This window comes from Cetorhinus maximus, chromosome 10 (genome assembly GCF_964194155.1).
Source record: "Cetorhinus maximus chromosome 10, sCetMax3.hap1.1, whole genome shotgun sequence".
Taxonomy (NCBI): domain Eukaryota; kingdom Metazoa; phylum Chordata; class Chondrichthyes; order Lamniformes; family Cetorhinidae; genus Cetorhinus; species Cetorhinus maximus.
In genome coordinates, this window is record NC_135888.1 from 106,374,238 (window position 1) to 106,518,416 (window position 144,179).

At 40.7% G+C, this 144,179-nt stretch overlaps 2 protein-coding genes across 6 annotated transcripts; one reads left to right on the plus strand and one right to left on the minus strand.

The window, feature by feature from the left end:
- Positions 1-22,899: 22,899 nt before the first annotated feature.
- On the minus strand, positions 22,900-83,275 carry sec24a (SEC24 homolog A, COPII coat complex component). Of its 2 annotated transcripts, none has more exons than XM_078550942.1 (23): positions 83,116-83,275; positions 78,491-79,060; positions 68,422-68,598; positions 65,726-65,803; positions 65,130-65,260; positions 63,589-63,770; positions 62,563-62,665; positions 60,871-60,997; positions 58,650-58,759; positions 55,991-56,103; positions 52,450-52,568; positions 45,988-46,043; positions 44,394-44,600; positions 43,317-43,440; positions 40,452-40,610; positions 40,050-40,223; positions 38,225-38,335; positions 37,212-37,396; positions 32,325-32,462; positions 32,132-32,236; positions 29,194-29,286; positions 28,802-28,905; positions 22,900-24,272 (listed from the first exon to the last, which is right to left on the minus strand). In XM_078550942.1, the coding sequence occupies exons 1-23, from the start codon at positions 83,183-83,185 to the stop codon at positions 24,158-24,160; spliced, it is 3,351 nt and encodes a 1,116-aa protein (XP_078407068.1). In that variant the 5' UTR covers positions 83,186-83,275; the 3' UTR covers positions 22,900-24,157. The 2 variants fall into 2 exon arrangements, with proteins under 2 accessions (XP_078407068.1, XP_078407069.1); XM_078550943.1 differs by lacking the exon at positions 83,116-83,275 and adding an exon at positions 80,734-80,749.
- Positions 83,276-93,296: 10,021 nt separating this feature from the next.
- Positions 93,297-127,150, plus strand: sar1b (secretion associated, Ras related GTPase 1B). Of its 4 annotated transcripts, none has more exons than XM_078550945.1 (7): positions 93,297-93,406; positions 105,536-105,623; positions 113,381-113,500; positions 119,020-119,085; positions 119,187-119,290; positions 122,848-122,979; positions 126,571-127,150. In XM_078550945.1, the coding sequence occupies exons 2-7, from the start codon at positions 105,554-105,556 to the stop codon at positions 126,685-126,687; spliced, it is 609 nt and encodes a 202-aa protein (XP_078407071.1). In that variant the 5' UTR covers positions 93,297-93,406; positions 105,536-105,553; the 3' UTR covers positions 126,688-127,150. The 4 variants fall into 4 exon arrangements, with proteins under 4 accessions (XP_078407071.1, XP_078407070.1, XP_078407073.1 ...); XM_078550944.1 differs by having other exon boundaries at positions 93,332-93,501; XM_078550947.1 differs by lacking the exon at positions 93,297-93,406 and adding an exon at positions 93,786-93,849.
- Positions 127,151-144,179: the final 17,029 nt, after the last annotated feature.

Genomic DNA, 144,179 nt, shown 5'->3' on the forward strand with positions numbered 1-144,179 from the left:
AAAACCCCCCATTTTAAAGCATTTATTCTCTTACCAAAACTTTTTTTTTTTGAAAAATATACTTCATTCACAAAATATCTTCAAACAACATTCCAAAACATTTCAAAATCACCAACGCAAAAATACAAACAGGTTCAAACTTTTACAACACGTATCACGAAATCCATTGATACATACAATAAATATTACATTCATTTTGAGCTGTACAGCCCGAGGGGATTTAAACAGTTCCCAGTCCATCGGTGAACTATGGCAGAAAGGTCTTAGGCAGCGACCCTTCCCCATTGCGCCTTTGCGGCAGCTGCCCCAAGCTTTAGTGTGTCCCTCAGCACGTAGTGCTGGACTTTGGAATGTGCCAGTCTGCAACACTCGGTCGGGGACAACTCTTTGCGCTGGAAGACCAACAAGTTTCGGGCAGACCAAAGCGCGTCTTTCACCGAGTTGATGATCCTCCAGCTGCAGTTGATGTTTGTCTCGGTGTGTGTCCCTGGGAACAGCCCGTAGAGCACAGAGTCCTGTATCACAGAACTGCTCGGGACAAACCTCGACAGAAACCACTGCATCTCTCTCCAGACCTTCTTTGCAAAGGCACAATCCACCAGGAGGTGAACAACGGTCTCTTCCCCACCACAGCCACCTCGCGGGCAACGTGCAGAGGGGGTGAGACTCCTGGCATGTAGGAATGATCTGACAGGGAGGGCCTTTCTCACCACCAGCCAAGCTACATCTTGGTGCTTGTTGGAAAGTTCTGGTGATGAAGCATTCTGCCAAATGACTTTGACAGTCTGCTCGGGGAACCATCCCACAGGATCCACCCTCTCCTTTTCCCACATGGCCTCTAAGACGTTACGTGCTGACCACTGCCTGATGGACATGTGGTCAAAGGTGTTTCTCTGCATAAATTTTTCCATGAGGGACAGGTGGTATGGCACGGTCCAACTACTTGGAGCGTTCCGCGGCAGCGTGGCCAGACCCATCCTTCGCAACACCGGGGACAGGTAGAACCTCAGCACGTAGTGACACTTGGTGTTTGCATACTGAGGGTCTACACACCGCTTGATGCAGCCGCACACAAAGGTGGCCATCAGTATGAGGGCGATGTTGGGCACGTTTTTTCCCCGTTTATCTAGAGGCTTATACATCGTGTCCCTGCGACCTCCAGATAAAGCGGAAGATGGCTCGGGTGATTGCCACCACGCAGGAGTGTGGAATGGGCCAGACCTGCGCCACGTACAGCAACAGCGAGAGTGCCTCACACCTGATGACCAGGTTCCTACCCGCAATGGAGAGGGAGCGTCGCTCCCACATGCCCAGTTTCCTTTTCACCATAGACACTCGCTCCTTCCAGTTTCTAATGCATGCTCTGGTCCCTCCGAACCATATACCCAGCACTTTCAGGCCATCAGCCCTGACGGTGAAGGGGACAAAGGATCGATCAGCCCAGTTCCCAAAGAACATGGCCTCGCTCTTCCCACGATTTACCTTGGCTCCCGAGGCCAGTTCGAACTGGTCGTAGATGTGGATCAGTCTGCGCACCGACAGCAGATCTGAGCAGAAAACGGCGACATCGTCCATGTACAGGGAGGCTTTGACCTGAGTGCCTCCACTGCCTGGGATTGTCACTCCTCTTATGCCTGGATCCTTCCTGATGGACTCAGCAAAGGGTTCTATGCAACACACAAACAGAACAGGCGAGAGAGGACAGCCCTGCCTGACTCCAGATTTAATAGGAAAGCTATCTGTTTCCCACCCATTGATTGAGACTGCGCTACTGATGTTAGTGTAGAGCAGTTGGATCCAATTGCGAATTCTCTCCCCAAACCCCATTTTGGAGAGCACATCCCCCATGTAGGTGTGCGATATTCTGTCAAAGGCCTTCTCCTGATCCAGGCTGATGAGGCAGGTATCCACACCCCTGTCCTGTACATAGGCAATCGTATCCCTGAGCAGCGCGAGGTTGTCAGAGATCTTCCTGCCCGGCACAGTGCAGGTCTGGTCAGGGTGGATCACCAATTCCAGAGCGGATTTGACCCGATTGGCGATGACCTTGGACAGAATCTTATAAACTGTTGCAAAGCAAAAGTCAAGAAACTCAGAATAGGCTATTTAAATATTTATATCAATTACAGATAGATAATGTACCAATACAACATTAAAGTTAATGTGACATTAGTGATTTTATCATGCAATAATTTTATATCACTCGTATAAAGGGTTATGCTTTTAATGTAATTACTCCAATTATGTAAATATTGAAAGTTGATAAAGAGACATTCTTGATGTTATATAATTTAATGGGGCTTCACTGATAGGTTGATTTTCTGATTATTTAAAAATTGTCAGGCGCTATGATTACATGTTTTGGCACACAAATAAGTTTATACTTCTCTGGTTTGAGTAGAAGTGGGTATCTGGCTGGGTTACTAGTAACTATTTGCAGATCACTGTGAAATGTGGGAGGTAGTGACTCAGCAGACAGGTTTATACTCTGTTCAATTATCCTTTCCTTTGGCTTCAATGGAAAATCAAGTGTGGCCTAAAAATATTTTTTTGCCCAATCACTGAAGACTAATTTCACATTCAAATGTTTAAAGTAACAGGTCACAGTAATTCAGTATCTTCAATGACACTTTCCCTTTAATTATTGACTTAATTAATTATAAAACATTTGAGCAATAATCAGTCTTGCTGAGCACCAAACCTTATTTATACAAATAGATAGTTATACTGGTTGAATTTAATTTACCAACAGAAATCCCATTTTGTATTGACAGCATATCTGCTCCTAATTCTAAGGCACTTTATGAAATCCAGAATTTTTTTTTGTATTTAAATGGATCATCTCCCTCTGTCTCTCTGTCTCTCTCTCTCTCTCTCCTCCATTTTTTAAGTAAACACTGGCTCCTATGATGAACCCAAGAGAATCTTCCTGGTACCCATCAGCATTTTAGCAGTGGCATCAATCACATATTGATTTAATCTAGAACTATTTTTGTCTCTTCAGGCTTTTTCAAATATTCACCGAAATACAAACTATAAAAAAGTAAAAGTAAACACAAAATTGGTGCTTCCATAAATGATGATACGCTGTTTATCGTTTAATGAGATATTTGCATTGCAAAATGTCAGCTTGAGTAAGCCTTCAAATTAATAATAAATAAAATGTCTCATAAATCTGTTGGTATATTCGTGCTTCAAGTGTAAGATACAGATAGTTTTTTTTTTCATTTGAAAGAGTTTAAAAGAAACTGCAATGCTGGTAAGAGGACCCAGCAAACCAGCCATCCAGCTGAAGAGTTAGCTAGCCAACAATAAAGAAGGACGAATGCATTCACAGTAAGTTATAGAATGTTAGTTATAGTGTGAAGCCAAGTATTTAAATATGAAGCACAGCAGTTAATAAATTGCGTGTGACTTTTCTCAGATCTGCCTGTGTCACACACAACCTGCGGCTAAATGGTTATGGGGGTGGGGGGTGGGGGGGCGGGTGGTGGTGTTGTTCTTCTCCAAGCGGTCCAGCAATGGCACTAAAAAAATGACCATGTGTGAGAACAGCAATGACTGTTCCCCTGAATCTCCATCCCTTCCTACAGGGAAATGACTTTTGATCAATGCCTCTGCATAGCAGCATAGCTGCGATGGAGAACTTGTGCACCTGAATCCTGTAAAAATAAAATTGTATTAATTATTGACCCATGATTTATTGTTTTTAATAATAATAAAAATATAATAGTTGCAATATGCAGTCAATATGCTCAGTCCCGAGCTAGTGGCTAAATTCAATGTGTGGTAGGATTCTTCTTGCATGACATATTTTGCGACTGCAACTGTGAATGACACTGACCTGCCCTCCTCTTAGTTGACCTATTCACAGCTTCCAGAACAACTTCCATGAATATAGCCGCGATAATGTTAAAAAAAATCCAAAGTGCCTTTCAAAGGGGAAATGGAAAAAAAAGGAACAGCCAGGTAGTGTCAGAGATTGGTGATCAAAAGCTTGGTTGAAGTGATAGATTTTAAGGAGACGTTTAAAGGTAAGGAGGGAAGTAGAGAGGCAGAGGAACTAGAGATGGAGTTTCAGAGATTGGGACCTGGGTGGCTGAAGGCATTGTCACAAATGGTATGACAAATGGAGAGGGAGTGGCATCTGAGGGGAACTTGCTTCCATTTTCACAAATGCTTCCCAAAATGTCAGCTCATAGAGAGGTCAGTAGTCAATTCCCAGTAGCTTCTTTGATGTTTATGTCAAATCAAAGTTCAGTCCAATTTCAGGTCAAAAGAGGCATCCAGTTGGATTTTCCTCTGCAATATCGTCTAAGATTGGGCTGTACAGTGGAAAGTGAAGGGAAGTGGGGTGGCTAGTCTCACTGCCTGTTTCTAGCCACAGTTTAGATTTCTGAACAAGGCTCCAAGCTGTTAAGAAATTCAAGTAAAAGAAACACTGCACTGCACCTTTCTCTGTTCATTTTCAAGCTAATTGCACTTAGATAAATCATCAGAGCAGCTCAAAGTCAGTCAGGCTTGATTTCTCTTGTGTTATCAGTGACTCAGTGGTTGCATGCTCATCTGTGGGTCAGAGGGCTGTGAGTACAATTCCCACTCCAGAGACATCAGCACAAAATCTAAGTGAACATTTAATGCTGAGGGAGTGAAGCACTGTCAATCAGATGAAATTTAAAATCGAGGCCACTGTCTCAGGTGGACTTAAAAGGTCTGATGGCACTAATTCAAGATAGTGCAGGGGAGGTATCGCTGGTGTCTTCACCAATATTTGTCCTTCAACAAACATCATTAAAACATTATCTGGTCATTGCTACATGCTGTATGCAATTTACTGTTGGGTTTCCCTAAATTATAGTAGTGAATACTTTTAAAGTAACTAATTTGGTTGCAAAGCACTTTTGGGCATTGTGAAAGATGTTATATGAATACAAGTCTTCCTTTTTTAAGATATGCCTCTTAAAAATGTGACACCGGATCTGAGATTTTCCCCGGTTTTGCTGTCCTTTGTTGAACAAATTCAAAAAATCAAATTTAACGCAAATTCAGACATCTATGTTCCCTCAAATGCCACCCGTGACTTGCTTATTATTAAGAGTACTGGAATATAAAATGCGTTTAGTGTGGTTAGCCAGATACTGACAGAAGGAGTGGATTGAATGAAAATCCTCAGAAGATTCTGTGATTTTTCTAACTTTGCTTGTGAACACTTGCTGGGAGTATTTTTTCTTAAGTCCATCACTGCAGCTTGTGTTTTGGAGCGTTGCTTCCTAAAGCTTATGACATACATTACAGCAAGCAATGGCATGCACTTAAAGGGCGTGCCTTTACTTGCTGTAATGAGCTTTAAGAAACAACATCCCAAAACACAGTATCATCATTCATAACTCATCAGATACTGAAGCAGTCCATGCCCAGATGCAACAAGACCTGGATAACATTCAGACTTGGACTGATAAGTGCAGTAATGTGTGATATGTTAATGAGGCAAAGTATACATCATCGCAGGAAGTGATGCAAACTTCTCATGATCTTGCTTTCTAATTGTAGATCTCATGGCAAGGAAGCCACAGTAAGATCTTTCTTAATAAAGTTAACACTTTAAGACACGAGACCAAGAATATTATAAGTGGCAAGTAACATTCATGCCATACAAGTGCTAGGCAATGACCATCTCCAATGAGAGAGAATCTAACCATCTCCCCTTGACATTCAACAACATTACCATCACTGAATCCCCCACCAGCAACAACCTGGGGGTCACCATTGACCAGAAACTCAACAAAACCAGCCACATAAATACTGTGGCTACAAGAGCAGGTCAGAGGCTGGGTATTCTGCTGCAGGTAACTCACGTTGTGTCTCCCCAAATACTTTCTATTACGTACAAGGCACAAGTCAGGAATGTGATTGAATATTCTCACTTGCCTGGATGATTGAGGCTCCTACAACACTCAAGAAGCTCAAGACCATTCACAACAAGGCAGCCGCTTGATTGGCACCCCATGCACCCTCTTAAAAATTCACTCCCTCCACCACCAGTGTACTGTAACTGCAATGTGTACCAGCTACAAGATGCACTGCAGCAATGTGAAAGTCTTCTCTGACACCACCTTCCATACCTACTGCCTAGAAGAATAAGGGTGTTAGGTGCAAAGGAACACCAACACCTGCAATCCTTTCATGTCACACACCATCCTGTTTTGGAAGAATATCACTATTCCTTCATTGTTATTTGGTCAAAATGCCGGAACTCCCTACCTAATAGCACTGCGGGTGTGACTACACCACACAAAATGTAGTGGTTCAGGAAGGTTCTCAAGAGCAATTAGGAATGGGCCAGCAATGCCTACATCCCATAATTGAATTTTTAAAAACTTGAACAATGAAGAGGAAAAAGAAAAGGATTTCAAGATGGTCAGGCATCACAGGAGGCATCTGGCATGCATATTTACCTAGGTACAGACCAAAGTATTGCTATCTCAACTTAACCAAAGAGCTATGATTTAAAATATTGTGCTTCCCCTATGAGGCTATACAGGAACTGTGACACCTACTTGTCCTGGATTTGTAGAGAACCATCATTTCAGGCACAATAATGCCATTGTTAGTGAAGGTAACGACTGACATCTACCACCGTGCTCAGGTATTTTCAGACTGCATTGGAAAGTAGTGGGATGGGAGTCACATGGGTGGTGGTGGTGGCGGAGGAAGGGTTAGGGTTGATGGGGGCAAGAGCAGGGGGTGTGGCTCTCAGTGGCCTTTCCCATTCCCGATGCTGGGTCCCTCAATCAGGCACTGCCTGTTAAGGCTTCAAACAACATTTATGACCACTGTACCACACAGTAGTTACTTGTTACAACAGACCACAGGGTTGCCAAATATTCAGAATTGTCCTGGACTCTGCAGAAATTAAAGATTAGTCTCCTGGACACTGCTGCAGGAAATTCAGGAGAAAAGTCATGGCAACATTAAAAGAAATTGTGTGCTTTTTTTTGTGTTTTCTTTGACCACTTTAATTTATTAGTTGCAAAAATATGGGAGATTGGAAAAAGGAATGTTTGATAGCGTGGTTGGAGGTGGGAGGTCATGTAATCAAACCTTTAATCCAATCAGAGTTGGCAAACCCTAACTGAGCAGCACTGCATGTAAAAGCTGAGAATGTTCAAGAAAGTGATTACTGACCTGTAATATTTCCTGAGAGATAAGCTGCAGAGACAATTTTCACTTAGCACTGTCCTCGCTATGGTTGTCAACATAACAACTGCTGTCAATTTACAGGCCATTGGTAGCTTGCAGGCCCTAACAGGAGATATCATTTAATTCTATTTGGTCCACAGTACTACTACACAGGTGACTGATTTCACTGCTCAGCTACGGTACAAGAACAACACAGCAATCCCAAAAGTACCAGGGCTTCTACTAAGTTGTGCCATGGGTTCAGAAAATATTTGATTTTTCACATGTGGCATCCATAGATCAAACCATTTTCACCACCTTAATATGTAGATGGTATGTGACTCCTGATCTAATGCCTCCTTTCTGGGAATAATCTATGATTCATTGAATTTGCACCAATCTAAAATTGTGAGACTTGCAAGGAGGCTTAATAAACAACTTAGCTTATGAAATATGAGTTAGACCTCCGAAAAGCCTGTGTGCCAATGAAGTCCATATCACTATTGTGATTAAGCAGGCCTTGGCATTGGGTGTAATAATTATGGAATTAGACTATTAATCCAGAGATTGTGAATTCAAATTCCACCATAGTATCACGCAAATTTTAATTTAGTTTTTTAAAAATCTGGAGATAAAAAACTTGCATCAATGACCTTACAAAGAAACTGTCCGATTGTTGTAAAGCCCAACTGGTTAACTAATCAGCTTTAGGGAAGGAAATTTGCCATCAATATCTAGTCTGCGTTGTACGTGACTCCAGTCCCACACCAATGTGGTTGCCTCTGCAGTAGCAAGTCACGCAGCTGTATCAAATCCTTACACAGTGGTTAAAGGAGAAGGACCAGCGGCAAATAATCAGGGCAACAAGGAATGGGTAATAAGTGCTGGCATTGCCATTGATGCCTATATTCTAAGAGTGAGTTAAAAAAAATGCCAAATGGTCATTCTGGTATCTGCTGTAGTAGCTGCCTCATGTATGCCCTGGAAAAATTGTCAAAACTGATGTGCTGCATGCTGAAAGCATTGCTATTTGTAAAGGCATCAGGATGCAGTTTACAGATCACTAGATACCAGGCAAACAAAAGGATGAGATGAATCAACATGCAAATCAACAGGCAAATTTAAAACAAAAATAAAATTTAAAATCAGCAGTAGCAGTTGACAGATTCTTCCTTGAGCCATTACACAAGTGTTTTCTGATGTTTTAAGCCACCGTGCAGGAGTCACAGGGAGGTCAGTGCAAGAGTCACAGGGAGGTCCGTGCAGCAGCTGTGCAGTCATGAAGTCAGTAAAGAAATGAATATCAACAACTTTAGATCATGAACTCTCTCTTCCATCCCCACCCCCTTTCCGATCCCCCCTTTTCCAAAAATTTATATATATTTTTCTTTTCCCACCTCTTTCCATTATTTTTAAATGTATTTCCATCCATTGTTTTATCTCTACCTTTTAGCCTATTTCGACCCCCCGCCCCCACTAGGGCTATCTGTCCCTTGCTCGTCCTGCTTTCTACCCTTAATGTCCCCATTAGCACATTCCTTAGCTAATATCACCACCATCAACACCCCTTTGTCCTTTTGTCTATGACATCTTTTGGCAATCTCCACCTATCACTGGCCCTCTATCCAGCTCTACCTGTCCCACCCCACGCGCCCCCCCAAACCAGTTTATATTTCATCTCTTTTCTATTTTTCCTTAGTTCTGATAAAGAGTCATTCGGACTCAAAACATTAACTGTGTTCATCTCCGCAGATGCTTCAGACCTGCTAAGTTTTTCCAGGCATTTTTGTTTTTGTTCAAGAAATTGGAGGGTTGTTTAGCCAAAAGCTAGCAGAAGGACCCCCATAAAATCTTCTACTTTGGCGAATAGCTGGAACACTGAAGAGAAATCAGAGTGAATTCCAGAGAGTGGTGCCATACCTTTTGAGTTGGTCCCAGGAAAAGTGAAATACCTTAAAGATTTTGTAACATAAGGGAAATCTTGGGGCCAAGTAAAAAGCAAAAGAGTTTATAGCATAAGTCTTTATAAACTATAATGTTAAGTTAACAGTGTTTACTTTGTTTAATTCTTTTTGATATACAGTAAAGTTTGTTCTGGTTTAAAAATGTGATATCTTGTGGATAGTTCTAACAGTTAATTACTATGTGTTCGGATCTCTTCTTTAAATGTTAATGGTCCCTAACAGGAAGGCAACAATAACAAGACTGCCATTATAACAACAAAAAATCAATAATTCTGCATCTTGTTTATAATCTGTGGGGGCATTATTTCATTAACAAGTATTGGACAGCTTTTGTAGTGGAGAGTATGGGGGCGTAGTGGAATTGAAGAAGAGATTGGAATATTTAAGATATTGGTTAAAAAAAAAGCCAAGAGGGAAATGAGGGGTGGGATTTTAACCCACTCAAATCCCATTCACTCACACAGAGTTAAAAATCAGGCCTGAGGAGAATTTTTCTTTCACAGGGTTGTTATGATGTGAAATGCATTGAATGAAAGTCTGGTGAAAGCAGATTTAATAATAACTTTCAAAATGAATTGGATATATACTTAAAAAGGAAAAATGTAGGGCTATGGGGGAAGAGCAGGGGAATAGAAGTAATTGGATAACTCATTCTAGCAGCAACATAGGCATAATGAGTCGAATTGCCTTCTACTGCTGTATGATTCTATGATTTCTTGAAAGCTACCAAAAGGGATATTACAGTTAGAAAATTCAGTTCCATATATATGACAATATTTCACAAAGATGAATTATATCACAACAACAACGTTTGTTGAGAGACTGGACTGACATTTGTGCAATTCTGATGGGTACCATTGCAAAGATATGCGGAACATGTTCACAACCATTTGGTCACTGAGCAACGCCCACATCCCATGAATGAATATATTTTAAAAATTGCTTCATTCTCACATGGATCACAGGAATTCCACATTTCTAGACAAGAGGAAGGGAAGTTGTCAGGGATTATAATTTGGATCTCTACCCCTACCATTGTTTCAGATTGGCTATGTATCTCTAATTACATTCAACACAATTTAAACAACAGGCTATTTTTCCATTGTTTTTCCAAAAATATTTGAATTATCCAATACCTCAAATTACATGATTTTAAGAAAACAAAAGACATGCTTTCCTCAAACAAATCAAGAAATTTCAAATCAACAGGAGTAAACTGTACAGAAATATTCAAACACATACTGAAAAATATTATGACTTAATGCACCACTAAAAATTCTGTTACACCTATTCAAAAAGACAACTTTTTAAAGGGTTTTTACAGCAAGAATAACAGCACAAAAAGTAGAAGTTCATGTCAATTTAGTGATTTCTATTTGATTTTTGTCTATAAAGTCTTCAGCAGTATGCCCGAGGAGGAGGGAACCAGTGATTGCACCTTCTCAATTTCCACATTGTAATGAAAAATATAATCTCTAGTGTTGACCTGATTTCTCAAATTTCTTTATCAGTGATATGTCAACAGCTGTTATTTGCTACTTTGAGAAAGGAAGATTGTAGTTATATAGATATAGGCTGTATCTGTGGCAATAAATACATAATGGCTCATGTTTTGCATTCAGCAGTGAAGTAATGGCCATGGACCTCAAAGAAAGCTGACCACAGGGATCTAGCAAGCTCCATTGTGTGCACATGAAACTGAACTGGCCTAGCCATATAAATACTGTGGCTACAAGAGCAGGTCAGAGGCTAGGAATCGTGCAATGGGTAACTCACCTCCTGACTCCCCAAAGCCTGTCCACCATCTACAAGGCACAGTCAGCAGTGTGATGGTATACTCCCCATTTGCCTGGGTGAGTGCAGCTCCCACAACACTCAAGAAGCTTGATACCATCTAGGACAAAGCAGCCCGCTTGATTGGCACCACATCCACAAACTTTCACTTCCTCCACCACCAACAAACAGTAGCAGCAGTGTGTACTATCTACAAGATGCACTGCAGGAAGTCACCAAGGCTCCTTCGACAGCACCTTCCAAACCCACGGCCACTACCATCTAAATGGACAAGGGCAGCAGATAGATGGGAACACCACCACCTGGAAGTTCCCCTCAAAGTCACTCACCATCCTGACTTGGAAATATATCGCTGTTCTTTCACTGTTGCTGGGTCAAAATCCTGGAACTCACTCCCTAACAGCACTGTGGGTGTATCTACACCACACGGACTGCAACAGTTCAAGAAGGCAGCTCACCACCACCTTCTCAAGGGCAACTAGTGATGGACAATAAATGCTGGCCCAGCCAGCAAAGCCCACATCCCATAAATGAATTTTTTAAAAATGTGCAAAAGCTGGAAGTTACTGTCAGTTTCACAGAGTAATAATGACAGTTTCACCATTTTTACAACTGCAAAATCCAGACCATAACATTTTCATAGTTTTATTATCAGAAGTACAATCAAATGAATGCAGGAATGTCCTGGGAATGTGGTAATAAATCTTGGTGATTAGTGGCTTGGGGAGGTCTTGTGACGCAGTGGTAGCATCCCTACCTCTGGGCCAGAACCTCTGATTTCAAATCCCACTTCAGGACTTGATGGCCATGGAAGGTGTGTTCATAACTTGGCCAAACATGTTGATTATCATCCTATAAATCCTTCCATACACCTGATGGCAGGTGGTAAAAGCAGGAGAGTTTCCGGGCCAGCCATACTGCAGAAGGCAATGGCAAACCACTGCAGTACTTTGCTCAGCATAATCATGGATCAATCCAATGGAAGCTTATGGTTGCCGACACCCTCTTAGGGCAAGGTACCTGGAGGACCATTAGTGGTTCATGCCAGAGATGTTATTTCAAAGCCCGCAGACCTTTACAGTTAAATTCAGGGCGAATTGAAGTTCAGTTGGGATGCACTACAGTTGATTTTGTACATTGGGACCACTTGAGAAAGCAATGGCTTTCTTCTTTGCAGCGTGACAATTCCCACCTCCTTCTATGGCCAAAATTGTTTTATTTTTCTCAAAACACTTGAATAAAATTGAGTTATATGGCCCTATTGTTATTCAGATTAAACTAAATCTCCATTTCTGGGGAATATATTTGTTAAGAAATGTCACACTAACATTGTCATTTTGCATCAGTCTTAGATAATGTAGTATAAAAGTAATTGAAGGATATGAAACTATTTCTAAGATTTGTCGACTTCACAATAAACAAATTCAATATTTCTTAAAATTGGAAAATGAAGGGGCCTCACAGGCATTAGTTAAAAAGTTTAATTAACTATTCCTTCTCCTTCAGTCACACCATAAATTGTTTCATTTCTCATTGTAATGTTCACCTGAAATTTATTCATTATGGACTCCCCATTTTGTGACCCATGTGTTTAAAACTTTGGAACATCCTTTAATAATTGTTGTTTGTTCAATATTTGGAGGCCTGCTTGAATTCCCTAATCCTATTTAAGCTCTGTTAATTAATTTTACTAAAGTCAGTGATAAAATTCCAGCATCATTGAACAGGTCATTAATCTCACTTTTGAAGTAGCAGTGTAGAAATTAGATCACATCCAAATCACTGCATGTGCCAATGAGGCCAATGGCCGAAACACTCATAAACAGATAAGGAGCAAAGACTTTCGGAGACACTAAATGTCAGAGTGCTTTTTGATTGCTGAGTGAGGGCAATAATTTATTTATTATGAATAGTCTATTAGGAAACATCAACAAGGCTTGCTGATTAGTATCTCTCAATCTTGTTAAAATATTTGCTTGTTTGCACTATGCTTTAAAATGCATTTAAAGGAAAATTCGTTTTCCCAAAACCTATGGAAACATAAACAGGTCCCAAAATGAGACAACACCCATCATGTGTAAGGAAGGAATTTTTGAACTATTTGCCAATGAATAGGAATTTTGAACAGAAACTTAATCAGAAACTAAGCTGGATACAGACAGCTCTTGTGAAACATCCACTGGAGGGCCATAAGCAATATCCAAAATCACGTAGACTAACTCAAATTCTAACTTCCAAAAGCATAGGCCAGATCAGTGTTAAAGTCAAGAGAAGAGAATTCTAAGAAAGTGCACAAAGGTTTTCCATCAGTAAAACTCAGAAACCAAACTGAGACATGGAAGGAGGGATTGGCACTTCTTCCAATGTATTCAGAGTAAATACATAGTACACTCTGCCTTAAGGGTATTTTTATTTTACCAAACTTGTACTGCATATCTAGGTGGGTCAGGGAGAGTTCCCTATAGCATTTTAAATTGAAATAAGTGGGGAATGCTACTGAAACACCATCTCCAGTTCATCACATCCACTATCCCCTGCAGACGAGTGAAAGGCTTCAGTGCTGTTGAAAGGATTTATATTGATTGACTGTGTAACTTAGCTCTGCTGGTAATTTAAACATTTATTCGATTCCTGAGAAGATCATTACCACAATTACTTGTATTTCATGAAAATGCCATTTTACAATTAGATTTCCTTAGATCAATTTAGTAACATTGAGTTCACTAACATTCATGCCACACAAGTGTCAGGCAAGACCATCTCCAACAAGAGAGAATCTAACCATTGCCCCTTGACATTCAATGGCATTACAATCGCTGAATCCCCCACTATCAACATACTAGGGGTTACCATTGACCAGAAACTGAACTGGACTAGCCATATAAATACTGTGGCTACAAGAGCAGGTCAGAGGCTGGGAACTCTGCGATGAGTAATTCACCTCCTGACTCCCCAAAGCCTGTCCACCTTCTACAAGGCACAATTCAGGAGTGTGATGGAATACTCCCCACTTGCCTGGATGAGTGCAGCTCCAATAATACTCAAGAAACTTGACACCATCCAGGACAAAGCAGTCCACTTGATTGGCACCCTATCCACAAACATTCACCCCCTCCACTACCGATACACAGTGGTAGCAGTGTGTACCAGCTACAAAATGCACTGAAGGAATTCACCAAGTCTCCTGAGAAAGCACCTTCCAAACCCGCAACCACTACCATCTAGATGGACAAGGGCAGCAGACACATTGGAACACCACCACCTGGAAGTTCCCCTCCAAGGCACTCATCATCCTGACTTGGAAATATATCGCCATTCCTTCCCTGCCGCTGGGTCAAAATCCTGGAACTCCCTCCCTAACAGCACTGTGGGTGTACCTATTCCACATGGACTGCAGTGGTTCAAGAAGGCAGCTTACCACCACCTTCTCAAGGGCAATTGGGAATGGGCAATAAATGCTGGCCCAGCCAGCGAAGCACACATCCCATTAATGAATTTTTTAAAACTTTATAACTGTTTTATGTAACAAGAATGTTGAAAATAATAATTTTCTCTATTACAGGTATGCATTCCAAAGCAAATTAATTATCTCACTTGAATAGAATGATCACCAACGTATCTTTTAAAAACAATTAGATGAGGATTTTATTTACATCCAGAGCATATTACAAATAACCCAAGACAGGAGTTATAACCATTTGTGACATGTCTTAAATAAAAACAAAATACTGCGGACACTGGAGATCTGAAATAAAAACAGGAAGTGCTGTAAAAACTCGGGAGGGCTGGCACCACCTGTGGAGAGAAACATAGTTAACGTTGAGTCCAATATGACTCGAGAAAGTGTCATATTGGACTTGAAATGTTAACTCTGTTTCTCTTTCCACAGGTGGTGTCAAACTTCCTGAGTTTTTCCAGCACTTTGTTTTTATTTGTGACATGTCTTCGTTATTCACAAATTAATGTTCAGTCTGTTTTTTTCAGACACGTCATCCATTTAGTGCATTATGTAGAATCGTGTAATTCTTTGTGATACATTTCACATTGTATTGTTTCACCTCTACAAGGCGTGAAATGCAATTTCTCCTAATACAAGTGCAGAATTCAACTTCGACAGGACCTTTATCCATTGTAAAGATTATAGTTCTAAATCCTGGAGAATGCACCCCCATGTGGCTAAGTATATTATTACAATAGGTTAGCGACTAGCATAACTACACTGTTCAAAAATAATTTATCTATCATTTCTTTCCCCATTTGCTCAAGGTGAAATGGAACACTTTCATTTTGGACTTCTACTATCAAGCACTCCCCATTCAGTTAATGTACACATTAGATTAAGTTAAAGATCCCTCTCCTTGTATCAAAGCAAAACAACTTTGCACTATGGTTACTTTCCCATTTCTCACAATAATCTGTTTTTAATTGAGTCATGGTATGTGGGCATCATTGGCAAGGCCAGCATTTATTGCCCATCCCTAATTGTCCAGGAGAAGATGGTTGTGAGCCACCTTCTAAAACATTGCAACCCATCTAGTATAGGTACATCCACAGTGCTGTTAGGAAGCAAGTTCCTTGATTTTGATCCAGTGAAAATGAAGGAACGGTGATATAATTTGAAATCAGGGTGGTATGCTGCCCCTGTTGCTCGAGGTGGTAGAGGTCTTGGGTTTGGAAGATGCTGTATAAGGAGCCTTGGTGAGTTACTGCTGTGCTTCTTGTAGCTGGCACACACTGCAGCCATGGTACGCTGTTGGCAAATGGGTTGTCAATCAAACAAGCAGCTTGTCCTAGATGTTGAGTTTCTTGAATGATGTTGGAGCTGCACACATCCAGATAAGTGGAGAGTATTCCATCACACTCCTGACTTGTGCCTTGTAGATAGTGGACAGGTGTTGGGGAGTCAGGTGGTGAGTTACTTGCTGCAGAATTCCCAGCCTCTGACCTACTCTTATAGCCACAATATTTTTGTGGCTGGTCCAGTGAGTTTCTGACCAATGATGATCCTCAGGATGTTGACACTGGGAATGCTAGGTGTGACTCCAGCCAGTGGAGTTTTGTCCCTGGTTCCTTTTTACTTCAATTCTGCTTGGGCTCCTTGATGCCACACTTGATCAAATGCCATCTTAATGTCAAGGGCAGACACACTCACCTCTGGAATTCAGCGCTTTAGTCTATGTTTGAACCAAGGATGTAGTGACGTCTGGAGCCAAGAAATCCTTGCAGTATCCAACTAGGGCAACAGTGAGCAGGATATTGGTAAGTGCTGCTCAATAGCCCTCTGACATCTTCCATCATTTTACTGATGATTGAGAGTAGACAGATGGGGCAGTAATTGGCTGGATTGGATTTTCCTGCTTTTTTTGTGGGCAGGACATACCTTGAGTTTTCCGTATTGACAAGTAGAAGCCAGTGTTGTAACATTGGAAAACGTTGAGAATATTGTGGAGATTTGCAGGCATTTTTGTGCTCAAGCATTTCCATGCAACAGATGGTCACCAGCATTGTCAAATCAAAAATTAATTAGACATACCCTAAAAAGATCAATCATAACCCAAGAAACACATACAACTGTTATAGCACCTCAACAAATATGAAACGGAAACAAAATCCTGTCACTTCAATATCCCAGCTTGAGAATTGGCCAGTCAGCCACATAACTAACCTTCATGCAGAGCTAAGTTCCCTACTCTATATTATACTGAACCCTTACTAGTCTTCATAAAAAAAAATCCTATCACAATCCACTTAAATGTCTTAAATCCAGGTGGTAAGCAGAATGGCACTCAAAGTTGCAGCCTTGACAACCAAACACATACTTGTTTTGTGTATTTAAAGATTGCACAATAATACATGGAATTCCTTTTGAACTATGGCAGAGAACAAAACACATCAAAAAGATAGGTATTGAGGGTATGTGCTGTCTGTAATATCATTTATAACCAACTCTACCTTTCATAAACTTGCTAGATTTATAAAATCCTGTGGTCCAGATATTACTTAGAATCAATTTTATGCAAATCTGGGAATAGACAAGTTTATGAAAAGTGGAGTTGGTTTTAAATGACACTACTGGAAGCACATATCAAAAAGAACAATTTACCCTGTGTTGAAACCTATGATGATGTGTGACTTGGCATTTTCAACTTTTTGGTGCCTGAAAATGAGGAAATATTTCCCCAAGCTAGGGAATTTTAAGCAAATCTGGGGATAGATATGCACAACCCTGGATGAATGTTTCCTATCATATGCTGTAACTACCAGTTTGGCACTCCTCTCTACACTGAGGCGCCTTATTTCAAGCTTATCTTTTCCTTTGATTTGCTCCCAACATAATCTAGTCTAGGTGATCTAATTTCCATCTGGAGATGCCAAAAATATTGCAGTATCCTTGTCTTTATCTGAGTGAGCACAAACTTTCAAGCACAAACGAATACTGCAGATCCTGGAAATTTGAAATAAAGCAGAAAATGCCACAGATATTCATCAGGCCAGGCAGCATCTGTGAGCCTCAGTGAGAGGGGGAGTGGGAGAGTGTGTTAAATTTTCAGGTTGAGGACCTTTCCTTGGGATGACAGGTCAATCGGCCTGCAATGTTAACTGTTTTTCTCTCTCCACAAATACTGCATGGCCTGCTGAGGATTTCTAGTATTCTCTCTCAATTTTCAAGCACCCTTTCCTTCCACCTTTTCACAGCCCATGTAACTATACAGATGCACCAGTCCACTAATCAAAAGCATGCACTTTTTTGACATTCTAATTTATGCTTTACATCCCAAACATGTATTTTCTTTGTAATCCTTACCATAAGGTATATCGCCATCTTCCCAAATTTCTCCAACTCCCCACCCACCTTTCTTGCTCTGAACGGTCTAGTTCTTATTTCTTCTGAATGTTCCTGTTCCAACATTAAGTCCCAGAGAAGTTTGTGATTTACTTAATACCCTATATGACTACTCCTGTTGATTCCTTGCAACAGACCATTGTTTTCTTGGAGTTCATTTCTGAATTTATAATGCCAGCTGACAACGGCAGGTCTGTAGACCGGTCTATGTACTTTTGCTAATTTTCAGGGATGAGTATATCATCTGTGCACGTCAGGTTATTTAACCATTACCAACTTGAAAATCTTCCTGAAAGCATTTTATGGCTCCCCTCAAACACCTTAGAATTGATTCTGAACAGGTAAATTCAAGCTTTTCTCCCTCCAAAATTCATCTAGAAGTCCTTTGTGTTTCAATAGTTAGTGAAATTCTTGCTATATTTCAGGACAACTGTTATTGACAAGTCTTCCATACTTGGTATATTCATTTCACAATATACACTTAACCCAGATTTGACTTTCCTTGCACAGGAAAGTATGTTTCTGTGGAATTTCTAAAGAACCCACAGCAAACACTTTCATCATAAGTTTCCTCTCACAATTCTGTTATTCATCTTCATGGGAGGGAAACCATACCAAACATATACCTCTGAATCAAGAGAAACTGAAGCACAGAAAGCAGACTATTGTGCCCATCAGTGCTACATGCACAAATCTCATTGGCTCAGTGCTGCCTACGTGAATCCCACCGACTCATAATTGTTTTCCTACATTAATCCCACTTCTCCACTCTTCCCCATAATTAATATTCCCCATATTTTTTTCTCAAATATAACTATGCCTCTTAAATCGTGATTTTTACAATGGATATTTTTTTTAAAAACTAACAGAAGGTGCCCAAAGCTCTTTACAGTAACCAGAAATGAGTTTAACAGAGATGCAGCTAAAGCCAGGAGGCAGATAGAAGTTTAAAGTAAGGAGGTTAGAAATGGGAAGGCTGGCAGCAATTCAGGGCAGGCATGGTTGTAAACTGAGGAACTCATCTAAATACATTATAATCCTCAGTTCTATCTTGGTGTATTCTTATACACGGTAACACAGATCAATAAATAAAGTTCTTCTCATCATAATCTGACAAATACCCTGAAAAAAGTCTCATAACATTACAACTGATTCAGATTAAAGCACACAAAACGAATTGGCTGGTGACTTGATTAATCCTGTTTAAATTAGCCTGAGATGGCTCAGCAGATAGCTGGCCACACATTTACCTGACTCTAGAATACCATACTGATGTCAGAACTGGGTTTAACCTATTTGTCCACATATCTATGTAGAGTGAACTGGCACTGTTTCTCAAAGGCATGCAGTCAGCTTTCACAGTTGAGTGATCAGCATTTTTGAAATGTAAAAAATAAGAGCAATTGAGTGGGAAACTTTAAATAAACCCAAAAGCAAGGTTGATCCAGCATTCAATAACTAGTGCAAAATCAAAAATGCAACATCATCTCTTGCAGGTGTCTTTGCTTGTTCACACTTGGCCCACACTTCAGCTTTACATTGCAAGCTTTGCACTGGCACACTGCAAGTTTGGCACAGTTCCAAAATAAAAGTTGCAGGGTAGGTTAGCCCTGCTGGACAGAACGAAGCAAAGGGTGGAGGCAAACTTTACAAACTTAAGACAGAGAGAACAGAGCAAAAGCGAACAGTAATTTCCAATTGTCAAGCTCCTTTAGTGTAAAAAAAGAACTCAAGGCACTCAACCATAGGCACACAGAAACACTGCACCCGGAACAATTTGGATCAGTGGCCAAAAGCCTGATTAAAAACTCAAAAAAATCCATCTTTAAATATAAGTTGGGTGGAAAGGTTTGGACAGGAAATTTCACTAGGATTCAGATGAAATCTTTGCTGCCTATATTGAAGCAAATGGAAAGAAGAAAAGTCTTGCTTGTGGGTGGGGTGAGGGAGAAATCACTAGTCTCCAAGATCAGTAGAATGGGGAGGATTTTTATTTTTACATAGGATTACATTGGATATACAGCACACAAACAGGCCATCTGGCCCAACCAGTCTATGTCGGTGTTTATGCTCCATTTGAGCCTCATGCAAATCTGTCCATTGTAACCATCTATTCTCTTCTCCCTCAAATGCTTGTCTTTTCCCTTAAATGCATCTATGCTATTTGCTTCAACTACTCCTCGTGGTAGGGAGTTCCTCATCCTGTCTACTATTTGGGTAAAGAAGTTTCTTCTGAATTCCCTATTGGGTTTCTTGGTGACTATCTTATATTCTAGTTATGGCTCTTCCCACAAGAGGAAACATTCTCTCTGTATCCACTCTACCAAAATCTTACACAATTTTAAATACTGTGACCCCATTAGCTCACCCCTCAGCCTGATCATCCTTTACTAACCATGCATTTCTGCTATCATCCTTGTAAATCTTCTCTGCACCTTCTCCAGTGCCTCTCTATCCTTGCTATATTGTATCCAGTACTCTAAGTGTGACCTAACAAAGGTTCAATACAAGCTTAGCATACCTTTCCTTACTTTTCAATTCTCTCCATCTAGAAATAAACCAGAGTGCTTGGTTTGCTTTTTTAATGGCCTTGCTAACTTGAGATGCAACTTTTAGTGATTGATGTATTTGTACTCAGATCCCTTTGTGCCTCTTCCCCACCTACACTTGCACCAAGTGACGTGACCTCCTTATTCTTCCTGCCAAAACGTAATACCTCACATTTATCTTTGTTGAACCTCATTTGAAAATGATTTGCTCATCCTGCAAGTTTATTAATGTCCTCCTGTAATTTGTTGCAGTCGTTCAGTATTGACTATCCCCCACCCGCCAAATTTGGTATCATCTGCAAATTTAGAAATTGTCGTTTTGATTCCAAAATCCAAATCGTAAATTGTGAACAGCAGTGTGCCCACCGCTTATCCTTCTCCCCACCCATCTCCCTACCTTCTGCCACTCTGAATAACTACCCTTTATTCCCACTCTCTTGAAGCTAGCTAGCAATCCATTCTGCCATTTGTCCCGACTCCACATTCGCTCACCTTATTCATTAGTTTATTATCGTGCACCTTATCAAAGGTTTTTTGAAAATCTAGATAAGTTACATCTACTGCGTTACCATTGTATTTCCTGTTACCTCCTTAAAAAATTCAATAAGGTTGGTCAAGCAAGATTTTTCCTTTTGAAAACTAATGTTGACTATTCATCATATGTCTCATTCCTAGATGTTCTTTTATTCTCTCCTTTAGTGAGGATTCCATTATTTTTCATAATACTGACATTAAGCTAATTGGTCCATAATGCTGTCCCCCTTCTTACCAATATAGGACTTATCCACCAGTTCTGTGGCGCTACATCTTTTTCTAACAAATTACTAAATGTCAGTAGTAATACTTCTGCTATGTCTTCCCTACATTATTTTAAAATATGTGGATACAATCCATCTGAACCAAGGGTTTTGCCCTGAGTTTGTTTAGTTTGTTCAACAGATCCCCTTCTTAAAATTTTAAATGCACTTCTCATTTTTCTGAAAAAAGTTAGCCACTTTGGCAAAAGTGATGGGCCTACATCACTACACATGCAAAAATAATAAACCCTGCAAATTCTTCTGGAATCAGAGTTCCAAATAATTTGTGCACTGCATGTTTACATTACTTGTAAAAATATAAGGAAACAATCATAATGACAGATTGAAAAGCATAACAGGTTCTTTTCTTGGGAATAACAGCTTTTTACCCCCTAAAATCTTAATCTGACCCCAGTCAAATCTGCAAAATATAGCAGGAATATCCAAATGTACGACGAGTGTAAACTGACCATATCAATTGAAATGGTTGCCATCAAATGTTACACTAACACTATTGGCAAAGTGTTAATTATCCTGCAAGTTATTGGATATTTTCCAAAGAACCGATTTGCATGTCAAAGCATATTGCTTTATTCAATAAAATTCTGCAATTAGAGCTCCATTTAGGTTACACTTTGTAGTCCACAGAGGGCAGGCTGAATTCAGTCCAGAGGACATTTACTGCCAAAAGTTTGCTGTGTAACACTTACCCCAGACAGATCCTAGATTCTTCCCTACAAAGCACATTGCCCGGCATACTAAAAATCAAATAAAATTTAATGAAAAACCTCAGATACTGGATAGTTCCTCAGATAAGGTAGTTCTGACCATGAAATTTGGACTTTGGATATTTCCTTGGGCTTAATACACACATCAGCACAAAGGTTTATAACCAAATCTCAGTGATATATATGGTTGTACTCTGAAGCACAATGACTTCATCCATCACAAGAGCCAACTGTCTCAAAATATAAAAGCTGTTCTAACTGCATTTGAATGTTCCTCACCAATCCAAAAAGGCAAAGTACCAATGGCAAACTGTAAACAACAGTCTCCCAGATAGTATCAGCGCCCAGAAGTTTGCCATTTATGTCCACCAACTTTAATAGTTGTACTATTTGTTGAGCTGCAGGTAATAAGCTCTGGAAATCTAACTTTCCAATTAGGTCAGTACAATTTATCCAAATATTTTATGCTCCTGCCAATAACAAGGGTTAATTTAATGAAATGTCTAACCTTGGTAAAACAATTGCCAGTAACATCCCACTAAGCTACCCAAAATGCAAAAGTGCTCATGAGGACTGAAAGGTCCCTCAACTCATGATATGTAACTTTAATTTGAATGTGTTTATTTGAAGAATAGAGTCAGAAGACTATATTAAATAGACATGTGAGAAATGCAGTTACATGTCTTTAGTTTTAAGCCATTTCAAACCCAGAAACTGCTAGGCTTGGAACAATTTGTTTTCTTACCCTACTTTTATCATTCAGTCATCTTCCATCACTACCAAACTCAGCTGTGAGTCAGACAGTCGTTTCACAGGAAGTTTCACTTTGCAAATTCTACCCACACCCACCTCTCACAACAAACAAATCTATTGAGGTACAGTTCACGTTACTAATGGTCTTTTCAATAATTTCGAAAGGGTAGGTACAAACTGCTGAGTAGAAGTTTATGCACTATCATGCGCTCCAAGCCTCCCCCCCAATCCCCACCACCACCCCACTGAAAAAGTAAGGAATTGTAGAACACAAGGCCTCAGGATTAGACATTTTTAAGAGAATTAGGATTTAATTTGTTACAATTTTATACACTACTTTACAAAATGCAATTTACTATTTACAGATTACATTTTATAGTGTATGGACTTTCAAATGACTATTTGTGGTCCCAGATACTGTTACAGCAGGTTTTGCAGCATCAATTTGTTCACTAATTTAAACAATTCTGTATTAAAAAGCATGTCTGTAAAATACATATGTCCCCAATGATTTCAAAAGTGTTTTGTTCTCTTCAAGTAGAAATATCAGACATGGTAGACAATGTTACGGGCTCTGCCTATTAGCATATTAGAATCATTCAAACTTAAATATCAAGACAAATTTAAAAAGATGATGCACATGATACTCCAAGCACAAAGATGTGGTAATATTAGCAATACAGCAACATCAATATAAATCACACTTTACCATATGTTGTGAATTACATAAATAAGTCACTTTTGCATAAATCTGTATTTTCCTAGTAAAAAAGCAGGAGAAACTAGAAAAATATAGCTAATTTAAGATAATGTTACATTGAATGTGGTCATATCTAGCTGATTCAAGACCAGATACAATGATACAGGAGAAGAAATTTTTGGTGACAAGACCAGAATCGAAAAACGTCTTTATCGACATATAAGATTACAAACAATGACTTCAAGTCTGCCATATCTCTAAATTTCCAGGTGTAAAGACCACAAATACAGAAATAGGGATAAAATTTCAGTTACATTTTCATATTCTTTACAAGCATCTCCTGTAATATTGTGTCTGTTCTTCGGGAGGGCGGGTGTGGGGGAGGGAGACGACATTCAACCATTGCTTGATTTGAAATCAGAAATTTACACCAAACTCTACACAGTGATGATTTCCTCTAGTTTCCACAGCTTTTACTACAGAACATTTGAACCATGCATTACACAAGTGTGTGACATTTAAAAACAGCCCCACACTCCCAAATGTAGAAACCCAAATCTCATGAACAGAACACCTAGGTTTTCACAACTGTATGAGCTAGGTTTAACTAGGCAAACCTTCAAAATGTTAACAAAAAATGGCTTCACTATTTATAATGTTTTGTCATCCAACCTATTAAATATATTTCCATTCTGTGTGGAAAATGTAGATTGGCTCAATGAAAGCTAGAATGTTTGATTTACAAGGATACCAATATTTAATTATTTTAATTTCGCACATAAATACTGGTACCCCTTGTACCAACACGAGCTGTCTCCACCCAGCTGAAGCTTGCATTTCTTTTGTGGATCATTTGTTCACTTGCTGTTGTATGTGAAGTAGGAACTCATAATAAGACAATGCTGACTCTGTTCGATCTTCAACCATGTTCTGTAGGAAGCTGGCCTTAAGAGGGCTCTCATCCCTGTGTCAAGGAAATAAGTGAAAAAGCTCAGTTACTAATGTTAACCTGCAATATTTATACATATAACATTTTAAACAGGATTTTTGAAGTGCTCAGGTATACAAACAAGTTTATTCTAATAGCTTAAAAAATGAGCTTCGAAGTAAATCTGGGGATCTTAATATTTATACAGGGTGCTGGATGAAAAAAGACCAAGATCCGCCTTGTTCACCTTTTACCATTCCAGTAGTCACAAGAGACTTGTGTCTTTCATGGACATTGATGCAAGTCCATGCACTGAACAAAAAAAAAAGACTTGCATTTTGGGATGATCAAATATCTGTAAAATTGGTACTTGAACATTGCATTGGAGTAAGATGCAGCTTTGCTTGGTTTGGTACTTTCAGGATTTCAAAACCAACAGATCCTAAACACTACTGCAAAAGGAATTGTAAGTTTCTTTAACTATCCAAGGTCAATAGTGTATGCACCATAGGCTTCCAAGATGTGTCCAAGAACATGCTATTGCTTCTTTTAGAAAATTAAACCTCCCAAACTTTCTAAAAGTCATGACACCCCCCTCCTAGCCACGCTCAAATCATATAAAAGCCCCACTCTTGGGTATTTCCTGAGACAGCAAAACAATTGCCATTTTCTCTGAAGTGGAAACTGCAAATGTCATATATAAAAGTTTTGCTATACTCGAGATCCAGTTCAAAACATGTTAAGAGGAATTTTGTCTGTTACATGATCAATTGCTCACTTCAGGGTTGTTCGTAGTAAAGCAAGTTACAAAACACAAAGTATTTCAGTCCCAAGAGTTCCTCCATACCACTCCACCTCCAAATTTTTTTTCTGCATTCAATACACTGTCTGCTGTTTCTTTCGTAGATAGTAAACTTCTGCATTTGCCGAATACCTAATTATATGTAGAGATTTTACACGCTGAAATGCATGACTGGTTGAAAATCAGTGACAATTTTAGACAAGTCTTTTTCGATTAATTCTTGGGATGTGCATGTTCTGAAAAAGACATTTAAATCATTGATTTCCCTTCGCTAATAGCCCTTGAAAAGACAGTGATGGGCCACCTTCTTAAATTGCTGCAGTCTCTGTGTTGAGGAGCTCCCACAATGCTGTTAGAATTCTGGTATTTTGACCCAGCAACAAGCAAGAAAAATGATACATGTTCAAGTCAGGATAGTGTGCAACTTAGGAGTGGAGTCTGAAAATGATAGTGCTCCTATGCTTTAGTTCTGTTGAAGGGTCATGAGGACGCGAAATGTCAACTCTTTTCTTCTCCGCCGATGCTGCCAGACCTGCTGAGTTTTTCCAGGTAATTCTGTTTTTGTTTTGGTGCTCCTATGCATCTGTTATCTTTCTCCTTCAAGGTGGTGGAGGTCATGGGTTTAGGAGGTCATGGGTTTGGGAGGTGCTGCTGAAGAACCCTTGACAAGTTCCAGCAATACATCCTATAGATAGTACCACACTGTAGCTACTGTTGATGATCAGAGAGCGCTGTTTAGGCTAGTGGGTGAAGTGCCAATTAAGCAAATTGCTTTGTCTCGGATGGTGTCAAGTTTCTTTGGAGCTTAAACAAACAAATACCTTGACCAGGTCAATTATTCCCGAATAAACCTATTCTGCATAGGTTTTTTAAAAAATGCGTTCATGGGCTTTGGAGTCACTGGCAAGTCCAGCACTTTCATTACTCATCTGGAGTTGCCCTTGACAAGGTGGCACCGAGCTGTTGTCTTGAATCGCTGCAATCTGTGGTGTAGCTACATTCAGTGTTTTAAAGGAGGGGGTTTCATGATATTGATTCAGCGATGAAAGAATGGGATTTCTAAGTGTGGAAGGTATGTGACTTGGGGGAAACTTTCAGGTGGCGGCGTTTATGTGCCTGCTGCCCTTGTTCTTCTATGCAGTAGGGGGTCAAGGGTTTTGTAAGTGCTTTCGAAGAAGCCTCGGTGAACTGCTGCAGTAGAAGGTACATACTACAGCCAGAATGACGGTGGTCGAGGAGTTAATGTTTAAGATGGTGGATGGGGTGCCAGGTAAGCAGGCTGCTTTGACCTGGATGATGGCAAGCTTGAGTGTTGTTGAAGCTGCACTGCAAGTGGGGAGTCTGGAGGAGAGTTACTCACTGCAAGTGGGAAGTCTGGAGGAGAGTTACTCACTGCAGAATTCCCAGCCTCTGGCTTGCTCACGCAGCCACAGTATTCATGAGTCTGGTCCAGTTAAATTTCTGGACAATGGTGATCTCCAGGATGTTGATGGTTGGGGATTTAACAATAACCTAAGAATGCCTTTAAAAATTAGCTGCAGGGCTTGATAGGACTGTCATTCACACCAAGAGAGCTCCAGCTGAGTTACCCAATCTTAGCAATGGTTTTATGGGTACTATAAATAGCGTCAACTACATAGTGCCGAAAAGGAGATTTGGGGAAAAAAGTGAAAATTAGTTCTCAATGCTGTACAGTTGACATCTGCAAGAAGTATATACACAGATTACAGCGAATATGGACATGGGTGCACACCTTTCCATCTTCCCTTCAAAGTTGAAAAACCTTTTAAATTTGGTGATGGTAAAGTGCCACAATGAGTCAAAGACTCATGTTAACAGACAAGGAATCTGGGAGAGAAAGACAAGATAAGTGTAAAGCAAAGACAACATTAAGAACACAGAAAGCAAAGGAGTCCTAGAATTGTAGGAATTGCCCTGCAAGATGATTATAAAGTTTTATAAAAGGTACACTAAAGGGTTCCCAATTATTTGTAAGTATTGCAAACTGTGAGGACAACGGTATAGAACTTCAAAAGGACAGACAAGTTGGTGGAGTGGGCAGATAGGGGCAGATGAAGTTCAATGTGGAGAAGTGTGAGGTGATGCATTTTTAAGAGGGTGCAGGACCAAAGGGGCCTGGGAGTATATGTGCATAGATCATTGAAGGTGGCAGGACAAGTGGAGAGAGCAGTCAACAAAGCATACAGTATCTTGGGCTTTATTAATAAGGGCATAGAGTACAAGAGCAGGGAGGTTATGCTGAGCTTATATAAGACACTAATTAGACCCCAACTGGAGTATTGTGTACAAGTCACATTATAGGAAGGATGTGATTGCATTGGAGAGAGTGCAGAAGTAGTTTACAAGAATGGTTCCAGGGATGAGAAACTTCAGTTATGAAGATAGGTTGGAGAGGGTGGGTCTGTTCTTGGAGAGAAGGCTAAAAGGAGATTTGATAGAGGTGTTCAAAATCACGAGGAGGCTGAATAGAGTAGATAGGGAGAAACTGTTCCCATTCGTAAAAGGGTCGAGAACGAGAGGGCACAGATTTAAAGTGATTTGCGAAAGAAGCAAAATGTGATCCGAGAAAATTTTTTTTCGCAGTGAGTGGTTCGAGTCTGGAATGCACTGCCTGGAAGTGTGAAGGAGGTAAATTCAATCGAGGCATTTAAGAGGGCATTAGATAATTATTTGAATAGAAACAAATGTGCAAGGTACAGGGAAAATGCAGGAGAATGACACTACGTCATGATACTCATTCGGAGGGCCGGTACAGAATGACAGGCCGAATGGCCTCCTTCTGCACTGTAACAATTCTGTGATTTTGCTGGCACTTGTACTGGACAAAAGCTAACTATTAAAGTTGAAGCTGGATTTACACTTCGAACATTGTACATTTGATTGTATATTTCACAAATACCCATACATCATTTCTATTCCAATAAGTGAACAGCTGAGAAAATAGATTACAATAAATTGTTCTTTACTGTTAAATATTAATTCAAAAAAGCATATTCAATACAGTGGAATAGTTAAGCGCAGCCATTGTGAATTATTGTTTGATTAGTGGATCAATTGAATGTGGCATTTTGATAAATGGTTACCAACTCTCTAAAAAATATATTAAAAGCAATAAGTAGCAGCATCAGTAAAGTATACTGAAGTTTTGAGAAGGGATTTTATATTTAAGCCTAGTGTCTTAAAGTTCAAATTTCGTCCCATTAAAAAATAATCCACATTAAAAAAAAATGCTAGAAAGAAATCAGAACTGAGGAGTTACACTTGACAGGAAAGATCAAACCTATCAGAAAAGAATGAACAGGCTTTGTTCCAGAAAAGAAAGTTCTGAAGGATGACCTGACAGTGGGTCTTTAGGAACATGGAAGGGTTTGATAAGGTAGATGTATAGTAGGTATTTCTACTGGGCAAAGCTGGAAGGTGAGACTAGAACTAGGGGGCCATAAATATAAAGACAGTCACTAATAAATTCAATAAGGAATTCAGGAAAAACTTTTTATGTAGGCGGTGGTAAGCATGTGGAATTCGCTACAATGGAGTGGTTGAGGCAATTAGCACAAATGTATTTATCTAATTTCCTTTTACATACTAGAGGGAGAAAATGAATAGAAGGATATGTTGATGGGGTTAGAAAAATGGTGGAAGCAAGCTCATGTAGAGCTCAAGCACCAGCATGGACATGCTTGGCTGAATGTTTCTGCACTGTAAATATTAGGTAACAGGTACAGTGAATTGCATCACTTACTTGATTACATGGAGCACAGGAAAGAATGGTCTTTGTTCCCGCAACCAGGAGATAAAGGTTCTAGTTCGCTCAGATTCAGCAGTGTCCAGTTCTGGAAGCTGTGTCTGTTTAATAGAGATAAGCATCGAGATAAATACAAAAACAGTCTGCAATGACATCAGATCCTGAAATAGCTACTGAGAAAGGGGGAAAAAAATATGTTGACATTCTGGCAATAGTTCAAACCTCGGGAATGAAGAGCACACAGCCATTATGAAATGGACTCTATAAAAACTTAAGACTGTTGCAGCTTGCATTTATATAGCATCTTCAGCATAGAAAGAGGTCATAAGGCACCCACAGAGACAAGGAGAATGGATTTTAGTTGTAATGTTTTTATATACTTGACCTACCATGTTTTGTGGTATGGAAACATAATTGGAAGCACCAAGAACTTGGCTCACAAAGTTTGGACAACACCTTTTTCCAACCCAAAGATAGAGTGCCTGAAAGACAGAAAATATTGGATTTTTTTCAAGAATTATTAAAAATTAACTTCAAGCTATAATCATGGACTGGGTGGCACTCAGAGCTACCACACTAGTTTTCCACCCCAACCTAGGTTTGAATTAACACAGACTGATGAAACTATCCACATCAGCTGCAAGGATTCTTAGTGAAACATGTTTGGAGGAGTTTTAAATGAAGATTTCAAAGTGGCACAAAACTTAACAAAAGCAACAGTTTCCCTCAGAGGCCAAATAGAAAAATTCCCAACTAAGTAACAGGGTGCATTTATGAAGTTTGACTAGACTAGAGACACCTTGTTCAATAACAAGTTTCACCTTGCACAGTACACCTAATCAAATCTTTATACTGGCCAGGAAGAACAGTGCTTTCCATAAATGCATCCCTCACCTTGATCAACATAAAAATACTATTTTTTTCACAAAAGCTGCACTCTGAAATTTTTACCGCACTCACACAAATTAAAATTATGTACACAAACTTAGTAAAAACCATGAAAATCAGCTTTGCTCTTGAAAGTATTACATTTTCACGAATGTGGTATTTTTTGCAGTCCAAATGTAACTTAGCCTCCCTATGCAAAATTAATTTATTCAAAAACTAAAATTATAGTGAGTATTACTCATTTCAACATTGGGCTATGATTTTCAGTATATGTAGGATCAATCTATCCTGTACACATTACAACTACAGTAGCCCCTCAATCCAACACTGATCAATGACAATGTTTAGGATTCCTTTAAAATCTCACACATACAAAAGTCAACTATATTCTGACCTAAACTGTTGATGCGGAAACAAAAGTCTGCAGTGACATCTCAACGAACTATGCTGTAAAGCATTCACAACACGAGTTAGAAACACCAAGTAACAACATGGACAGGTATCAGCTAATCATTGATTTGGGATGGGTCAAATCTGACCCTACGTGAACTTTTTCAGGAGGCTGTTAGCTTAGTTGATTGGGGACTGTCTATGGATATTGTCTAAATGAACTTCCAAAGGCATTTTATAAATTATCAAAAAGATTAGCAAAAAAAAAGAGCGCGCGTAGAATTGAAGGTAACCATGTGACATTATTTGGTAATTAGCTGAGGTGGGAGAAAGAGTAGGGATAAAGGGTTCATTCTCTGACGAACAGGATGTAACAAGTGGTATGAGCACTGGAACCTCAGCTTGTTACCATGTATATCTTCATCCAAGTCACTGAGGTGGAGAGTTACATGTCCCTACGTGCGGACGATACTAAGTTAAGAGGCAAAGTAAGTTATGTCCATAGAAGCAGAAAGTTGCAAAGGAACACAAGCAAAATAAGTGAGCAGGAAAAACAAAATTAGATGTATTTCAATGTGGGAAACAGAGGATTTCCACTTTTGATTTGAGAAAGCCAAATCACAATTTTTTTTTAAATGGCATGTGACTATGAGCTGTGGGGAAGCAAAAGTATTTAGGGGGCACAAATCACAAGAAGTACAGAGTAATCAAAATATCTACTGGAATGTTGATCATTATCTCAAGTTCATTGTAATATAAAAATGAGGAAGTAATGCTTCAATGGTGGAGCTGTGGTCAGATCCTATCTGGAATAAAGGGTTCAATTTAGGCACTGCATCTCAGGAAGATTATTTGGCCTTGGGTATAGTGCAAATTCACCTGAAGTTTATCAGAGTTTAAAGGGTAATTTATTAGGACAGGGTTCATAAACCTGGCTTGTATTCCCTAGAGTTTAGATGGTTTGTGAGAGCTGATTAAGGTGTTTAAAATGATAAAAGGTTTCAATAAGGTAGGCACAGAAATGATTTCATCTGGTGGGCCAACCAGAACAAGTGAACTTAAAATTAGAACTAGGCTATTCAGAAGCGAATTCGGGAAGCACTTTTTCACACATCTGGAATACTACCAAAAAGGCTGTGAATGCTGGGCCAACTGAAATGTCAAGACTCAGATCAATAGATTTTTGTTAGGTGAGATTGTAATAAGATATGGAATGAAGGCATGTAAATGGATTTTAGGTACAGATCCACTTGATTGGCTGAATGGGCTCGAAGAGTTAAATTGCTTACAACCTTTTTTGCGCAGGCCAAGTCATTTGGATCAGGGGAATAATCATGGTTAGTATTTAACAGAGCAATTAAAATGAGGAGAACAGTCCTTTAACTTTGGATTCTAACAATACTTATATTCATAAATAATGTTATAGTTCCAAAGAAAAGTCGTAATGGACTCAAAACATAGCTCAGCTTCCCTCTCCACAGATGCTGCCAGACCTGCTGAGTTTTTCCAGCATTTTCTGTTTTTATTCAGCATCCAAATATTTTGCTTTTATTCATAAATAATTTTCTGTTAACCTTTCATTAAACACTCTTCTTTAACTAAGTGGCAAAGATTGAAGAAAATTGCTCACCATCTCAATGAGACGTGCATAGGTCAATCCAGCACATCACTAAACTTAAGTTATCCCACTACCACCCCCTCATCCACATAAGTTGTAAGGCCAAACACTGTTTTTGTGTTCTGACTATAAATAATCTATAAACCTACTCAACAAATCAGCATCTAAACCATATGCTGGGTCAGCTGTATCTCCAGGAAGCAGGGTTTTTCATTGTGAGCAAAAATTTGCACTGCTAAAAGAATAAAGCTATAATGAAAGTATTTCCATAATGAAATCTTAACTTTTAATGGTTGGCCTCAATAGGAAAGCAGTTCTGCATTATTTTTGGCAAATTAAGAGTAACATCAAATTCTTAAAACCAACTATGATTGTTGAATAGAAGACTGGTGAAAACAGGAGTTAAAGAACTATATAACTAAGTCACTTACAGTGCCAGCATCCATTAAGAAGGCGCCATCCCTGTTTAGTTTCTCCACAGACAGCTGGAGAATTGGTGGCTGAGGTATGGTTTTATCATTAATGTTAATGGATCCCTGCAACAAAAAAATGCATTAAACCATAGCTCAAAGTTACTTAATACTTTCAGCATTTAACAAGAGATTTAGTACGAAGGAAACCTACTTCATCTGATAGATTGTCCATCCTGTACAGATTCGGATGAATCATAAGCATGAGGTAAGACACGGGCTGGTATTTCACTTCACACATGGAAAAGACACGGTCATCTAGCCTTGTACTTGTCCCAGTTCTGAAAGCTTTCTGCAATAAAGGGGGACAGTCATTAACCATTGCAAGCACAGCTGGAGAATAAAACATGTGAAAATGCAGATTGATAAGCAACATTTCAACATCCTGAGTAAAATTAGGACTTAATACCTGTAAAATCATGTTCCAATTATGTTAGCTTTTCGACTTAAAAGTTGAAACTTAGGCACTTACTAGTAAATTTAATCAAGTTGATATACCTATGCAGTATGTTTAATTTATTTTCAATACAAGATAAGTGAACACCTGACAGAACAATTAAAGGAATAGCTTAGAGCAATGTTCTAAATTGACTGTAACTTAGCATTTGCCCAAATAAATTCCCATATTCAGCTTTGGAAAGTTGATAATGTTTGATATATCTTATTGTTAGAATTCTTTGAGGAGGTAACGAGTAGGTTAGACAAAGGAGAACCAATGGATGTTATCTACTTGGACTTCCAGAAGGCCTTTGACAAGGTGCCGCACAGGAGGCTGCTCAGTAAGATAAGAGCCCATGGTGTTAGAGGCAAGGTATTAGCATGGATAGAAGATTGGCTGTCTGGCAGGAGGCAGAGAGTGGGGATAAGGGGGTCCTTCTCAGGATGGCGGCTGGTGACTAGTGGAGTTCCGCAGGGGTCGGTGTTGGGACCACAACTTTTCACTTTATACATTAATAATCTAGATGAAAGAACTGAGGGCATCTTGGCTAAATTTGCAGATGATACAAAGATAGGTGGAGGGACAAGTAGTATTGAGGAGGCGGGGAGGCTGCAGAAGGATTTGGACAGGTTAGGAGAATGGGCAAAGAAGTGGCAGATGGAATACAACGTGGGCAAGTGTGAGGTCATGCACTTTGGTAGGAAGAATAGAGGCATAGACTATTTTCTAAATGGGGAGAGAATTCAGAAATCTGGAGTGCAAAGGGACTTGGGAGTCCTAGTCCAGGATTCTCTTAAGGTTAACTTGCAGGTTGAGTCGGTAGTTAGGAAGGCAAATGCAATGTTGGCATTTATTTCGAGAGGACTAGAATATAAAAGCAGGGACGTGCTGCTGAGGCTTTATAAGGCTCTGGTCAGACCACATTTAGAATATTGTGAGCAATTTTGGGCCCCGTATCTCAGGAAGGATGTGCTGGCCCTGGAGAGGGTCCAGAGGAGGTTCACGAGAATGATCCCAGGAATGAAAGGCTTAAAATATGAGGAACATTTGAGGACTCTGGGTCTATACTCGATGGAGTTTAGAAGGATGAGGGGGGATCTGATTGAAACTTACAGAACACTGAGAGGCCTGGATAGAGTGGACGTGGGGAAGATGTTTCCATTAGTAGGAGAGACTAGGACCCGAGGGCACAGCCTCAGAGTAAAGGGAAGACCTTTTAGAACAGAGATGAAGAGAAACTTCTTTAGCCAGAGAGTGGTGAATCTATGGAATTCATTGCCACAGAAGGCTGTGGAGGCCAGGTCATTGAGTGTATTTAAGACTGAGATAATGGGTTCTTGATTGGTAAAGGGATCAAAGGTTACGAGGAGAAGGCGGGAGAATGGGGTTGAGAAACTTATCAGCCATGATTGAATGGCGGAGCAGACTCGATGGGCCGAATGGCTTAATTTCTGCTCCTATGTCTTATGGTCTTATAAGTTTGACTATTTTTGCAGAAACAGTTATTCTTAAAGGGAATGTTCAACAATACCATCTTTAGTTCTCCACATTAAAATTTATTGTTACATGGGTCGGATTTGACCAGATTCACCAGCTTTATTCCATCTCGATGGGTGAGCCATGAAATATAAAGTTTTAAGGCGGCTAACTTTAGACTCAGGTATACTCTTTCTCAGGTATACTCTGCAACGTTCATGCACATTCAACATTTATGAAGATGCAGCTGAAAAGATTAACACATTCAAGACCAAAAGGGAGAAAGGTGCTTACTCTAAACTGACACCTTCACGTACTGCCAAAATATTTTTAAAATTTGCTCATATCCTGGGGAAAGAAAAAATAATTTCCTCCATTTTCTTTGGCAGCATTTGACTATTAAGGTGTGGTTAGTAAAAAATCCCTGAAGCTGTAAATGTTTAGATATCTCAGATCAAAGGGGTTGATTGAGCTGCTAAATATTTTATAGGTTCCTGGTCACCAAGCATCAATTTACCAGAAATTCTCTTCAGCGTAACAATCAAAGTTGAGAATATTCATCACTGTAGGCAAAGTGCTTCAGTATTCCACCTTAGTGTTTCTTCACCTTCCCAAGATGACACCTGGGTTGGTCAATTTTTTCCGAGTCCAAAATACTCCATCCATGAGTGTTCACTATGCCTGTCCCTTTTCCTTTCAAAGCTGGAGAATCCCCTTGCCTCTAACAGTGAATATAACTTGAACTTAAGTTAAAGCTGCTATGCAATATTGCTGCTGTCAATTACCGACCCAATGCTTCCACTATTAGGGCTCTTTCTAGTTGATCTTATGGGCTCCTCTCCCCTCCTGTTACTAGTAAAGGCTAATGCCTATTTACCTGGTTATTTCCCACATTAGACCAGGTTTCCTGAGCCAAATTCTGCTCTTGATTCAATTTCCTGGGCCACACACTGATTCTTCAACAGCTACTTGATCATTACCAGTTGTTTACTAGCTCCTAAGCTGAGCTTTGCTTCTCTGTTAGCTCCCAGACAGGTGTTTGCTCATCACTTGCACCAAGTTAAACCTTTGGTCCCCTCTGGGCTGGAAAATCAAAGTTTGCTTCACTGTTGCCTCTTGCATGGTAGCTTCCCTTCAAAACTTTGGATATCAGACTTTATCACATCAACTACTACTCAAAGAACTTTCCTCATCAAGCCTAACTCTCCGCCATTGACCAAATAATTTAAGATTTTCCCGTCTCCAACCACATTTTGGCTGTTGGTCTGGACATAAACCGTCAGCATGCACTTTTTCTTCTTGGACATTTCTGAGCACTGCTTTGCTCTTTCCTCCATCTCATTCAATCATGCCTCCTCCCAGTTCGTTCTTCAGCACCTAGCCTCTCTCGATCCTCCCTCTTTGCCAGACGCAAACTTACCTTTTCAGCTGCCAATAGCCCACAATTTCCCTCCATCATTCCCATTATGCTACCTTTTGCTAGATCTCCGTGTTAACCATCCTCCTTTCACCTCCGGGAATTAAATTCGCCAATATCCTCCTTTCCAGCTTATTATCACTGAACAACCCCTGCACCACCACCCACCCACCCAACCCCACCACAGGATCATCAATCACCATACTTCTCTGCCTCATCTTAAAATGTTTGCCCTCTCACAAACCAAGCCATTAATATCCATCACATACTATGTTGAACCACGATAGCCTATAACAGTAAAAACAGCAGTAACCATTTGCTTTGGCCGTCAATTACAAAGGAGCCACTTAAAACCCTGTACTTAGCAATTTAAAGGCCCACTCTAGAAACTCAAGTACAAAATCTAGGCTGATGCTCTAGTGCAGTACTAAGAAAGTGCTGCATCTTTTGCATGAGACATTAACTAAGGCCATCTCTACCCTCTGTGCATGATTGCCCAGGAGAGAGGGAATTCTTCTTAACATCCTGGACAAAAATTTATCCTTCTTCCAATATTACTGAAGCAGAGCAGGTGGCGTTCAGCACATGGTCATTTGTGGGGCCTTGCTGTACACAAATTGGTTACCAGGTTTCCCACATTACGTCGGTGACTACACTTCAAAGGTAAACAATTGGCTATAAAGCACTGTGGGGCATCCTGAGGCCATAAAAGAGGCCATGCTATAGGCACTATTTGACTCGAATGTCTGCTGTTCTTTACCTTCCACACAAACATATGAAGCTACCCAAACTTACCTCATGCTCAGTGCTATTCACCCATCACCCTGTCCTCAGTGGCCTGCATTGGCCCCAATGCACAGAATGTAAAAACCTAATTCCCATCTTCAAATTCCTTCAAGGCCTCAACCAACCTAATTCTGGCAACACCCCCAGAGTCTTACATCAACTCCCATCATTCTATCTTCAGGTTCAGAGTTTGTGTACCTTCTCTTGCTTTTGGTTCAGCATTGGTGATACAGCCTTCAGCTTATTCTCCAGAATTGGTTATAGAATTGGAGCCTCATGTTTACACACTTTTATATACTCTTATTTACAGAGTTTACACCATGAACATGCAACTCCTAACTGCTACTACCACAGTTTCTGTCTGTTCCTATTTACGGGAGTACAATTGAATCCCTAGTTAATACTGACCATGTGCATACAATTAAACACCCAATTAATATACAATTAACAGAATTACCTCCCTAAACCTCTAACTGTGCTTTTGCCTCACCACTTTTCAAAAATTCTTCTGAAAACCCATCTATTTCTTTCAAACAAACTTTTAGTCAATTCCCTTAATGTTTCACCATGGTTTGCAGTGTGTCCCTTTACCCCAATTATTTTTCTTTATTCTCACACAGGTGTCTTGGGATTCTTTTTAACCATTAAAGTTGCTATATAAATACAGATTACTGTTGAGACAGCCAACAGGTTTGAACAGACATGGACAGCATTTGTCTTCTACTAGCCTGTAGACAGGAGGGGTTGGAGTGAAAGAAACCCAATGGTCTGTAAAGGAAAATAGTGGGCTTTAGCCAACTCAATTGGAGCACTTCAGTTAGTCCTGCAAGAAAGTCCAAACATATGAAAGTATGTGTTTAAGAAGAAAGTCTAGGCACTCTGTTCCATGAAAGGTGATTGGAAGAAATAAAGGTTTTCTGTACCTGTTTCAGTAGAGCAAGCACATAGAGAGGAAACAGCTGCAATGAGAAGGGAGCCATTACACCTGGCTGTTGCTGCTGTTGCTGGCTTAAAACTGCTGAACGATAAGTAGAAAGCGAATCTATCACTGCATTAACCAAAGCATCTCTTGCATCACTCAAACTTGATGAAATCGATCGATCAACAGCTAAATTAAGAAAAGAGGCAAGACAAGTGTTGCAGTCAAAGCAGATAGATTACAGCATCTGACGTAAATGTTAGAAACAATGCTCTAGTTTATTTGTGGACAGTAAAAAACCTACAGTGTCACAGTAATGTGAAAAACTTAATGAACATCTCCCTGCAACTTCAGCACAGGCCCTTCAATTGCTAGCTTAACAGTGGTACTGGAAAACTTAAGCCAGTATGCTGTCAGAGAATTCCTCAGATTTTTGCCATTTATTACATAATTAAGCACGTACCTATAACAGTTCCAATAAGAACCAAGCTTACAAAAAAAATCAAAAGACAGATGAGATAATGTGTTAACAAAAAATCTTCAATCTCAGCTGGAGAGGAAAAAACTGTACTAATTTCAGTACTAGACTAGCAAAGCATCACCTTCTGAATGGAAACAAAATATTAAAACATCGTTTACAAATAAACAGTCTCCATCCACAGATTCAATACCTCATTGAGTGTTCATGTGCAAGGTTGCCCCAACATCTCACTGGCTTCACAGTGGTGCTGGAAAGTACTCAAACAGGCCACCAAACTACCTAGCTGTCAGGGTGGTCGTCTTTAGGGGCATGGCTCATGCAATGAAAAACGAGCATAACATTTTAAAAATTCACATATCTTGCATGTGGAACTTTGCTCTCTTTTAACCCCCAAAATTTGAATATCTTACAAAATGATGCTCTAATCTACAGCAAAATTATTCAAATGATAAAATCTGACACCATCTTTATTTACATGCACAGCAATACAAACAGCTTTACAAAAGATTTGATCTGAATACAATTAAAACACATACCCATGCTGGCCAGCAGGCATGTGACAGCCTGAACATCAGCTCCTGCATAGATATCGGTCAGTGAGTTCACTACAGGTAGACACATAGTATGGACCCGAATGCGACGCTCACCTGCATTGTGGCAAAACAAGTTTTATATTTTAATAAATACCACTTTGAATTACTTACAAGCTGTGGACATTAGACCCAGAAAACGAATGGGCTTCACAGTTGTATCTCCCCATCCATTTAACTATTAGCCTAAGGGCACCAAGTTTGGACTCACTAAGATTTGCCATTCAATGCCCCAGAAACCTTGCCTCAGCAAGGAGTTTGAGTGTTGCGGGTGCAGAGTTAGGGGTAGGAAATTTGCTTGAGGGACAAACATAAAAACCAGTACATTTAAGGCAGACTTTGAAACAATATATTTAAAACCTGCAAGGTCCTAACAAGGTACTATGCAGGGAGCCTAACAGAAAACATGAAATTATATGGATTATGGGAAAGGGCAGAAAGTGGAATTGAAAGCCAGGTGAAAAAGAGAAAGCAGAGATTAGGATTTAAGGGCAGTTTCTCAGTGGCTGGAGTGGTTAATATGTTCCAACAAATTTTGTTGAGACTGCTTCTGTTCACCATGTGCAATTATTTGAATGTACACAATAGCACACAAATCAAAAAAATGACCAAAAAAAATCAAATGCACTCTATCTAAACATACTAATGCTGAGGAGCCACTGGACCTGCACTTAGAACCCTCATTGATGGCACAGTTGAGGTTAAAACTTATGAAGCTGCATGGCAGTGTGTCTAAATGGGAGAGGAGTGAAATGCTAAAGGGGTATGGATATACAAATCACGAAGCATAGTGGGAGTTTAATAACACCACTTAAAAAATAGCAAATAAGCATTGGGGTTCATTTTCAGAGGGATAGAATTGAAAATCAGAAGTTCTGTTAAACTTAAATCAAACCACAGTTATACCATACAGATTATTGTACACAGCAATAAGGAAGATATGGAGGCATAAGAGAAAGTGCAAAGAAAATTCACTAGTTTGAGACCAGAACTGAGGGGTTATACTTATTTGGAAAAGCTAAACAGGCTGGAATCTTTCCTCTAGAAAAGAGAGGGTTGAGGAGTGAGCTAAAAGATCTTTAAAAATGAAGGGATATGACAGGGTAAACAGAAACAGAAAGAGAAAATGCTGAAAACATTCAGCAGTTCACACAGTTATCTGCTGAGAAAAACACGGATAACATTTCAAGATCATGACCTTTCACAAGAAACCTTGATGAATGGAGTTCTGATGAAAGGAAGTTCTGATGAAAGGTCATTGGGCTAAAGCTTTTCTATCCACAAATGTTGTCTGAGCTGTCAAATGCTTGCAGCATTTTCTTTTTTTAAATTTCAAATTTCCAGCATCTGCAGTATTTTGCTTTTTTGTAGAGAAGGAGATGTTTCCACCTGGGGGACACAAAAACTAGGAGCCATAAATACAAGACTGTCAACAGTAAATCCAGTTCAGATAAAAAGGAATTCAGGAGAAACACCTTTACCCATAGAGTGGTAAAAATGTGAAGCGTGCTACCACAAGGAGTAGTTAAGATGAATAGCATAGATGCATTCAAGGAGAAGCTAGATTAAATACGAGTGAAAAGAATAGAAGGAAATGCTGATAAAGTTAGATATAGAGGCGGAAGGCAACTTGTGGGGAGTATAAACACCAACAAAACCCAGTTGGGCTGAAGACAAGTTTCTGTGCTGTAAATTCTATGTAATTCTATATAACAACTTCTGGTTGGATTTAAAAAAGACATTTATAGCCAGTATTTTTGTTTATCTATACCTTTACTTGAAGTATACAATAGGGCAGCTTGAAATGAGACAAGCTGCACATCTACCAGACTCTCCTCTATAGACATCTGTACTGCAAAGCCTGCATCAGGATTTATATTCGGTAATGACAGCAAGTCTGTAGAACGCACAAAGAAGTTTCCGTGGAAAGTATGGATGGCAAGACCTGGTGAGAAAACAAAAATGGATACTTCAGTTTCACATGGCAAATATGGTGTCATGTAATATTTACTGAAATTACAAAACTGTCAGGCGAAGTTGAATAACCTAGCCTGTCCAAAAAGAGAAAGGTTTTTTTTGCTCCATAATCTCCCCATTGCAATTTTAATTATGGTCTTTAGATTTCCAGCAGCTGGATGCAACAGTTCCAACAGTACAGGTGAATGGGGCTGACCTTTAGTGCATCGTATCCTCATGACTGCTTCAAAGCCAATCTTTCTAGTCAAGTAGCGCTTCAGGTCCTTCTCAAACTTCTCCACCAGGACAGGATTGTGTTTGTGATGATAGGATGGATAAGAGTAAATGCAACCAGCCGAGTACTTCGAAATACAGGCTGAAAAACATTAGCAAACAGTTTCTGCCTGTTAAATTTAAATAGAAGGACTGCAAAAAAAATGCAGTGGATAAATCACTTCCATTACTCAACAACAACTTGCATTTACGTGACATCTTTAGCTGAACCGTAATCAGACAAAAAAAGGCAAAACACTGGAAATACTCAGTGGGTCAGGCAGCATCTGCAGAGCGAGAAACAAGTTAATGTTTCAGGTCAATAACCTTTCATCTGGGAAAAGTTAAAAATAATAGGCATTAAGTAAGTGAAAGGGGTAGGGCAGGTGGGATAAAGAAAAGAGAATATCTGTAATAGAGTGGAAGACAGGAGAGATTAAATGGCAAAAAAGTTGGGGCAGAATTTTGCCGTCGGCAAGCAGGGTAAAATGACGCAGGATGACGTCGGGGGGGGGGAGACCCTGATGTCATCCCAGCCCATTTAAATTTTCAGGAAGGCGGGGGCACAGCAAAATCAGCTGTGTGCCCGCCAACCTGTCAAAGGCCAATTGAGGTCATTGACAGGGTCAATTATACAATTAAAGGATCTGCCCATCCAACCTTAAGGTTGGCGGGTAGGCCAGGAGCCCCAGCGGCAAATAGATAAAACATGAAACCTCATCCACTGGTGGGATGAGGTTTCATGCAGGGTTTTATAAAGTTTAATAAAGTTATTATGTAAATAATGACAGGTCCCATCTCATTGTCACATGAGGGGGACACGTTAGGGAATTTTTTTTCTATTTTTCATATTTTTCAAAGTGTAAGCGATCTCCCTGAGGCAGCACTTAGCCTTAGGGAGATGTTCACTCTTTCTTTCGTGCACATGTGCGAAAGAGCGCACTCTTGCTTTTGGGGAATCCCCCCACACCCGCACAGGAAGCGCATAGTGCTTCCCGCCGGACGGGCCTTAACTGGGCCGCCCATGTAAAATGGCGGTGGGGCCCATTTCTCTGGCGGGGATCAGCTCCCCACCTGCCGGAGATTGGGTCAGGCCCGCCCGCCCGACAGACAGAAAATTCTGTCCTTGTTGTTGTAAGCCCAGAGGTAGTGGAAATGGGACAACAAAAGATTTGTTCAAAGGTGTCAATGGCAGAATCATGAACAGCCACTATCCGAAAGCAAAAGCAACAGAAAACTGAATAAAGCCAAAACCTGCAAAGAAAACAGAAACAAAATGGGGGCTGACATTGTTTATCTCAATGTTCAGTTCAGATGGCTATCAAGTGTGTAATCAAAAGATGGGTTTACCTTGCTCTTCTGCTGGTCTTGCTCCTTGGCCTCCTCAAGTGTTCCAATGAAGCTCAATGCAAGCTTGAGGAACAGCACCTCATCTTTCAATTAGACACTCTACAGCCTTCCAGACTCAGTTCAACAATTTTATATCAAAACTTGTCTCCATTTCGTTTCTTTTATTCTTTTCAGGTTTTGGTCTTACTCTCATTTTTGCTTTTAGATGGTAACTGTTTATGATTCTGCCATTCAGACTTCCTTTTGGCACAGCTTTTGATTTTTTTCTTGTCCCATTACCACTCCCTTTGGCCTTCTCTAACCAACTCTTTTGGGATTTAATCTCTCCCATCTTCACACTACCACAAACCTTCCTTTTTTCTTCAGTTTCCCATCATCCCCTCTTTCACTTGCTTAAAACTTATTATGTTTCTAATTTCAATCTGAGACTTTAACTCTGTTACTCTCTTCACAGATGCTGCCTGACCTGTTGGGTGTTTTTTAAAATTCTTTGATGGGTTGTGGACATTGCTGGCAAGGCTCCAGCATTTAGTATTTTTATTTCAGATTTTCAGTGTCCACTGTATTTTATTTTTGAAAAAAAAAATGACACAAGGTATTCGTTTGGGTGACTAAAAGCTTGCTTGGTGAGGTAGGTTTTCCAAAGGGAGAGAGAGATAGAGAAGTTCGTGCATGAACTCTACAGCGAGGACCTACAAGCTGAAGGCGCAGTTGCCATTGCTAGGACAAAGTAAGTGGAAGCGGGGGTGTACAAGAGGCCAGAATTGGAGGAATGCAGAGTTCTTGGGAGGGTTATGGGGCGAGAAAAAGTTAGAGGAAAAAAAAATGGACAGGCTCGAACACTAAGTTGAGAATTTTAAAATTGAGGCATTGGTAGACAGGATGCCAAAACAGGTCAGCAAACACTGGGGTGATGGTGAATCCTGGGAGATGCAACATTCAGAATTTTAGAAGAGCTTAAGTTTATAAAGGGTGCAAAATGGATGGTTGGCCAGTAGAGCATGGAATGGTTGAATTTGGAGACAAAGCACAGATGAGAGCATCAGCAACATAGAAGTGATGGGAGTCAGTAGAGCTAGGTGCTGTTTTGTAGTTGGAAGTATGCGATATTTGTGACAGAATGGAAATGGGTTCAGAACATACAAATGAGGAGCAGGGGTAGGCCATTTTGCCTCTCGAGCCTGCTCCGCCATTTGATAAGATCATAGCTGATCTGATTGTGGCCTCTACTTTCCTATCTACCCTTTATACCCTTTTGACTTGTCAGTCCAAAACCTAACGACTCAGCCTTAAACTTATTCAATGAGATGCTCAGCTCAGGGTCAAATAGGACACTGCACTTATGAACAGTGGCAGGTGGGGGGTTGCTTTTAGAATTAAGCAAAAGCTGTTCCAATGCTAGCTTCATTATTACATGTATAGCAATTGCAGCGTAACTCTAACTTCCTATATTACTTACTCAGGGATGCCAAATCAGAGTATTGACCATTCAACATAAAGAGGTCCACTGCAATCTGCTGTCCTGAACAGTCCAGGGCAAGCTTCTTGTAGAAATCAATTGCTGGAGAAAGATGCTGCACATCCTTAGAAAATCAAAAAAAGTACATTTCATATGATATTTTTTAAAAAAGAAATGTTTACATGATCAGATTAATTTAAGGAAAACTCACAAATCCAGGGAAATTATTTTTAAAAATGACATTGAAAAATGAGTCATCAATGTTGTTCACCTGTATACTTTCAAGCATTTAGGTTACAGTCATACCATAGTTAAGAAAAACGTAACTCACTTATATTGGAGATATTAGAGTCTGGCTAGTGTGAAGATTAGAAAGCATTCATTCATTCAGATTTACTGAGTATAAATGAATAGAACAAATTTATTATTTTTAAATTCGTGCAGGAATAGCCCATAAATTTTTCATCTGAAATACACTCATGCAAATAAGGCTTCTTACAGCCTCCTCATGAAGATGGATTTCCTATATGGACTATAGACACAGTTTAGTTAGGGAGATGGAAAATCATTATCCAAGTATCGATCAAATTAATCTCTCTGAAGCCATTAGCTTTGAAGGGAGAATTCCTTTGAATTTTGTCTGGAAAGCTTTGGGATCTATGTTACTTCAAGCCCATTAGTAAATGTAGTGACATTTTAATAATTTAAACTTATAAACAATATGCCAACAAAATGTCACAAGGATATCCTTCCTCTTTAAATTAACTTAATTGGACAGCATTTCAATTCCTCTGCAACTAGCCAATTTAGCCAAGGGATTAGCCCCTTTAAAAGAAAATCAAATAGGTAAACAATGCAAAAAAAAAGAAATGGAATGTCACAAGTACATATCACACAAATTTCCCATGCGACAAAGGAGGTGCATCAAAGTAACATCTGATCAACTAAGACACTTAAGAATTACGTAATCTCTATATGAGATATCTCAAAGGCAGTTGATGAAAAGTAATCTGACAGAAAATAACAAAACTCTAATTTCCAATGAGAAACTACACCTAGTGCTCAGCAGCATCCTACCTTTAAGCTAGATCTCTGATTGGGATCCTCCCTGGACTTTAGGGCACCTACACCTAATGAAGGTAATTGTGTTTGGAAGACAGAGGCACGACCACCAGTGGGAGACATCAGCTTGAACGCAGCCTGTAATGCAGGACCCAGGGCACTTTGAGTCTCCAATGTATTGCTGAACATTTGCGGTAAAGTTCTCAGCAAGTCTTGGATCAGCTGAAATCATAAAGAAGAAATATAAACCACTGCTGTCGCTCAAGATTACATACTAATCAAAATGAACCAGTCTGGTGTGTCTTTAATTTCCAACAGCTGCTTCATTATTGAATAGTGACAAATAGCTCTGCAAAAGCTAATTCATACTTATATAATCTAATATTTATCACCTACATTCTAAAACTGAAAGCAACAACTTCCCCAACAAATTACAATATTTTCAGCTTGAGAAGATGAAGCCAAAAATTGAAGTGGAAAAGTATTAGCACATGGATAAGTCTGAGCAGTTTTTTATTTTGGTCAGTGTGATTAAGGTGACCCAAATTAAATCAACCAAATAATGCACAAAGGTAGTGTTTCAGTTTGTCCAATGCAGTGTACACACTTTTTTGCTTTAAAGATATAGTTAATTTACCCGAGGCTGGAAAGCTTAGTGTAGGTGGCAAGAGCTCAAACGCACAGAGGCTTAACCAACTAAAACTACATAGTTCGTCAGCACAGTGCATTAGTAAGCTCCTGTTGATTGACTAGCAAGCATTGCCTTATCCATTAGTGTACAGGTTTGCAAGATTAACTGGAGTCAAGCTGAAGAATTAGAGAGCTGGGTGGAAAAACTGGTTGGCCTGGTTGATCAATCAACAGTAACCTACAGCACTAGAGATCTGTCTAAGTCAGGTTTTGGGCTATCAAGTCTGCTTTGAGGATTGTCTTTATTTCAATTTTCCACCACCAATTACACCACCATAAAACCACCTCAACCGCAAAGGGGTCCCTGCTTACCATCTAACCCATCCGATCTGTAAAGATGATTCTCAGTCACCAGGTTAAACATGGGTATGAACTCCCATTAGTCAGATAAGAGATACCAGGAAGAAAAATAAGACTCCCCATAAAATTTACTAATGGATTGTCACCAGCCTTCACAGACCATACCCCCAAATTTGTTACACCAGCTGGACATCTGGGCCTCCAGCAGCCCTTGCTCACCTCTGCAAGCTGATCAGGATAAACAATAACCCTGGATGTGTGAGCATGTGGTCTCAGTCTCCAGGTAATCTATACAGCACCTGCTGCACCAAGTCTTGGTTTCCACATCAAATAGAAGAAATCACTGTGGATTGTGGTGGCAATACATCAGGACACCATAAACAAGTCCAATGTTGCACACCAGGCTTATTCATCATCAATCTTAGCCACAAGGTTTGGTGGGGGAGGGGGGGGGGGGGAGTTGTCTGGATGAGCCAATGACGAGACGAATGGTCAATAATTCATGATAAATTAAAGCAGCAGCTTTTCAAGCCACATATTGTAGTTAACAGATTACTCTATTTCATTACTTTAAAAATATATTTGGTTCTACATAAATGTATCACATTTCAGTACTTGCCTCTTTGCTTTCATTCAAGTTCACCAATAAGTTGTCTGGAGTTGGTATAAAGATATCTGCAAGACAAGTATTATTTCTGCTTTAAGCTGGGATCTTCAGTTTGAAGCAATTTTCTCCATTTCACCTTTGCATGGATATGCCGTTAAACCTAAACTTAACACAGGTTATTTGGTCATTCTTTCATTACTGTTTGTGGGGCCTTACTGCATCCAAATTGGCTGCCGCACTTCCTACAGTACAGGTAGGGTGGCTAAAAGCTTGGTTGAAAAAGTGGGCTTTTAAGAGGGTCTGAAAGGAAGAAAAGTGAGAGCTGAAGGAGTTTAGCGAACAAATTCCAGAGTTTGGGGATGAGACGGCCAATGGTAGGGCAAAAGGAGGAGGGAGAAACACAACAGGTTGGAGTCAAAGAACTAGAAAGTTTGGAGAGAAAAGGTACTGGAGGGCTGACAGTTACAAGACAAGGCTATGTTAATGGATGCTAAAGAATGTCACTGAGCGGCTGCAGGGCATTCTGAAGGGAGAGGGTGAACAGCCAAAGGTTGCGGCCCATTTCAGTACCAGCAACATAGGTGAAAAGAGGGATGAGGTCCTGTAAGCAGAATATAGGGAGTTAGGAAATAAATTAAAAAGCAGGACCTCAAAAGGTAGTAACCTCAGGATTATTCCCAGTGCCACATCTTCACTGTTCACAATAAGGTAGACGAATTAACAGTGCAAATAGATGTAAACAGGTACGATATGATTGCGATTACAGAGACAAGGCTGCAGGTTGACCAAGGCTAGGAACTGAATATCGAAGGTATTTGCTATTTAGGAAGGACAGGCCAAAGGAAAAGGAGGTGGCATAGCATTGTTAGGTAAGGATGAAGCCAGTGCATTAGTGGGAGGATATTGGCTCAAAAAATCTAGATGTAGAATCAGTCTGGGTGGAGCTAAGAAGCAACAAGGGGCAGAAAACATTAGTGGTCTATAGCCTCCAAACAGTAGTGGTAAGGTAGGAGACGGTATTAAACAGGAAATTAGAGATGCATGTAACAAGGGTGCTACAGTAATCATGGGTGATTTTAATCTACATATAGATTGGGCAAACCAAATTAGCAATAATACTGTGGCGGATAAATTCCTGGAGTGTGTACGAGATTTTTTTCAGACCAGTACGTTGAGGAAGAAACTAGGGAATAGGCTATCCTAGATTTGGTTTTGTGCAATGAGATGGGGTTAATTAATAACCCCTTAATTAATAGTTGTGTTACTTTAGGGAACAGTGACCATAGCACGATAGAATTCTTCCTTAGATTGCAAAGTGAAATAGTTCAATCTGAAACTAGGGTCCTAAATCTAAAAGGTATGAGGCACGAATTAGCTAAAATAGACTGGGGAACTTCATTAAAAGGCACAACGGTGGATAAGCAATGGCTAATATTTAAGGAATTAGTATATGTATTGCAACAGTCATATATTCCTTTCTGGCGCAAAAACACAACAGGAAATGTGGTCCAACCATGGTTAACAAAAGAAATTAAGGATAGTATTGGATCCAAAGAGTCATAAAAAGTTGCTAGAAAAAGTAGCAAGCCAGAGGTTTGGGAGTTTAGAATTCAGCAAAAGAGGACCAAGAGATTGATTAAGAGGGGAAAAATAGAGTATGAGAGTAAACCTGAAAGGAACAGAAAAGCAGACTGTAAAAGCTCCTATAAGTAAGGTTGAAGAAAAAGATTGGTGAAGGCAAATGTAGGTCCCTTACAGTCCGAAACAGGAGAATTTTTAATACAGAACAAGGAAATGGCAGAGCAATTAAACAACTACCTTAGTTCTGTCTTCACAGAGGAAGACACAAAACTTCCCAGAAATACTAGGGAATCTAGGGTCTAGTGAGAAGGAGGAATTGAAGGAAATTAGTATGACTAAAAAAAAAAAGTGCTGGTGAAATTAATGGGACTGAAAGCCGATAATTCCCCAGGGCCTGTTAATCTACATCCCAGGTACTAAAAGAGGTGGCCATGGAAATAGCGGGTGTTTTGCTTGTTATCTTCCAAAATTCTGTAGATTCTGGAACAGTCCCAGCAGATTGGAGGGTGGCAAATATAACCCCAATATTTAAAAATAGGGGAAAAACAGGGAATTACAGACTGGTTAGCCTGACATTTGTAGTAGGGAAAATGCTAGAGTTTATTAAATAGGATGTGATAACAGGACACTTAGAAAATATCAACGGGATTAGACAAAATTAGACATGGATTTATGAAAGGGAACTCATGTTTGACAAACCTACTGGAGTTTTGACGATGTAACTAGCAGATTAAGAGAGAATCAGTGGGTGTGGTGTATTTGGATTTTCAGAAAGCTTTTGATAACATCCCAAATAAGATGTTGGTGTGTAAAATTAAAGCACATGGGATGGGGGTAATATACTGGCATGGATTGAGAATGAGTTAGCAGACTGGAAGCAGAGAGTAGGGATAAATGGGTCTTTTTCAGAGTGGCAGGCAGAGGTTAGTGCTTGGGCCCCAGCTATTCACAATATATATCAATGATTTGGATGAGGGAACAAAATGTAATATTTCAGTTTGCTGATGACACAAAACTAGGTGGAAATGTGAGTGGTGAGGAGGAAGTTATGAAACTTCAAGGCGATTTAAACAAGTTGAGTGAGTAGGCAAATACATGGCAGATGCAGTGTAACATGGATAAGTGTGAGGTTATCCACTTTGGTAGGAAAAACAGAATGGCAGAGTATTATTTAAGTGGTGATAGATTAGGAAATGTTGATGTACAAAGGGACCTGGGTGCCCTTGTACACCAATCACTGAAAGCAAGCATGTAGGTGCAGCAAGCAGTTAAGGCAGCAAAGTTTCCTGTTTCTTTTGCCTTCAGTGCAAGAGCACTTAAGTACAGGAGCAAGGATGTCTTACTGTAGCTATACAGGGCCTTAGTGAGACCACACCTGGAGTATTGTTAGTTTTGGTCTCTTTACCTAAGAAAGGATATACTTGCCATAGAGGGAGTGCAGCAAAGGATCACCAGGCTGATCCCTGGGATAGCAGGATTGTCGCCTAAGGAGAGATTGGGCCAACTAGGCCTGTATTCACTGGAGTTTAGAAGAATGAGGGGGGATCGCATTGAAACGTATAAAATTCTGACATGGTTGAACAGACTGGATAGATGCAGGGATGATGTTTCCTTTGGCTGGGGGTGGGGTTCTAGAACAAGGGGTCACAATCTCAGGATACAGGGTAGGCCATTTGGGACTGAGATGAGGAGAAACTTCTTCAGTCAGAGAGTGGTGAACCTGTGCAATTCTCTACCACAGGGGGATGTGGAGGCCAAGTCACTGAATATATTTGGGAGAGAAATAGATAGATTTCTAGACTCTAAAGGCATCAAGCGGTATGGGGAGAGAGCAGGAGTGTGGCATGGAGATAGAGGGTCAGCCATGATCATATTGAATGGCAGAGGAGGCTCGAAGGGACGAATGACCTACTCCTGCTTCTATTTTCTACGTTTCTATGTTTAAATGCAAGATTTTTAAATTTAGATGTTGGAAGGTTGAAAGCCAAAATAGACCGGTAAAGGCACAGCTGATGGATTTGTGGGAATTGGTGCAGGATAGGACAAAGATAACAGAGATTGGGATGAGCTGAAGTTTAGAGGATGAAGGCTGGAAGGCTAGCCAGATGAGTATTGGAGCAATGAAGTCTGGAGATGACAAGAGAGGAGTGAGGGTTACAGAGACAAAACTACAGCAACTTGTATTGCTGTAGTGCCTTTAAAGTAATAAAAAGTCCCAAGATGCTTCAAAGAAGCATTACAAAGCAAGGTTTGACACCGAACCACACAAGCAGGTTTTAGGGTAAATGACCAAAAACTTGGTCAAAGAAGTAGGATTTAGTTGGTTTTAAGAGAGGAAAGAGGTAGAGAGTTCAAAGGAATTTCAGAGCTCAACAGCTGAAGACACAGCCACAAGTGGTGGATCAATAAAACCTTGGATGGTCAAGAGGTCATAATAAGGGGTGCAGATAACTGAGGGTTTGGTGTTGAAGGAGAATCCAGGGACGGGTGAGAGGGGCCGGGGTGGTGTGTGTGGCGGAGGAGGCAATGGACCATAAGGATGAGTGGTTAAAAAAAGTAACCAGAAATTAATGTAGGTCAGTGAGTACAGGATGGAGAAGTGGTTTGGGGCAATGGGGGAAACAGAGCTTGGTGAAAGTAAGGATGTGGGCAGAGTTTTGGACAAACTCAAATTAACAAAAGGCAAAAGGACAGGAGGCTGGATAGGAATACACTGGAATAGTTAAATCAAGAAGTAACAAAGGCATGGATGGAGGTTTCAACCCAAATGAGCTAAACCAGAGATGAAATTGGGCGATATTATGAAGGTGAAAAAAAGGCAGTCTCAGCAATAACGTGGATATATGGTCAGAAAGTTATCTCAGGATCAAATATGGCACCAAGGTTGTGGACAGTCTTGTTCAGCCTTAGACAGTTGCTAAGGGGAAGAATGAAGTCCAGGGCCACAGAATCGAGTTTGTAGTGGGGCCCAAAGACAAGGGTTTTGGTTATCGCAATATTTAATTGGAGGAAATATCTGCTCATCCAGTACCACATCTCACACACTCTGTTAATTTATAGACAGTGATGATGGCAAGGGAGAGGGTGGTGAAAGAGAGCTGGGTGTCACCTAGATACACTTGAAAAACTGACACTGTTTTTGGATTTGTCCCCAAGGGACAACATGTAGATAGGAAATTGCAAGGGTCCAAGGATAGGTCATGGGGGCACCAAAGGTGCAAGAACAGGAAGGTAAGCCATTTCAGGTGATCCAGACTACAACTGGGTAAAAATGGAACCAGATGTGTGCAGTCCCACCCAACTGATAGGATAGATGGTGCAACAGGATAGGACAGTCAACCATATCAAAGGCATAGACAGGTCGAGGAAGACGCAGATGGTAGTTTACCTTATTCAGTCACATAGGATGTTGTTTGCGGCATTAAGAGCTGTGTCAGTATTGGGTCCTCCTGATTGGAGGGATCAAATGTGGAGTTCTAGGAAAGATTGGCATGGATTCCAGGCAGAGCAACACGTTCAACAACTTTGGAGAAGAAAGGGAAGTTGGAAACAAAAACAAAAATACCTGGAAAAACTCAGCAGGTCTGGCAGCATCTGCAGAGAGGAGCACAGTTAACGTTTCGAGTCCGAATGACTCTTCAACAGAACTAAGTAAAAATAGAAAAGAGGTGAAATATAAGCTGGTTTAAAGGGAGGTGGGACATGTAGAGCTGGATAGAGGGCCAGTGATAGGTGGAGATAACCAAAAGTTGTCACAGACAAAAGGACAAACAGGTGTTGAAGGTGGTGATATTATCTAAGGAATGTGCTAATTAAGGGTAGAAAGCAGGGCAAGCAAGGTACAAATAGGCCTAGTGGGGGTGGGGTGGGGTGAAGGAATCAAAAAAAGCTAAAAGGTAGAGATAAAACTATGGATGGAAATACATTTAAAAATAATGGAAGTAGGTGGGAAAAGAAAAATCTATATAAATTATTGAAAAATGTGGGGGGGAAATCGGAAAGTGGGTGGGGATGGAGGAGAGAGGTCATGATCTAAAATTGTTGAACTCAATATTCAGTTCGGGAGGCTGTAAAGTGCCTAGTCAGAAGATGAGGTGCTGTTCCTCCAGTTTGTGTTGAGCTTCACTGGAACAATGCAGCAAGCCAAGGACAGACATGTGGGCATGAGAGCAGGATGGAGTGTTGAAATGGCAAGCGACAGGGAGGTCTGGGTAATGCTTGCGGACAGACCGAAGGTGTTCTGCAAAGCGGTTACCCAATCTGCGTTTGGTCTCTCCAATGTAGAGGAAACCGCATTGGGAGAAATGAATGCAGTAGACTAAATTGTGGGAAGTGCAAGTGAAATGCTGCTTCACTTGAAAGGAGTGTTTGAGCCCTTGGATGGTGAGTAGAGGGGAAATAATAGTTCTTGAGCTTCTCGCACTTATTGTTGGAGGTGAGAAACTGGGTAGCCTTTGTGATGAGGACAAAGGGTCAGAAGCTCAGCTCAGCAACCAAACAGATGCAGAGGTTGTAAACAATCTAGTTCAGTCAGAGACTGTGGCCTGAAATGGGGGAGAGGGGGAAGTGATAAGGGTATAGAGCTTATGGGACATAAAAACGCCTTAAACTTTTCAAAATATTGTGTAGAAATGATGGCTCATCCAAGATGTGATTTCAAGCAGTTTGATAACATAAAAATCTCATTTGAATTGCTCTTGCAAGCGTTGGGGGGCTTTGCAGTTGTAAATATACCATTTACATTTCAGGTGTTGCAATTGTCGAGGGATTCAGTAATTATACTGAATTTTTAAAAAATATTTATTTTCCAAGCTGTTACACATATAAAATATTCATATTGTTCTGAGACCTTCATACACCATGTTGTAAAAAAACTACCTGTTTCAAACATACCTTCTATGTCTGAGACCACCATCATTTGAGGCTGAGATAGACCTTCCTGAAGACTGTAGAAATGAATGGTGCTATCAAATGTAATAAAACCTATCCTTGTACGTGAATCACCAGGTAACCTGAAAATTTCAAAAGGAATCCGAATCATTCTGGATCTAATCCTTCTGAAACTGCAATTTTCCGGTCAAAAAACTTATCTATTTTACATATCAGTTTACGCATTTCTGTTTTTATAAATCCATCTTTGTGTTTTATACTTTAAAAAATATGCGTCGAATTGCAAGACAGACAGTAAAGTGGACTTTATATGTGAAGTGATAAAAGAATTCTAATTTGTTTACATACTAAACCCTGTTTATTTGGTTTAGATAACATCTACACTGACGATTCCATAAACCCAATTTTATTTAAAATATTTCTAAATTTGATAACGTACAAGCCTTTCAGTAATTACTTTCAATTAACCTTTTTCTGAGGGATAGATGAACTGGAACTTAATGCACAGCTTTAACCAATCCTGGGAGTCACTGTTTCTTAACCACTTGGAGTTACAGGTAACAGTAGTAAATACAGAATTTTTGAAGTAGGGAAAGAAACACATGTATAGGAACAATTCCTCTCAACGGAACTACTGAGCGCTACCACTTACCAATTCCACTGAAGCAGCCAGTAGCTTCATTTTTAATAATCTCATTTGCTGAAATTATCTCAAGCATATGGATGAAATATGGGGCAGAATATTACGCTCGGAGTGCAGGCGTGCACCTGACACGCCTAAGCGTAAAATGATGCGTGATGGCGTGAGTCCCAACGTCATCGCGCACTCACACGATACTTCATTCGGCAGCCACATGCTGGAGTCAGCTGCGCGTCCGCCAATAACTAAAAGGCCTATTAAGACCATTAACAATCTAATTAAATTAAAATCTACGCTGCCCGCCCAACCTTATAGTTGGCGGGCAAGCAAAAAGGCCAAGTGGCCTTTACATTTTTTAGGAAATCTCATCCACAAACGGGATGAGGTTTCCTAAAGCAAATATGCATTAAATAAAAACAAGGTAAATGACCCTAGTGTACCAAACGGAAGTAGGACTATACCCAACAAGATTTGAAACTGAGCGCGAAGGAAGGATCCTGAAAAGAATCTTTCCAGAATTTATCTCCAACAAGAAATGCTAGCTTCCATGGCACACGCTCTGCACTGTACTCTCTGCCTCCAGGACTTGCAATCACCAATGAAGACAAAGGTACTCCTATCATAATACTTAACTTGGGTGCCATTAAAATGAAAGGGAGTATCCATAACAAGTAACTTGCCTTCCTCCCCAAATATCCAATGCTAAATAATTTTGGAAAATGGTCCAGCACCTACAAGAACATATATATTCTTGAGATCCACAGCTGGAAGGCAACTTTACAAGATGCTATTTGTTTAATCTGCAGGAATGTTACTTTATGAATATGTTTACTCATATTGGAGGCCAAGATAATAGAAAACATAGGTACTTTATAACAGGAGAAAGAGTTGTTTTCTAGCACAAGTAAAAAGTTCCTTTTACTTTGCTGTTCCAATCAAGTTAGGAAAAAGAGGCAAATTGGTATCTGATCAATTCTTTCAAATGTTTAACAGGATGCCCACAATCTCTCTATCCTTCGGCGAAAGCACATTTCGCACATTTTCCTTTCTCTTCAGTTCTAAGTGACAACCGTTGAACAGTCCATTGTGGTACGAGTCATTACTGCATATACATAGTTAACTCATCATGTAACTATGACATGTTAACCACTTGGCTTACTTCAACACATCACAAGATCACTCAAGAGCAAACAAAAAATTCAGAAGGGATAACAAAAAACAAAAACTGACAAAAGGTTCCATTCAGCAGAGAACGCATGAAGCAATCCAAGTCCTTCTCAAGGGATGGTTTTGAGCTTGGTTGGTTGAGAGAAGCCAAAGGGTACACCAGAAGATATAGCAGTTGGGAAAGATTGCAAGCACTTATTTCAAGCAACAATTCACAAATGTGGCTAGCCTCAATCTAGAATATGAATAGAAACTCAGTTTATATGGATTGTTCAGATAAAGCAAATGCCATGTTAACATCTTTAGGGGGAAAAAAATCTGATGAGCATTTGCTAATTGAGATATACAAATAATCAAATGTGTGGAATCTTGAAAATGCCAACTGGCCATTGCATAAAGTAACAGGAGTTTTACTTTGTTTACCTGTGGAGGCAGGAAGAAACTTTGCAGAACTTAATGGGTTGGGTAGAACCCATGATTGAACACACCGTGTGCAATGTGCTCCAGGAACAAATCTGATGGACTAAATGACCATTACTCAATCCATTAAGTGATATTAACGCTACCAGGTAAAATTTTGACAATAACGAAGGCATAACCAAGTTTCCTCTTTCTACTCCCCTCAAAAAAATAGCCGTAGCTTGAATTTTCCCCTTAGGCAATAACACTGAAAACTAAATATAAAGTTCAACACCAGTCAGTACCAAATTTTAATGTCAAGATGATTGAGAATGATAACAATCTTTGTTTAAATAAAAGAAAAAGAAAGTTGGATAGCCCCATGGCAAATATCTAGAAGGCTTTCCTCTATATTAAAAAAGCTGAAGTCTACTGAAATAAATATGCCATGAAGGAGTGCAGAGAGTGAATGAGCAAGAGAAAGTAGGTTAGAAAACAATTCTCCAGCTTCCCTAGTAATGTTTCCTATTAACAGATGCATATATATTAACAACGTGATATCACATATAATTGGCTCCTTTTTACACGTGTGTGAATCAAATTGGTTAAAACATGCCACAATGAAAACAGAGAACGGAAACAAAACTGGAACAATGAGGCTGCGAATAGTATTGCAGTCGTGAACCTTACAGGCCAAAGTCCCATGTTCAAACTCTAGCATGTGGCGAATTAACTACACTTAGGCATACTAGTTTAAAGTTACTAGCTGCAAAGAAAAATTGGGGATGAAAACTCGTATTTTGAAAAAAAGAATGTGAGGTCTGTAATGCACCCTTAATTGACAAGAACTATAAACTGGAAAACATTGTGAATTTTAAAAATGAAGCTTGCTTCTGTAATTTATTTTAAAGAAGGGCTAATAAAAGAATTAAGTCATCTTCAACACTGAAAAGTAGCAGTATTCTTCAACTAATACGAGATTGGCCAATCCTTAGCAGCATGAAATTCTAATATTTTATGGAACCAAGCTAAGCTTGTCGGACTCTTCAGCAAATGTCTGACATTTCAAAGGGAGACTATTTACTTGCCATACTATATAGCAGAATTAAAGTATCTTACAAGCTCCCCGTTTCTGTGCCATGGAAGTCTATCACAACTGGAGAAAAATATTATAAATTCCATTTTCTGTGCTTATTTGGTCTCAAATTATCAATATGTGCATTTGTAAATGAATCACATGACTAGATCATTAAGCAAATGCAACTTTGAAAATCAAGGATTCTAATAACTATAAAAGCTTTCTATTTGTCACCTATGTTATAGGGAAAAAAATCTTACGCTTCCAGATTATCCAACAATGACTGGCAGACAGTGTTTAAGTATCCAGACTCTACTGCATTATGTGACACATCCAAGATGTAAAGGTAAACTGCAGGCTGTGGTGGTCGCAGCTGAAAAAGACAAATATTAATGAAGTATGAATGATGTTTGTAACGTAGAGTTAGAAAATTTAATCATGATGTAAAACAAGTAGCAGCACCTGTAAATGCATATTATTGTGATTTTGCTTGTTTAAACCATATTGACAAAACATGCAAATGGATTGGCCTTAGGTTTGTTTCAAGAAATATCCCCAGCCTATCAAGTTGCATAAAACAGGTCAAATTTTCAAAATTCAACATATCTTATTAACACAATTTTGGCTTTTTGAGATACCTAAAGTTTAATATAGTTTCATTTAGTATTATTTATTGTACCTTTCCTCCCTATTGAAAATAGAATTTCTACCATTTCTTAAGATAACCTTTCAGTATTGGCAGATAGCGTCTATGCTACAAAACTGGGACTTCTGGCCTAGGGACAGATGTTCAACCCCTACTCTCGATCACCGTTCAACACAAACTCCCCCAAAGGGGGAGTAGCTCCAGTCTCAGCTGTCATGAATGGTAGAAACAGCTGTTTGTTTGAGCAGGCTTCCTAATTTCATAAAAGCAAAATACTGCGGATGCTGGAAATCTGAAACAAAAAATAGCTGGAAAAACTCAGGTCTGACAGCATCTGCGGAGGGGAATACAGTTAATGTTTTGAGTCCGTATGACTTTTCATCAGAACTAAGGAATATAGAAATGAAGTGAAATATAAGCTGATTGAGGGGGGTGGGACAGGTAGAGCTGGATGGAGGGGCCATTGATAGGTGGAGGCAAAGAAGAGATTGCCAACGATGTCATAGACAAAAGTACAAAGAGGTGTTGATGGTGGTAATATTGGCTGAGGAATGTGCTAATGATGACATTAAGGATAGAAAGCAGGACAAGCAAGTGACAGATAGCCCTAGTGGGGGTGGGGTGGGGGGGAAGGGATCAAATAGGTTAGATGGTAGAGATAAAACAATGGCTGGAAATACATTTAAAAATAATGGAAATAGGTGGGAAAAGAAAAAAATATATTTAAAAAATTATAAATTATTGGAAAAGGCGGGGGGATCGGCAAGGGGGTGGGGATGGAGGAGAGAGGTCATGATCTGAAGTTGTTGAACTCAATATTAAGTCCAGAAGGCTGTAAAGTGCCTAGTTGGAAGATGAGGTGCTGTTCCTCCAGCTCTAGCTGTCCCACCCCCATAACCATCTTATATTTCACCTCACTTCTATATTTCTTAGTTCTGATGAAGAGTCATACAGACCCGAAACATTAACTGTATTCCACTCCGCAGATGCTGTCAGACCTGAGTTTTTCCAGCTATTTTTGTTTTTGTTCCTAATTTCATGCCTGCTAATAGCAAAGAAATAGGGAACACACCTGAATTAAAAAGATGGATCAATGCAAGAGAATATGTAGGTTTGTATAGATTTAATACATGGTTAAAATCTTTAAGCTCACAATAAATAACTTATAACTATAGCGGAAACTTAACAGTCCCACACATTTTACTTACAAATGTAAGTAACAAGTTTTGCCATGCACAGTCTTTTAGCTGTCAGGGAAACACACAAAATACCAGTGCCATACTTCTCCCATCTAAGTGACTGCAGTATGCCACTTCTATCACAGTCAGGTGGACAAAGAAAGACAGAACACCTGCATTTTAAACATACTGCTTTTTAAAATTATAATGTTCTGATAAGCGGAGCAGAGTACATGCTTGTATGACCAACTGTTTTCAGCTAAAAGTTCTGTTTGTTGCAAGGGTAGCATAGAACCAGACAGTCACTTGCACTTTAATCAAGAAGGCACAAGTGGAGAAACCGATAGGGGTACTCTTTCCATGCACACAATATATCTTACATAATCAGGGGCCCAGAATGCATTTGCAGCTTTTTGAAGTATTATTCAGTGGTAGCATACCAACCAACGAATCAGCAGGTTGTGGATTAGTCCCATTCCAGAGACTGGAGGGAGGATATAATGTAAGCCAACACTGCACTGGAGTGCTAATAGAGTGCTGCACTGTCAAAGGTGCCAGTTCACAAATGAGATTCCAGGTCAATTTTGAAGAGCAACAGAGTTTTCCCAGTGGCCTAACCAATACTTATCCCTCAATCAACATCGCTAAGTATAACCAGGAATCTGATTTGTTAGCCTGACCTTGAAGTATGCAAACTGGCTGCCACATTTCCCCACATTATAACAGTATCAAATATTTCAAAGTGCTTTGGGACATCTGGAGGTTATGTATGTTGAAATAGAAATAACTTGTTTTATTTAACTCCGGTATCTCAACTGAACAGATGTAATTTGACAAATAATTGCCAGTAGGTTCCTGGTTTGTACACAAGCTTGAGGCACACATAGGACGCTAATTAGGTGGGAAGAGTGTGTCACGGACAAGACATTATTCAAATACATCGTTAAAGCCAATTTAGGATCTCATGCAATTTAACAGTACTTCACTATAAACATGCTTTGTCAACAAAATCGGAAAGGGTTCAACATCACTTCAAAAGCTGCGCAAAGAGGATGGAGAAATGCATTAGTTTAAAAATTAAAAAGCTAGACTCACCATGTACTCTGAAGGAGCAATAAACTCTATAGTAGCACTTTGAACTTCAGGTCGCTTATGTGGTTCACCATACGATCGACTCACTGGATTGTACATAAATTCTTCAGGAACTAAATATCAGTACAATAGTTTCAGAAGTTTTTACAGGTAATGCACAAATACCAAGTCAGTGCAGCATTATCTTTTAGACTTGCATTTTTATACATTTGCACTCACCTAGATGAGGATGCTAGTGCTAGATATTGGAAGATTTCATACTTCAGCTGCTACATCGAGCTCTCAGACCAATTGTGACACACTTGTGCCCAGTTAAACCCCAGAAAAGCATGCTTCCATTTTCTATACCAACCATTAAGTGGCCAATTTAGTCTTGAATTAGAAAAATCGACAAAAGCAGGCCATTTAACATTATTCAGGTGCAGGAGCTGGCTCCAACACTGAAAACACTTTGATTTCACTCTAAATTACTCCATTTCACTAGTCAAGTCTTAATGCAAAACAAGGTGAAATATTTCTTTTGACACTTCATTCACACTGTTAACACGAATCCTAAACTTATGCTTCTTGCTACCAATTCACCAACCAGCAAAAATAATCTTTCATCATTTATGATAGCAATGTTTCATAGTTTTGAAGAATTTTATTAAAGTGAAAAGTCACTACAATTTTAATGTAGGTGCAAGATAATTACACCTTCACATCAACACAAAACTTCTTAGGACAAATGTGTATAAGGGCCCAAAATGACTCCAATGTGAAAAGGGCTAAGACTCCCTCCTCCAAGTCAGGCTGCACTTAAGTTCAGCATTGGTGCCAAGTGAAACTGCTTTGCACTGGTGTTGATGTAAACGTATCCTTAAATTGCCTCTTGAATTTCTTTACTCCAATGAAGCCCACCATCAAGCCCAATTTAAACATGTTATTGGAGTCCCCCACTTCTCCAAGATGGGAGATTTGCACAGCAAAATACACTGCAGTAAAGAGCACCAAGCCCGTATACGGTAGCACGGGAATGCACTTCCCGTCTTCACCCCACTCACCCTCTCCTGCCCAATGTGGGGGGCACGAGTGTTAATATCAAGGCCATTATTTCTTTAATGCTCTCCTGATCACCCATAAGTTAAGTCATCCAAACTTCTACTGCCCAGATCCTATCCTGTATCAAGCCATGCTCACCCCTGTTCCAAATTACCTGCACTAGCTTTAATCAACGAGGAATCAAATTTAAAATTCTCATCTACAAACTCTTCTGTGATATCACTTCACCAACTGAGCTACATATCAAAAACAAAACTAAAAATACCTGGAAAAACTCAGCAGGTCTGACAGCATCTGCAGAGAGGAACACAGTTAACGTTTCAAGTCCATAAGACTCTTCAACAGAACTATGGAAGAATAGAAGAGAGGTGAAATATAAGCTGGTTTAAGGGGGGATGGGACAGGCAGAGCTGGATAGAGGGCCAGTGATAGGTGGAGATTGCCAAAAGATGTCATAGACAAAAAGACAAAGAGGTGTTGAAGCTGGTGATATTAGCTAAGAATTGTGCTAATAGGTGACATTAAGGGTAGAAAGCAGAACGAGCAAGGTACAGATAGCCCTAGAGCTACATATCAGCTTGACTCAGTCGATGGCACTATTCATCTGTGTCTGTAGCTTGTGTATTCAACACCACTGAGCACATATTCTAAGCCAACACCCAACTGAAGGGTTCCTATTCTGCAGAAGGTGCCATCTCTTGAATTTGTTAAACCTGTCTGCTTGCTAAAGTGGACTCAATTTCATGATTCTACTTGCGCAGCAGCAGGGAATTCTCCAACATTAATTCTTCAACCAGCACCTAAAGAAGGTGACCTGGTGATTGATGTGCTGTTTGTAAGACCTGTATGTGAGAAAATTGAAGCCATGCTTGCCTGCATAACTGGGTCTGCACTTCTAAAGCAATCTATTGAAACATTCATAAAACATCATATACCATCACCATTTCAACCCTCTTGTCCTTCCTGCATATCCTCCTTGTTCTGCTCCATAGCTGGCAGCAGAATCTTAAGCCAACTTAGTTGTAGTCTCTCAAATCCCTTTCTCAACCAATCTGTCATCTCTCCCAAGTTTCCCACTACAGTTCTGCACCCACTCCATTTGCCTCATCTGTTTTTCTGCATCTGGTTCTATTTAAATATATTCAATGTTTTCAAAACATTTTGGTCTTTTTGGTGAACCTACCATCATTAACTCGATAGCACAAGTTACATTTCCATCTTCTTTGGTCCAGAAAGTTGACAAAAGGATTTATGTAAGTTCTGCAAGAACGACACCTCACAATGGTACTCGACGTAACCACAGGCAATTGCTGCAACATGAAGCATACGCACTAAGTACTAATGATGTGGTCAGACATATTTTTAAAAAAACTTAAGAATGAATATATTTCCATTTTAAAAAGGGTAACATTTAAAATGAAGATTGAAAAGTAAAATTAAATTATTACACATGAATTTGGAGGAGAAGGCCATTCAGCCCCTCGGGTTTGCTCCATCATTCAATAGATCATGGCTGATCTGATTGTGGCTTCAATGCCCCTTTCCTGCCTACCCTCTATACCCTTCAAATTCCTTGTTAATCAAGAATCCATCTAGCTCTGCCATAAAAATGTTCAATGGCCCTGCCTCCACCACTCTGAGGTAGAGAGAAAGTTCCACAGGCTCTCAACCCTCAAAAAATTTCTCCTCATCTGTCTTAAATGGGAGACCCCTTATTTTCAAACTGTATTCCTTATTTCTGGTGTCTCCCACAGGGGAAACATCCTCTAAGCATCCACTCTATCAAGTCCCCTCAGGTTTTTCATCTGTTTCAAAAAAATCACCTCACTCTTCTAAACTCCAATGGATAAAGGCCCAACCTGTCCAACCTTTCTTCATAAGAAAACCCTTATCCCAGGGATGTCAAGTGAACCTTCTCTGAACTGCTTTAATGCAATTATGCCCGTTCTTAAATAAGGAGACCAAGACTGCACACAGTACTCTAGATGTGGCCTCACCAAAGCCCTGTGCAACTATAGCAAAACACCCTTACTTATATATTCCAATCCCCTTGCAATAAACAACATTCCATTTGCCTTCCTAATCACTTGCTGTACCTGCATACTAACTTTTTTCATGTACCAAGACACCCAGATCCCTCTGTATCTCTGCAATCTCTCTTCATTTAAATTACACGCTGCTTTTCTATTCTTCCTGCCAAGTGGACAATTCACATTTGCAACATTATAATCCATCGGCCAAATTTTTACCCATTCACTTAAGGCATCTGCAAAGGGATATAGACAAGTTATGTCCTTTTTCCTACCTATCTTTGCTTCATCAGTAAATTTAGCAACAATACTTCTGGTTCCTTCATTCAAATAATTGATATAGATTACAAACAGTTGATGCCCCAGCACTGATCCCTGTGGCACTCCACTCGCAACATCCTGCCAAACCTAAAAAAAACCATTTATGCCTACTCTGTTTTCTGTTAGCTAACCAATCTTCTATCCATGCAAATATGTTACCCCCTACACCATGAGCTTTTATTTTGTGCAGTAACCTTTGATGTGGCACATTGTCAAATGCCTTCTGGAAATCAAAGTACACCACATCTACAGGTTTTCCTTTACCACATTGCTATTACTTCCTCAAGTTAAGCACTGCATGTTCAATCATCAGGTGTTGTCATGCAGTCTCAGTTTCCCCTTTTTGTACAATCACTGTGCGCCTAATCTCAATTACATTGCTGTGGGGAGAGCCAAGTGGAGGACAGGCTAATTCCACTAGGAGGTTGGAGGTTTTGGGGGGGGGGCGTGGTGGAGGTGGAAGTCAAAGCACAATTTTTTCTAAAATATAATAATTCGGTAATGTAACACAATTTATCACTTACTGATAGGTCTCGGAATGGATGCAGCTGTAATCCTAAAGGAAGTTTAGCTTTGCTCAATAAAGACTGAGTTTGAGGGATGTTGGTCAATGTGCACCTGAACACACTAAATAGAAAAATATTTCACTTAATAAAATTAATTATAAACCAGTTTTTAACAACCATTTGTTTTTTAAAAAGCATAACTTTTCCAAAAAGTCATGGACAAAGACACTGAAGGTTTCGGGTTCATTTCCTAGTCAATATTCCTAGTCAGCCAACTAAAGCAGTGACAGCAGTCAGGATGCTATACTCAAACTCCTATGTTAAAAAAGGGAGGTTTGTGGCAGGAGTTATCCAGCGTTCCCGTTTCCAGCAAGCAATTCTTGCTGGAGAATTGGACACATGTGAATTTGGATATGGACAGGATTGGATTGCATTACAAAGTGCTTCACGGAGGCATTAGGAAAAAGTGGGAGAAGTCTGAAGGAATGACCATAAGTTTGGAGGAGGTACAATTATAAGGCTACTGAAATGTTTTGAGAATTTTATTACAGTATTGTATTAAATATACCATTCACATGCATCATTTTAGGCCCACGTCCACTTGGGCAAGATAACAATGGGTTGTCAGTACCCACTAAACCGTAACCCCTTCAGGTGGGAGAAATGGGGAGAAAATGGGAAAAAAGCTCCACAGTAGACGACACAAAGACCCAACTTTGTAAATAGATTGTCATTAGCTCTAACATGGCTTGCTGCTGAAGCATTTTAAAAGGAATTGAAATTCCTGATTCAGCAAAGATGGGGAAGCGAAAAATAGTCAGATTAGGTTCTAAAGTAGGGTCTGATAATTAAGCTATCAATTAAAAATACTACTTCATCAGTTTAAGGACACATTTTAAACAGCTGTACTGGATTAGGTTGGGGTGGGGGGGGCTAGATAACAGAGCAGACAGCAAACTTAAATTTTCAGTTAGGGTTAGATTTGACTTGCAAAGTCACATTTGTTTGGTCAATAAACTTATACTGGAAACTACTACAACTTACTCTGGATTGCAGTTTAGTTTCTGTAGATCCTTGTGTAGGTTTGGATGAGGGGCTCTGACTGGAGTTGAAGGCAGAATATTTCTCTCCTGCAGGAGATTCAGAGATCGTGCTGCCTCTGATTGTTGGCCTTGCTGCAAGCTAAGCCCACCCATGCCAGTCATTAGTTGATTAAAATGCGGAGCCTGAAGAAAATAAGTTTTATTATAAGGAGAATATGTTGCAGCAAAGAGAACAAAGACAGATAAATCATCTTTTCCAGAGCCTTTGAAGCAGGCTTTGTTCTGAAAACAGCAGGGAAAAGTCTGCAGTAAAAGATTTTGCACACACCATGTTGACACAGGTTCTGTGTCTATATTTTCTTGATTTTTGCACACTTCCTGTAATGCAGTGCATTATAAAATTTCTTAGTGATACAGTCAAACACAATTCATTTAATTGAGTTACCCATGATAGCCACTGAAAAGATTTTCCAAAAATGACTCAATTCCTTTAAAATTCTCATAAATGTGCATCATCTGTTCACAAACTGGCTTGTGAAAATAATTCCCAAGAGTGCTATTGTAATGCAATTATTAAAGCTCAAGAGTCCCAAAGCAGCAGTACTGCTAAATTGTTACTAGGTCTGCAGGAGCTCAAGGTGATGTGGGAAAAGAGGAAGATGGAACATTTGGGATTATCTTTGCATCACGCAACGAAACAGATTTCAACTCAATATCTCGGCAGGCACCCCTCACTGTATTGAGTTGGTTACTAATGGAGTGGTGGTAGGATGCAGTTTGTTTCAATGGAAATAGATACAAACCTCCTTTGCCACAGATCTCTGAAACAATGCAAGGATAGGTAATATCACTATGTGGAGGCTGGTCCTTAGGAAGAACACAGATATTCCAAAATATTGTACAGTAAATAAAAACTGGCAGAGGGTCAATCTTCAGCATATGTTGCATGAAAAGTGTATACACAAGGGTACCATACTTCAGCAGAAACAATTGCAAAGGTGCACTCTGGCTAATGAACAGGCTACTGTGCAACTTCAATAAAAAAAGTGGAAGTTTTTCAAACATTCAAAACTTCATACATAAACTATACATTTTACTGCTTGTGTATGGTGGTAGATCACACTTCTCACTAGAGAATTTGCAGCTTTAAAAAAAAGTTGATTTTCTTTTAAGAAAATATATTTTTTTCTCTTTGGATTCTCTGTGCAATATTCCACTCCAGGCAAGATCGCAAGCAACTTCCATTCAGGTCTTCATCAACATTACTCCACAACCAATTGTAAGCAAAGGAGTGCAAAACTGAAATGACTTCTCCAGTTGTCCCTCTGAGGTGGGCTGCTGTGGTCTTAACTTGAGCTTCTGTTAAAAAGATATTGCCAGCAAGAACCCAAGTCCCACAGATGCATGACTGCTGAGGGTTTGCACCAACTTTACAGAGAAAGTTCTAGCAGAATTTCGCAGAGCCTTACTCAAATGTTCTTATTCATCTCTTCTCACTAACTGGAAGTAGTACTGCATGGATAGAATCAGCACCTCATATACCTGAGTAAATTGCTGTGGTCCTTCAGTATTTGGAGCGCCAGGGCCAGCCAGGTTTTGGTAGCCAGGAGGTAAGGAGGGATATGAGTGGCCAAGTGTCCTTCTAGTTTTGAGGCCTTGTTGAATAGGCTGCACTGTAGTGAAAATGGAGAAAAAAACTCAAATAAACCTTACTTTATTGCAGATTAAAACACAGTAGCATTCCATCAGGTTACATCATTGAAAGCTGCAAGCACTAGTATGAATGCCTCTTAGGGTACAGAAAAAAACTGTTCAAAGCATCCAAACAATCTCAGGCTAAAATCAGTTTCCTAAATTATGATCTCATTAGCATGACAGTATAGCCTCTATTATAATTATGGGCATGTTAGTACATAAACTTGGAAATGGTTGTTCAAGGTATGGCCTTGCATTTACAGTTAATATAAAGAGCAGCTTTACTAATCATCTCCTCTTTTTCCAAATGTCAGTGCAAAAGTACTGTTTCGCTGATGCCAGCAAAAGATGGCATCCCCAACTTTTAGTCCAGTAGCAGTACAATTTAATTTCTCCTGTCATCTAACAACAAAAAGTGATCATTTTACAAGTATAATACTTACTGATTTCACCACCTCCTTCCACAGTATCATAATTGTCAGGAGCTACTGATTGATCACCAGATGACCCAGCGTTGAATCCTAAAAAGGTTAAAAATCTTGCATCAAGTACATTTAGTCAAAAACAAATTGCACTCATTGCACTGAGATTACTATTTTAAAGTATTTATTTCGGTAGTTTTCAAAAAACCTTCATGGCCTTCTCTGTCCCCATCTCTGTAAACTCACTCAGCCCTACAACCATTCAAGATATCTGCATTCCTCTGGCGCAGCCCTGATTTTAATCGTTCTACTGTTATGGATGTGCCTTCAACTATCGAAGCCCTAAACTGTGGAGTTCCCTCAAGCCTCTCCACCTCTCTTTCCTCCTTTAAGACATGCCTTAAAATCTACCTCTTTTGCCCATTACTACCTTATAGGCTCAGTGTTAAATCTGGTTTGTTAACATTCCTGTAAAGGTGACTTGGGGTGTCTTGCTATGTTAGAACCTCTGTTTGGAATGCAAGTAGTTGTTGTATAAAAACAACTTCAAATAGACTAATAAAATCAACTGAAGCATAGCTATCACATTCAATAAACAGTGCAATGCTGTTTGATTTATCTTTTAGGTAAAATTACCTGACTATAGGATAATTATCTTTAAATATTTAAATCTTTGAAGTTGCAGCTTTTAATTCATGGCAGCTTGCTCTAGCTACACTCAGAGCATAATACGGGGCAAATAATGAATATCAAACGACAAGGATTCTACTGTTCATTCCAAAACCTCCAAGCATGTTTTACTTTCGATCTTAGGTAGTTATTTTGGTACAAAATTAAGCCACCAAGACAGGATTCTGGCCAAAAATAAATTCTTTTTTGAACGGAAATGCTACCATTTAAGAATGCATGATCCATTCCTGCAGACGTGTTCAAGTTTACAACTTCAATTAATGGAACACTGATTAGACAGAGACTAATTTAATCACAGCCAGGATTGAAAATTCCATTAAGATAAAAGCAAAATACTGCAGATGCTGGAAATCTGAAACAAAACAAAAAATTCTGGAAAAACCGAGGTCTAGCAACATCTGTGGAGAGAGAAACAGAGTTAACCTTTCGAGTCCGTATGACCCAAGAGTCATACGGACTCGAAATGTTAACACTGTCTCTCTCTCCATAGATGTTGCTAGGTCTGCTGCATTTTTTTCAGCATTTTCTGTTTTTATTATTTATTATTATAGCTGATTATGTGATTCCTTATGACTATAGACTAACAGTGGTAAACAGTGAATTGAATAAGATAAAAACATGTTTAAATTAAAGTTCAATATGCATTTTATTCAAAATATTCAGTTGAGATTTTAGCTCATGCATCATGAGGCTAGGAAAAAAATCTTCTATAGTTATTACAGGTAACCTTTGAATTAATTCACCCAGTGCTCATTTACATCAATTAAGCTATAGGGGTATATAACTACCCTTAGCAAACTAACATTTGTTTTACATTGTAGAATGATCCTTCCGTCTAAGTGACTTATATAGTGCCTTTAGCGTAATAAATGCCCCAGGATGCTTCACAGGAGTATTATAAAATTAAGTATGACAGTGAGCCATATGAAATATTCGGTCAGATGACCAAAAGCTTGGACAAAAGGGAAGGTTTTAAGGAGAGTCTTAAAGGAAGAAATCAGAGTGGCAGAGAGGTGTGGTGACAGAATTCCAGAGCTTGCAGCTGAGAGAACTGAAGGCATGACCACCAATGGTGGAACAACTATAACTGGGGATGCACAAGAGGCCAAAGTTAGAAGAGTGCAGATACCTTGTAGGGGTTGTGGGACAGGACAAGGTGACACAGAAAGTGAGTCACGTGGCCATGGAGGGGCTTGAAAACAAGGATGAGAATTTGAGAGTCAAGATGTTGCTTGACTGGAAACCAATGCAGATCAATGAGCCCAGGAGTAATAGGGGAATAGAGCAGTCAGCAAGATAAGACACAGGCAACATAGTTTTGGATGACCTCACATTTACAGAGGGTGCAATTTGAGAGACCAGCCTGCAGTGTGTTGGAATAGTCAAGTCTAGAGGCAACGAAGGCTTGGATGAGAGGGTCAGCAGATGAGCTGAGATAGCAGCAAAGTCAGGTGATGCTACACAGGTGGAGATTGATGGCACAATTGAGAGGTTGGAAGCTCATCCCAGGATCAAATGTGACAGCAAGGTTGTGAACAAACTGGCTTAAGCTCAGACCGTTGCCACATAGAGGGATGAAGTTAGTAGCTAGACAATTAAGTTTAAGTAGCATATCCTCTGATTCACAACAGGAAACTGGCTAAAATACAAAAATATATTACTTTTCTATAGAATAGCATTCTACAGACTGACATATAAGCAAGTTTATCCAATACTTGCTACATGAATATAGATCTTAAACAAATAAGCCCTACAAAACCTTGCATTCTTTTCAAATCAGAAATATATCATTCAGAACTATTTTCAAATTGACACAAGTATAGCGCTTAGCAATTCGAAACATTAAAGGTTTCCTGGTCTGAGGCACATGGTAACGTGGAGAGCATTTCCACCTTAGTGCTAGTGGGCATTTAGTCTCTATATAAGTTCGTATTGTGGAACAGTTAACATGTTCCCTGATTTTCATGTGTACCAGCATACCAAATTTAAAATAGAAATTAAGGATTTTTTCACCATAGAAGCGTTACCTTCAGAGTTTCCGACAAGATTTTGAGCGAGTGGTGCATCATGATTAGCGGTTACCAGAGGATGAGTTGGTCTGATCAAAGGGGGACCTCCACTTAATGGTGGGGGAGCCAAGGGTGTCCTGCCAGGCTGATACATCTGAGTTAATGGTTGGTTGACTGGTGGATGACTTGATCCTACTGAAATATTGAAACAATAGAATAACTCAAAACTTTATTTACTCACACAAGCTTAGAATTACATTACCTGAAATTTATTACACTATAAAATGTTGCACAAGAATGAAACCTCAAAGACAACTTTTAAACAAACTTAGCATATGAATACTGGAATAAAACTTAAAATATTTATATGAAACATTTTAATTTAAAATTATAAAATACAGTAAAGTACATTGCAAGGACAAGCTGAACTTGGGAAAACTTTGTCCTCATTACACAAAATAGTGTCCGTTAAAACAAGTGTTTATAGCGGAGGTTATATTATGCACAAATTTTTTTTAAAATGTAAATCGATTATGGAATGAATGAAAATCAGTCAGGCAATCAAATTCTGTGTTTTTAAACAGGGCACGGGAGCTGTCAATTTAATTAATAATCAAAAAAGGTTAATTACAAAACAGAAAACCTTCAAGATAATTGGTTTATTTTTGTAAAACATCCCATACTTCTTAGCTCCATAACCTGGATGGTTCATCACAGCCATACTTATAATGCCAATAGCAATATTTTCAAGGGCTGGTATTAGAGTTGATGTCCAACTGAAAATACATCCTTTTCATGCATGTTCAAAAACTTGTGGAGCAAAACTAGATTCTCCAGGGCACAACAGCTACACTAGTCAACTCCAAATTCTGAATGAAATCAAAGCAAATTCCATTCAAATAACAGCCTGACTGAGCTTTGATATTCTTAGCACAGCATAACATCCTATTGCAATGGTAAATTTTATTCACTAACAGGTAACCAACTACATTATGAAACTTCATGTGCCTGAGATACCAATGGGTCCTCAATACATTACTTCTGTCAAATTATATCTAGTCAAATGAGAGAAACACTTTCTATCGAATATATATTGACAAGATTGTTCTTATTCTTTCCCTGTACCCGTCATCCCAGAATTAGCTGCACACCTGAAACCATCATCCAGTGGCCTCCATTCAACCCTAATTCACCCAAACTCAGTCATAGATAAAAGGCCCAACTTCGACCATGTGATAGAGAAATCCACCAGTTTTTATACAAAATCTCAGTTTACATAACAGGGGAGGAAAACTGTGATACAAAGATCCTTAATCTAATCATGTGACAGTATCAAAAAATTTCTGAAACAAATATGGACAAAATGTTTTTAAGAATTCACTGTACCCAAACGTTAGTCTTTGATTGTAAAAACATGCTACCAACTTGAAGCATTCTGAGCAAGTTATAGTAAGATTTTGCCTGTTACTTCCCAATACCTAACCAGTGTGTATGATTGTGCAACCCACTGGTGTAACAGGAGCACCGTGTGGTTTAAATTAGTGTTTTTCGCACATGCCTTATTGTGTACCTCACCAACCTTTCTGAAGGTTGACACAATATTACACATCATATTGGTAAATATGAATTATTAAGCTGTTTTATTTCACAGCATGAGAACAAGTAAAGTGACAATCATTAGGCTCATCATCATTTAATCAGTGAAAAATTCTTTCACATAGTACTGTATGCTTATCTACCTCAGTTTGTTTGACTTTTTACTTCAAAAGGTGTCTGTAACCTTCTGAATCTGATGAAAGTTTACCCAGTGGAGAGGTGTGGAGGAGGATGACGTAGTCAACCGTAACAAAGACTGCAGACATATCGAGACAGACGAAGGGGGAAAGACTGCCTTTGTCATAATCACATTGGATGTTATTTATGATTTTGATGAGACCTGTTTGGTACTGTGGCAGGGGCAAAAACCTGATTGGAGGGATCAGGCATGGAGTTTCAGGAAAGATTGGAAAGCTGTTCCAGAACAGCTACAAAACTGGCATCTACCTGACAATGTAGAACATTGAACAGGACATACCTGGGCACAACAAGCAGGACAAATCTAACCCGGCCAATTACTTCCACATCAGCCTACTCTTGATCATCAAAAGTGATGGAAGGTGTCGGTGACAGTGCTATCAAACAGTACTTACTCAGAAATAACCTGCTCACTCAGTTTGGGTTCCTCAGGGCCACCTGACTGTTGACTTCATTACAGCCTTGGGTCAAGCTTGGACAAAAGAGCTGAACTCCAGAGGTGAGGTGAGAGTGACTGCCTTTGACATCAAGGCAGCATTTGACCAAGTGGGGGGGGGGGGAAAGAACGACTCTCCACATTGGAATCATACCTAGCACACAGGAAGATGGCTGTGGTTATTGGAGGTCAATCACCTCAGTCCCAGGACACCACTGCAGGAATTCCTCAGGGGAGTGCCCTAGGCCTGGCAACCTTCAGCTGCGCCATCATAAGGTCAGAGGAGGGGATGTTCGCTGATGACTGCACAATGTTCAGCACCATTCAGATGCCAAAGCAGTCCGTATCCAAATTCAGCAAGACCTGGACAATATCCAGGCTTGGGCTGACAAAGGGCAAGTAACGTTCACGCCACAGAAGTGCTAGGCAATGACCATCGCCAACAAGAGAGAATCCAACCACCTCCCCCTGATATCAATGGCATTACCTTTGCTAAATTCTCCAATATCAACATCCCGGGGGGTTACCATTGACTTAATTTAAGCTTAACTGAATCACCCATATGAATTCTGTGGCTACAAGAGCAAGTCAAAGGCTGGGGATTCTGTGGTGAGTAACTCATCTCCTGACTTCCAAAAGCCTGTCCACCATCTACAAGGCACAAGTCAGGAGTGCGATGGAATACTCTCCACTTGCCTGGTTGAGTGTAGCACCAACTGTCAAAAAGCTTGACACCATCCAGAACAGAGCAGCCGGCTTGACTGGCACCCATCCAGCACCTTAAACATTCACTCCCTCCATCACCAACGCAATGCACCTTCCTAACCCACAACCTCTACCATCTAGAAGGACAAGGGCAGTAGACACATGGAAACACCAACCACCACAAATTCCCCTCCAAGCCACTCACCATCCTGACTTGGAACTATATCGTTGTTCCTTCACTGTCACTGGGTCAAAATCCTGGAACTCCCTTCCTAACAGCACTGTGGGTGTACCTACACCACAGGGACTGCAGCAGTTCAAGAAGCCAGCTCACCACCACCTCACAAGGGCAATTAGGGAAAGGCAATAAATGCTGGCATAGCCAGCGATGCCCACATCCTGTAAATGAATAAAAAAAGCAGCATAGTTCCATATAAAAGACACTGCAGCAACTTGGCAAGTCTCTTTCAACAGCCCCTTCCACCCCTACCACCTGCAAGGAAAAAGGCAGATGCATGGGATCACCACCACCTGCAAATTCCCCTCCAAGCCACAAACCATCCTGACTTGGGACTGTATCCCATTCCTTCATTATTACTGGGTCAAAATCCTGGAACTCCCTTCCTAACCTACACCACATGTACTGCAGCAGTTCAAGAAGATGGCTCATCACCACCTTCACAAGTGCAATTAGAGATGGATAACCAATGCTGGCCTAGCCAGCAATGCCGCTATCCCGTGAATTTTTTTTTATATATCTGGAGGCCGAAACAAGTTCAAGGACATTGGAGATTGGAGATGGGATGGTGGCTTGCAATGATGGAGTGGTCAAAGGTTGTTCTTTTTTGAGAGGCAGGTTGAAAAGAAACAGGGACACAACCTAGAGAGAGAACTGTTAGCTATTTCCTCCAACATGCAGACTAAATAGGGGAGTTAGGAGGTATGGAGTTTACTGGGAGTAGAAATGAGGGAGCAAGAGGATCTCATGCTCTCTGAGCTCACCTTGTCCATAAGGGGAGATAGGATTGAAACTGGAGAAAGATGCAAGCTCAGGCCAAGGTCAGGGGGAACATTAGAGGAAGTCTGGCCAGGTGGGCTAGCAGAAGGGATGGGCATGGCAGAGGCAGCTAATTGGATGGTCTCAATCTTAGTGACAAAGAGGTTCACGAGCTCCTCGCACCTATTGTTGACGGCGAGGGTGGAGGGAACAGGGGAGAAGAGTTCAAAAAGATGATCTGCAGTAAAGAAAGAAGCCGGTGGTTATCTTTGCAGTCAAGGATGCTGCTGAAATAGCGAGCAGTTTTAGCAGCCAAGAGCAGGGCCCGAGTGTGTTTTAAGTGTTCCAGCCAGATCTGGTGGTGGATGGCTAAACCAATTATCCGCCATATCCTTTCACATCTGCCGCCCAAGGACTTAATGGAATGGAGATGAGGGCTGAGTGGGGGGAATGGACAGGGTGAGAGGGGGTAATGATCTTACTGGGGCTATGGCATAAGTGGAGGTGAAGGTGCAGTTAAGCAATATCAGAGGCTGGGCAATTGAGATTTTGAAAGTATGGTTATAAGTGAATTGATGGATAATTTTTTGCAGAAGTAGATACAGGCGGCGGTAGGAGACAAAACCATGAAGTGATCAGAGAAGGTCTTATCTGTAATTGATAAGATGGAACTAGCAAGATCATGTGATATGGCAAGGCAAGGGGGGTGGCCATGAATGTGGGTTGAAGAGTTCATGTGGAGGGAGAGATTAAGCGAAGATAAGAGGGCACTGAGCTCAGGAGAGAGAATGAGAGTTGAGATGGAGGTTGAAATCACAGAGGAAGAGGAATCATTCGATGCAGAGGCTGCAGGAGGAAAGCAGGAAAGATATCTCAGTGATAGCATTTTTACCATACTCAAGAGGACAACAGGGAACAATAATTTTGAAAAAGGAGATGTGAGGCGTGGGACAAGGTGAAGCACTCGAAGGAGAAAGCGCGAGTAGGGAGTCAGGCCAAGGTGCAATCTGGTGATGAGCACCAATACTTGACAGGGCAAGTGGTGGAAGATGGAGCCAAGCAGGAAGGTTTCTTTAAGGGGAATGGTGTCCGCCCCTCAGCCAAGTTTCAGTTAAGGTTATCACAGTGATGCAATCATCCTCAACATTCGGATAGAAAGGGCCTTGTTCACAAGTGAACGGACATTCCGAAGGAGATGCATGCGGCGGTGGGGGGGGGACTGATCACTGGCAGGGTCCACAGGGTCAGCAGTGGGAGGTCTGAGTTAGACAGGAGGAATACTGGCAAAGTTAGCCCTTAGTCACAATTGGCAGGAAGATTGACAGGAGAATGGGATGGGGCTATTAGGGTTGTTGCTCATAATGAGTCGGTGCCGAGTGGCTCAACGAGCCTGTCGAAAGATACCAAGAGAGGCATGGGGGAAGCTGTACAGGCTTGTCTAACAGATGTTCAAGCCTTGGAAAGCGCAAGAAAACAGTTGGGGACTACTGAAGGATTGTGTCAGGGAATTGGAAGAGCAGAGCACCTGAAAATAGAGAAGTGAAAGGCAGTGTGACAACAGAAGAGTGTCTAGGAGAGGAAAAGAGAAAAGTTAGAGAGAAATAATCCACTCAATTCAATCCCATTCATGAGATGTCTTATAGGAAACTAGCTTGAATGCTCTACTCAGTTTCTCCAGCTTCATAGTGGATTTCACTTAAAACAAGGTGAATCTGAAACTGCTCATTGAAGCAACAAGTCAATGGTGGTATCACAGGTTTACTTTCGATTTTGATCTCCAGGAACAAACTTGCACTATGATGGGTTTTACACAGTCCTGGGATTTAAAAAGCATTGCACAGATATTAATTTAAAGTGACTTCATGTTTTGAGTCATGAAATGGAAATCATGGGGAATAGGTAGTCCAACTGGGCAACACAGTGTCACTTCTAGGTCAAACACACCATAACTAGATACACACATGCCCAAAATTCTCTACAGGCAATACCAAGTTAATAGTATACTGTGGTAACACTTCACCCAAATGTTTGGTGGGTATGCAGCACACAGTGCAATACAGAGCCATATAGGCTAGGAAAACTTCAGCTTTAATCTCTAGGTATGGCCTTAGATGTAATGAAAGAAATGTTTCAAATGTTCCCAATCTAGGTAAACGGATACAGGGAAGGTGGTCACATATCACAGGCTACCTATCACATCTAATCAGCATTACCTTTGCAAGTGAGCACACCTATATTGACAAATGAAATAAAGACCTGCAACTGAGACACCCGTACACTTGTAAAATTAAGATACAAGTCATTTAACAGGACATTCGCTCATGTGCTACTTATGTTTCCTGTACATTTTATGTACAGAAAAGTAATTGCTGTAATTAGTTTAGGAAGTATGTTAGAAGAGGGCAATTTGTCTTCTTCAACACTTTAAACATTTAAACATAATTTCATCCATTTTTGAAGCAGGAAATTATGTCAAAGGTTACACCAAAACGAGACCAAACCACAGAAGGAGTTAATCCAAAAACAAGGAAGCTATAAGCATCTAAGACACATACAAATCTTAACCAGATTTTTAAATCTCTTTTACTCGAGTTATAAAAACAAGTTTCAACCTCATGAAAGAAGCTACAGAAAATGTAGATAATAGCAAAAAACTGCGGATGCTGGAAATCTCTCTATACAGCTCTACATGTCCCACCCCCCCTTAAACCAGCTTATATTTCACCTCTTCTATTTTTACTTAGTTCTGTTGAAGGGTCATTTGAAATGTTAACTGTGTTCCTCTCCACAGATGCTGCCAGACCTGCTGAGTTTTTCCAGGTATTTTTGTTTTTGTTACAGAAAATGTATACTCTACTGCATTCTGCTTTGATACGAGGCCTATGGATAGTCATGAATAGATGTTTCTATGTAGTGAATGAAATGCCCAAGGAACCATCTTAGCATCTTATTACCCACAGATATCTCAAATGGATTTTGAAAGAATCCATAACTCATTCACAACACCAGTTAGGGGATATAGCATGTCAAAGCACCTCCCATTGGGTCTACAACTGCTCCTAGCATAAAAAAAAACCTAGTTTCAGGGATGTAGAATCAGGTAATTGGCACACAGATGCTGCTCTGAAGATACAAAGTAAATGAGCCTCAATAATGTGTTTTTTTTTAAAAAAATTTCAGCCTTCATCCTACAAGACCAATCCAAGGACTTTGGTTAACTCAGAAGTTGGCTTCTTGGCTCCAAGCTAGATCGATTCAATGTCAAGGCAATAGTACCTTAGATTCAGAGCTACACTCACTCACTTCATTGACAACTGAGCGATGCAAGCATTAATGTAAAATATAAATAATTATCTTATTTCCCTACTCCTAGGTTTCTGTCAGTGGCACTCAATCAATCACCAGATAATCTACAACAGAGTCAAGAGTGATGGGGGGGTAGGCAGGAAAAATCAAGCTGAGGCCACAATCAGGTCAGGCATGACTTTCCTGAATGGCAGAGCAGGCTTGAGGGGCCAAATGGTCTCTTCCTGCTCCCATTTCTTATGTTCCAAGTTGTTGGGAGGGGGGTGGGGGGAAGAATGCAAATATACAACCAATTCGACCCTCTCACATACCACTTCAAAAAGTCAAGCCACATTTGCCCAGCATTGCTATACACTGAAGCGTTACAAATATTATTTTCCCATTAAGATCAGGATGGAGTAAATGCACGAATGTGCAATGGTATGCTCAGACTAGATCAAAAGTGGCATGATACCCCAAAGGCAAGAGTAAAAACTGTGTTGGCTTTTTTTGAAACAACTATATGAACAGAGGTGTGCACTTCAGTACATTTTTTCAGTTAGCAACAATTAGAATTGCCTAAATAACTAAGCCAAAGGGCATTCTCAATTCAGTTCAATATTCATTCTTTTATGATTTGTGAAGAGACTTGCTACAAAGGCCATTCTAGTCCAAGTTTACTACCTAATGCTCAACAGATTTGAGGTCAATGTTCACCTCCAACATCAGCATATCCTACTCATGATAAAAGCACAGATCCAACAATTCACCTTCCAAAAGTAAGCAAGTTTGTGTGTACTACAGTTATAGGCTGCACAATGCAAGGGATGAACCAGTTATAGTCAGTTTTCAATAGCTTAAATTCCCTTAAACTTCTACTTATAAAGTAGTTACTAGAATGTGCTTTATCTGTACCTTGCAGAAGCCTTTATCAAGTTTCATTTAATTTCTCAGACAAATCAATTTTCTAAAGTCAATGCAACAAGCATTGGAACTTGCTTGGAAGCTATATAGCACTGAAAACTTCAGATAGTATGGTCAGGTCTCATTTAAATCATTGCAAAGACAAACACTTTAAACAAAAACCTAACTTCTCTGCTCTCCCAAAGAGCTGAGACCATGATGTTTTCAGTTGAAATCCCTCAAAGAAACCAGGTTAACTCAGCCTGAATTTGGTGAAGCTGTCATACATCCTACAAACATAGACACTTGCAAAGCAATGTCGAATATTTCAAAATATGTAGATTACACAATGGAAAATGGAGCTATTGTTCAGAAAGTGCGCATCAGCATGAAAGAACAGAGCTAAATGTGAGGCAAAAATATTGATCATAAAACTCAAGATATTAAGCTTGAAATAGTAGCTCTTGGTAGACACAACCTGGGATACTGAAAAGAAACAAAACTACAAATGCTGGAAAATTACAGTATGCCCATCAGTGGAGAGAACAACAGATCAACATTTAGGGTCTAACACTTCAGAGGTAAAAGATTAGCAAATATTTTAGTGGGATTGGGAAAGAAACAGATAGTCCAATCGAGAAGGGAAGTCAATTGATTGAACGCCCTAAAAATAGTTAATACAAAAACAGAAAACTGTTAATTTATACAAAAGCTAATCTAACTGAAGTAATGAAAAACCAATCCACAAACGGTCTAAACTGCCTTAAATAGTGAAAGGTCACAGGAAAGGCCTAGGCAAGAAAATGGAGAAATTGAGGAAGATATTTGAAAAGAAGCACAATGTCTGAAATGGAAAATGCTCAATGCACAAAAAGCCACACTTCCTAAAAAGAGAAAAAGCACCGTGAGCTCAGGTACAGGCACGGACATCGCACTTCTACTCAGCAACTCAATCTTACTGCTTTGTTTCGGGCTTGGGTAGGGGAAGTGGTGCTGTTTTAAACTTCTGGTCATAGAATTACATAGCATTTACACTAATGAAATAGGCCAATCAACCCAACAGGTCTATGCTCCACACAAGCCTCCTTCCACACCCCTTCATCTAATACTATCAGAATATCCTGCTTTTCCTTTCTCCCTCATGTATTCCTCTCGCTTTCCCTTAAATGCATCTATGCTAGTCACCTCAGCTACTCGTGTGATAGCAAATGTTACATGCCAACCACCCCCTGGGTAAAGAAGTTTCTCCTGAATTCAGTGTTGGATTCAGTGTGTATCGCAATTTATGACCTCTAGTTTAGATCTCCTGACCAATAGAAACACCTTCTTTTCATCTACCATATCAAGCTATTTCATCGCCTTAAAGACCTCTATCAAGTCAACCCTCTGCCATCTCATTACTAGAGCAAAGTGTCCCAGCATATTCAATTGTTCCTGATGGGTATAACCTCGGTTTTGGCATCATCCCTGTATTTCCTTTTCATTACTCATTCATTGATTGGTCCCATTACAACTATGCCATTTTCAATAATAAATCCCTCCCCATGAGAAAAACCTCAATCCAGTTCAATTTTGTTTTACGACCAATGAATTTACTCATTACAAGGAGGTGAATGAGGTGCTTCAATTACATTTTCTATCTCAGCCCTGTCATAAACACTATGTACAATAAAAATTTCAATGAACAAAGACCTCTGTACTTTAGCGCTGTCCTACTCAGAAACTTTGATTACATGATGAATCTGTTTCGACTGTATTTTACGGTACAGCAATCTCATTCATCAGAAATCATCAAACCAGGCCATACAGCACACTCATTCTAACACAGAATTAAACAACTGTAGCTATTTTAGGAATGCAGATGTGTTCTTTACTCATGATGTTTTGGTACAAGTCATCACTTTATAAGCAACAATATTAATTATCAATTTTCACTAGAGAAAACAGAAGCATAAATTTTGGCTTACCTTGGTTTGTGTAGTTCTGTACAAAAGATCCTCCAGCTGTATTTGCATACTGATTGCCCATTGCGGGCTTTGGGCCAGCGCTTCCATAGGGCTCCAAAGGTGCTCGCGCCTGACCAGTTCCTGCAGCTGGAATTACATGATTTGCTTGTATCCCTGCTGGAGGCTGGCCGACAGGATGGGACTGTTGCGGAAGATTATACTGCCAGCTTGGCTGTGGAGGGACTGAGGCTCCAAGGTGAACACTGCTGGATGTTGCAGGTGCATATGAGCCTTGGGATGGCAGTGGCATTCTTGAGTAAGACGCGGGATATGCAGCCAAAGGTATGCCTTGTCCATCAGCAGATGTACCCTTCTGTAAATGGGTAGCATTTAGTGGAGGTCTGCTGGAAGACTGTCCAAAGCCCTGAAAATTCCCACCAGGTTGAAAATTTTGATGGTAGTCATAGTTATGTTGTTCAGCAGCAAGACGTGGAAAGTTCTTTGCCGGCAATTGCTGTGGATATGGTGCTGGTGGGACCACATTATATCCTTGCTCAGTTGGAACTGAAAGATGTTGGTTCATCAAAGGGCCTGGGAAAAGATATTATGCAGAGTGTCAAAACACAATTCCCATCATTTAAAATCAGATCTAGATAAACTGAGATCTACAAGAAATAAGCAAATTTCTTTCTGGCATTTTTTTGTCTCAGTAAAACTGCAGCCTGAAAGTGTCTTGATGCTAAAGAAAGTATCTTTTGCAGAATTGGGACAATGTTAACTTTTGTTTCGACACCGGTTTAAGGTGATTGGCAAAAGAACCAACAGAAAATAAAAAGCCTTTTTTTACACAGCAAGTGGTTAGGATCTGGAATGCACTCCCTGAGAATGTGGTGGAGGCAGATTCAATCATGGCTTTCAAAAGGGAGTGGAATAATTAACAGAAGGGGAAAAAGTGGGATGAGATGATTTGCTCTTGAAGAGAGCCGACACAGACAATGGGCCAAATAGTCTCCTTCTGTGTCATAACCATTCTGTGATTCTAAATGTGATACCAACCGTCTCCTTCGAAACTACAAGGTTGCTGTGGTTACTCAAATCAAGGGGCAAATTGAACAGCATATCACAGCAAATTACATGGCCATAAGTAGATTCTTAGTTGGCAAAGTGATTAAATATGTATTGTACATCAAAGTGTGTGTATTGGAGGCTTTAACAAGTCAGTGACATTTATGTCATCATTTATTCATTGTCACCACAGCTTTAGTGGGACTGTTGGCATCATTTTGTTTTTTCTCCAGCTTTCTTCAAGCTTCCCTCAGTCCACGTCTCAATGTTATCCGCCCATTGGATTTTTCTTCTTCCTCTTGTTTTTACCCCCCAATTTCTTCTCCAATTGTTTCCAGGACAAGGCTGTCGGGTCTTAATTTCTAACAACCATACTTGGCTATCTTTCTCTCTCCAACTGTACTTAGCAACCCTATTGATTCCTGAACTTCTGTTGATCTAATCCATTCATTTGTCTCTGTCCATCCAGCATTTGTCATGCGATGCAACAAAAGGACCGGATATTCACTGGCTTCTCCCTAATTATATATGGAAAACCAGGGGTCATCAAACCTCCCACTTAATCATCTAATAACCAAGATGGTGTGTCATTCTCTTCAGAGAAGTGTGCACAAAATGCCATGTTTATTTGGCCTGACATCAATCAACTTCAGTCAAAAACAACTTCTAGACACATTACAAAGAAAATCTTCGTGCACTCCTTTCATCGTCAATTTTCTCCCCTCACCAAAAGGAGTTTGACTCAGGGACATTTACATAGTCTCCAGTCACCTTTTGGCCCTCACCCAAGTGACCATTCTTCATTTATGAGCCAGACAATGAGCATTGGCAAACTACTGGACATAAAGACATCACAGTCTTGTCCAATGCTGTCCTCAGCTGATGCCCACACAAGTACTTAGATTAGGTGACTGGAAAATAACCAGAAGCATGAGCTCTGGCCAACTTTCCCTCCGATTGTACCATGAAAACAGCTACGAGCCCACGATAAGAATAAAACCTGGGACTTCCTGGTCTGTGTAGCAACTCATGGTACAAACCAACTGAGTCATAAAGGCAATCAGAGAATTAAATTTAAAACATTTTAAATCTCTCATTCCCCACCCAATAATTAAATCTAAATCAAATGTGAAGAAAATACAAGTTTCATTATTAACTGCAATAGGAAGATTTTCCACAAAGGAGACTTAGAGACTTACAGCCTGTTATTTAGCTTCATAGTCTTGCTGTCATAACTGTTTTAGCCGCAGTATTCCTGCCAGCAACTAAGCAATGCTGCGCTGAAACCTGACCAGACAATTTAATGTTTCTCTTACACAACTGCCTCTGGGTAGGAAATCTTTTGTCAAGCACTTAATTAAGGTAAGCCCAGTATTCAGGAATTACAGTTAATTTTTTATCTAGAAAAACATATTTTAAGCGAAAGGCTTTATGGAGTCACTACATGACTGAATTTGTGTCAGTGGAACAAGATTTTCCTTGATTTCTTCACCTCAGCTGCATAAGATTTTTTAAAAGCTTAGAGTTTGGTCAGGAACAGCGTGAGCCTACTTTCCTAGTTAATGTAGTACCGATGTGTTCGAAGGTGGTGGGGACACTACTGTCATAACTATCATATCCACTGAAGGTCTGAACAAATAGCAGCAGATCTTCTCCCTTTATTACTTTCCCTCAACAAGAGACAAACTTGCTGCAGAACTGTACCCATTGGTGGATATAAAATGTAAGAATGGTTGTAGCTTTCCTGTACAAGAGTAACAAGGACATTATATAAGCTTTTTTTAAAAAAAACTTGCGTGATTGATGGTCACATCATAACCCGTCACCCCCACATAATCCCTCTGAGCTTTTTTTCAAGTTTTGATTTTAAAAACTCCTTGTTCTCGAGAACTCGGCCATCATCTTTAAATCCTATGAGAAACTATATATGCATGCTGGCAGTCATCACCTTCAAAGTGAGATGAGAAAATTGGAAAACGTGTCATATGAATTTTAGTTAATCATCCAAATTTACATTTATTGAGATCATTCTTATGCAAAACTTATGCAAAACAAACTGTGGCATATTAAGCACCTGTCTGCTTATTCACCATACCTTCATTTGACAACTGTGTAGAGGAGCTTATTGCTTATGTTGCTGGACTAGAAAATCAGAGCTCTAGACTCCAAACCTGTGGCAAGTTGTGAAATCAATAATTCTGGTCATTTATGGGTTCTTGGTAAAAGGATCAGCAAACAAATGCTCCAAATCAGTTTTTTTTAAATTGTACAATTCCCTCATTGCATTTGTAGAGCAAAGCTACAACCATTCTTACATCTATTGTTATATCCACCAATGGGTACAGTTCTGTTTTAGTCCAGCAGCAAGTTTGTCCCTTGTTGACCCATTCTCATAACAGGCATTTGCATTATCCTTTCAATTTAGTGTGCATTAAGGACTATAGAGAGAGAAAAGGACAAAAAATGATTCTCCACTATCCATGATCTAAAAGTAGAATAAGGTGAATAATGGAAGAGTTTGACCTTTCCTACCATAGAGATATCACAAAAGGCAACATAATCATATACAGTGGCACAGTCTATAAAAATTTGGAATTTTTCCTTAGGTTAGCTAGGTGCCTGAATTTAATGAGTGATGAATACTGATGAATATCCAAACTAAACAACTGGAATTAAGACTCTGCAGTTATTAGCGAGGAGACACCAGAGCATCCTCTACTCATTTTTCCTCAGTTGAGCAAAGTGATACGGCATGCAAGCTGAGGCTGGCATTCTTCACAGACCCCTCCCTGACACTAACACGTTCAATAACCTCGACAGAAACGTCTTGGCACCTTCCAACAAACAGTACCTTCAAAATTTCCCTTTCTGGAGTGTGTTGCAGAGCTTTGTAACTGCACCCTCGTAATGCACTGGTGAGCCCGCAATTTACAAGATGGGGAGTAGAACACCTTGCGAGTTCGCTAACACATCATTTGAGAAAACTGTTGACAAGTCAGCCATATAAGCATACAACCGAGAGCCCACTAAAGATTGCATGAAATACTGCCTCACCATTATTTGTAAAACAACCCGAAACGCTTGGGGCGGGGAAGAGACTGAAACCAAAGGTACGAATAACAAAAAGGATTAGCACATAATCAAACAATACACACACACACACATATATTATATATATAGTGTTGCTATCCTGGCTGGGTTGCAACATGGAGGGAGGTCTGGTGACTTCAGCTCACTGGTTTCGAAAGGCTGCAGCTGTTTGAGGGGGAGGGAGAGTCGGGCGTCACCGAGTTTCACTGACACGTTTACACGGGCCGGGGAGAACACGGCTGAACTGAGGGGGGCATGGGGAGAGAGGGAGAGGAGAATCGAGCCGCCCTCACAAGAATCAAGACCCACAGGAGCTGGGGGCGCAGAGCTCGGCCCCACCTAACGGTCCGATCACCGACCGTGCGGATATCGGGCTGTGGGGGAGGAGACACCCCGGCTTAGTCTGGGGCAAGGTGAGGGAGGGAGACATGTCATACACGCCGCGGATCCCCACCGCACGCCGCGCCCCGCCCCGGATTTCCACGGCTCACCGTTGAGACAAGGCGGCGGGGCGCCGGCGCCGATCTTCGGGCTGCTGTAACCGCCGCTGCCTCCTGACATGGTCGTACCGAAGCCGAGGCCGAACGGTTCTGTGTGACGCTGCCTGGCCTTGCCTGGGCTGGCCCCTCCCCCCAGACCCACCGACTGTGACGCTTCACTGCCCGCCCGCGCACGCGCGCAGCTTCCGACCGGAGGAAAATCGCGAGCGGAAATCATGAGGCCAACCTCCTCGCACATGCGCACTCGGTACACGTGGCATTTCCGGTGTGACACCCTAAAGTGAAGTAAGGGAAACCAGAGATGTCACTGCCTCCGTGTTTGAGCTGCTCTTAACTAAACCTCGTCCGGTGTCATCCTCAGGAGTGTACCCCTGGCTATATTTAAAAAGTCTTTCCTGATGTCTTCATTAGTGCAGTGCACAATGTAGCTGTGAGCTATATAGAACTGAAGATCATAGGTCTGAGCCTCATTCTCTGCTAATTTAGGTGCTCTCAGTTACATTGTAAGAGATACTACATTTAGCCATAGCAGCCCTGAAAGGAAATCACATAGGGTTCCTGCTCACTGTCCCGTGGTCATTACTGGAGACTATATAAGTTGCCCTTGTTGAAGCTGTGATCAGACAGCCTTGATGGCTCCTGTGTTAAGCAGCTTGCCAACACTTGGTTGTCTAGAGTTACACATTATTGGGATGACGTGGAGAGCTGCAGATATCTGTTGGCCCATAACCCAACGAGTGAGCTCATTCAAATCTGAAGGAAGACTTGAAATTGTCTGTTTTTTTATTCCAGTTAGCAGCTTACCCGGTGATCTGATAAGAGTTGTTTAAAATAATGAAGGAGGGGATAAGCATATGGAACTTGACTATTTCCTGTGATTCTTAGGATCATTGATTGAGGGGTGAAGAATGAAGCAGCATAGAAATATATGTCAGAGTAGGGAGAACATTTACCCCGAGAGTGTAGGGTGCACAATGGAGTTAATAATTGAAACAGAGACCATGCCCACATAGAATTGCTGAGATAGATGGTTGAAGGAAAAAGAAATATGAAAAAGGGCAGGCTTATGGATTTAGGACTCGGCCTGTTTGGAGGATGAACACCAAAATGGACTCATTGGGTTAAATAGTTTATTTCCATTTTGTCAATTGTATATAATTCCTTCAAAGGAAGAATGGAGGAAATTGAATCCATTTTCATTTATTGCACTGAAAAATAAATAACCACACAACAACTTATATTTATATAGCACCTTTAATATAGTAAAACACCACAAGGCGCTTCACAGGAGAATTATAAAACAAAGTATGACACTGAGCCACATAAGGAGATATTAGGTCAGATGACTAAAAATCTGGTCAAAGAGGTAGAGTTAAGGAGTGTCTTATAGGAGGAAAGCAAGGTAGAGAGGCAGAGAGGAATAGGGATGGTATTCCAGAGTTAGGCCAAGGCAACTTTAAGGCACGGCCACAAATAGTGGAGGAATTAAAATCAGGGATGCCCAAGAGACCAGAATTAGAAGAATGCAGATATCTGGGAAGATTGTGGGGTTGGAGGGGCTTGACGAGATAGGGAGAGGAAAGGCCATGGAGGAAACTGAAAACAAGGATGAGCGTTTTAAAATCAAGACATTGCTTGACTGGGAGTGAATGTAGGGAGTGAGCACAGGTGTAAAGGTAATGGGACTTGGTGCCAGTTAAGACATGGGTAGCAGAGTTTTGGATGACCTCAAGTTTACAGAGGATAGAATTTGGGAGTCCAGCCAGGAGTGCATTGGAATAGTTGCATCTAGAGATAACAAAGGCATGAATGAGTGTCTCAGCAGTAGATGAACTGAGTCGGGAAAGGTTACGGAGGTGAAAATGAGCGTTTTTAGTGAATAGACAAATATGTGGTCGAAAGTTCATCTCAGGATCAAAAGTAACACCCTAGGCTGCCCTAATCTCAGATTTTTGCCAGGGGGAGGAATGGAATTGGTAATTGGTGAATGGAGTTTGGAGCAGGGACCGAAAACAATGGCTTCAGTATTCCCAATATTTAAATGCAGGAAAATTCTGCTCATCCAGTGCTGAATGTCAGATATGCAGTTTGATAATTTGGCAACAGTGGAGAAGTTGAGAGAGGTGGGGGTGAGGTACAGCTGGGTGTCGGCGTTGTACATGTGAAAAATAACACTGTGCGTTCAGATGATATCACCGAGGGGCAGCATGTAGATGAGAAATAGGAGGGGACCAAGGATAGATCCTTGGGGGACATGAGAAATAACGGTGTGGGAACAGGAAAAGAAACAATTGCATGTGATTTTTTGGCCACAGTTAGAAAGAAGACTGAATGGAACCAGGTGAGCAGTCCTGCCCAGCTGGATGACAGTGGAGATTCTTGGAGGAGGGTAGTTTAGTCAACCATATCAGAGGCTGCCAACAGGTCAAGAAGAACAAGGGGGGAAAGTTTACCTTTGCCACAGTCACATAGGATGTCATTTGTTACTTTGTTAAGAGCTGTTTCAGTTCTGTGGGGGACAGAAATATTCAATAAATGTACCATAAATCTTTTTAAATGGGTTAGCAATCTGTGTCGATCTTGCTGATGGAAAATCTTGTCCTAATATCCTACAACTCCACACTGTTCTTTCCTTCTCAGTGCTGTCAACATCCAGAATTTTTGTTTTGGTTGGCCAAATGTCTGATAGACACAGAAAACCACCGACACGAGTTTCTAATTCAAGATACCTGTACAGTTTCTGTTTGATCAGGTTTACATTTATCTAATTCTCAAGAGTTTAAGTATGGCTTGGCTGTGCACAGTTTTGGGACTCCCAAGTGTTTGCTGGGATACTACTTTGAACATGCAGTTTACCAAAGCAGGGCCTAGCTGTTGGATTACCATAGAGGGTTGACTTGTTCCCATATTTCCATTGTTAAACATGCCATCATGGAGCCTCTACGATCATTAAAAGATCACATCTTAAATTGGTTTTTAGACAACTAACTATACAAGAATTGCAAAAGTGGCATGGGAGAAATGAGCATATTTCAAAACAAAGTTTTGTTTTACAGAAAATCCCTCAGGGGATATTCAGAGAAGGACGGGAGAACAGTTGGGAATTGAAAAATCAAGTTGTTACAGCAAAAATTCATTTTGAGATTTTAAAGTTCATGCATCTCAGTAGAGAGAGTCTTCACTAGCTGAAGCCATTATTTTCGGTCCCTGCTCCAAACTCTGTTCCCTAGCTACTGATTCCATCCCTTCAGGCATTTTGAGGAGAGGTTTAGGGCAGGGCTCCACCTGTGCTCTCACTAATGGGAAGATGCTAAAATAACAGGGAAAGATAGAAGACAAACAATCTCATCTCACCATTTAAATACATGCCTAGGACCCTCACATTATATTTTAAATTCCTTGACTCAGCACCGTACATGTATCCCTCTCCTCTACTTGAACTCAGGAATCTGTCCATTTTCTTTTTGAATGTTCACCCGTGACACGTGTTGGCAAATAATAATGGACATTATTCTTTTCAAATCTGTTCATTTGTTTTTGATGCTGTTGGACGAAGGATAAATGTTGACCAGGAGAACTCCTCTGCTCTTCTTCGAATTGTGCCATTGGACCTTACACATCCACCCGTGATGACAAACAGTAGATAGTGCCTTGGACCCTGCAGCACTCCTGCAGCACTACATTCAAATATCAGCCTAGATTATGTGCTCAAATCTTTGTCCTTATAACATAAGGAAGAAGAGCAGTAGACCATACAGCCCTTCAAGCCTACTCTGCCATTCATTCTGACTACAGCTGATCTTCTGCCTCAACTAAACTATAAAAGCCTAACAAATTAGTGTCAGCCTTAAGGCCTGTTTGTGCTGTGTCTACATGTCTACCAAGAGGTAGAAGAAAACAACCCAAAGTTGATGTAGCACACTGTTATTTCGACAAAAACAACATATTACATTTATATAGTGCCTTAACATAGTAAAATATCCTGAGATGCTTCACGGGGGCATTATCAAACAGAATTTGACAACGTTTTTAACAATAAGATGGTGTAGTAATTGTAGTTTTGGGAAATGTTGGACTGCAATTTTAAGAATAATCTGTGCAGTAAGATCACATGACCTGTGTAAACCAATGTGTTAGCAGCACGGGGAACCTCTACAGGGCAGATTATTCTTAGTTGTGGAGTTTGATGCATACGTGTAGTTGCTGCTGCTATCTTGTAAATAAAACCAAATGTTTTCACTAAGAAAAGTTGTCTGAAGATCAACTCTATAACAAACTGGTGATGAGGATAAATCAGATTCAGTGCCGTACCTCACCCAGCGATTGGGAGTATCTAAGTTAATTTAAAATAACAAAAGATATACTCATCCGGAATGCCTCAGGTGGGCAGAATCGATCCCTTTGAGCCAGCTACAGACGATTAGTCTCAGTATATAGAACGTCTTGCATTCTTCTTTTAAGCAAACTAAATCTAGGGGGGGGGGAAAAGAAGAGAGCAATCCTCCTGAGTATTTGTGGGAGCAAAACCTACAGTTTAATTCGAAGCTTAATGGCCCCAATGTCCCAAGATTCAAAGACTTTTGATGAATTAGTAGACCTCGTTAAGAGACATTTTGAACCCAAGCCTTCAGTCACAAAGCAGAGGTTCAGGTTCAATTCACGGAATACAGCCCCGGGTGAGACAATTGCTATCTACATGGCAAAATTAAAATAACTAACAGAATATTGTGATTTCAGTGAAACCCTGAATGACATGCTCAGAGATCGTTTAGTATGTGGCGTGCAGGAAGACACTATTTGGCGAAGATTACTGGCTGAAGTGAATCTCGACTTTAAGAAAGCGTTAGAAATAGCGCTAGTGATGGAAAGTGCTGTAAGGGATTCACAAGCGATTCAAGGGGCGCAAAATGGCACCGTTCTCCTAGTCAGACAGGAACAGTCAGCCGAAAGTGGCGTGAAATGCTGGGACTCCGTCGCGAAGTGGGAAATAGCCCCGTTAAACGAAAAATGAGAGGAAGCAGCTTAGCAACTAAATCGAAAAATAACTTTCAGCAATGTGGAAACAATCAGCCTTCTAACGATTGGCAATTTAAAAAAGTAGAATGTTATTTTTGTCACAGAAGTGAACACATAATGAGACAGTGCAAATGGAGATTTCAACAGGCCTCCAAATAACAAACGAAGTCCAATGAAGTCTATAGTGTAGAAGAGCCAGAAACAGCCAATTCTGACATTTATTCAATATTCAACATAGAGCTGGGAAGACAGAGTCAATATTTGTTACAGTGCAAGTGAATGGTAAAACATTAAAAATGGAAGTACACACAGGAGCTTCCACTTAGGAGAACACACTTCCAGATATTTAAATAAGGGTGATCAACAATTAAAATTGGAACAAACATCTGCAAAGTTGAAAACGTATACAGGTGAAGAAATCCAAGTAAAAGGTATCACCAGATCAACTGTTCACTATAGAAACCAATCGGCATATCTACCAGTGATGGTATTGAAAGGCATAAGACCAAGCCTTCTAAGCCGAAATTGGATGAGGGAAATTAACCTTGATTGGCCAGTGAGATTTCAAAAGGAAGCTGGAAGAGTTCCTGTTCCCACCCCCCACCAAAAAAGGCTGTACCTTGAGTGTCCTGCCATCCATTCTTAAATAGCACTTTTCTTAGATAATATCACCACCTTCAACACCTCTTTGATCCTTTTGTCTGTGACATCTTTTGATTATCTGCTCCTATCACTGCTTGCTTGTCCCTACAACCACCCCACCCTCAACTTCTCTCCCCCCGCCCCCCACCTTAAACCAGCTTATATTTCACCCCTCTCCTAACTATACTTCAGTTCTGTTGAAGGGTCATGTGGACCGAAACGTCGACTCTTTTCTTCTCCACCGATGCTGCCAGACCTGCTGAGTTTTTCCAGGTAATTCTGTTTTTGTTTTGAAAAAGGAACAAGGCAAGATATTACATAAAGAGTCTGGAGAGTCCAAAGACCACAATAGGATGAAAAAGGAGTGTGTAAACATTCAACAATCTGAAGAAATCAAGACTGTCTTAAACAACGACATGGAAGAACAGCAGAAGAAACTCAAGGAGACTCTGCTGAATGACAAGAGCTCAAGACGAAGTGAGTAACCTTCGCAAAGAAAAGGAAAACCTGTTGAAAGACTTTCACACAACAAAATTCCCTCAGGTCAAAGTTTGTGCCTCTGGAAAAGGACGAAGAGAAACAGGAAGAATTCAACACCTCTCTGAACAAACTGAAGAACCAGTTGGCAGAGAAGATGCAGCAATGTTCAAGTTTCCAAGAGGAAGCAAACAAATACATGAAAGAAACAGAAGAGCTGAAGAATCAGCTAAATGAAGCTAAGGAGGCTTTGAAAGCAAATGTCATAGAACTTTCCAAGATGTAAGCAGATAATGAAGTCTTGGGTAGCTCAGCTACTGAACTAAGACAAGTTGAGATTGCATCTGAGAGAAGTCTGGCTGACAGTGAAGTCAAAAAGAAGGCCGAGACTAGATTCTGTGGTAAAAAGAAGATGCAGAATTACTGGTGAGGCCCCGTCTTTGGACAAGACTAAGCCTGATACTTCCCGATTTGGAGGGGAAGGTGGAGAAAAGTCAAGGGAATCAAAAAGCGACTCATGATTTGCATAGTTGTGGGAGACAATTTACTGTTGGAGAAGCAGCATATGTAAAGGATTTTGGTGGAGGACTGAAGTGGTTATCTGACAAAGTAAGTTGTGACCTGACCATTGTCATACTACGTGGAAGTGGAAGGTTGGATCACCCGTAATCATGTGGATCATTTAAGGAAAAGAGAGACACCCCAACAAAATGATGTTCCACCTGTAACCATTACTGAACCAGTGGTTCCTGTTGAAGATGCTCAATCAAGGACAGACATGTCTGATGTCTCTGTCAGAGTGGAAGACGCTGAACTGCATGTGCCTAATGAGTAATGATGTTAATGCAGTTTCAGAAAATGTGTTTTCTTCAAAAGAATCTGAAGTAATGGAGCTGCGATGTTCCACATGGATCAGGAAACCACCTGAAAGACTGAACTTGCAATTTCATGACCTGTGTAAATATTGTAATGTCATGATATAAAAATCCTTGTAAATACAAATGTACAGAAAAGTTAAAGGGGGAGGAATGTAGTAATTATAGTTTTGGGAAATGTTGGACTGTAGCTTTAAGAATAATCCTGTGTTATAAGATTACATGATGTGTATAAAACAATGAGTTAGCAACATGGGGAACCTCTACAGAGTAGAGTATTTCTTAGTTGTGGCGTTTGATGCACACGTATAGTTGCTGCTGCTGTCTTGTAAATAAAACCAAATGTTACCACTAAGAAAAGTTGTCCGAAGATCAACTCTATAACAGATGGACAATTTGCTTTTTTGCTTGATTGTTAGCCATGTCAGCTGTGTGTGTGTCAGCCATGTCTAAGGTAGCATGCTCACCTCTGAATCACAAAGTTCTGGATTCAAGTCCCACTACAGTGCTTGAGCAGTGAGGGTAAAAATCAAGGCTGGCAGTACTGAGGGAGCACTGTACTGTCAGAGATGCTGCCTTTCAGATGAGATGTAACTGAGACCCATCTGTTTGCTTGTGTGGGTGTAAAATATCCCATGGCACTATTTTGAAGATGAACAGAGAAGTTATCCTCATATCCTGGCCAATATTTATCCCTCAATCACATTACAAAAACAGATTATCTGGCCATTATCATATTGCTGTATATGGGAATTTGCTGAGTGTTGTGTTTCTTACATTGCAACAGTGGCTACGTTTCAAAAAGTAATTCACTGGCTGTAAGTGCTTTGTGATCTCTGGTGGTTGTGAAATGTGCAATTTTGAATGCAAGTTTTTTTAAATTAAACTATCTTGTAAAATATGAAATTTATGGAGCGCACTATGACTTCACACTTTTTAGTAACTTTAGCCTGTGATTTCTACAATTAGATATGTACTTGGTTCAATAAAACATGTTTTGCTTTAATGCCATTAACACAAAGTGTAATTTTGCAAACTGGACAATATGTCAAGGTCATGCTACTGGAAACATTGTGAGGCGCTTGTTTTATTGCAAAATGTTGATGCAGATTGTAAACCAACTAAAACTGAATTGTCATGGAGAGATTTACATTTTCAGCAAAATAAATCATGAATTTCACTGCAGAAAAAAATCACAGGATAACATCTATCAGTCATTACATTAGTGACAATCACTGATTCCCGGTTAAAATACCTATTTTGAGGTCCATGGTGCTTTAAAATATCCACAGAATCCTTACAGTGCTGAAGGAGGCAATTTGGCCCATCGAGTCTGCACTGGCTTTCTGAAAGAGCATTCTACCTAATCCCATTCCCCTTCTCCCTGTAACTTTGCATATTCTTTCTTTTCAGATAGCAATCCAATTCCCTTTTGAATACCTTGATCGAACCTGCCTCCACCACCCTCTCAGGAAGTTTGTTTTAGACTCCAACCACCCTCTGGGTGAAAAACAATTTCCTCACATCAATTTTACTCCTCTTGCCAATTATTTTGAATCTGTGCCTTCTAGTTCTTGATGCTCTCTTTAGTGGGAACAGTTTCTCACTATTTACCTTGTCCATATCGGTCAGGATATTGAACACATCTATCAAGTCTCCTGTCAGCCTTCTTTTCTCCAAGGAAAACAGTCTCAACCTCTCCAATCTAGCCTCAGATCTACAGTTCTTTATCCCTGTGAATCTCATCTGTCCTCTCTCCAATGCTTTCACATCCTTCCTCAAGTATGGTGCCCAGAACTGGACGCAGTACTCCACCTAACTAGAGGCTTATAAAAATTCAACATGACCTCCTTGCTCTTGTATTCCTTGCCTCTATTAATAAAGTCTAATACTAAATGCTTTATTAACTGCTCTCTCAACATGCCCTGCCATTTTCAACGGGTTGTGTGCATGTGCACCGAGGTTCTTCTGTTCTAAAACAAAAACAAAAATACTTGGAAAAACTCAGCAGGTCTGACAGCATCTGCAGAGAGGGATACAGTTGACGTTTCCAGTCCGTATGACCCTTCATCAGACCTAAGACATATAGAAATGAGATGAAATATAAGCTGGTAGAGGGGGGTGGGTGGGATAGGTAGAGCTCGATAGGGGGCCAGTGATAGGTGGAGGCCAAGAAGAGACTGCCAAAGATGTCATAGACAAAAGGACAAAAGGGTGTTGACGGTGGTGAAATTATGTAAAGGATGTGCTAAAGGGGACATTAAGGGTAGAAAGCAGGACGAGCAAGTGGCAGATGGCCCTAGTGGGGGTGGGGGGAAGGGATTGAAATGGGCTAAAAGGTGGAGATGAAACAATTGATTGAAATAAATTTAAAAATAGGAGGGAAAAGAAAAATATATTTGTTAAAATATTATAAATTATTGGAAAAAGGGGGATCGGAAAGGGGGTGGGGATGGAGGAGAGATTTCATGATCTGATGTTGTTGAACTCAATATTAAATCCAGAAGGCTGTAAAGTGCCTAGTCGGAAGATGAGGTGCTGTTCCTCCAGTTTGCGTTGAGCTTCACTGGAACATTGGAGCAGGCCAAGGACGGACATGTGGGCATGAGAGCTGGATGGAGTGTTGAAATGGCAAGCGACAGGGAGGTCTGGGTCATGCTTGCGGACAGACCGAAGGTGTTCCGCAAAGCGGTCACCCAGTCTGCATTTGGTCTCTCTCTGTCCTAATGCTGAAGTATTAAATATTGAAACAGAATTACCTGGAAAAACTCAGCAGGTCTGGCAGCATCGGTGGAGAAGAAAACAGTCGACGTTTCGAGTCCTCATGACCCTTCGGCAGAACTGAAGTATAGTTAGGAGAGGGGTGAAATATAAGCTGGTCTAAGGTGGGGGGGCGGGGGGGAGAGAGAAGGAACTTATACTTCAGTTCTGCTGAAGGGTCATGAGGACTCGAAACGTCAACTGTTTTCTCCTCCACCGATGCTGCCAGACCTGCTGAGTTTTTCCAGGTAATTCTGTTTTTGTTTTGGATTTCCAGCATCCGCAGTAGCTTTTAGCTTTTATTAAATATTGATGTTGAAATAGGGCTTTCCAACTGTGAATCTCATTCTGCCCATTGGCAGTTGTGCATTTCCCAGTACCTGCCTTTCGGGAGGGGGGGGGGGGGACTGGTTTCGTGGCATACAGCGGCCGGGTGGGACGGCTGATCGGGTTGCACCGAGCGGAAGTGAAGCGGTCGCCATTGTTGTGTCGTGGCTCTGACGGCGGCTCAGGTGATTGTGAGCATCAGAAAGGCGAGAAACACTCCGATCCTCGGATAAAGCCCCGGCTCCGAGCCCCCCCGGCCTCCTCCCGCTGACACTTCCCGGTGAGTTTCACACCGCCTGGTGTTACCCGCAGCTGAGGAGCCGGGGGAGGGGAGGGGAGGGGAGGGGAGGTCTGTTTGGGCTCCTGAACCCCGGCGACTCCCCTCCCCCAACCACCGGGCGACCCCGGGACGCTGGGGCTCGAGCCCCCGGCGCCCAGAGCAGGAAGATCAGTCGCAAAGGAGCCCCCGGCTTCGCCAGCCTTGCGGGCCCTCTCCCGCTAGGATTGTAACGCTGAATCTTAACCCCGTCATTGCAGCTCAATTTAACCGAGCCCCAGATTATCGCTGACATTTTTTTACCACCGGTGAAGTCTCATCGCCCTCCTTTCTGTTTAAAACAAAATAGAGGTACCGGGGCGGCTGTGCTCATCCTTCTTTGCTTTCCCCTTGGATTTCAGGTGTCAAAAGAGGTAGAGATTGTAAATTTAGACCGTTTGTTTTTGTTGAGTTGGTCCCTAGTCGGCTGCTGTGTCACGAAGCTGGTTACATCGCTTTGCTGTCGGGTTCTGTACCGTTGCCTATCTGCCTTTCCTGTTGACAGTATTGACAGAAATCCAAAATTTAAAACAACCATTTTTTTAAAGTACTCCTTTGTGTTGGCATTTAACTAAGTACTGTCAATCCTGAGGGTAGTAGTGCTGATGCAGTAAAATGCATGGAAAGGTTTTTAAATTGCGAGCAGATATTCGGTCGTTGTGAGAACTGAGGCTTGTAGACTTTGACTATTCAAACTAGGCTGGATGTATGGCCGGTTTTTCAGCTCTTGGGCCTTGCTGGACTCAGGAATTGGGTGTGACCAAGGCAAGGTAGTAGTAGCAACAACTTATGGATGGCAGTGACAAAATAAAGTGACAGTGGTTTACTTGGCTGCTGGTGATGCCAAACCTGGAATAGGGCATTCACCACCTTGCTAGAAATAAGGGAAAATATAGGAGCTGATCTAAAAAAGTGGAGCAAGAGGAGTTTATGTAGCATCTTCGTGACAGAAGGGTGCGACTGGTTGGATGGGCGATAGTTGTGGGTTAAGAGTTAGGTGAGAATGGATCTGAGTAGAAATAGAAACAAGTTATTTAGTTTTGGCTGTATCTTTAAAAACCCAATTTAACTGATGAACTGTGCATTGTTTTCCCTCCTGATGACCGAGCAGGGAAAAGCAGCACTTAGCACAGCAGTGAGTCATACCTACAAGAGAATGACATTTCTATTTTAGTAAGAAAAAGGAAGGATGTTTTTATTTTTCCATAGTTAAGGAACCACTAAACATGCCCACATCATTTTGGTCATGGACACTTAGTTTGAAGGAAAATAGGGATTATCCCTCTTTTCATAAAAGGAGGAACTTTGTCCCCAAATAGTCCCAAGTTTGATTACTGGCCTGCGCTGACTCGGCTTATTTCAGGGAGGATGTCAGAATTAACCTCCATACCATTAATTTAGGGAGGGTTCCTGTATTGATGGCTATGCAGTGACTCCTGTCGAAAGTGTGAACAGGATTGAAGCCTGCTGTGATGCCCTCTGAGGTTAAATATCCTACTAGGAATCATTATTTAGACTCACCTGCAGAATGACCAAATGGAACATGTATCTGACAACTGCCAGAACCCTGGAGAGTTTTGTTTGTAGCCTTGCCACCTGCTTTTTTTTGTAACTTACTTTAATCACTTGTGCAACTGGGGGCAGGGGAGTAGTATGTGATCACTCATATTCTGCTATTTGTGGCCAGTGTTTAGTTTTATGTCACTTAATAGGTAGACATTGTTGAAGATGGCAGTCGTTGTATTGGGATTGTCAATATCTTGTTCTGTGTTTCATGGAAGCCTAATTATCATAACAATAGCATTGCAAACTATTCCTGCCAGTCCATTGCTGTTTGTGCTTTCAACTTTGAATAAAGTCCCATTAGCAAACAGAATTCAGTTATCAACTCTACGGAACTTAATGGAGATTTGTAGGCTAAATGGACTAGTGATTTTCTGTGCGAAACACAACTATGTCACCCAGAGGTACTAGTTATCTTTAACTAAGTAAATTATATTTTTAGAAATCCACTTGTACTTTTGTGCCATCGCACACTTGGACCCTTTATTCTGGAATTTCCAACCTAAACCACTACACTCTCCAACTCCCTCGCCTTAAAACCCATCCAAGTAAACTGAAATTATCTCAGTTGTTTTGCAAGTTATGCTTGCCTAAAGTTCCATTGGAACAGCTCACCAGTACTTGCCCAAAGAACCATTTGCTACATAGTGATTATGAACAGGAAACCTGGGGGATTTTATGCCTGTGTCCTCGGGTCATCTTTTCTTTTTTGTTAATCAAGAATAAATTTGCAAGTTTGCTTGTTAAAAGTGCAAGATGGAACAATGTCAGATTGTAAATCGTACCCTGAGGTAGGGAATTGGTAGATAGACTGCGCAGACACTTGTGATGCTAATCTGTACTGATCTGTGGCATCTTGTTTGATTATTCGCTGTACAAAATAGGAGCAGAAGTAGGCCATTCAGCCCCTCCAGCCTGCTCCACCATTCAATAAGATCATGAGTGATCTGTTTGTGTTTTGAATTCCATGTTCCCATCTACCCCCGACAACCTTTGATTCCCTTGCCTAACAAGAATATATCTACCTCTGCCTTAAAAATATTCAATGACCCCCACCTCCACTGCCTTCGGAGGCAGAGTGTTCCAAAGTCGCACAACCCTCAGAGAAAAAAATTCTCCTCATCTCTGTCCTAAAAGGGCAACTCCTAATTTTAAAACTGTGCCCCCTAGTTTTGGATTCACCAACAAGAGGAAACATCCTTTCAACGTTCACCTTATCAAAACCATTCAGGATCTTATATACTTCAATCAAGTCACCCCTCAGTCTTCTAAACTCCAGGAACCAGTTCAAATGTCAGAGTTTGAAGCTCACTTTGGAATGTTTCACAGGTTACTCATCACTTTCTCCTTCAAGGACCAGCTGTTCCTTTAAAATGTTATAAAACTGTAAACAGTGCGCATCACTGTGGGGCAGTGATTTTTTTTTCTGGCTGTTGAAGGATATCAGATTAACTCAGTTTGACGTAGACAGTCCAAGGATTTTTTTTGGCATATCAGTGGTGTCGGTGTCCCACCTGGCATGTGGTGTAATCTGCCATGTGTGCATATTGTTGACCTTTGGTTGCTTACATGCAAAAGGCAGCTGTCAGTCCTCTGTTGTGTAATGAAAAACGGTCCATTATCCAGTCATTTCAATTAACTCTTTCAGGGCTGATCGTTTTTAAGGCCATTTCAGTGCAGGTGGTATGTATAGACCTTCCGATTGACAACTTTTATCTATCTCTGAATTTGAGTCTAAAAGCCTGTTGCAAGCATTGATATACTTTTGGTGGGGTCAAATGAAACAAAGCATTTTTAATTAGAAAAATTGTGGTTTAATCGCTAGCAACTTTGCACAAAAATGAAACAATAACAAACAGCTTGCAGCCTTTAACATAGGAAAACATCTCAAGCTGCGTCACAGAAGCATTATCAGACAAAAGCGGATTTTGAATTAAAGGAAGAGATATGAGGAAGGGGGTGAAAAGGAATGATCAAAAGAAGTGGATTTTAAGGAGAGGGAGTTCAGGTGAAGTGGTTTAGGTTGGAAATTCTAAAGTGCAGGGTTTAGATGTGAGATACTTTAGGTGCAGAGATATTTAAAGTTTTTTTTTATTATTCATTGACGAGATGAAGGTAGGCCAGCATTTATTGCCCATCCCTAATTGCTCTTGAGAAGGTGTTGGTGAGCCGCCATCTTGAACCGCTGCAGTCCATATGGTGTAGGTACACCCACAGTGCTGTTAGGGCAGGAGTTCTAGGATTTTGACCCAGTGACAGTGAAGGAACGTCGATATATATCCAAGCCAGGATGGTGAGTAGCTTGGAGGGAAACTTAAAGGTGGGGTGGCGTTTTCATGTATCTGCGCCACCTGGAATTTCTAAGAGGAGTTAATGGCTCATTGTTTGAACCTGAGCACTCCTCCCCATGAAACTTGATGTATCTGCATATTGTATGTTATGTAGTAATGTTGCATTTGAGTGCCTTTTTCCCACAAACAAGGAAAGGTGTGTGTATTGCAGCATTATTGCAGAGTTGTGGTGCTGATCATTCCAGATTTTAATGGGGTTAACTCTAACTTTGAAATTTGGTTGCCTGTAGCGAAAGTGGAGAGCTAGTTATCAGGTTTTAACAGTAAAAAAGCATGAAAGAGGTATTGAATTGTAACATTCCACCTCGCCCCAAAATAAGAGACTGTTGGCTAAAGAATCGCAAGTTATATTTTCACCAAAGTCCTAACTCAGGATTACAGTTAACAATATTTGCTAACCCATCTTGTACATGTAAGTTATGTTATATGTGTGTTTCTAGGACTGGTGCATTTATTTTTATTTTTAAGTTAACTGTGGCTTGCTGTGTATGCATTTCTCCTATTTTAAAATGCCATGAGTATTTATGTGTGTGGAAGCGCTGTTGTACTTGATAGCACCCCTATTACTTAACAATGGGAACATGTGTTGCAACGTGATTTTACAGACTGTTGTGAGACACTTTGGATGAACAAATGAGGCACGATGCAATGCAGACTCAATGGGCCAAATGATCACCTATGCTCTACATTTCTTTGATTAGTCCCATTGATGGCTTAGTTACCAGTCAGTAGCCGAGCTCATAGCATTTTAAAATGGGAGAAATGAATACATAAAGTCAAGATGGTCGCAGGTTCAGTTGAGTTACAGATGAACTCAACAATTTTGGGTTGGAGAGTGGAAAGGGGAAAGTGTAGCCAAGGTTCCCACCCCTGATTGCTTACCAGCAATCCAGCTGGAAGTGCAAATGTGTGGTCACAGGGCAAGGAGAAAACTGGGCTTGACTGTGATGCCCTTGTAATGTCAGCACTGAATCAAGGCTCACCTAATGAATAACAGCAGCTTGGCCAGGTACCCATACTCCAGAAGGAGTCATCGTTTTCAACAAATTAGCAAATTGGTGAGAAGTGAAATGTTGCTTTGAATGATTCAGGTGAGGTCTGTGCTGAGTTATCTGAACTCAGCCAGGACAATGGTGTCATTGGCCTCAGCACTCCTTGGTTTCAGCTTCTGACCATTAGTGACCCTCCACACTGATAGTTCCTTCTGTGTCAGAATATCAGGTTAGGACAGGATGGGTTCCTCTGTGACAGCCCAAAGTGGAATAACCCCTTCTGAATCCCTCGTTAACAGTTATGTAAGTGAAATATAGTGTTTCCATTCTTGCTGCATTCAAAAATGTCAGCGTTCTTGGGTGCAGTGTTGTCTGTGAAGCTTTGTGGTGTACGGCCAGTTTTTCAAAGCATGGTACTGTTTTGTATATGTAGTGCTTAACTCTGAACAGGGCCTCCATGGTACCTGCTGGACTATTGCACAGCCACAAATATGTGCAGTTTAACAAGAATGTTCCCTAGTTGTATAGAAAGTTCCTGCATTATGTGCAGTTTCTCTTCCTTGAACGAATATCCAAACACTCTTTCTTCCATTGTGAAATTTTAATCTGTTGCAAAATCTTCTTTTTGGATGCAAATTCATGTATTTTTATTTCCCCCCCCCCAATTTTCTTGTACCCTTTTGTGAAGCCATTGACCAATGCTAAGCTACATTTTAATAGTTACTATCAACCCTATAGAATGTTGCCCAAGCAGTTAATCATGAGTGTGTGGCGTGGCGGCAGTTTATTTGTGAGGAACACTCGCAACTAAACCCAATCCTACCATTGCTTGATATCCAGATATACTCCTTTTATCAGGGATCATTTGAAACAATCAAGATTGTATACTCTGGTACCCAATTTTAAATAATCAGGTATGATTGTGCATATAAAATACTATCTACAGTGTGGGGATACCATGTGGAACAAGTAGTAGGGCACATTTTTAATTTGTGGTGTTCTCTTTCCTACCCAGCTGCGTTTCTGGTCTCGGCTATAGTTATGTGAGGGCATATTAAGTGAAGGCTCCAGGCCCAAGCCGATCCTGTACCAGGAAATAGAAGGTGCTTGGTGAAGGGAGCACCCTCATGGTTCAATGTATTAGAACAGGACTGGCAGAAGCTTGCAACAAGTTTGTTATTCACCGTCTTGATGAACTTGGTGGAGCATGGCTGAGGATAACACATGGGGGGCTTTGGTGCAAAAAGTGGCAAATGAAAACGCCAGTCTTTGGGATGGAGCGACATAACATCGTTGAAAATTAATTCAATTAATATGTGTGCAACAGGTATACGTTATGATTTTTGACAAAGATAATTACGGGGTTGTGGTCTCTATTTTTAGAATCTGTGCTTGAAACAGTAAGTATTCAGCAGAAGTAACAAAAATGATGTGAACGTTTTTCTCTGCCGTGCAGCTATGACACAGCTAGCAAAAAGAAGACAGAGATTTACTGTCACTTCACTCTTGTGCTGATCAATTCCTGTACATGAAGAGAGGCCAAATTCAAAAGCAATACTTTTTTGTTATTTTTCAAGAAAAACTTGCATTTGCCTGTTTGTTGCAGGGACAAACTGCCTTTACCAGGACACATTTGTAAACACACTCCCACTGGGACGTTTAATTTCAGTGTACGCAGAAGGGACATTGAAAAAGTTGGGTGCCCCTTTGCTGAAGATCCCTATCTAAAGTTCACTGAAATGTAAACCCTAAATTGTAATCTTGCAGAGCTTGATTTCTACCTCAGCTGCTGAAATAGCTTCCATGTTTCACCAGCTTTTTAGCATCCTCTAGTGGTTTGGAGTACTACAGCAGGGTTAAGCATTTTAGGGCACTGACAGGTTTGATCCCTTTGGTTACAAGAGTTGTGTGAACTGAAAATCCAATCAGATATCCAAGCTCTCCAAATCTACAATATGAAAGTGAAAATTCACCTCAGGTATCTCACCTCCTAAATGGAACTGTAAAGCAGTGTTGCTTGCAGACATGTTGTTTGACCTCAATCGTTCAATTTTTCTATCAATTATTTTCTAGCTTGCCTCTTTCTCTCATCACAAGAGTGACTTGTGCTATGACATGGTTTCCCAAACGGTGGAAGATGTCTGGTAATTTCCCATTTGGCTTGACAGGGAGCATCAATGTTCTTTTAGGGCAGGGTTGTTATAATCGAGAATAATCTTAACCTTATGGCATCCGCAAACTAAACTTTCACAGCAGGAAATACTAGATAATAATCAGGAGCAGAAGCCCTAGCTGATTTTCCCCAGCAATCTGGCTGATATCATCACATTCAGCTCAGGGATTGAAATATTCCTCGTTTATCTGACTCAGTACCATGTGATGCATTTGCCAATGTGTAGGGGTTGCGCGCGGGGGGGGTGGTGGGGGGGGGAGGTGGGAGGAGCATTTTTAGCTGCCAATGTTCCAAAGCAAGTTTCGCTTCAGAGTTATTGTGAGGCTGTGCACACAGCATTATTCGGTTAATTAAATTAAGAATACCTGATTTAAATACGAAACCAGTTGACCTACTAAGGTATGTGTAGGAATTTAACTCTGTGTGGGCTTAAATAGTTCTTTGGCTATTTTATCAGTGGAAACTAGAGTCAGCAATGAACCAGTCAGCATCTGTTTTTCACACTATTATTTCCATCAATGGACTCTGGAAAGTGGTAAAGATTTATCAGACCAATAAATATTTTTCACTTTTCCCTCCAGTGGCATGAGGAAGTTGACGCAGATATAGGCTGTCTCTACCCCACCAACTTGGCTAAGGTCATAGCAGCCATCAGAACTAAACCCAATCTTGTGCTTGCTTAACATCTCTGCACCTGCATTCTTCAGTAGGACTATAGAACAGTGATCAAAGGTGATCACCTTAACCAATTTCACCCAACCATAGAAGCATTTATTCTGAGATCAGTTAGCTCACCATTAGATCAACAGTGGGTGGAGTGGTCCAGAGAGGCATCACTGATTGTGAGCAGCAACAACTTCATATGTTCACACTATGGAGGCCATGAATTTTTTCATAGAGGTACTCAGGAAGTTATCTGTAAAAGGCTTTCACAGGCCAAAGCATTTCATCAATTTAATGCTATTATTTAGCTCTAGTTATAGACTATCAGTCTGGTAGTGTGTAAAGACTCAACTAGGACAGTGGCTGGATGGAACACCTGACATTCATGCTTTAAACATTTTTAAGCCATCACTTGTCTCTAGTGTCACTGTAGTATCCTTGATCCCTTTTCTATAACATTTATGTATATTTGGATTAAAAATAGACAAAGCTATTCTTTTGGTTTGACCATTAATTGTATATTAAGTGAGTGTTTAATTGTATTTAGGTGGTGAGCATTAACTGGGGTTTCATTTGTGCTCCAATATATAGGACCAGACTGAAACTGTGTTTGATAGGTTTGAAAGTGCATGTTTGTAATGTATGTCACTGTAAATGAAAGATTAGACTTCAGTTCTATCCTTCACCACATAGCTATCTTGAATAAAACACAGTCACCTGTCTCTATGTTAGCTGCTCTAAGCTAGAAAGACAGTGTAACATCACCCAACCTTGCCCTGTCTCACTTCATCCGCAGCTGAAACCCTTATTCATGCCTTTGTAACCTCTAGACTCAACTATTCCAATGTGCTTCTGACTGGTCTCCCGAATCAATCCTCTGTAAACTTGAGGTCATCCAGAACTCTGCCCCATGCCCTAACTTGCAGCAAGTCCCATTCCGCTACCACCCCTGCACTTGCTAACCTACACTAACTCTCATTGAAGCAATATCTTGACTTTAAAATTCTCATCCTTGTTTTCAACTCTCCGTGGCCTCGTCCCTCCCTAACTCTAATCCCCTCCAGCACCACAACTCTCCAAAATATCTGCACTCATCTAATTCTGGCCTCTTAAGTAAATAGGGAGAAACTGTTCCCATTGATGGAAGGATCGAGAACCATAGAGCACAGATTTAAGGTAATTGGCAAAGGAAGCAATGGCAACATGAGGAAAAATGTTTTAATGTAGCAAGTGATTAAGATCTGGAATGCACTGCCTGAGAGTGGTGGGCAGGATCAATTGATGCTTTCAAAAAGGAATTGGATTATTAACTGAAAAGGAAAAAAATGTATGGCTACAGGGAAAAGATAGAGGAGTGACATTAGGTGAATTGTTCCTTCAGAGGGCCAGCACAGAAACAACAGACTGAATGGTCTCTTGTGCTGTAACCATTCTATGAATTTTAATTGCTCCACCATTGATGACTGTACCTTCAGTAAGCTCTGGAAATTTTCTCTACACTTCTCTCGCTTGCTTTCCTCCTTTAAGACACACCTTAAAACCTATCTCTTTAACCAAGCTTTTAGTCATATGACCTAATATTTCATTATGTGGCTCTGTCAAATTTTGTTTCATAATACTCCTATGAATACCTTGGGTCATTTTATTCCGATAAAAGGTGCTATATAAATATGAGTTGGAGCACCACATGCTCTATCTTGAGTCTAGGAAGGGTAAAAAACATCCATGCTTCTTATTCCTAACTGCTTTGTAGTGACCCTTACTAAAAATGCACATATTATTACTTGGTGAAGGACAGGATCGATGACAGTTGCCTATTCCTGGTCCTACAATAGCAATGAGGAATGCAGTCCAGAGAAGCATCACCTATTGCAAACAGCAAGGAAATAAAAGGCACTGCATAGAGATACACATTGAGATGAATGCTTTAACTACAAGTGTAGAACAGATGAAAGAGCATGTAGGCCAACCCAACAAAAAAACTCAATTACAGCTGTGGAAGCTTATCTCTTCCTCTCTTCCCCCAATGCACAAAAAAGGCAGTATTGTACATCTGTGTTCTCATCCAACAAATAACATTGTAGTTGGATTCTTTCATTATGTGAAAAGAGAAAGAAAGTGACATTGTTAAATCTGAACAGAGTATTGACAGCTCAGTATGTGCAACCAATCATGTCTTATGTCCTTGCATTGCATCCACATTCAGACATCACAGCTGTGCAGCTTTCCTTGCAAGCATAGTAAATAAGTTGTCCCCGATTATAATTCTGATGTCAGATTCTTTTCACATCCCAACCTCTGCACCCAATCATCTGTCCTCGAGTAGCACCTACAATTGTTCCTTCTTTCTGCCTCTCTCCTTCCTTCCCCCACTCCCCCACCACCATCTTCTGCTTCAGAACATCTGTAGGTCTCCCCCTCTCCCAGTTGTGAGTTTTCTGGAACTATCCTATCCTGTAAACAGCAGGACCCATCCAGAAATAGACAGTACAATATTACAGGCATATCGAACGAGGAGGAAGGAAAGGGTTACTAAGATTCTGATTAGAGAAAGGGGAAAGATATATTTTGGACTGGGAGCCAAGACAATGGCTGACCACATTGCTGGTAACTCAACAGGTGGGCGGCATTGGGGAAGAACATTCAGTGCAATTATGCAAGATATCCACTGTAGTTTATTTGATGGCTTTTAAAATTTTAGTGACAGGAAACCAGATTGTTTAAGAGTGGTAACTACTGGATTGTCTCTGAATGATCTTTGTCTTCTGCTTAACACTAGGCATTTCCGTTCCATAAAGAGCTTACACCAGCTAGCTGTTGCTCTGAAATCTTTGCTGGACCCAGGTTTGATTTGACCCACTTAAATGCATATATACGCATTGCATTTCTAGTGACAATATAACCATTCTGATGATTTTCAAGGACTCATTCTGTTACATGGTTCCCAAGATCAGACCAGTGGCTGGTCCCTGTTCTCGTGGCACGTTTGGTCTTGGGCAACTTCTTCAGGGCTGTTTCCTCTTCCTGTTCTCGCGCCAGTTTTTCATTAACACCAAATTCCTTCGATGCAGCAGTTACTTGACGAGTTAGCAAATGTTATGACATTTAGCTTGAAACCAGATTTATACTTTAATCTTTTTGCATTAGGAACTATACCTGTTCATTATTCACCACATGTGATCTGTTCTGTGTGGAGCTGTACTAAACTCCCGCACATCATCTTGGCAACACGGCCCATATCGCCTACTTGATGCCATGCGCTGACAAGCTGAGTAAAACGTGCATTTCTGAGGTGAAAAATTGAGGCTGACTCCCTATGCAAGCATAGCATGTCTTAGTAGAAAAGGTGGGTGGTGGGGTTGTGGGGAGGTGGGGTCATCTTATACACCAAGTATAAAACTAAACTTGAATTTTGGCACTGAAAAAATGGGATTGACTTATGCTGTGATCTGTGGTAAGGATTTCAGTTGTTGGTTACAGCAATTGGGGAAAAAAAATTAGAATTTAGGACCACTATCCTGTTTTCAGTCAGTTGCCTTGGCAGTTAGAGAAATTCTGGGATTCCATTTTTTGAAGTTTTAGATTAAGGTTATATACAGGAGATTGAGTGCAGTCAAGGAGTATAAATGGCAGTGCAGATTTTTCATGGTCTGTTGGAAGAAGTGGGTTAGATAGGCCAAATGCTTCTCCTCACTTGTTTTTTTTAACGAATCAAACAATGTTCCTTTGAACTATAGAACTCATTACCGTATTGGGCTTGATATTTTGCTAGTAGCAGCATCCATGTTTGTGATTTTTTAAAAAAGAATATGGATTAGATTTTGTGGTGATGCACTAAAGGTATTGTGCGTGATTCTGCCTGTTTGGAACGTAATGTCTGACTTAATGACTTCAAGAAAAAGTTGAAACAATGTATTTAAAAATAGAAAACTGGTATAAATATTTTTATAAAGCAGAGATGCAACTAGGGGTTACAATTAAATAGGGATAAGGATGATTTCAGGTTTTATGCTGAAATGGTTGAAAATGGAAATCTGCTTCTCAAAGCTGTTAGGAAAATTTTTAAAATACTTTATTTTTTTGTTTTTGGCCAAGTTTCAGAGCTCAACCGTTTTAAATTCTATATTTTTCAAAGTATTTCCTAGAATTTAGTCTTGCCCAGCTGTAACTGAGGCAGCTGGTTACTGAAACTCCAGTCCAGTGTACCGTACATATTCTATTGTGTGAAATACATGTTCATTTCTTTTTGCTTTCAGATTCCTTAAGACCCGGATATGACCTCCTTTTTTGAATGGATTTATAATGGTTTCACGAATAGCTTCTGTAGTGCACTTCAGTTTCTAGGTAAGAATTTCTATTTATATAAACTCTAAACTTCAGGCAAGTTCACAGACGAAACAAAATGGGGTTATTATATATGGTTTGCAATTGTAGATGTCATATTTAAAATGCACCCTCGCTCTGATTATTCTTCCTCACCCCGATCCCTTCACAATGTACTTTCTGGAAACATGGCATTTAGATAATTTGAGCATTCTGTTTGAATACTGAGGAAGTAATGTGCCATCCACACATTAATCTGCTTGGTATTCCAGTTATATTTTCTCATCCTCTCTAATAGTCTACATATGCTAGATATCTAGTCAAAATGTCACAAAAAAGATTCTATTCTTGCTACTGATATAACCATAAATAATTCTTATTATTTTTGAAGAGATGATAAACAATTGTTAACCTTAATAAAAACATTTCATTGGAATTGACTATTGCTGAAAGGAAAAAATAAAGACTTGCACTTATATACAGCGCTTTTTGTGACCACAGGATGTCCCAAAATGTGTTACAGCCAATGAATACTTTTGAAGTGTACTCACTGGTGTAACGTAGGAAATGCAGTAGCCAATTCACACACAGCAAACTCCAACACCAGCAACGTGATGATCTATTTTGTGATGTTGATTGAGAGATAAACATTGGCCAGGATACTTGGGGATGACTCTCCTGCTGTTCTTCAAAATAGTGCCATGGGATCTTTTACGTCCACCTAAGAGAGCAAACAGAGTCTCAATTTAACGCCTCATCCAAAAGACAGCATCTCCAACACTACAGCACGCCCTCAGTACTCCGCTGAAGTGTCAACCTAGAATTTTGTGTTCGATTCCTAGAGTGGGACTTGAACCCCGAACTTTAAGATTCAGAGGCAAGAGTGCTACCAACTGAGACATGGCTGTCACAGAATGAACAAACATCAGCTCTTTGTAAAACATTTGTGCAAGATTGTTATACCTGGTAACAGTTCAGTGTGTTAATAAACACATGCTGGATAGTTCATGCATATAGTTCATGCAAATATTTGGCACTCTGATAGAACAACATTGAACCTCAGAAGCTTATACTTTATAAGCAGAGAAATGGCTTTAATTTTCCCTGTCCATTGGTTATATTTATTGAACAAATCGAATAGCTGTTCCCAGTAGATTTATTTGATGCGATAGTCCTGTTAGTTGTTTTTCTGGATGTTTCGTTAAAATTTAATCCCCAATTATTTCCAGGTTATATCAATCACTGAAACCTGATCCATTTTGTACATCATTGGAGCAGTGAGGGCAAGTAGAGGGTTTGGTTTTGTCACCATGTTGTATCCAAACTTGTTGAACAACTTCATATACCATGGATTGGGTGTGTCAGGTATAAACTCAGAATGTAATGGTGATTACTGCCAAATACTAATAATCCAGGAAGCAACAAGCTCTATAGCAACACAAAAACAAAAATACCTGGAAAAACTCAGCAGGTCTGGCAGCATCTGCGGAGAGCAGCACAGTTAACGTTTCCATAAGACCATAAGACATAGGAGCAGAAATTAGGCCATTCGGCCCATCGAGTCTGCTCCGCCATTCAATCATGGCTGATAAGTTTTTCAACCCCATTCTCCCGCCTTCTCCCCGTAACCTTTGATCCCCATACCAATCAAGAACGTATCTATCTCAGTATCTTAAATACACTCAATGACCTGGCCTCCACAGCCTTCTGTGGCAATGAATTCCATAGATTCACCACTCTCTGGCTAAAGAAGTTTCTCCTCATCTCTGTTCTAAAAGGTCTCCCCTTTACTCTAAGGCTGTGCCCTCGGGTCCTAGTCTCTCCTACTAATGGAAACATCTTCCCCCATGTCCAGTCTATCCAGGCCTTTCAGTGTTCTGTGAGTTTCAATCAGATCCCCCCTCATCCTTCTAAACTCCATCGAGTATAGACCCAGAGTCCTCAAACGTTTCTCATATGTTAAGCCTTTCATTCCTGGGATCGTTCTCGTGAACCTCCTCTGGACCCTCTCCAGGGCCAGCACATCCTTCCTGAGATACGGGGCCCAAAATTGCTCACAATATTCTAAATGTGGTCCGACCAGAGCCTTATAAAGCCTCAGCAGCACATCCCTGCTTTTATATTCTAGTCCTCTCGAAATAATTGCCAACATTGCATTTGCCTTCCTAACTACCGACTCAACCTGCAAGTTAACCTTAAGAGAATTCTGGACTAGGACTCCCAAGTCCCTTTGCACTCCAGATTTCTGAATTCTCTCCCCATTTAGAAAATAGTCTATGCCTCTATTCTTCCTACCAAAGTGCATGACCTCACACTTCCCCACGTTATATTCCATCTGCCACTTCTTTGCCCATTCTCCTAACCTGTCCAAATCCTTCTGCAGCCTCCCCGCCTCCTCAATACTACCTGTCCCTCCACCTATCTTTGTATCATCTGCAAACTTAGCCAGGATGCCCTCAGTTCCTTCATCTAGATCATTAATGTATAAAGTGAAAAGTTGTGGTCCCAACACTGACCCCTGCGGAACTCCACTAGTCACCGGCCACCATCCTGAGAAGGATCCCCTTATCCCCACTCTCTGCCTCCTGCCAGACAGCCAATCTTCTATCCATGCTAGTACCTTGCCTCTAACACCATGGGCTCTTATCTTACTGAGCAGCCTCCTGTGCGGCACCTTGTCAAAGGCCTTCTGGAAGTCCAAGTAGATAACATCCATTGGCTCTCCTTTGTCTAACCTACTCGTTACCTCCTCAAAGAATTCTAACAGATTTGTCAGGCATGACCTCCCTTTGATGAAACCATGCTGACTTTGCCCTATTTTATCATGCACTTCCAAGTATTCTGAAATCTTATCCTTAATAATGGACTCTAAAATCTTACCAACGACCGAGGTAAGCCTAATTGGCCTATAATTTCCTGTCTTTTGCCTCACTCCCTTCTTAAACAGGGGGGTTACATTAGCGATTTTCCAGTCCTCTGGGACCCTCCCTGACTCCAATGATTCCTGAAAGATCACCACTAACGCCTCCACTATCTCTTCAGCTATCTCCTTCAGAACTCTGGGGTGTAATCCATCTGGTCCAGGTGATTTATCCACCTTCAGACCTTTCAGTTTTCCTAGCACCTTCTCCTTGGTAATGGCCACCATACACACCTCTGCCCCCCGACTCTCTTGAACTTTGGGGATGTTACTCGTGTCTTCCACCGTGAAGACTGATGCAAAATACCTATTCAGTTCCTCCGCCATTTCTTTGTTCCCCACTACTACTTCTCCAGCGTCATTTTCCAGCGGCCCAATGTCCACTTTTGCCTCTCTCTTACTCTTTATATATCTAAAAAAAACTTTTGCAATCTTCTTTTATATTACTGGCTAGTTTACCCTCATATTTAATCTTCTCCCTCCTTATTTCTTTTTTAGTTGTCCTCTGTTGGTCTTTGTAGGCTTCCCAATCCCCTGGTTTCCCACTGCTCTTCGCCGCATTGTATGCTTTCTCTTTAGCTTTTATGCTGTCCCTGACTTCCCTTGTCAGCCATGGTTGCCTCGTCCTCCCTTTAGTATGCTTCTTCTTCCTAGGGATGAATTTTTGCTGTGTCTCCCCAAATAGCCCCAGAAACTCCTGCCATTGCTGTTCCACTGTCTTTCCTGCTAGACTCATCTCCCAGTCAATTCTGGCCAGCTCCTCCCTCATGCCTCTGTAGTTGCCTTTATTCAACTGTAATACCGTTACATCTGATTCCAGCTTTTTCCTCTCAAATTGCAGGGTAAATTCTATCATATTATGGTCACTTCCTCCTAAGAGTTCCTTCACCTTAAGCTCCCTTATCAAATCTGCCTCATTACACATCACTAAATCTAGAATTGCCTGTTCCCTAGTGGGCTCCACCACAAGCTGCTCCAAAAAGCCATCTCGTAGACATTCCACAAATTCCTTTTCTTGGGATCCACTACCAACCTAATTTTCCCAGTCTACCTGCATATTGAAATCCCCCATGATCACTGTAACCTTGCCTTTCTTACACACCTTTTCTATCTCCTGGTGTATCTTGTGCCCCACATCCTGACTACTGTTTGGAGGCCTGTACATAACTCCCATTATGGTTTTTTTACCTTTGCGGTTCCTCAACTCTACCCACACAGATTCTACATCATCTGACCCTACGTCATTTCTTGCTATTGATTTAATTTCTTTTCTTACTAACAAAGCAACCCCACCCCCTCTGCCAACCTGCCTATCTTTTCGATAGGATGTATATCCTTGGATATTTAGCTCCCAGTCCTGATCCCCTTGCAGCCATGTCTCCGTGATGCCCACCACATCGTACCTGCCAATTTCAATCTGCGCCACAAGCTCATTTACCTTATTTTGTATACTGTGTGCATTCAGATACAACACCTTCAGTCCTGTATTTCCCGTCCCCTTTCTCATTGTCGTCCCTTTATCTGATGTGCTTGAAGTTAGATTCCTGGCCCTTTCCAAACACTCTGTCCTATTTTGTGTTCTGGAGACTTTAATAGCCTCTCCTGGGCTCTCCTTTCTTTTCAGTTTTTTCATAATTTTCCATGAAGTTGAATCCACCCCCCCACACGCTAACCTGCTGCTTTGTTTCCCATTAGTCATACTTCTTGGAGTTTTACCCTCCCCGCCGCCGCCCCCCCCCCCCCCCCCCCCCCCCCCACTTTCTAGTTTAAAGTCCTGTTGACCACCCTATTTACCCTTTTCGCTAGAACATCGGTCCCAGATCGGTTCAGGTGGAGACCATCCCAACGGTACAGATCCCTCCTGTTCCAATACTGATGCCAGTGCCCCATGAAATGGAACCCCTCTTTCCTGCACCACTCCTTTAGCCACGTGTTTACTTCCCTTATTCTCGCGTCCCTATGCCAATTTGCACGTGGCTCGGGTAGTAATCCGGAGATTATAACCCTTGAGGACCTGTTCTTTAATTTAGTTCCTAGTACCTGATAATCCCCAAACAGGTCCTCTTTCCTAGTCTTACCTATGTTATTTGTCCCGATGTGGACCACAACAACTGGATCCTCCCCCTCCCTCTCCAATATCCTTTCAAGCCAGTCAGAGATGTCCCTCACCCTGGCACCGGGCAGCCAACATACCATGCGGGACTCTCGATCCTGCTTACAAAGGATGCTATCAATTCCCCTAATTATAGAATCCCCTACAACTACCACTTGTCTTTTTGCTCCCCCCTCTTGAGTGGCCTCCTGTGCCACGGTGCCATGGTCAGCTGGCTCATCCTCCCTACAGCCCTGTTCCTCATCCACACAGGGAACAAGTACCTCGTACCTGTTGGACAAGGTCAAGAGCTGAGGCTCCTCTGTTCCTGAACACAAGATCCCTCTACCTGCCTCACTTGCAGTCACACCCTGCTGACCCTGACCACTGACCGAACTTGAGGTACTTAATCTACCGGATGTGACCACCTTCTGAAACAAAGCATCCAGTAACTCTCCCCCTCTCGGATGTGCCGCAGCGTCCGGAGCTCGGACTCCAGCTCATCAATTCTGAGCCGGAGTTCCTCCAGCAACCAACACTTGCTGCAGATGTGGTCACTGCGGCTCGCAATGGGATCTGCCAGCTCCCACATCATACAGCTACAGCACATCACCTGCCCAGCCATCTCGACTTAGATAATTAATTTATTAATTAGCTATGCAGTGTCCGAATCCTAATGACCCTTCAACAGAACTAAGTAAAAATAGAAAAGAGGTGAAATATAAGCTGGTTTAGGGAGGGAGGGGGTGTATAGCGTGTAGAGCTGGATAGAGGGCCAGTGATAGGTGGAGATAACCAAAAGACGTCACAGACAAAAGGACAAAGAGGTGTTGAAGGTGGTGATGTTATCTGAGGAATGTGCTAATTAAGGGTAGAAAGCAGGACAGGCAAGGTATAGATAGCCCTAGTGGGGGTGGGGTGGGGAGAAGGAATCGAAAAAAGCTAAAAGATAGAGATAAAACAATGGATGGAAATAAATTTAAAAATAATGGAAATAGGTGGGAAAAGAAAAATCTATATAAATTATTGGAAAAAAAAGGTGGGGGGGGGGGAAATCGGAAAGGGGGTGGGGATGGAGGAGAGCATTCATGATCTAAAATTGTTGAACTCAATATTCAGGCCGGAAGGCTGTAAAGTGCCTAGTCGGAAGATGAGGTGCTGTTCCTCCAGTTTGCATTGAGCTTCACTGGAACAATGCAGCTAGCCAAGGACGGACATGTGGCATGAGAGCAGGTTGGAGTGTTGAAATGGCAAGTGACAGGGAGGTCTGGGTAATGCTTGCGGACAGACCGAAGGTGTTCTGCAAAGCGGTTACCCAATCTGCGTTTGGTCTCTCCAATGTAGAGGAAACCGCATTGGGAGAAATGAATGCAGTAGACTAAATTGAGGGAAATGCAAGTGAAATGCTGCTTCACTTGAAAGGAGTGTTTGGGCCCTTGGACAGTGAGGAGAGGGGAAGTAAAGGGGCAGGTGTTGCACCTTCTGCAGTTGCATGGGAAGGTGCCGTGGGAGGGGGTTGAGGTGTAGGGGGTGATGGAGGAGTGGACCAGGGTGTCCCGGAGGGAATGATCCCTGCGGAATGCTGCCGGGGTGGGGTGAAGGGAAGATGTGTTTGGTGGTGGCATCATGCTGGAGTAGGTATAGCAACAGTCATTTGCTGGTTTTCTGTTTGGTGTATGTGGCTAATTTATGATTTTTAAGTCCATTACTAGTGTTTATTTATTTTCCCACTATATGTGCACTTCTCTGGCTGTTTATGTATAGTTGGCAGATTTTCCCCACCTTTAAAACAATGGAAAAGCAACCATTTATATAGATTGTTTGAAATATGCGACAGAGCAATTCAGAATTTATTTTAAGTCTACTTATTGAGAAAGCTGATCTGACTAAGGCATGTAGCAATACCTCTGGCTTTAAATGCACTCCATGTGTCAAACTCTGTGCTGCTTGTACAGTAGATGTGTGCAACACGAGTATAGGAAAGGCTTTATGGCCTCTGGCATCTAGCATCCGCATTATAAATGTAGTTGGAACAAGGGCGTGCCTGTACAAGTTGAGGGACAAAGTCAAATTTACCTCACCATGTACCTTGTACCACCCAATAAGAATTAATCAGGCTGTCATAAGGAAGATTGTTGCGTCATTCAATGAGTAACCGCGTGTAAGTGAAGCATAAAGCAACCTGTGATTTGGAAGATTTGCAACACTCATGATTCAGAGTCCCTATTTATTTAAAAAAAACACTGGTAAAACCATGTCACTGGTGAATCTGTTGATCTGATGCCAATATGACTATCTAAAATTCCAATTTGAAATGCCCTGGCATGTCTACATGTAAGTGCACTATCTTGTACGCATCTATGATTTCTTCCAAACAAGAAACTCTGGTCTCCAAAGAAATCACTTGTCCAAAGAACACAGTGGAAGGTCGGAACGTCCGGCAAAATGGAAACAGTCTCCCTCCAGTTTTGTACGATTATTTGGGGCCGGGGTGTTGGGTGAAAAGTGCAAAATACTTTTTTGTGCAGCATCATATCTGAAAATAGAATATTGTATGTGACAAAACAATCAAATCGCCTGTTCATATGCACTATAGGTCTTATGTCATCTTGAAACTTTCTATTTTGGTAAATATTCAGCCAAATATTTGCTTTTGACTTATTTTTGGAATCAATGAGAGGGAGACATCTGTTGCTACATAGTTTTTAGTTAATTACAGCATGTGATATTTTTGTTAATGTCAAAATGCTTGTTTATTTGTAATAGGACTGTACAAGAAATCGGGAAAATTAGTATTTCTAGGACTGGACAATGCTGGAAAGACCACTCTGTTGCACATGCTCAAAGATGATAGACTGGCACAACATGTGCCAACGCTACACCCAAGTAAGTTGTGTAGTCATCAATGATTTGTTGTTCTTAGAATTATAATTTCAAGAAACCATCAATTTATAAATTTGTTTCTTTAATTTTTTTCATGCTCTTCAAGTTGTGTGATATCCATTTAGGGAATGGAATGGGTAATCATTGTCAATATTGAGCATTTCCGAGGAGTGTATCATTGTCCGATGCAGTTTAAAGTTGTATTGCTCTAGCAATATGCTTTAGCCCTAGAAGGTTATTTCAAATGGAACATTGTGAGTTTTTCCATTCCCATACTGTTCAATTATAAAAGTGTGGATGCAATTGCTAATTTTTATTATATTTTGGGTAATTTTCAGCTGTGGATCCTTACCTATTAGTGTACCTAGTTTTGTTTCTCTCAGGACTCATGCAGACTTTGACAGAGGAAGCCTTCAGCCCATCAGTCTAGGCTAGCACATATCTGGTTGCGGAATGAAAGGATGGTTTGATAACCCATCACACCATATGGTCTATAGAAAATTACATGTTGATTTTAATATACTTTTATGGAAAAATATATGAGATGGGATAATGTGAAGGGAAGTTCAAAAGTAACGTTAAAGTAAAAGTTTCCAAGGATATCATTACCCCCACACTAGCAAAATAATTCATGATTACATTAAAGTTCCTCTTCATCATCTGTTGTTTATGTATGAAAGAAAGATCTTGCATTTATATAGTACCTCGTTACATCACCTAGAAAAACCTGAAGTACTTCCAATGTAATGAATTACTTGAAAGGGCAATCATTGTTGTTATGTAGGCAAATGTGGTAGGCAATTTACACACATCAGTGAGCTGAAAGACCATTTTACTTGTTGGTGGTGTTGGGGCCAGGATACTAGACAAGCTCCTTTCTCTTCTTTCAGTGATGCCGTGGATCTTTCATTTTCCCATGAAAAAGTAGATGGTGCCTCCTTGTAACATTTCATCCAAGTGACAGGATATCCGGTAAAGCAGCATTCGCTCAATAATGATGTGTGCCATTAGTGTAGATTAGGGACTCTCGCTCTGGAAGGAGACTTGAATCAAAACCCTTCTGACCCAGAGCTAAGAGTGATTCTAAGTAAGCCAAGCTTAAATCTGCTGCTTGACTGAAATTGCAAAATCAAATATGATAAGCTAGCTGAAAAGGATATGGTTTGTGCCTGTGACATTCTACACACTAAGTTCCTGGTTTTAGTTATACCACCTGGGGCAAAGGAGGACACTGAGTGGTGGTTTTGCACTTCGAATCAAAGGAAGGCAAGATCGACAAGTGGGTCATCTTGGGTGGCTCTTGGCCTAATCCAGCTCCTATTTCTTATGTTCTCATATTTTTGGGTATTCAGGGATATAAGGGCAGTGTGGGGAAGATGGAGGTAGAAGATCAACCATAATCTTGTTGAATGGCTGAACAAGCTCAAAGTGGCAAATGACATACTGCAGCTCCTATTTCTTATTTCTTATGCTCTTTGTACTGGGTTCAAAAGAAGCTGAAGCCTGAGGATGGGCTATTTTTTGAAAATGGGGATTGCTGAAAAGCCTGGACAATATTAACCTTGGTTGTAGTTTGTTCACAAAGGAGAATTGTATCCTACTGATTGCTCCTTCAATTCTGTACATTATTTCAGGGGATATTTGTACTGTTACTGGTAGCACTCAGTAATCTCTTGATACCATGTTGTTCTACTTTACAAAGTGCTGGGTAATGACAGCCGATATTTTATGCTCCATTATTACCCCCAGCCCCATGCCGTTTTAGAACTGGACAGTGCTTCCAATATATGTCACTGGAGTAGAAGTTTCTGATTTTTCTGGGTTTTCTTCCAGGGGAAGTATTTGTATGCATTAATCTGTCCTTAGTCTTGTCTTCCCTTGTCTGCTTTTCCTATTGCTAGTCACCTAAAATGAAACACCTTTTCTGCATAATTCCCATGTAGTATCATTACTTGGGGGGTGGAATTCTCTGACTTTACCTGCCAATGACACTTATTCAGTAACTCAGTAGAAAAGAAGTGTTTGATATATTTGCAGAAGGATTTTTCATAAATGGCCAACTGAACTGCACTTTTGTTTTATTTCCATGGCTAATGTTGTGAATTCTTGTTGGTGCTTCATTCCATTAAGTAAATATTAAGAGTAATACCTCTGGAAAATGCATCAACATTTCTTTTTCTTTCTCCTCTTTATCACCAATGCAAAGATCATATTTTTTTCAGAAACTGCTTACATTCTTGATGCCTTGACACATCCATGTACAAGCTGTTTTAATTTTAATTTTTGTTTAGTTTTTCTACCCAATCGTTCCCTGAAGTCTGCTGTTGAGATGGTGGCCCTCTAGCACCTTGCTTGTGTGTGAAACTGGACATTAAGACAGAAATCATTCCTGTTCTTGCCCAAATTCCATGTGCGTTTCCAGCTGATGTCACTGGAAAGTAATATGAACTGGAAACCTATGTTTCTCTTTCCCCTCTCTTTAGGTTTCAGTGTCCTTATGCTGTATGTCTTAACTGGCAGTGTCACAGATAATCCAGGATCTGACCTTCAGCCTGAAAAGAAGTTAATCTTTTTATGTACTGGTTATTGGATATTTCCTAAACTTTAGCATCAGCATAATATATTGTCTTTTACATGGTATATGTTGCTGTCCCATTAAAATAGTGTATCATGTAGCCTAACCTGAGCAGCATCACATGACATTCTGTAGTATATAAAAGTTTTGAGAATATTGTCACACTTCAAAGGATCACAAATATATATTGACAAGACAGCTATTTAATATAGAGATCAATTAATTATAGGTTATTTGTTGTGAGAGAAATAGGTAGCTTGACCTGAAACCAAATTTTTACAAGTGCCTCCCAATTTGCAAACTTCCATCCTCTGCAGCAATTAACCACTAAACCACTCTAGCCTTGTGCTTACTTACAACAGTTAAAGAAAAAAAGTTTTGTACTTATATAGCAGCTTTCATAACCTGGGGCCATGCCAAAGTGCTTTACAGCCTATGAAGTCGTCTTGTAATGTATTCTCAGGCTCAGTGTCAAGTTACTCTGGTTAGCAGACCTTCCATCCCCTATGATCTAGAGTGCATACTTTCTGACTTATCTAGTTAAATAACAGCATACCTCAAGAATCACACGAAAACCCTTATTGTTAAAATATAATATGCCACCAGCTGTCATTATGGATGGCACACTGAAAACTACTGTATCAAGGCACACTTTAGACCATCAATTGCTTTATTTTCAAAAAATACATGAAGGAGCAGTGTACTGTATTCAAAGTCAGCAGACAATTTCCCTGCACTCCTTGGCTATAGAAAACAAACAGACAATTTACTAGATCTTTAAGTATTGATTCACCTTCTCTTGCTAATCTGGTCCAAATTTTTAAAACACAGCTTCTTGATAGAGCACACAGCATCCTCTGTGTCTAAGCGATAGAAAATTCCCTAGTGACTTACAATGAGATGACGATCACAATCGCTACCCTGAGGTGAATTCCTACCCTTTTTGTCTAAGTGAGGTTCCCCATTGTCTCTATGTTAATTAAGCTGCCCCTCCCTTGCTGTTGCTTAATACAATGTAATTAAGCAACACCAAGAACCTCCAGTATAGTAATGAATAATCTTCTCATATAGCCTTAAGTCTTAATTGTGCATAACTTCTGTATTGCTAAATATAAATTCAAATCAACAGAAATAAGCAGCCTGCTCTCAAGGTACAAGCTTATTGTTGAAAGCAATTGCTGAACCTAACATTACAGATATAAGTTTCCTAAAAAGAAAACAAATTCTAACAGCCCAGGAAAAATCCAATTTACCGCAGTGACGTAAATAGGAGATAAGCTAGATTAAATATGGATCCACCTTAGCAACATAATGGAACATTGTGTATTACATGTACACATTCATGTTCTTATAAACAGCATAACGTTTGACTCACCATGAGCAACTGTCATGGTCCCAGCTGAGATTATCCCTAGACAAACCTGATCCCATGGTGGAACCCAGCTTGATAGATCCTAACTTTTATTTGTTTCTTTAGATACGTGGAAAGTAGCTACTGAACAGAGTCACAGGAGTCAGCTGATGAACTTTTAACAGAAGAATAAAACATTTATTAAACAAAAAAAGATGAACTATATTACAATACTCCTTCACCCACAACTATACCTTTACAGATACATACAGATTTGTAAGGATAACACAAGTTACACAAGCTATCATGTACTCTATTATCCACAGTAAGTACACAGTCCATGTAAATCTATGGCACCCTGTGGTCAGATCCGCCACACTCTGAAACCAAGTGACAGATGCCACCTCAGCCAGATGCTATAGATCTCTCATCAACTCCCCCCAGACGCTTGTCACACTGTGAGCCAACTAGTCTCACTGAACTCCGTCTTTCACACGAGGGTTTCCAATCTCCACTCTCCAAGACCTCGCCTTGGAATCTTCTCCCAAACCGACACTTTCTCTCGGACGCCTTCTGCAAGGGTTCACCTCCAGGGTTTCGAACTCTCCTTCCGATGTTCCACTCCCTTGGGTCACTACATGCATTCAAGCTGTCCTCCACGCACTCTCTCTAAGCCATCAACAGTACCACTGCTTCACATTCCCATAGCAAAGAGTTACAGACCTTCAATTATCTCCTTGGACCTTCTTGTGTCTTGCAAGCTGTTCCCGCTTTAAATCTGCTTTCTGTAGCTTTTGTTTCTTTTTAAATCTGAAACTTGGAGCCTTTCTCTCTGCTCCTCACTCTTAACTTCATTTAACAGGACCTTTTCCAGGTTCATTTCCTTCCTTTGACTTGAAGGTCTTCTTGGGACTTTCCCCTGTTCCATTCCCCTGGATTTTTGGGTCTTTTCCTTAGCTTGGGGCTGGCTATCTGTCCCTTCGAGGCTGCTCCTCTGGCAGCTATCTTCAAAACCAGCTGAGCTCCAACAGCTTCCAAAGCAAAACTGCTGTTTCTAACTTTTCTGTGCATGTGTCTGAAGGAGGGTCCTGCCTCTCTGGGCCCCCTGTTGCTAGGCAACAGCCAGTTTTCTACTTTTGTGTTTGTTTAACTTCTCCTTAGGAGTCGTAAAACCTCATTAGAAATGCAAGCACCCTTTTAAAGTGAAACTAAAACTCAATTTGACCGTAACACACACATACAGAAATACAAATCAAGCTTAAACTTTAAAGCTAAAACTCATTCCTAACACCTACAAATACCAATATAACTTACTTAAACTGCTTCTCTTTCCTGACACAATACCACTGGAGATCTGCCAGTATACTTTTGAAAATATTTCTGCGTTCAATAATATAGGAGATCAAATAAATTCTCAAAACATTACTGGCTGATTTAAATTGTAATTCGCTCCTTTTCTTTTGTACCTAAGTGTACAGTAGTTACTGAAATTTTAAATGTATGGTACAGTGATTGCTAAAAGTAATTAAATATTCCTGTGTTAATGAGTACAGGAAAATTTCCAGATAAATAACCAACTCTTTGTTTCTACCAAAGCCTCAGAAGAGCTGACGATTGCTGGGATGACTTTTACTACTTTTGATCTGGGTGGCCATGCACAAGGTATATATCAGTTCTTAATGGCATCTTAAAAGATTTTTTAAAAAATCATGGCAACTGAAATGGTGTCTTCAATTCTTTTCTCTCGTACTTCTTCCTCAAAGCCCGCAGAGTCTGGAAAAACTACCTCCCTGCTATCAATGCTATTGTCTTCCTGGTTGACTGTGCAGACTGTGAGCGTCTGGCAGAATCTAAAGCAGAGCTTGATGTAAGTAAACCTTTAGTGAGAATACTTTCTTGTCACCTAGAGCACAACTAAAATTTTTAACTATCTGTATACAGAGTTATTCAAAGAATTAAAATATGATAAAATGGATTTAAACCTTTCAGCTCCAAGTATATTTGACAACAGTACACAGTGTAATGTAACTTTTATCACATAATTACATCCAATAACTTTTCCCTTTATTCCCTCACCTCTCCCATCCTGAAGGTTGAAATTGCATTTGGACTATTTTTCCATTGGCAGTAACACAGTCTACTACTCTCGCCCAAGTAACCTTTATTTCTCAGTGATACAGAACAATGAGTTTAGATGGGAATTTGACTATTGAGATATAACCAAGCCTCAATGGATCCTCATCCAAGTATGTGTACCTTTCAACTGAAGTGACAAGGTGTGGGAAACTTGGGGCAATTTTCACTCAGGCTGGGAACATTGAAACCAGATTGGGTTCTCCCTTGCCTCTCCTGCTGGAATCCAAGCTGAGGAACAGGTTAAAGCCAAAGGACAGCACTTCAGAAATGGGAATTTGGCTAAAGTGAAAATATAGAGTAGGATGGGAAGGAGGCACACAGTAGTTTAAATATAAGTAGGTAAAGAATATAAACTTAAAGAATAAGTAAAAATAACATGGAAACCAAAACTCTGCGTTTGATGAGACACGCATCAGCTGAGAGAAATATGGGATCTATACTCAAGGATGGGCTACATCTGAATCATTTTACATCTGTAAGATGGATAAATAGGGAAGTTACAAATCATTTAAGCTAGGAAGGATGGGTATCAACAAAGTAAAAGTAATGAGAAACAGCTGGAAATGGTTGGTATATAAATATAGAATTTAACAAAAGAAGTAGAATGGAGAAAGAATAAAGTTTAGGAAGAAAATAAAATCAATTAATTATAAGCCTGAAAAGACTGATAAAGGAATGAGGTATTAGCTTGGACAAAACAAATCAAGGGAAAAGGAGTAGCGGTATTGTTTGTTATTGTAATGTGTGTGTAGGAAATAAACTGAGAATGAGAAGCAATCATGTCATGAGAAGATCTAGATTTAATAGCACCTAGGCTGCAAAGGGATGGGTGTAGAAAAATAACATAGGTCATAATATTTTTAGGAGGGACAGAACAGGTAACAAAGGAGGAAGATTGGCAATATTGAGGAAGGAGGCAACACATGCTGTAGAGCAGACTGGTGTCCACAAGGGTTCTCTCAGAATTTGTATGATTAGAAATCAAGGACAAAATAAGGGGGATTGTTATATTCACGAGGTAATATTGCATGCATCCAAATTGTGGGAGAAAATGGAGATGGAAATCTGTAGACCAATCAAGCTGATGGGTTGGAATATCAAAATAATTGTTCTAAAAGATTTTAATTAGCCACACGTTGTTTGGAACCAGGAGAGAGTAAACAAAGAAAATGGAATGGAATTTCTGTAATCACTGCAGGACTCTTCCTCAGACAGAATGTTCATGTGCCTACAACAGAAACTAGATCTAGTTTTAAGTAACAAAATTGATCATTTATATAAGTTAAATGTAATTGATGATTTTCAGAGCAATGACCACATGGTCCAAAAGGAAGAAATTAGTTCAAAAACAAAAGCAGTTTGGAATAGAGCAGGCTTTAGGGAAAAATGAGTGAGCCAGCTGAAGTGAGATTGAAAGACAATAATTGACACTGGACTATGGATTAACAAGGGGATATTTTTAAAGAAGAAAATTGCAGTAGTGTAGAATGGCATCTATTATATTCATTTAAAAATGAGGGTAGCACAAGTTTCAGAATGCCTTAGATAAGTAATGACGTTAAAAAGAAACTAAAATTGAGGTATATCAAATTTATGTAGAATGATGAAAATAATTCACAAAAATAATGAAAGGTTCAGAGGGGTGAGGAAAGCAAGATGAAAATTTCAAGATTTTTCTTTAGAAAGAACAGAAAAAATTCTCTAAATGCATCAGTAAAAATAGAATTATTAAATTATCAAATGGGACTCGGGAGCAGGTGTAATTTAGTAGCAGATAAATGGAAATTGACAGGGATACATTGCAAATTCTTCAAATCGGTGTTTATAAAACTTATTGATGCGATAAATCCTGAATTGGTTTAAAACAAGATAAATAAATAAAAGGAAAGTATTAGAGCAACTGGTTAAGCTTAAAGATGACAAAATACCAGGATCTAACTGGTACATCCAAAGACTTTGAGGGAAAAGAGGAAATAAATAAGAAATTGAAATTGTATTTCAGGATTCTGTTGTGTGGTTCCAAGTGAAAAACTCAATGACAACTGTTTACATAGGCAGTTTCAGTGTTGAGTACTGGCATAACAACAGTAACAACAATTTATATTTATATTGCACCTTTAACGTAATGAAATGTTCCAAGGCACTTCACATGAGCATTATAAAATAAACTATGACACTGTACCACAAAAGGAGATGTTAGGTAGATGACTAAAAGCTTGGTCAATGAATTTTTAATAAGTGTCTTGAAGGAAGAAAGCAAAGTGGAGAGATGTAGGGAGGGAATTCCAGAGCTCGGGGCTTAGGCAACTAAAGACAAGGCCACCAATGATGGAACAATTATGGAGTTAACGTTTCGAGTCCTTATGACTCTTCTTCAGAGCTGAAGAGAAGTTAAAATGTAATGAAATTTATACTGTTTAAGGGGGGGTGGAGCACCCTTAGTATAAATTTCATTACATTTTTACTTTAGCTCTGAAGAAGAGTCATAAGGACTTGAAACGTTAACTCTTGTATTTTTTTCTCTGCACAGATGCTGTTAGACCTGCTGAGCGCTTCCAGCATTTTCTGTTTTTGTTTCAGATTTCCAGCATCTGCAGTATTTTGCTTTTATATTATGGAACAATTATGATTGGGAATGCACAAGTGCCCAGAATTAGAGGAATATACAGGGTTTGGAAGAATTACAGAGATAGAGATGAGCAAGGCCATGGAGGGATTTGAAAACAAGGATGAGAATTTTAAAATCAGGACATTAAAATGACTAGTAAAAATTATGATGACAGGAACTGTTTGCATACTCAAGATATATAGATGTAGAGTCTTTGAGGCATAGATTTCAACCCAAAACAGATCCTTAAACATCTTCAAATTATCAGAAAATGAGAACTATTCAATAATAAAATATAATCAGTCTCATATCTGAAAAAAATAAACAGCTGTAAAATCTTTCTCCTACCTTAATAGTGTAAACACCAATGTATAACATACTGTGGAAGATATTGCATGTGTAATAGAATGTACACACCAAATGTTAGATCTTGACTTAAAGATGTACAATGAAATTCCAGCTACAACTGAGATTCCTAGATATAGGTACTTTAATAAGCTAGACTAGTGGCATGCATTTGGATGTCTTTAAAGAAGATTTCATTTTCTAACCGGAGCGATTGAAAAGTTTGAAGTAAACATCAAGAAGAAAAATATGGGGACGTAATGGTCAAGAAAAGTGTGTATGTACGCAGCACATGGATGGATCTAGTCATTAATGTGGCATTCTCCTTCCTATAGGCACTAATGACAGATGAAACTGTTGGAAATGTGCCTATTCTTATCCTTGGTAATAAAATTGACCGACCTGAGGCAATCAGTGAAGAGAAGTTCAGAGAACTGTTTGGACTGTACGGACAAACAACGGGAAAGGTAAGGCTCAATCTTAAAACTGGTTAGTTTAACATGCTCTAATTTTCTGAAGAAAATCCACTCAAGCAGTGATAACCCATTAATATTACATAAGCATTTCCATGCCTGTTTATGCTACAGGGCAGATTCAGTAACAACTATACAAAAGCAAAATACTCTAGAAATCTGAATTAAAAACAGAAAATGCTGGATACACTCAGCTGATCAGGTAGCATTTGCGAGACAGAAAAGCACAGTTGATGTTTCAGGACTGTGACCTTTCATCAAAACTGGGAAAGCTTTTCTGCAGATGTTGCCTGATTTGCTGAGTATTTCCAACATTTTCTGTTTTTATTCAGTAACAACAGAAATGCTTGAGCATGCAATAACAACAGCTTGCGTTTATATTGCACATTAAAATAAGAAAAAACATCTCGGGGTGCTTAGAGGTTCAAGTCAAAAATGAAAATGGATGTCAAGCCAAATAATGAAAGATTAGTGTGGTGGATTTCAAGAAGGGCATTGGAGAGGCATTTAACAAGGCAATTTTAGAGCATGGTGTTTAGATGTTTGAGGAGGCAATTGTCACGAGTGGGGTAAAGTGAGTGGTAATGCATAAGAAACTGGATTAACAAGAATGGAGAAAGGAATTATAGTGCTGGAGGAGATGGGGAGGGGCGAGACCATGAAAGGATTTAAGCTTATGGATGAGAATTTTAAATTTGAGATATTACGAGCGAATACAAGGGGTGTGGATGGGTGGCACAGTGATAACATGTGAGCAGCAGTGTTTTGAACGGACTGAAGCTTACTGAGGGTGGAGAAAAGGAGCCAGCCAGGACAGAATCGGAATTGCGTAGGTGGGAAGGTGATGATGCTGGAACCCTTGTGCATACATTTAAGTGTGCTGAAGTGGGCAGAGGTGGAAGTAGGTAATTGTTGTGAAGAGGAGGATATGGAGTTAGAAGCTTAGTTTGGGGCTTGAATGTGGTTCCAAGATTGCAAATAGATTGGTTCACCATGAGACAGCCTGGGAGGTGAGTTGAGTCAATGGTGAGGCTTCACATTGCTTAGCTGGAGAAATTATTCTTTGTCCAAGACTGGATGTTGTACAAACAACCTAATAGCCCTAAAGTAATTCAACAGTTAAGAGGTAGTCCTGGGTGTCTTCAGTATAAGTGTGAAAGCTAACCCCAAGTTTTCAGGCAATTTCAAGAAGTTGCAGTATGTAGATGAGGAAGGGAAAGGGGTCAAGGATGATCCTTGCAGGACTATCAAGATGACTAGGTAGGAAGTGATGCTAGAGGTGCTCTGGCTTCAATCAGATATACAACAAGAAACTATGTGATTGCAGTCCTGCTGATCTGGACAACAAATGAGAGGCAGTGGAGGAGGTTGGTGTAATTATACATTATGAAACCTGCAAAGTGAAGAAAAGAATAACGCACCACAGTTAGAGTTTCAGCAATTGTTGTTTATGACTTTTGTTAGGGTTGTTTAGGTGCTATTGGAAATCCAGAAACTTGATTTCAGGGATTGAAACCAGGTGTCGTGGGAGCAATAGGCACATATCTGGGAGGTGGCAGTGCAATCAAAAACCTTAAGAGAAGAAAAGGAGGTTGGAGATAGGGTGGTGGTGAGTAAGGATAGTAGGGTTGAAGGTCAGTTTACTCGAGAGATGGTCACATTCAAGGCTTTTGTTCCGTGTGTATATGGGCTGCAAGGCCACTCTTAGGCTTCACTTAGGCGTTTGGAAATCAACTTCAAGTCCTGGGAGAAGCTCGCCCATTTTTACGCAAGTTGCAACAGGGAGCCATTCAGCAGGGAACTCTTGCTAACACCACAGAGTGGTAGTGACTAGAAAAAGGGTCATTATGTTAATCTGCTCTGACGCACTCAAATAAAAAACCGTGCCGTCTCCTTCGAAAGCAAACACATTTCAGAAGCGGAGAGAAAATGCAAGCAGAAGAAATCATGAGCTAGCAACTCGTCCAAAACTCAATTGTCTGCAGTATCCTATCCTTCTGGGTGCAGATCGGCCTTAGCAGTCACCAACGTACCCACAGAACCTCTACAAAGCAATACAGGTGATGAACACGTTCGTCCTTCCAGTCAAAGATGACCAAGATATGGGCTCACTTGTAACCAAGCCTAAGATGGCTAGCCTAAGTGCTGAAAGCAGTACTTATTTACTCGTGTCATTGGTACTCAAGCATGAGATGCATCAAAAAACTGCTAAAAGGATATTGGTGCATCAGATGACACTAGCGCTACATTGTTTACAGATTTTCTCTGGTCCTCTTGCCATTAGAGTAAAACCTGAAAAGCAAATGGGATGGGAAAAATGTTTCTGTTTTATTTCAAAATGTTTACTGTCTGAGTGTTCTTCCTGACTCACATGGCATGACCTCTGAGGATTCTGCCAGTGCTGGAGCAGATTAACACATCACCCCTTTTTCTCATTGCTACTGCACTTTGGTGTTAGCACGAGTTCTCTGCGAAATTGTCCTTTGGGGTTTGGGGGCCACTGGGGTAAAATTGAGAATCTGGCAGATCGGACAAGAGGAGAAACTTCTACAGCACTGCACCTTGGTGATCTTCATGTTATAGTGAAACATATCTCTTGTATGTTGTTTGTCTCCTTATCAATTGGCCATTGGATCAGACCTTCATAAAGAGTGTTTTCTGTTTGGGCAGTTAATGTCAACTATCTTAGTTCCTCTCCTCCCTTTTAGCATTTCATGTACTGCCTTTACTTAAAGTCATTCTTTGATACTCTTATCAATTTTAACACATCACCTGAATGGTGTTTTTTGCTAAGTATTCTTTTCAAGTTCAGCATCAGCAACCACTCCCATAACCACTGCTCTGAAGGAGAGTCATACAGCCTCGAAACGTTAACTCTGTTTCTCTCTCCACAGATGGTGTCAGACCTGCTGAGTTTTTTCAGCATTTTCTGTTTTTATTTCTGATTTCCAGCATCTGCAATATTTTGCTTTTACCCATAACTGCTGTGCTGACTGACTTACTTTGGTCCCAGTCCAGCAATATCAAAAATTTTAAATTCTCATTCTATGTTTAAATCTTCCCATGGCCTTGGCCTCCCTCTTTTTCCATAATATCTTCCAGCCCTACAATCCTTTGAGAACTTTGTGCTCATTCAGCATCTTGTGCATCTTTGATTTTGTTCGCCCCGTCATTGATGACCATGCCTTAAGCTGTCTAGATCCTAAGTGCTGGAATTCCCTCCAAAAACAGCTCCATCTCTCCTCCTTTAAGATACTTCTTACAACTTAGATCTGTGACCATGCTTTTGGTCACTTGTCCCAAAATCTCCAAATGTGGTTTTGTCTCATCACAATCCTATGAAGTGCACTGGGACATTTTACTATGATAAAAAGGTACATTATAAATGCAAGTTGTTGGTCAAGACATTTTATGCTGGGGTAGGTATGCTTTGGGGTGGGTGGAAGCAAAGTAATTTTCTGTATACAGCTTTCATGATCTACGCTCACTGCATTTAGAACTGCAATAATGGAAATCTATGGGATGATATCAGTCAATTAAACTTACTTTTTTATTTCTCTTTCACTACCTACTGGTCAAAAACAGGGAAATATTTCCATGAAGGAGCTTAATGCACGACCACTAGAAGTCTTCATGTGCAGTGTCCTGAAGAGACAAGGTTATGGCGAAGGTTTCCGCTGGCTAGCTCAGTACATAGACTGAAGCTGACTTTGGGAAAGTTGTCTGTCATAGGCTGAAGATCAGCTACCAACATACAACAACTTGAACCTAATAGACATTTTCTGGGTATATGTTTGGTTATAAAAGTTTGATGTTTTTCTAGAAGAATAACAATAGCATTGGCTGCGCTAAAAGAAAAAAAATCATCTGTATGTATGAGGCCTCAAAAAAGTTCTTAAACAATTTGTATGTTTGAAGTTACAATATGGTAACACTCTAATTTCAGTGGATAAGATACCTGTTTCCCTACTTTGATTTATAACATTAACCAAACCATCAATCTGTACAGTTTTGGACAGAGAGTGTACTTAGACAAACATAGCATCTGAATGCACTTTTTAACAGGAAAGCAGCATACATGTGAGCGGTATTTAATGATCATGTAAAAATTTTTATGTACTATTTTTAAATTGTTCAGTTCAATAAATTTAGAACATGTAACCACCTATCCTTTTAGTATCTGAAGAATACAAATATTTTTAGAAAAATCTCAATTTGTTGATACTTACTGCATGATGCCTTAACATTTTCAGGAGTATCCCTGAGCACCCTGTATTAAATTAGACTGTAACCAGTTTGTTCCTTGCTTGAGAAATAGAAGAAAAAAATACTCATTCCTTATCAATTTCTGTGTTATTCTTCTAATGAGTACTGTGCAAAATGTAAGCACGGCTAGTTTTTATTTGAAGCTTTAAGAAATACCCTCTTCACAGAATAAAATGGATCACACCAATAAATTATATATGCATGAAATAATCCCATTAGCATTTTCCTTAAGCTTGTCAGGATTGTTTAAATAAGGAGTTGATTTCTACTTTAGCTTATTTCCTATCTTTTGCATTCTTTCTGTGGTGTAAAGAATGCCACTTTTAAAAAAAAAAATCTGTAGTTTTAGAAGAATTTTTTGAAAGTCTACTGTAGTTCTTAAATTCATAATTTTTTTCAGTTTGCCAAGATGGACCGTACTAGAAATGCACAATATAATCAATTCCCCTTACCTGATTAGCAGCTTGGAGATTAAGCTATAAAGGCATCATTGTTTTATTGTTTACAGTAGAAGTTATTCAGCATGACAACACCAGATAGCCCTCAGCCAACTAATACAAGACAGTGCTTGATAGTGACGTGACCAAAAAATAAGTATCACTTGTCTCTACCTAGTGTAACTAAACCCTGTTTAAAATGCACTTTCTAATGCCTCTTCATGGTTAAATAAACCTGCCAATACTGACTAAAGTGCTGTTGAAGAATGGTCACTGGGCATGATTTATTGAGTCATCACTTGGAGAGGAATGGGAGGACTCGAGAACTAGTGGAAGGAAAATGCATTCTAGAGCGGCATGGTATGCAAGTGGATTCATGTGCATCAATCCCAGATATTAGGTTGCAATTTCTCTGTACGGAGGCTTCAACTGAAAGGAGGCAAGTAGAGGAAAGGCAGAGGTCAATGAGGAAGCATTCCAAGCAGTATTCGTGGCAACCTCACAAACAATATTGAAGAAGCTTGTCTCCTACTGAGTGGCAGTGATACATGGCTTTGCATCACTGCATTCTACATAAAAGCACGGTGGCAGTGGAGATAGACACACAAGCTAATACTGGGAGCATTCATATCTCGCACAAGTGCTCATTTATAATGTGAGCTTAGTAACTATTACAAATCTGTTATGTTGTGCAAGCCATCACCCCCAAACTTGATTCTATTCTCACCTGGCCATCTTCAGGCATGCACTTTCCAGCAGTGGTTACTGGATAACAACCAGGAGCGGGGGATTTTATTCACCTCTCTGACCCAGGGGAACTGAGGGCATTAGCAGTCCTCCTATTGCCACTCCAGCTAAAATCAGTATGATGTAATGACTGAACCTGCAGCCTTCTTGGTCTTTATACCTTATGATGCATAATCATGCAAATTCTCATAGGTCTTTTCATTTGCAAATATATTAATGTAAGAAGACGCTAACAACCATCTCCAGCAGGAGGAGATTTATCTGGCGATCCCTCTGAACTGTAGGATGTTTTGTTTTATGAAATAACTTGTCACCAGGAAAACAGTTAGAATTTGATGTGAATTTATTACACAATTAGATTACAACTAAATATAAACCAGAGTGGGCAGATGAACAGAAAATTAAATCCAATATAACTAAAAGTGAGATTGTTCATTTTGGTGGGAGAAATGAGGCCACTCATTTGGGTGAAGGTTTTTTCTTTATTCTTTCCAGGGATGTGGGCATCTCTGGCAAAGCCAGCATTTGTTGTTGATCCCTCATTGCTCAATAACTGAGTGACTTGCTTAGGCCATCACAGGGAACAGTGAGTAACATTGCTTGTGAGTCTGAAGTCACATATAGGCCCGACTGGATAAGGATTACAGATTCCCTTCCCTAAAGGGCATTAGTGAACCAGATGGGCTTATCATTGTCACTATTATTGAGACTACCTTTATATTCCAGACTTATTAGTAGAATTTAAAATTCTACCAGCTGTTGCAGTGGGATTTGAACCCATTTCCCCAGAGCATTTGCTTGGGCCTCTGGAGTACTAATTTAGTAACATTACCACTACACTACCATCTCCTCCTAAAGAAACTAATTGGAGAAGAAAAGAGATCTGGGAGTACAGGTGTATAAATCGTTAAAGACAGTACAAGTTGATAAGGTGATAAATTGCAAACAAAGTAATGGAGTTCATTTCGAAAGTGATGTGGTTCATTTCGAGAGGAAAAAAGCAGGGAGGGAATGTTAAATTTTGGTAGAATCTTGATGAAACCACACTTTGTGTACTGTGTGCAGTTCTGGTCTCCAGGTGACAGAAAGGTTATTGAAGCACAGGAGAAAATGCAGAAAGGATTTACAGGGATGTTACCAGAATTGAGAGGATGCAGTTAGCAGGAAAGGTTGAGCAAGTTAAAGCTTTTTTCTCTGTAAAAGAGAACAATAAGTAGGAAACCTAATAGAGGTCTTTAAAATTATGAGGGGATTTAATAGAATGGACATGGAGAAACTTAACATTTCTGGTTAAGTCTAAAACAAGGGGGCATAAATGTAAGTCACTAACAAATCAACTGAAGAATTTAGAAAAATGCCTTTAATTCTATGATATAAATAGAATACTGCATTATAAATTGGCAGGAAGTTATTTATGAATCATTTCCTGACCCATGACTTTGGTACATTTGTACCCACTTAATGCTGCACTTTTACTGCTCGTTTGCAAAGCAGTGTCGAGCTGTACTAACCCAAGATTTGCAGTTACTGTACCTAAAGCACAACTGGAAATGGAGTTTTTAAGGCAATTGAGCAGCTTGCTTCACTGCTGTAAAAATATAAATCATTTCAGGCATGCTCTGCCCAGTTTCTCTAGAGTGTGGCTAAAGAAATTTGTACCAAGGGGTCGATCTCATCAGAGCTGGATCAATACTTGGTGTTGGGGTGGGGGCAGGTTAGGTGGGAAATTCTCCTGCTTTCTGTATTTTTTTTTAACTCCCAAGCCTCCTCTGCATACTTTGTCAGCCTTCTGCCCAACCAGGCAGGAATCACTAGGTTCACAGCACAAGAGTAAGAGGTCAGGGGGTGAACAGGGGAGACACAAGGTTTCAGTACTCCTGGTCTATAAAGAGCCAAAAAGAAAGGAAACTTGCCTTCTGGCTCTGGGTCCCCTGCCTGACTCATATGGCCATGCTAGAAAACCACAAGGACTTGATTGAACCCCAATTGTGTCATCAGACCTTGATCTGCATATTTAATCAGTCCCCACTGTCTTCTGACAGGTGTTCTTCATACATAAGATTGGGATCTGCAGGAAGGCAGAAGGACCAGGGGTATTTTAACTTTTTCTGCCTAACAAGCAAGGGTTAAAATTGTCTCCTAAATGTTAACAGCATTAAGGAATTGTGCTGAAATTGACATCAATTTTGATGCAAACCATAATATTACTTTGGTATCATAATGAACAATAAAGAGAAAGATATTGTGCGTAGTAACATATATAATGTATATACCACAATATAATATGCATCACAGTTGTATAACTACATAAGTTTATAATAAATATACTATATGAATCTACTACATATCTACAACATAAGCATGTCTCCTGATGTGTTGCACAGAAGTGATTCTGAGAATGTACCATTTTATGTTGAAAGGTGTTTTAGGCCATGTGGTTCCCAACATATATCTGTGGGGTTCATCGGCACTGGAGCATCCTGGACTTCGGTAATGAAATAAATGAGCAGATAATGTATTTTTGGTGGTTTTGTTTGTGGTATACCAGTTAGTCAAGACAGCAGAAGAATTTCCTATTCTTCGGATTGTACAATGGGATCTTTAGCACACCCTCAGTACTGCACTGAAGTGCCATCCTTATATGCTTAAATCTCTGCAGTGGGGTTGAACCCATGACCTTTTGACCAGGTGACAGAGCTCTGTCTGATCCAGAAAAGGCAAAAACAAAGGGGAGGGCAGGAATATAGGTTAAAAGTTGCCTGGTCAGCCAAGAAGACACTCGGATCTGTGCAGGCCTGAACTAACTTGAACCGTTGGGCTTTGATAAAGGCTGGGCCTGATGGGGCAAAAATGTATTAGATAATTTATGGCAGAGTTGGCAATCTTGACAGAAGCCTCTGTGTGTTTAACTGTCCATATACGGACCCCAGAAGTTGCTGTCAAGTTTCGGAGGAGGAATGATGGTGAATGCTGACAGTTTCATCATCCTTAGTACTGCAAAATTGGGCCTTTAAGTGCCAGATACATTTTTTCAAATTTTTACACCTCTTTGTTGAATTATATTTTTACGTGGGTGTAGTTGGCAGGCTGAGGGAAAAACAGCATAATTTTTTTTTTTTAAAAGTACTTTGAGTGACTTACCCCGTTTATGATTTTTATTTAGTTGATTTTGACCAGCTTTGTCGTTGTGGAATTGTGTTGTAGGAACACCCACAGTGCTCTTTTATTGCTTTGAATTTTAGCAGTGTCTTGTACCATGGACTGAGCACCTTCATTTAGGTTTCTCCATTAAAGAGAAGCATGAGCCTTACACACAGTTGGCTTTTGCTATTGGTAGGTTAGAGGTTTTTTCAGCAGCTAAAAAACCTGAGTCATTACAGACAATGTAAAATGCACTAGATGGCGCTCTTCCGCCTTCAGAGGGGCTGCCAACACAGACGCCCGACAATGTTGGCTGTACTTGTAGGTAGGTTGTAATCAGCCATGTCAATCATGATATGGCAGCTCACCACCACCTTCTCAAGGGCAACTAGGGATGGGCAATAAATGCTGGCCCAGCCAGCGAAGCCCACATCCCGTGAATGAATGAAAAAAAATATCCTGAGTCAGTCTCAGCTAAATACACTAGTAATATGACTGAGAAAGCAAACACCATGGTGGATGATAATTAATAGCACACTCTTTGACTTGTCAAAAGCACATAAAGAAAAGCACAAAATGACAACCTCAAAATATAGACACCTTAAAGTCAAGCCAAGGGCTTTAAAGGAGCAAGCAGTAATCTGAATTGCACTTTTATGTATCAATTTCAGACTGAATTAAACCTTTTCGTATAAATGCTGAAACAAGGTTCAGAATTTTTTGAAACATTAAAACCCTCACTGCATGATGCAATTTTTATTTCCTTATTAATGGGAAATGACATTCATATGAATTGTTGAAAAGATATGGTTTTGGAAGAGGTAATATGCCATAATGATGCCACAAGTAATGAATGCTGTGCTTGAATTGCTAATGTTGTTGTGCAGCTGAACTAGACGCCACTGTTTAAAATAAGGGGTCACCCATCCTCACCAATCTGCCTGCCACAGATACATCTGTCCATGACAGTATCGGTAGGAGTGACCACCACACGGTCATTGTGGAGACGAAGTCCCGCCTTCACATTAAGGATGCCTTCCATCCTGCTGTGTGGCACTAGCACCGTGCTAAATGGGATAGATTTCGAACAGATCTAGCAACTCAAGATTGGGCATCCATGAGGTGCTGTGGGCCATCGGCAGCAGCAGAATTGTACTCGAACACAATCTGTAATCTCATGGCCCGGTATATCGCCCACTCTACCATTACCATGAAGCCAAGGAATCAACCCTGGTTCAATGAAGGGTGCAGAGGGACGTGCCAGGAACAGCACCAGGCATACCTAAAAATGAGGTGTCAACCTGGTGAAGCTATAACACAGGACTACTTGCTAGCCAAACAGCATAAGCAGCAAGTGATAGACAGAGCTAAGCGATCCCACAACCAACGGATCAGATCTAAGCTCTGCAGTCCTGCCACATCCAGTCGTGAATGGTGGTGGACAATTAAAAAACTCACTGGAGGTGAAGGCTCCACAAATATCCCCATCCTCAATGATGGAGGAGCCCGGCACATCGGTGCAAAAGATAAGGCTGAAGCAATTGCTACAATCTTCAGCCAGAACTGCTGATTGGATGATCCATCTCGGCCTCCTCTGGAGGTCCCCAGCATCACAGATGCGAGTCTTCAGCCAATTCAATTCACTCCACGTGATATCAAGAAAAGGCTGACGACAAGGCAATGGGCCCTGACAATATTCTGGAAATAGTACTGAAGACTTATGCTCCAGAACTTGCCACGCCCCTAGCCAAGCTGTTCAAGTACAGCTACAACACTAGCATCTACCCGGCTATATGGAAAATTGCCCAGTTGTATCCTATACACAAAAAGCAGGACAAATCCAACCCGGCCAACTACCATCCCATCAGTCTACTATCAATCATCAGTAAAGTAATGGAACAAGTCATCAACAGTGCTTTCAAGCGGCACTTGCTTAGCAATAACCTGCTCACTGACGCCCAGTTTGGGTTCCGCCAGGGCTACTCAGCTCCTGGCCTCGTTACAGACTTGGTTCAAAGATGGACAAAAGAGCTGAACTCCAGAGGTGAGGTGAGAGTCACTGCCCTTGACATCAAGGCCGCATTTGACCGAGTGTGGCATCAAGGAGCCCTAGCAAAACTGGAGTCAATAGGATTCGGGGGAAAGCTCTCCACTGGTTGGAGTCATACCTAGCACAAAGGAAGATGGTTGTGGTTGTTGGAGGTCAGTCATCTCAGCTCCAGGACATCTCTGCAGGAGTTTCACAGGGTAGTGTCCTAGGCCCAACCATCTTCAGCTGCTTCATCAATGACCTTCCTTCCATCATAAGGTCAGAAGTGGGGATATTAGCTGATGATTGCACCATATTCAGCATCTTTCACGACTCCTCAGATACTGAAGCAGTTGATGTCCAAATGCAGTAAGACCTGGACAATATCCAGGCTTGGGCTGACAAGCTGCAAGTAACATTTACGACACACAAGTGGTTGGCAATGATCATCTCCAAGAAGAGAGAATCTAACCATCAACCCTTGATGTTCAATGGCATTACCATCGAATGGCAATACCAATGAATTTCCCATTATTAACATCCTGGGGTTTACCATTGACCAGAAACTGAACTGGACTAGCCATATAAATACTGTGGCTACAAGAGCAGGTCAGAGACTTGGAATCATTCGACAAGCAACCCACTTCCTGACTCCCCAAAGCCTGACCACCATCTACAAGGAACAAGTCAGGACTGTTTTGTAATACTCCCCACTTGCCTGGATGAGTGCAGCTCTCACAACACACAAGAAGCTGAACACCGTCCAGGACAAAGCAGCCCCCTTGATTGGCACCACATCCACAAACATTCACTCCCACCATCACCATCACACTGTAGCAGCAGTGTGCACCATCTACAAGATACACTGCAGGGATTCACCAAGGGTCCTGAGACAGCACCTTCCAAACTCACAACCACTACCATCTAGAAGGACAAGGGCAGCAGATACATGGGAACACCACCACCTGGAAGTTCCCCTCCAAGCCACTCCCTATCCTGACTTGGAAATATATTGCTGTCCCTTCACTGTCACTGGGTCAAAATCCTGGAACTCCCTTCCTAACAGCACTGTGGGTGTACGTACACCACATGGACCGTAGCGGTTTAAGAAGGCAGCTTACTACCACCGTCTCAAAGGCAACTAGGGATGGGCAATAAATACTGGCCCAGCCAGTGAAGCCCACATCCCATGAATGAATTTTTAAAAAAATTTAAGGCAAAGCCAAGGGGAAATTTTTTTCCCTTAGAGGGTTGTAAGTCTTTGGAACTCTCTTCCTCAAAAGGCAATGGAAGCAGAGTCTATGAATATTTTTAAGGCAGAGGCAGATAGATTCTGATAAGCAAGGGGGTAAAAGGTTATCAGGGCGAGGCAGGAATGTGGAGTTGAGGTTACAATCAGATCAGCTATGATCTTATTGAATGGTGGAGCAGTCTCAAGGGGCTGAGTGGCCTACTCCTGCTCCTAACTAGTATGTTTGTATGATTTTACAGAACTCCACTGGGTCTGCCCAACAACTTGACACAGCTGACAATATGTCTATTAAAGAGCCAATGTTCATTTTAAAATGCACTTTGTTTCCTTCAGCTTATTTTCTTTACTCTCATCATTCTTAGAACTCTCTCTGTTAACATTGTTTTTTCACTCTCACCTCTAAGTCAGAAGGATGTGGGTTCAAGTTCCACTCCAGAGACTTGAGCACCTAGTCTAGACTGGCAATGCTGTGCAATGCTGCAGAAGTGTTGCACTGTCTATTGGGTGAGATATTAAATGTTAGTGCAGTGGTGATGTATTGTTGCATTGGAGTTCTCCCAGTGTCCTGGACCAACATTTATCCCCACCAACATCACTAAAATAGGTCATTATCTCATTGCTGTTTGTGGGGGCCTTGCTGTGAGCCAGTTTTCCTACATTACAACAGTGACCACACTTCAAAAGTAGTTCATTGCCTGTGAAATGCTATGGGGGATCCTGTGGTCATGAAAGGTGCTATATAAATGAGAGTTCCTTATTTGCTTTTAAACTAAGTCCCTGACTGCCAACACTGGTGGACGTAAAAGATCCTATGGCACTTTTCAAGGAAAAGTGGAGTCCTCTCAGTAATTGGGCCAACATTTATCCCTGAGAGAATATCAGTAAAACAGATTATTTGTTTAATATCTCATTGTTTGTGGGCCTTGATGTGCGCAAATTGGTTGCCAGCTTTCCTAGCATTGCAAAAGTGACTGCATTTCAAAAGTATGTGACTGGCTGTAAATTGCTTTAAGGCACTCTGAGGTCTTGAAAGACACTATATAAATGTCAGTTCAATTTTTTTCTTCCCAGGAATAGATGAAAAACTGAAGTTTTCTGAGCAACTGGGTATAAAACGTATAATTTTTCTGCTCCCCACAACACTAAATGAGATTGCCAAATGAATACCAATTAGACTGAAACTGGGGACAGTTTTAATCAGTGTACCCATGCTACTAAGAACTGGATTGAGATTGTCTAAACTCATTTCACACAGAAGCCTTGTACAGTTAGCTGAAGTGCAAACTGAAGCTGATGTGTGAACATGGCGAGGTCCAGGGTTATCTGGGACTTTGGTGAACAAAGGAACCATCACCATTTTGTGATAAAGAAATAAAAAATGGAATGACAGGGAAGAAAATAAGGTAAATTGGAGTAAAATTGGAACAGAAAGAACTAAAAAGAGTTTAATTTTTTGCTTGTTTCTTTCATTCATTCATGGGAAGTGCTCAGCCAAGCTGGCATGCTAAGCATCCACACCGTATTGAGACAGTCACAACTGCTGAGTTGGGCTGGTCATGTAGCCAGAATGCCTGGCTACACACACTTACCAAAGTTAATCTATAGAGAGCTTGAGTCTGTGGTGCGGTCAAAGGAAGCACTACGACACCCTGAAGGCTTCACTTAAGAATTTTGATATTGATATAGTCTTGGTGGGAGTTCGCCCAGGATCACTGCCCTAGGTGCAACCAAATGAAAAATGGTGCAGCTCCTTCGAAACCAAGCACATATCAGAGACAGAGAAAATGCAGGGAGAGGAAATCCTGAGCCAGCAACTCCTCCAAAACTCAATCGTCTGCAGTATCCTGTCCTATTTGCAGAAAAACCTTCCAGGTGCAGATCGGCCTTAGCAGTCACCTATGTACTCACTGGAACCCTACCAGATACCCCAGATGATGAACATGGTCATCTTTGCCTTAAAGGATGAAGGGAGATGGTACGTCTCTATTACCTTTTATTTATCTTCCATTGTCTTGCTTATTTTCCAATTTTCACATCCATATAATAACATTCACCAGATGTAGGATTTTACTAATCTCATTCTGCATTCCATTGAGATGCTCTTATTTCAAAAAATGGTCTGACATTTTTGTGAAGATTTGTTTTGCAAGTGTTATGCACTTCCTGATGTCTCGATCGCTTTCTCCATCAGATGTTATTAGGCTACCCAGATAAGAAAATGATAACACAAAAGCAAAATACTGTAGATGCTGGAAATCTGAAATAAAAACAGAAAATGCTGGAAATACTCAGCAGGTCAGGCAGCACCTGTGGAGACATAAACAGAGTTAATGGCCCAGTCTTCCAATCTCCCTAGTCCAGACTTACAATTGAGATGTGCATCAGGACCCTGTGGAAGTCCTAGAGTGCTGTCCTTGGTGGGAATTGCCCAGGAAATTTCAACTTCCGATGGGCAATTCCTCTGCTCCCCGGGACTCTCTGCGAATGCCTCCAACTCTGAGGGAAAATCCTTCGGACTGTTCTGATGTACCTACCTGGATAGTTACCCAGGAAATGTTACACAGATTAAAACTTAGTCTAACTCCTGGGTAACCACAAAACTGACCCCCAACCACTGAGAATGACCTCCTACTTGCCTCCAACCACCCAACTGCCAACCTGACCACCTGTTTAACCTGAACACACAACTATCCTCCCAACCTCCCTGACTAACCCCCCGACTACCCAACTACCACCATGACCCGACTATGGGGAGGTGATGGCGTAGTGGTATTGTTGCTGGACTAGTAATCCAGAGACCCAATATAATGCTCTGGGGACCTGGTTTGAATCCTCATGTTAATCCTGATCCCTCCTCATCGTAACCTCGTGTCCAGTCCCACCGGCAGGGCAGACCCAGCCAAGGTGATGGCACAGTGGTATACAGTCGGGAGGGAGTTGCCCTGGAGTCCTCAACATCGACTCCGGACCCCATGAAGTCTCATGGCATCAGATCAAACACGGGCAACGAAACGTCCTGCTGATTACCACATACCATCCTTCCACAGCTGATAAATCAGTGCTCCTCCATGTTGCACACAACTTGGAGGAAGCACTGAAGGTGGCAAGGGTGCAGAATGTACTCTGGGTGGGGACTTCAATGTCCATCACCAGGAGTGGCTCAGTAGCACCGCTACTGACTGAGCTGGCTGAATCCTAAATGACATAGCTGCTAGGCTGGGTTGCGGTAGTGGGCAAGGGAACCAACAAGAGGGAAAAACATACTTGACCTCATCGTCACCAACCTGCCTGCCACAGATGCATCTGTCCATGACAGTATCGATAGGAGTGACCACCGCACAGTCGTTGCGGAGACAAAGTCCCACCTTCACATTGAGGATACCCTCCATCGTGTTGCGTGGCACTACCACCATGCTAAATGGGATAGATTTTGAACAGATCTAGCAACTCAAGACTGGGCATCTATGAGACACTGTGGCCCATCAGCAGAACTGTACTTGAACACAATCTGTAACCACATGGCCCAGCATATCCCCCACTCTACCATTACCGTCAAGTCAGGGGATCATCCCGGGTTCAAAGAAGAGTGCAGGAGGGCATGCCAGGAGCAACACCAGGCATACCTAAAAATGAGGTGAAAACCTGGTGAAGCTATAACACAGGACTACTTGCATGCCAAAGAGCATAAGCAGCAAGTGATAGACAGAGCTAAGCAATCCCACAACCAACAGATTAGATCTAAGCTCTGCAGTCCTGCCATGTCCAGTCGTGAACGGTGGTGGACAATTAAACAACTCACTCGATGAGGAGACTCCACAAATATCCCCATCCTCAATGATGGGGGAGCCCAGCACATCAGTGCAAAAGATAAGGCTGAAGCATTTACTACAATCTTCAGCCAGAAGTGCCAAGTGGATGATCCATCTTGGCCTCCTCCAGAGGTCCCCAGCATCACAGATGCTAGTCTTCAGCCAATTTGATTCACTTCACGTGATATCAAGAAATGGCTGAAGGCACTGGATACTATGGGCCCTGACAATATTCCAAAAATATTGAAGACATGTGCTCCAGAACTTACCGTGCCCCTAGCCAAGCTGCTCCAGTACAGCTACAACACTAGCATCTACCCGGCTAGGTGGAAAATTGCCCAGGTATGTCCTGTACACAAAAAGCAGGACAAATCCAACTCAGCCAATTACCGCCCCATCAGTCTACTCTCCATCATCAGTAAAGTAACGGAACAGTTCATCAACAGTGCTTTCAAGCGACACTTGCTTAGCAATTAGCTGCTTACTGACGCCCAGTTTGGGTTTCTCCAGGGCCACTCAGCTCCCGACATCATTATAGCCTTGGTTCAAACATGGACAAAAGAGCTGAACTGGTGAGGTGAGAGTCACTGCCCTTGATATTAAGGCCGCATTTGACTGAGAGTGGAATCAAGAAGCCCTACCAAAATTGGAGTCAACAGGAATCAGGGGGAAACTCTCCACTGGTTGGAGTCATACCTAGCACAAAGGAAGATGGTTGTGGTTGCTGGAGGTCAGTCATCTCAGCTCCAGGACATCACTGCAGGAGTTCCTCGGGGTAGTGTCCTAGGCCCAACCATCTTCAGCTGCTTCATCAATGACCTTCCTTCCATCATGAGGTCAGAAGTGGGGATGTTCGCTGATGATTGCACAATGTTCAGCATCATTCGTGACTCCTCAGATACTGAAGCAGTCCACGTCCAAATGCAGCAGGACCTTGACAATATCCAGGCTTGGGCTGACAAGTGGCAAGTAACATTCGCGCCACACAAGTGTGAGACAATGACCATCTCCAACAAGAGAGAATCCAACGATCGCCCCTTGATGTTCAATAGCATTACCATCACTGAATCCCCAATTATTAACATTCTGGGGGTTACAATTGACCAGAAACTGAACTGGACTAGCCATATAAATACTGTGGTTACAAGAACAGGTCAGAGGCTAGGAATTGTGCGATGAGCAACTCACCTCCTGACTCCCCAAAGCCTGTCCACCATCTTCAAGGCACAATTCGGGAGTGTGAAGGAATACTTCTCACTTTCCTGAATAAGTGCAGCACCAACAACACTCAAGAAGCTTGACACCATCCAGGACAAAGCAGCCCACCTGACTGGCACCACATCTACAAGCATTCACTCCGTCCACCACCAATGCACAGTAGCAGCTGTGTGTACCATCTACAGGATGCACTGCAGGAATTCACCAAGGCTCCTTAGACAGCACCTTCAAACCCACGACCACTACCATCTAGAAGGACAAGGGCAGCAGATAGGCAGGAACACCACTACCTGGAAGTTCCCCTCCAAGTCAGTCACCATCCTGACTTGGAAATATTTTGCCCTTTCTGCACTGTTGCTGGGTCAAAATCATGGAACTCTCTTCCTAGCAGCACTGTGGGTGTACCTACATCACATGGGCTGCAGTGGTTCAAGAAGGCAGCTCACTACCACCTTCTCAAGGGCAATTAGGGATTGGCAATAAATGCTGGCCTAGCCAGCGACACCCACATCCCATGAATGAGTAAAAACAAAACACCTCACCCACCTGCCACCTTACTCACCTACCACCTCACCCACCTACCATGCTCACCTACCACCTCACCCACCTACCATGCTCACCTACCACCTCACCCACCTACCATGCTCACCTACCACCTCACCCACCTACCATGCTCACCTACCACCTCACCCACCTACCATGCTCACCTACCACCTCACCCACCTACCATGCTCACCTACCACCTCACCCACCTACCATGCTCACCTACCACCTCACCCACCTACCATGCTCACCTACCACCTCACCCACCTACCATGCTCACCTACCACCTCACCCACCTACCATACTCACCTACCACCTCACCCACCTACCATACTCACCTACCACCTCACCCACCTGCCATCCTGGTCATTGACCACCTCATCCACCCTACCCACCTCACCCACCTACCACCTCACCACTTGCCACCCTACCCATCTCACCTACATGACACCTCACCCACCTACCACCTCACCCACCCTACCCATCTACCTCACCCACCTTACCCATTCACTCATTCACCCATTCAATAACAGTTTGAGTGTCATAAAAAGGTGTGTCCTGTCTTCCCCCCCAGCTGTACTCCTCTGCAATGGAGTTCTCCGAGGGATGCTGGGCTTCACATGTTTGGGAAAACTGGGCTCAGAAGGTCCTGGAAGAAATGCGGAGCAGTATTGAGTCAGGTGAATGTTCAAGTGGAGGGGCAATCCAGCAATGATTGCCAGTCCTCAGAAGAACCAGGTCAATGTTTCAGTTCGATGACCTTTCATCAAAACTGAAGAAAGATAGAATGTTATAGGTTTTGAGCCAGTGGAAGCGGGGAGGGGGCAGCAAGAACAAAAGGGAAGATTTGTGATAGGGTGGAGGGAAGGAGAGATTAAATGGCAACGGGTTTCATGCTGCAAAAGCTAAAGAGAATGGTGATGGGTAAAGAAACAAAAGATGTGTCCAGGTGAGGTGTAAATGACTACATAGCAGTCATCCGAATGAAATATTAAGGGATAAAGAAAGAAATGTGACAAGACCGAACCAGCAAAAGAAAACATTAAACAAGATGGAGGCGGAGGTTATGATTGTTGAACACAGTGTTGAGTCTAGAAGGCTGTAGACTGCCAGGTCAAAAAATGAGGAGCTGTTCCTTGAGCTTGTGTTGAGCTTCATTGAAACACTGTAGCAGACCAAGGGCAGAAAGGTCAGCGTGGGAGCAAGGTGGAGAATTCAAATGACAAACAACTAGAAGTTCAGTGTTTAATTATGAATTAAAATATGATACTTATTAAAATTCATTTATTTAATTGAAAGCACACTGTAAGTGATAGATCATGACATAATCTATTTCTATCAGTTAGATAGAAAGGATTTTTTCATCACGAAGTGCATTGCCATCCACTCGTAACAGTTTCTTCAGTTCCCATTAGAGGATTTTTCATATTATCAGTGCTGACAGGCTGATTCACAGCTAACTGTTAATAATTAGATTACACAATCAATTTAAAAAACAAATGAAACATTTGATTATTTATCTAATTATACACCATTATTTGGAAAATTCCAAATCCATCAGTTACCTCTTGATTTAGTTTCAAACATCAATAGCTATCATTGAATCAAAGACATGGGGCAGAAATTTGCACTGAGCGTGCCCGACTCTCGAGCGTAAAATGACACACGATGATGTCGGGCGAGCGTCCCAACGTCATCGCGCACTCGCATGATATATCGGTCAGCGGGCATGTGTCAGGGTCGGCAGCGCGCCCACCGACAATTAACAGGCCGATTAAGGCCATTAAAGTTATAATTTAATGACATTTTTCACTGCCTGTCCAACCTTATGGTTGGTGGGCAGGTGAAAAGGCCAAGCGGCCTTTGGATTTTTTAGGAAACCCCATCCACAGGTGGGACAAGGTTCCGACAGCAATTAAAAATTAAATAAAAAATTTTAAATTTCATTTATAACATATCCCTGCTCATGTGACAGAGTCACATGAGGGGCCATGTTTTTAACATTGCTAAGTTTTTCATTTCAGATTTTTTAAATCTTCAGCTCCCTGAGGCAGCTCTGTGTCTCAGGGGGCTTTCATTGCACCCACCCGCATGCAGGTGCGGACTTCTGCGCTTGCCCTCCTCCTGCCCCCACCCCGGCAGCACTGAGCGCTGCAGCGCGCGTTTCACACTGGCTTGCCGTTAATTGGCCAGCCAGCGTGAAATCCATGTCCGGGCCCGAATGCGGGTGGCGGTCAGTTTTGTAGCCGTTCTCGTGCCCGCCCACCATGCCCGCCTGACATTCCCGCCCATGAAGAGGATAAAATAAGGACTTAGCATTTTCAGCCAAACCAGTAGGTTGCAAAACTAGTTCTTGAGTAGGTGTGAGAAGGAGCATTGCGTTAGGCAGGACAGGGATCCTTACATTTACGCACACAACCAAAAATTTCATACAAAAAAACCCCAGCAACTATTAGTGGTGAAAAGATCACCAAGCCCACAGAGAGAAGGCCACAGGCGAATGTTGTACAGCAACTTCTACAGTTTCTAGAGTAGTGGGACTCCTCAGTGTCAGCCAGTCCTTGTGTCATGTCTTGGTTCTCCCCTGACCTCTTGCACTGGCTGATATTTGTATCATCCATTGCTTTTCCTACAGCTGGTTCAATGATGTCATCATCTGGAGGGGAAGTCCAAGAGGCATTCTCAGTTTCACCACTCTTTTTGCTGCAGTTTGTCGGACAGTCATTGTTATGATAATTAAATAAGACATTATCATTATGGTCTGAGAAGGAGGGAACTTCAACTTGGATCTTATCAGCAACATCTATTTTTGTCTCAGGTATGGTGCACGAAGAAGCATTGTCAATCTTTTGATGATCTGATTCCCTGCCAATGGGAACCGGAGCAATAGTTATGAGTTCAGCTGCAGTACCAGGCAGGTCTGTTGAACTGGATTCAGCTTGTTGGTTATGGGATGGTATTTCATTCTTGATGGGTAAACTCACTCTATTCAATGAAGTAACTTCAATGAAGAAAGGTTTCTTATTTTCCATTTCCAGGTTTATTTCAGATACCATTTTCTCAGGGTTCAATCTCTTAAAGAGCTGCAAGGAGAAATGTTATTACATTCATCATTTTTCAGACATTTCCTGTAAACAATTTCTATTGGACTAAGAACAATTGTACCAAAAAATATTTGAATGTAAAAATTAGGTTTTGAATCTACATTCAGGTGCAGACTCTGCAATGAACTAAAGCTTGCTTAAGATTCATTTGAGCGAACAGTGTAATAGGGTGAATATTTGAGAAATCATTTTTCACATAATATTCGCACTTGCTGCTTTGGGACAACAGAGCAATGTGGACTGTGCAGATGGTAGCAGTGCAATGAAAACTGTTTCAGCAAGATAAACTGGCTGGGTTTGATGGCTTCTAATCATTCCTTGATGTTAGTCTATCATTCTCACGGTTAGAACTAGATGGTTCAATTCCAATTTTATTATGATCAATGGCAAAACCTGCAGGATCTTGATGTTCTACGATAAAAGACTAGTAGACACTGTTGGCCTGTATAGAACCATGGCTTTGGGTGACTTTGCATTAGTGAGGGCAATGCTGCATTGATGTGGGAGAGGATTGGGAAGGCAGAATTGAATCTCAGAGTGAAGGCACTGGTTAATTTGATATTTACGGCAATATGGTTCGGGGGAACCATGATTGGGAATGTTCCAGACACTATGCACCATAGGAGTAAAATCAGGAGGCTCTTTTTC

Coding starts and splice junctions, on each gene's coding strand:
- sec24a (XM_078550942.1), bottom strand. CDS start 83,185: ATGTCAGGAGGCAGCGGCGGTTACAGCAGCCCGAAGATCGGCGCCGGC. Junction 63,771..65,129: donor GACCACAGCAATTTACTCAG/GTATATGAGGTG, acceptor TATTTTCTTCAG/GCTCCGCATTTTAATCAACT. Junction 60,998..62,562: donor ATCCATTCCGAGACCTATCA/GTAAGTGATAAA, acceptor TTCATGTTGCAG/CAATTGCCTGTGGTTACGTC.
- sar1b (XM_078550945.1), top strand. CDS start 105,554: ATGACCTCCTTTTTTGAATGGATTTATAATGGTTTCACGAATAGCTTC. Junction 119,291..122,847: donor AATCTAAAGCAGAGCTTGAT/GTAAGTAAACCT, acceptor TCCTTCCTATAG/GCACTAATGACAGATGAAAC. Junction 122,980..126,570: donor ACGGACAAACAACGGGAAAG/GTAAGGCTCAAT, acceptor GGTCAAAAACAG/GGAAATATTTCCATGAAGGA.